A 110,741-nucleotide genomic window follows, 5' to 3' on the forward strand; every position below is an offset into this window, starting at 1 on the left:
TCTACAAAATAATTGTAAAACGTCTTTGCTATATAGTGTGCTATATACATGAATGAGGACAGAAAAAAAGCATGCCTTTTACAATTACTGTACAGTAAATACAGAGTGAGGAATGCAAAAAGGTGTACAAGAAGCACAAGAATTAATTTGATTTTTAAATTGCAGCACAGTTTACAATCCAAATTAGTTTTTATAACATGGGTACAAGTTACAAACTATTTATTTCATTTTTTCTTCTAAAACATGTAGACATCTGTGAGCACCAGATGACTGTATAATCCACTGTATGATTTTCAGCTATCCCAGATTTTAAAGTTAAGCGTATTGAAAGAATAAATTTTGAAATAAAATCTCTTTAAATGTACTCAATCCACAAGAAAATAAGTGAGAGGGTTTAAGCTCATCTAAAATATGAACAGTTCATTACAATTTCCAATATTCTCAGCTATTTACATTTTTAAAATAATAAATAAACACATATACATACACACCATATACCCATTCAAAAGGATGCTGTATGAACTTCCATCCACATACAAAAAGGGGGAGAAATGCTGTGCAAAGTAAAAATCTTCAACTAGTTACCATTTTTTAAACGAAGATTTTAACTTAGTTAATCCTCAGCTTTAGTTTCTTTTGCCTGTTAAACAAAACGCTGGCATGACACAATTTTATTTTTTAACTTTTTGAAAACCCCAGCTTCCACATGAGAAGAGACTTCCAGAGCAAAAGTAGAAAAAGTATAATAGGATGAGATTGATTTAGAAACTCGTGCAAATATTCTGATTTATTACTCTGTTAAGCATGCAAATACACTGCCTAAAGCCTTCCCCTTCCAGCCCTGATCCTCCTAGGAAAACATGTAAAGTCAAATATGTGCAGGCTAGCACAATCAGAAGATATGTTTCCTATGGGCAATTCTCACCTGCCAAGTACCATGAAGTATTTTCTTAGGGAGAAACTTCTCTGGAACAGGTAAAAAGGAAAAAAAAAACCACATGTATTCCCAGAGGAAATCTATTTGCCTGTTAACACTCCCTATTGCTCAAGATATTCTCTCCGGTGTTATTTCAAGCTTTCTGCCCACCCAGTTGTGTAGCTTTGCAGTTTTGGGTTTGTGGCACCTGCCTCAATAAGAATCAAAGTGAATCTGGTGGCACAGTTGAAAATCAAAACTTTACTCAAGGTCCAAAATAGAAAGTTCACTGCCAGGGAGGCCTTCATCTCCCCTGAACTCATAAGGCACACTCCTGTGAGAACAGAGGGAATGGCCTGATACTTAACAGGTCTTTCCAGCTTCAGCTCTGTGTTGTCAGACTTGGTCGAGGTCACTGAGCTCTCCTTCAGACTCAGATCTGAATGCAGAAATCCCACAAGTTCAGCATTAATAGCACTGAATGTTCAAGTTTTCCCACTGCTGATTTCTGAGATACAGAGTGGATATCTAAATAAGGATCTAGATACAAATCTCAGACCGTATCTGCAAAACAGCCAAATAAAGGTATTTTAATTGTAACGCAGGTGCAATGAGCTCAGTTTTAAAACATGAATAAATTATATGCAAAGAAGTTATAAAAACCTGTGGTTGTATTAGCTCAGATTTCTTTCGTGTCAGATCTCAAAACTGAAATGGCATCATCAAAGGAAACATTAGTGAAATCATCAGCAACACTCTTTCCTCACATACTAAATAGAGAAACTAAGAAGGTGCTTTTCAAGCTGGGGCCCGGTATTGGCTAGTGGATGAGGCACAGGACTGAAACAATTTTTGTCAGTGGTCATAAAAATATCCCACTGCAAAGATGTCAAATCTAGTGCCCTGGCAAGATTCAAGTTTGGACAATTATGGTATTCTGTTTTCCTAAAACTGTTCCTTCACAATAGTACTGTGGATTTCCTATCCTACAACGTTGTACAGTGTCACTCCATGTCATTTAACATTTTTTAACAGTACCTTCACTTTAATAATGTACGGACTACTGCCAAAAACATTCATAGATCTTAATGTTATACCAGCATGTTTTTTAATGAGTTCCTGTATCCAGAGCCACCTTCCCACAGCACCAAAAACCTATGACAAAAAATTCAAGACTTGGATGTTTCCTCTTCTGGGAAGAGGTTGGGGGTGTAGTCATTCACCTCCTGCAACTCCCTCCCTGAAGCTCTGGGAAATCCATTCATGAAAATCCAGCACAAGGTTGGTACTAGAATTTTCCAAGCATCTCATGATCCTACTTGACGATAAGCACTATAGACAGGATAATTTGCACTATGGAATGTAGCTTCAGGATAAACCAGAAGTTATAGGCTCCATTTTCTTCATTTTTATCTTTGATAGCAACAGCAGGAATGCAGACATTTTGTGTCGCAATGTGAACAAACTTTTATCAGTGCTGTTTTAAAAGACAGTCTTAAAATTATTTGTGGCACAGGCAATCAGCCTGTGCTGCTGATTTCAGTGTTGCTGCCACCCACAGAGATGCTCTGGCTCCTGCATTACTCAGAGAGCAGGAGTAACGAAGAAGGTTGCACAGCCAAGCTTCTGCCAGATCCAAAGTCAGCCACAGACTTTGATAAGCATTCAGTCAGGACTTCAGTGTTTACATTGTATTTTCCTTCTGCTGCACTGTTGAGGGATAACTGTGTTTGTATTTGTCCTAATGATGTGATTATGCGTTGTATTTGCCCTTTTCATGTGATGTCAAAGGAGCTAATGGCATCCCCTCAGGACTAAACAAAGCAGTAAGCAAATCTCAAACCCAGGTAACTAATTTTCTGGGAATAAACATATCCAAGAGAGATGGGTAGAAATATGGAAATGGCCAGGCATCCTATTTCCTCTAGTGGAAATAACTGAATTTTATGAATATAGGGTCTGGTGAAGAGGGCTTTTGAGGGTGGAGGGGTTCCAATTTTACATGCATATTTAAAACCTAGTTTATATGTGTATTTAGATAATAAAATAGTAATGTATTACAAATACTGAAAATTTGTAATTTTAAAAAATAAAATCACTATCACTAGCTATATTTGCAAATTCTAAAAGTTTATTATGGATTTTCACTTGAAAAAGCACTACTTAAAAATCAACAGGCTTCCTTAGGTTGGAATTCTTAAAATCAAATCTAAATCTGCACAAAAATGACTAAATAACATTGACTGGACTCTCCTTTTTCTTTCCCATATCAAGCGAATCGGACTCTGTATTTTTATAATAATGGATAAAAGGAGTGCCTATTAAAAGGATTTTCATTGCCTTGCCTTCACATCAAGGCAGCACAGCATAACTGAACAGCTTCACAATTGAGGGTTTGGGGTTTTTTTAAATTAACGGCTATTATATTTTTTTATTTTTTCAAGTGAACAGAAATTGACCTTCATTGTCTCTTTAGTCAGTCCAGCTCAGAATCAAAGAGCAAGTTAATTATAACCATTTAAAACTTAACAGTTGAAGCCTTTTGATGTAATATCACATTCATTTCTAATTAACTGTACATATGTCTTGCCGAGTTATCCAATAACTCTTGAGATCTGTCAGCATAAAACCTTAATAAAAGCACGAACACTTCAGGATGAAGATTAGACAGTCCTTATATAAGAAGGAACAGAAGGTGACAGGGAACAATACTGCGTATAGAAAGAAATCTCTGCCTAACTGCTTTCCCTAATGTTCTTTAAAACATGGCTGCTCCTGCTGCTGCTGCATAGCGGCTCAGTGTCCTGAGAGTCTGGCTTGTCAATTTTAGTTTTATAAATAAAACCAAAATACAAGGCGTTGTATATTTCAGACTTTTCGATGACCCACTGTATAAAGTTTTAATTTGGTCAAACATAAACATTTTCTTTCTGTGGCTGCTTACGGTGCCTGTCCTAGAACCTGGTCACCAAAGTCAGTGAAAGCCACCCCAGCAGTCCAGTGAAGTAAGCTGAAGTCAAGGAGATGCTGTCCATCTCCCAGTGAAATGCCTCTCTCCAGTGACCAGATTCACTGGGCGTGGAGTTTGAGTTGCGTTGTGGGCTTTGCAATAAGGATCCAGAAATATGCTAGGAGAGTTTGGGATCTTCATTTTGTTTCTCTGAAAAATGAAGCTACACTGTTTCTCAGTTCATTGAGTTTATCAATCATTATTATCATTATTTTTAGCACCTTTGCTCCCAAAAATAACTCATCTTCAAAAAAAAACTTCACAACACAGTCCTAAATATGCTTTTCAATCCATATGGCTCTTAAAAGTTGCCTCAAGTTGCGCCAGGGAAGGTTTAGACTGGATATTAGGAAGCATTTCTTTACAGAACAGGTGGTTAGGCGTTGGAATGGGCTGCCCAGGGAGGTGGTGGAGTCCCCATCCCTGGAGGTGTTTAAGGGTTGTGTTGACATAGCGCTTAGGGATATGGTGTAGTTGGGATCTGTCACTGTTAGGTTAATGGTTGGACTAGATGATCGTCAAGGTCCTTTCCAACCTAGACAATTCTGTGATTCTGTGATTCTGTAAAATGGCAATGATCTAAATAGTAGGGGTCAAAAAAAGAGCCAAGTCACAGTGTGCCTGCTTCTGTCACCCAAGTGATAGATTTGCTTGGGGTTTTTTTATGTGGTGTGGGAAGGACAGGAGCAGGTTGAGTCTCCACTCCGCTTCTTCAGCTTTGAACCCTGTATCGGATAAGGTGGGCAGAATGAAACCAAACCAAGCACTATCCTCAGAGCTCTGTTCACCTCATCAGGCACACCTACCCACAGCTGAGGAATATAAAAGGGAGTGTAATCTCTCTGTTCACAGTAGTGAAACTCAGGGGATAAAAGTATTCTTCATCAACAGTGGTAACCATAAATCAGGGTAAGAATGACTGTCATGCGGAGGAGTACAGAAACCAGAACCAAATGGCTGGAAACCCTTTGGAAAGAGTGGATGAAGATCTGGGGAAGGATGCTGGAAAGACAAAAACACCAAGATCAGGGGGAGAAGAAGCTGTCTTGATTTTTCTTAATTATAATTTAAATGTAACTTGGAGGTTACTCTGGGAGAGAAGTTTACAACAGCCCTGGGGAAGGTCCAGGACAACTGAAAAAATTGTGAATCCACATTATTCTGAGAGATGTAATTTATTACGGTTTATTGTTACCTTGGGAAGGATGAAAATTAATCTGTACTGGGTAAATAGAAGAGTCAGGAAAAGAAGCAAGACTGGGGCAACAGTAGACACCATTGGAGGAAATCCGTGTATTACATTTTCATTTATGAAAGTGTGACACATCATGAGTCACGCTACTGCACATTCTGCTCTGCTGTACTCCACTGAAATCAGTGAGAAGACGGGAGTAAAAAAATGTCAGTCACACTCAAAGTATGTTTTCCATATTTTTCCCCAGAAAGGGGCTTGTTTTATTTTATTTATTGATAATCCATTGTACTCAGTAGATAGGTGCAGCATTTTGTTTTGGATTTTTTGCCCCACTGAAAATTTGTAACCAGTAAGGCTATTCCTGCCAAGGTCTGGGAAGAATCAGACAGAAGGACTTCTGTTGCATAATTCTGTATCCAGTTAGACTTAAAATAAAAGCATATAATTGACCACAAAAATTAGTTTTGTCCTCATAAAATCTTTCCAAAAAATACTGAAAGGAAATTATGTCACTGAGAATATTTTGTATTCAAATGTTTTTGTTTAGCTTCTCATCACAGCCAGCTAGCTGTCATGAAAGTGCTTTTATATTTACAATGTTTCTCAGCATGAATGATCCCAAAATGTTTTGGTTTGTTTTTTTTTTTTTTTTCAAATGGGAAAATATTCACACTGAAATGCAGCCCCTTTGGCTTGGAAGAAGGCAGGCAGCTACACAAATGCGATATGACAAGGCCATGCAACTATAAAATGAAGTAAATTATGGCCAGCGCTTACAAGCAAAGTTATGCACCATAAAAGTGTGACCAGAACGATTTTAATATCCATACACTGCTTCTATTTTGAGGGTCTCTACTGAGTGAGGTCTGCACACTGAAAGAAAACTTAATAGAGATTCACCTGGGAAACTAGAAGCTGTTGGTCTTAAGGCTCTGGGATATACCAAAGCTAATTTATCAGCCTTTAAGCTCTTATTGTTCTTGCCCTAACCAGATGTAAGTTGAACTTGGGATAAATTAAAATGTAATTCTCCAACTTGTACAACCTGTACTGTAAGAAATTATTAAAATTTAGCAGCACACTGGCCATTTCCTCAGCGTAGCTATACTAGGTATCTGGCAAATGGATGGCATAATTTAACTTTCATGGGTCTGAGACACTAATGGCTGAATCTGCAGGACTTTCTTCCCACTCTTTAAGCTCTGACAACAGCAACCAAAATGCAAACTCTTCATGTATGACCTATAGCCCTTCAAAGACATATCTAGGTTCACTCTTTCTTTGTTTTTAATAGATTTAAATCTTCACTGGAAATTGTCCTCTCAACATGAGTAGAAAAGCAGTCCTATTATTTACAATGTCCAGATTTAGCCTAGTCTACCTTAAAGGACTGACTATAGATACATCAATCACTTGTGAAATGTGATGGCCAGTTTACCAAGCAACTAAAAGCTCCTTCTAGTAAGCACTACATTAAATCCCATTCAGGGATTCACTACCAAAATCAAGCAGAGGTCAGCAGCTTGCGTGATCAGGAACTTTCTGCACAGAAACAAGTTCTACGCAAAAATGCAACAGCTGCTCATTATAAAAACCGGAAAGATCGTGATGACAGGACTGAAAATGCAAAACAAAAGAAACTTGCATTGGAAAGGAGTTATCTAGACAGTCATTTACATTTAATGAATGTGAACTCCATTTTGTCCAGAAAGAGCTGTGGGATGCTCCTTTAACTCCTAGTCCTTTTAAGCCAATAAAAGACAAAGCTGGGAAAGGAAGCCTGAGGTCCAAACATCTGCTATCACACCCTGCCATATTATTCTTTTCAGAAATGCAATCTGAAGCAGTGTGGGTTTTGGTCTGTGTTACTTGTCCTAGCAGGTTATTCCAGAGCATCAGGCTCTGATGGTGGGAGGCCGCACTCTCCATTCCAGGATAAGTCTATCTGCGCTCCTCCACAGACTTTGACACTCATCTCACACATTTTTTCTCCTTCTTAATATTTACTGGCCTGTTGTCTTTACAGGCAACACAAACATCCCCTCTCACCCTTTCTTCTCCCTGATCAAAGTGATCCTTTTTGTCTATGGAGTTACTTCTGCTGCCAGTTACACCAAGTGCAGGTCACAGGTGTCATCCCTGAAGAAAAGAGAACAACAACACTTCAAAACTGAGAGGAAATTCAAGTCTCTGGTCTTCCAAAAACTCCATGTGGTTGTTTCAGAACAATCCAAAGAGGTTCCCAAAACCCAAAATGGCATGAAATGGATTCTGTGATCTCCAAGGAGTCTGTTAACCAGAAAACAGCTTCCATGACAGGACACTGCCCCATTTGGGACAGCATTTATCTCACTGAGCTGTACACACTTGCATTAGGCTCCTCAGTATCTAATACAATGTGTACATGGTGTACACATAGTGTACATGGCACGGTTTTGGTAGTGGGGGGCTGCAGGGTGGCCTCTGTGCGGCGCGGCCGGGGCTGCCCCGTGCTGGACACAGCCAGTTCCAGCCCCACGGCCAAGATGGCGGCACTGTGGGGACAGCCTGTGTAAGGAAGGGCAGACAATGCTGGAGCAGGAGGAGGGAACAGGAGTGAACAGGCAGATGAGGAGGGGATCGGGGGAAACAGTAGACAAAGCACCAAGGCCAGGGAGGAGGAGGCACCCCAAAGGGACTGCAGCCTGTTTGATATCCACACCTGAGTGTAGCAGAAGAGTGAGGAGGAAGGAGCAGCAGAGAGAAACTGCCATGCCCTGACCACAACTGCCTCCTTGCGCTGCTCACTGCCTCACTGAAGGGACTGAATATGACCTGCAGCAGTAACAGAAGTCTGGACTGAAAGAGTGAAGCTGAGCCTGGGAATGAGGAAGGACAGGTGTTTTAAATGTCTTTTTCACGTGTGTTTCCCAATATCCAAATCAGTACTCAAATATTTAGATTAACTGGTAAATTATTTCCCCGCCTTTATTTCGATCCACAATCTTCTCACTCTCTTGTTCTTCCTATTTTCTCCCTCCATCCTGCTGCTGGGACAGTGAGCAAGTGGCTGTATAGGGTTGGCCTCAGCCATGTTCTGAGGCCAACCCTACACATAGAAACAAGATGCACTTCTGAGGTAAAACAGATTTCTCTGATCATCCTTCAGAAAGTTCAGTTGAAGATCTCAACATTTCATCTTTACCTTCTTATTTGCGTCTGTCTGTAAAGAGCCTGGAGAAGAGTTTCTGCCTTCTACAAAAGTAAATGGAGAGGACTCCCAACAACCAGGATTCATCAAAGTCTCTGTTTTGGGCACTGAACATTACACACCTACCAAGGGAGTCTCCTTACCCGGGTAACAGAAAGAAAGGAAAAGTCAGAAAACAGGAGAACCTAAAGGTAATATTACTTGTTCAATATTATAAGCAGAAAATGTCAAGGTTAGCAATACTGCTCCAGAATGACTCCCAATGAAGTGTCCATCAGATCAAAGACACCACAGATCAAAAAGATCTGGTAGATAAGACAAGAAAAGGCAAAGCTTGCAATCCCCTGAATAAGAAAGAGGAAGAAAAAGGTGGGGGTGGGGAATAGCCTTGAAATGATGTTCATATAAATTAGATGTTTTCAAATCTGCTTGGCCTTATAGAGTTGCTTCTAAAACGCCAGCAAAGCAGGCTGCTGCAGTATGTCAGCAGTTATTCCTGAGAACTTCTGGAGGAAGGGGGAGGCATCAGAGGCCTAGAAAATAAAAAACAGGGCCTATCTTTAAAAAGGAGATAAAGGTTCGAGTTGACATAACTTCAGTTCAGTTTGATAATAATTAAGTACCTAGAAGAAAAGGAGGACAGTGGGATTTTGTCAAGAACACATTGGTTCAAACCGTTCTAGTTTCCTTCCAGGGCAATGTAATAACTGACTTCAGCAAAGCCTCTGACTCCTACTTGTTCCTACCAAACATATTCTGGATGAAATGTCCATTGGATGAAAGAGCATTGTTAGATAACCATACCTACAGAGTATTTTCTAGTGTGGCACTGAGACACTGGAAAGAAGTAGCACCTAAAGTTCTGTAAGGGTCTTCCCTGGATGCAATACATTCAGCATTTGAATTAGCCACCTGACTAATACAATACAGAGTACACTTAATACAAATACCGGCAACACAAAGCTGGAAGGGATTGCAACCACGTTAGAAGACAAAATAACAATTAAAGAATGATCTTGTTCAGTAAAAGTACAATGTTATTCAGGTATGAAAAATGCAAAAAATAATTTATTGGAAACAGAATAGGAAGCTCCTGGCTAAGTGGCAGTTCTGCTGAAACTGGAAGGTTATAAAGAATTACAAGTTAAACACAAGTTAACAACGTCATGCTGTTGCCATAATAAATTAAAAAAAGGCAAACAACACACTAGACTTCTAATTAGGAATACAGATTGCAAGATTTATAAAGGGATCCTTCTGTTCTGTCCAACATCAACAAAAGCTTTGGTATAAAGTATAGCTCTTGACCATAATTCAAGGAAAACACAGAACAACCAGACAAGTGTAGAGCAGAGCAACAAGAACAATGAGAACTAGCAAACACCTTGGCTAGAGAAGACAGGCAAAATTAGAAGAGAAACTGAGGGTAGACATAGTAAATCTTTCAAACGTGGAATAAATTGAAATAAACAGGAAAGGATCAGTTTATTCTGGAATATAATTTTAGATGCCCTAATGAGCCACTTGGCCTCAGCTGCCTGTCCAGGACAGCGTTCTGTAGGACTTATTCCAAACAGGCCAAGCCTCCAGAGATGCCATAGGGCATCTAAAATGTCACTAGGCACCTTTGACCACAATTTCTCCTGTGAGAGATGACTGGCACATAGATTACACTGTGGGCAACAGACCTCAAGGCTAAGTTAATACCAGGCAGTGTGCTTTCTCCTTATGCTCCATTCACTTCGGGTGTGACTCATTTCATCAAAAAGTCTTATGTCTGAAATAGATGACTTGTACTCTAGAAGTGTTTACTTGCTCCATTCTCCAGGAGGGGAGAGTGACTGACTAAGGCAGGTGTAGATGTGTGTACTGTAAATATCTACAGTTATGTGAGATTAATTTCCCCCCATTAACTCCCAGGTCATCCAATATTTTCACTCCATCACAAGTAATGGTCCTGATGCAAGAAATACAGACTGAAATTCTACGACCTATGCTAAAAAGGTCAGATCATAAATTCCCTGTTTATTCTTATAGGCTACTCTGTATGAGCAACCCCTACCCTTCTGTACTGTGTTCCACTAAACTTCCTGAACTTTGTTAAGAATCACCGTTACACACTACAGAGGTCATAAATCATGAAAATAGCATGTCTGCTCTGAAGGTAATATAATTTCTCAAAACAGAAGAAAGGGAAATTTTAGCTGTTATTCATTCAACAGAGAAGTCAACAACTGCACTATAATATGGTTATGCTTGGTATTTTATCTCTATATTGTGTTTTAAGCCTTATTGTCAAATGCTTTCAAAAAGATCAAATGAAGACCATATTTCAGCCTCAGTAAAAGGCAAAATGCTTTCCATCTCTGAAAATGGACAAATCCATCCACAGTAATTGGCCATCCACCTAGCAAGAAATAATCCAAAGTATTCCCAATTGGCATTTTTTAGTTTCAGCTTTGTCTTGAAGGAGGGAAGAGACTATAGAAAAGAAAACCATTGTTTCTCTGCAGAAATTTGTTTTCAGCTTTCCCATTTCGCCTGTTTACTCTGTGTCAGATATTGTATAAACGAAAAAATGGTGAGACCATTGCTGTGACTTTTTTCTCATCTTCTGCCAATTCAAAAAAATAAAACCCAGGACATCTGGCAAACGCAAACTGTTACTGGCAACAACTTCTTCAAATAAGTTCTCAGAGTAGTCTATATAAAAAATGAATTTTCTGTGACCCTGATTTGATTAAGCAGGACTTTGGTAATAAAATAATCACCTTTATTTTCCAGAAACTTTCACTGTTCTTTAGGAGCACAATGCAAAGCATCTCTAGAACAGACTGCACTACAAACTTGTCCTGGATATAAGTCTGTAAGCTATCAACTGGCTTGGCTCTTTGATTCCTTGAGGAGTCTTTGGTAAACTTATTTTTGAAGGAAATAAATTGCTGTTGAGCTTCCATCTTCAGTTTCTGACAAGTTAAATGGTGAAGTTCACAGTATTTTTAATGATCCTTGTAGCATAAATACAAGCAAAGGATACAAGCAAAGAAATTAAGTGAAACTGAATGGATTATGCACACAAACCCCTACGAAAATTGTAGTAAAAAGACTCAGGATCTTCTAGACCTTCAGAGCCTAACTTGAATTTTGCACTTCCACTCTCTCCATGATCCCATAGGCAATGTGATATTCTGAGATAACTTGTGTCTAACTCAGAAAGCAGTCGAAATGTTCCCACTAGTGTTTACAAAGGTCACATCATATGATGGAAAAATTCATGTACAAATAACTGTGTTTACTAGTTTCTGTCCTTCATTTACATCTCTTGGATATCTATCGATCTGAGCACAGTCACAAACTAGGTGGATTTTTTGTAATATTCTGGTTGCACAAAGATCAGTGTGAAACTATAATAAGCTATGGTAACTGAAGCAAAACTGATCTCACTCACATGGATTCTCTCACACCCACATACTCATATGTGCCCAAGTAGCCTGGCCAGGGTCACCCCAGTGACAAGGAGGACAAGGGACACCTGTTATTCATCACTTCACCTGTCTTCTTAGACTGGCAACCACGTGCTGGTTTTCTGATGTGCCTTTTGTACCCGTTAGGGCTTGACAGGAATGGCGGTATGTTGCCTTTTCCATTCTGTAACACCTCTATAAGTCATTAGGTAACACTGCTGATTTCCTCATTATTCTTTGGACTCCATTTCCACATGTAGCCTGTCCTTCATTTTACTTGTTGGGATGTCTTAAGAAGGTGCAAGTAAATGTGCTCTGTTCTTTCTCAGCTGCTAATCTGGGTGCTATCAACATATGACATTCTTTTATCCCTCCTTCTTGTTTGTTTTTTTAATTAATTTTTCGGTACTTCCATATCGACACACTCTCATGTCAGTCTTAACATTTCTATTATGAATCTCTACATTCTTAATGCTGAAAATTAGGGAAAGGTAAATATAAGTAATCTTATTAGCCCTTTCCCTGTTTATTCATGAAACAGCAGGCCAAAATCCTTTCCTCACCTGAATGCATAATTCAGGGAGCACACTACAGCGTAAAAACGAATAAACAAAAAAATTGAATGACAGGATCAAAACAAGAGTTAAAATTCAGTTCCATTTCATATATGACACTAAGAAGAAAGCACAGAGATGATAATTCTGAAATTTTCATCACAATCCCTAATCGAACAGCAATTCAAAATCTAGGATAAAGGAAAGCAATTTAAACAATAAAATATCAATGACATTGATCAGCATGTTTTTATAAAAGGCATTGCCACTCAATTAGCATGACTGTAACAAAACCACTTTTAATATGATCCCCATCACTTGTGTGATGTACCACAACAGCATAAGGCAAGTACACACATCCAACAAATTCAGGATACTTTGGCTAATTTTAGTACTTTTGACACTGCCACAGAAAATGTAATGAGCACAGAGTCTCAAAAGATATTTTTTCTCCTTGTGGCTAGTAATTCACTGCATCTCACAACTGCCCAAGCGCATTATGATATGAGTGTCCCTACTCCTGCACATCAGAACAATAGCCATTTTCAAAGGTAACAGACGAATGATGGACAAATGGTCTAGTATGAATTAACAAATCTTAAAAGACTTTGCCCTGTCAGCCATTCACTATTTTGTAAAGGAGCATTTGTGTTGTCCCTATGGCTTAGTTACAGTGCATGTAACATTTCAGTGTCTAGAAATCTTCTAAGATATTCACAATCTGTCATTTAAGGGAAAGAATGGTGTTTTTCAAGTACAGCTATTTTTCAAGTAGTGACATATTTGAGATAATTATGCCATCTAGTTCATAAGCCTAAAGGTGGGAGTTTCAAAACAGCTTATACTGAGTTTCAGTATGTTCCAGTTCCCTTATATTCTCTGGAGAATCCCAGCCTAAAGTCTCACAAGAATTTTTCCTTTCTTTATGTATCAATTTTTTTCCAGAAAAGGGATAAGCACATCAGAGATTAATTTTATGGATTTTGGCTTTATTGCTAAGCATATCCCATTTAAAACAAAATCTTAAGAGAAACCATTTCATGAAGGGAGAGGAGAGGAGAGGAGAGGAGAGGAGAGGAGAGGAGAGGAGAGGAGAGGAGAGGAGAGGAGAGGAGAGGAGAGGAGAGGAGAGGAGAGGAGAGGAGAGGAGAGGAGAGGAGAGGAGAGGAGAGGAGAGGAGAGGAGAGGAGAGGAGAGGAGAGGAGAGGAGAGGAGAGGAGAGGAGAGGAGAGGAGAGGAGAGGAGAGGAGAGGAGAGGAGAGGAGAGGAGAGGAGAGGAGAGGAGAGGAGAGGAGAGGAGAGGAGAGGAGAGGAGAGGAGAGGAGAGGAGAGGAGAGGGGATTCATACTCAACTGTAGTACTCAACTAGAGAAATTGCTTCACAAACAGGATGTCCGTAGTGAGTACAACCATGAGCTAATGGACCTTCTCAGTGTATGTAAGAAACAGCAAAGGGTTTACATAACAAAGAAGTTTCAGGTAAGACATTAAGGAGAAGGAAAAAAATCATAACACAGTGAAACACTGAAATATGTTGCCAGAGGATACTGTGCATTTCCCATCACTAAAAGTCCATCAGGTATGGCATAGCTGTATGCCATGTATCTTGAGGAAGAATGGCCCTGATGATTGGAGATGGTCTGTATTCTCTCATTTCTTTTCCCAGCTGTCAAAGCTCCTCCTCCTTTCTACTAAAATGGTAGAACAGGACTAGAGAAAGTTCTACGTATTGGAGCAGTGGAGGGAGAAAAGGTGCTAATTCTGGGAAAGTAAGGGAAAGGGTCTGCTGGGTTACGGTGTCCTTTCTCATAAAGCTATTGGGGAGCACTATTACAAGTTCTTATATCCCAGCAGAGAGGAGAAGGGGGATTGTTAGATGGAGAGAAACCTACCTCCTCTCAGGGTGAAGGATAAAAATGGAAGTCCCAGCAAGCCCAGTACCACTATAAGATGCTGTCTCCACCATAGTCTGAAGTCCTAAGAAAACAAGACCCGACTGCCCAAACAGCCTCAAAGATCCCAGCACCCAGGAACATGGTGTAGCTTGCAATACTTGGTGCAGCTCTATACTCTTCTTGATCATTACTGTAGAAGATTCTGGTATTGTCCATCATTTTTTGCACCCATATGTACCAAGAGTGCACTGATACAAGGCACACAGGTTACCCTTTGTAGAATATCATGAGCAAAAAATTACTAGAGAAAACACAAGCTTTAAGAAACTCTTATTTTTTAAAAATAATTGTTGAGGCATAAAACTGTAGGATCAGAATCTAAGTTTCAGATGTTATCTAAAACCCAGATCTTATCTCAAACTTATCCAAATACTAAAACTCAAATCAGGAACAGGTACATGGTCTTCAAAGGCGCGCTCTTTGTACTCCTTTATTGCTCACATAGATGGGTATCTCTGGTTACTTGAAATGACAGCTGGCATTCACGTGGAAGGAAGGAGTTTCTTTTTTCACTATTACCTCATTGTATATACAAAAACGTTGTCCTGAGATATGATGTGATTTGACATGAAGTGAGGCAATGGTAAAAAGAATTTTTAAAGGTTTCTTTCAGCTTGGGTGATTCCTGTCAACTTACGAAACCGCCACAGAGCAAAATGTTTTGTGAATAATTAGCAGGTTAATTACCCATAAGCAGTGAGTAATTTGTATTACCTATGTGGTTAGCTCACCACACTAAGACTCATGCTGATTGCACATGTCTGTGTTGCCTTACAAATTAAAGGATCAGCCCTGCAAGGCACTGTCTGTCCTCAAGTCCTATTGTTGTTCGAACAGTGCACAACACCTAATCCAAAAGAGATTCCTAAGGGATGACAAAACTGTGGTGGATTTCAGATTGGAGGCCCTAGGACAATGTACTTTAGAAAATAAGACAGTCAAGAAAAGCAAAGGAAGAGGCAAATTTAAGTAACCAAGCCCCACCAGAGCAAAATGAAATACTTCTTGTTCTGATTATAATAATTTTCATTTATTGTCTGTTCAGTGCTCATAAAATGACAGGAATCATCTGTTGTTGAAGAAGATGGGATAAACATTACTGCAGGAGTGGCCACTGCTGCTGGCCGTACACATGCCTGCATGTCTCCTCTGCACCCACCCCATCCCGGGACTCGGAGAAATTTCTTGTTTTGCCCAGAGACACATTTTCAGAGGTCCCCTCAGCTCTCTTTAGTACATGCCTGTGGTTTTCAGTCATACAAAGACTTCTACATGCAATCTGTAGGTCAGCAGAGTTGGCTACCCCTTATTAAATAGACCTTTCTGGTTGAATTTGGAGAAATTTGTGGAGTTTTACTATATTGACCATAGTGAAACCAAGGTTTCCCCTGACATCGCTGTACTCCCAAGCCCCAGGAGAATCCAGTGAGGTCATTTGGTGCTCACTCTGACCCAAAACAGATGTAGCACAGCACTGCACCAGTGTGCATGCCAGGAAGGGAGAGGGTTCACAGCCCGTCCCCGCTGCATGCAACCAGGCAGAGCGCTGAGGACAAAGTGCCTCCTGAGGTGCTGGAACATGGTGAGTTTAAGGCCCATCCTTACCACCCAGCCGCCTTTTCTCTCACCAGGCTGTGCACCTCATCTATGATCTCACAAACGAGCCACTGCTTTGAATAGATTTCTTTTTAATTTAATAAAACATTGAGGTGAGCTGCAGAACAACCTGACTCTGGACTTTGCCTCAACTGGAAACTGCAATGCTAAAAAAGAAAATTATCAGTCAGCAACAATGAGTCAGAAGTGAGTTCCCACTTTTTCGTATCCAAAAGCTATAAGTAAGCATCAGAATGCCAAGCAACCTAGGCTGCCAAGGGAAGTATGTGTGAATGAGGCAGGAGGAAGAAAAAGTATCCTGAATTCTGCAGAAATTTTACACTACAGTCCAAAGGAAACATGGCTGGATGAATAATTACCTTTTGTTTAACACCAAAGAACAGACACTGTTCTCCAGCAGGCATAAAATAATGCCAGGTCCTTCCACCTTCTGCAAACTCTGCACAAATTTCTTCCAGTAGAAAGTTTTGCTTTGCTTTCTCACCAAAATACTTAAAAGACTTACAAGGGCTTGCTTTCCCAAAGGCCTTGAGAACTGTTTGTAGAAAGAGCTGTGACTCTAGTGCTACAACATGAGAATTACTACATGCTACATATAGGTAAAATAAAAATTGCAAGCTGTAATTTGGTATAAACATAAGCCCGGTCATTAGATTAGTGCTTGCGTAAAAAGGTGCTCCAAATAGTGAGCAAACTAATATCGAACACGCCACAATTCTGTGATTCAACATTTGATTAAAGATGGGGTTTTAACTCTCTTTTTGAAATTATTAGCTCCTGTGGGTTTGAACAAGACCTTTAAATGTTATTTGAACATAGATTTAAGGGTGAGTCATTTACCAGAAATTAAGTGTGTGAATTCTTCTTAGTTGCAAATCATCAGTTCGTCATCTGTTGAATAGATGTGCCTCCCTCTACTCAAAAGCTGTACGCAAAAAGTTTTCACTGGCAGTTAAAACGTTTCTTAAAACTGCTATTTGACCACTGGAATAACGTTAGCACCACCTAGAGGCACACGTTAAAACCACGCTTACATTCTATCCAGAAAGATTTTAATTTGAAAATGTCTGTACGTTATACCTCTTTCGTTTAAGGAGGTTCTCTTCGGCCTATGGTTTTGACGGCTATTTCTGACACAAAATTGTACTCCGATGTCTTCATCCAACATGAGATTTTTAATTGCCAAAAAAGTATGTTTTCTTTGCGTATCTTCTGCATCCAAAGAAAGAAACCTAGGAATAAAATTAATTTCACATAATCAAAATGGACAAATGGCTCCCCAGCAATGAAAGAACAGACAAAAAGCATGACGATTCTTTTTTATTGTCTTTATACAAATTAACAAATTCTATTAAAATTACAATCTTAGTACACCTCATTTAGAACACAGCTGATCAGATCTGTCTTTTAAGTAAGCTCATTCCCTTGAGAATATTCCCATATATAACCACCTTCAGCATCTCCTGAAGGCTCAGAAACATTTTGCCTACTGCTGACTTTTTCTTGGCCCGTATCATGTCAGCAACTATCTGGCATCCTGTGTTTGTCTAGTATATCTAGGTCCTTCATTTCCTACAAATGATCTCTAAGTTTATAGGAGAGTTTTGCAGTTGATCCCTCAATACATTACTTTGCATTTCATCAAATTTTTTCCCTCGTGCCATGAAATGACAGGAATCATCTGTTGTTGGAGGAGACAGGACAAACATTACTGCAGGAGTGGCCACTGCTGCTGACTGTACGCATGCCTGCATGCCTCCTCTGCACCCACCCCATCCTGGGACTTGGAGACATTTCTCATTTTGCCCAGAGACATGATTTCAGAGTTCCCCTCAGCTCTCTTTAGTACATGCCTGTGGTTTTCAGTCATGCAAAGATTTTCTATCACTCCATTTTTCAAAAGTACCTAATTTTTCCAGTACATTTTTTTCTCATTTCCTAGTACAATATTGCATTTCTTCATCCTCTCAAAAAAGTTTCTAAACTTATTGTGTCAGAAATGTCATTAACAGATAATGAAGAGGTTCTCATTCTCATCTCTGAATAATTTTTGACATTTCTCAAGATACCCTTTTGAACACAAGACCTTGAGTCTGTTTCTTATCATATTTTATTTCAACTGAATAAATTCAGTCACTATATCCAGCTTTTCTATGGTATCCTAACTGCTTTTTAAAAGCTTATTTAGTAAAATATACTATTTTTTCTCAGATCAGAGACTCTTTGATGAAGAAGTCTGTTAACTTTCACTAGAAACAACTGTGTCCCCCTGTTATTAATATAACTTTGCTCTCCAACCTATACTGGGAAATGAAATCCAGCCATCATGACTAACCACTTCATTGAATTTATCTAATAATATTAGGTATTCAAGACACCCCTAACCAAATGAGAGACAAAGCTTTTAGCAGTTACCCAACAAGATAGAGCCTCTTTTAACTTTTTCTACAGGAAGAATTTGAGCCTACCCTGTCCTTCTTCTCTTCATGTCTGCCACCACTTCAGTGTACCATATCTCACCATTATGCAGTCTTTGTTTCTTTCTTTCTTGAACAGCAAAATATTTTTGTGGATCATGATTTAAAATTTCACTATTGCTATTTCACTGTGACTATTTACAGTCCTTTGCATTAGTATGAAAATACATCAGTTTGGGTTTTTTTCTCATCTCATCCAACATCCCAACACTGCATTACATATAAATTGTTTCATTACATGTATCATCTGACTGCTATCAGTGTAATTTTCTTTCTCCTTTCTACCTTACTCTTTCTAATAGATGCAAGCAGTTTGAGCGTACCATGTGCCCTTTTTAACACTTGAATGCTTCACAGAGTCACATAGGACAGGTGCTCAGGAGCCTCTGTCTCTGCTAGCCTTCATGTGTTAGCATTTTCATGAACTGACTTAAGCAGAAAAACACACATTAGATAGTTAAATATTTCTTCCAGGCCCCAGGAAATACGTACTTTATTTAAATAAAGATGTGAATGTGATAGCAGGATTCTTGATCCTGAAAAATTAATTCATAGAAGCATGGAGGTAATCCAGTCCAGTCGCCCTCCTGGCTTCACCATCACCACAGACACATCCACCAGCTGCGCTCTGCAAAAACAAAACAAGGTGCATCCTCGTTTCCAGATAAAGCGTAAGAGCTGAAACTCCTAGTTGTTATATACAGGTGCCACTTTCTGACATATGAAGGTGTTCAAATTCAGGAAAATGGTGTCATGGACAGTTTTGCTGCTGGCTGGACTGTGCATCTCTTTTCTTAGGACGGAGGCTGTGACACTGTCATTCACAAATGTTTCATTTTTAACACAGCTTAGACAAGTGAGTGTTTGCTCCGCTACACGGCACGACACTGACGGGTGACACCACGGGGTCTGTCTGTCCACTGCTTAGTGCAATACCAGCTGAAAGACCAGGTGCTTCCCCCGGCCACCAAACTGTCCTACACCAGAGCGGCTCGCTCCCCCTCCGTTGGGGGCTCAGCCGCAGGGGTGAAGGCTGGAGGCCTCATGGCAGGCAGGCCCGGCCAAGGGCTCCTTCTAACCTCTTCATCATGGGCCTCAGACCGCCCTGCGGCCATGTGCCCCCCCCAAGCAGGGCTTGGCCGGCAGCCTCTCGCAAGCAGCAACCAAAGAGGGAAACGTTGTGCCAGTCATCCTCTGGGATTGTCCTCTGTTATTTTTTTACCACCAAGCGATCACTTACAGCCAGGCACTGAGGTGGCACTAGCCACCCAAGCCACACACACGGGCAGGCAGAAAAGGGACAGACTAACAGCCGTGCTGGAAGCCACCTGCCACAGGGAGCTGACAGTAACAAATAAACTGCCAGCTGACAGGGGGAACAGTAAGGGCTTCTTTAAATGGGAAACTAAGGAAATCTCAGCAACTACCTGCACCTGCAAGCAGGCAGCGATGGGGAAACGCCCGTCCCGGCCCAGAGCAACGAGGGAGGTGCTCCCGCCACCCAGGAGTGGTTTTCCGTCACCTCGGTTCAGGGCGATTCCTTCCCTCTCCCGGGCATGAGCAAGGAGCCGGTGTCACGGGACTTCCGCCCTAGACCAAGATGTCCGCTGGCTGCCGCTTCCCTCCTTTGTGTGGGGCGGGAAGGAAGGAGCTGTCGGCCCTCTGCTCTGCCCGGCGTCGGCGGCGCGGGAGGCCGCCAGGTCGCGGGGCGGCGGGGCGGCCGCGGCATCGGAGCGGGCTGTGGTGGCGGGGTGGCCGAGCCCCGGCTCCTCAGCGGGCTGTGGGCGCTGCTGGGGGATCCGCACGGCAGCGGGTTCAGCGCCTGGGGCGCAGGGAGTGCCGCGGCGGGGCGTGCGGGGTGGCTGGGCTCGGCCCGGGGTGCACCTCTTCCCCCCACCCCCGTGAGGCGAGGGGGGCTCGGCCGAGGCGGCCGGCCCGGCTGTGCCTCCCCTGCTGCCTCCTGGGTGAGGGAGAGCCGGGGCTTCGGCCTCTCTGCCCTGTCCCAAGTTAAGCTGCTGTTTCTGCCAACTTGTGGGGGTTTAATAACTCTTAGCGGTGCGGGAGGCTCTCAGCCAGGTGAGAGCTTGAGGCGCTGTCACGTAGCGGCTGTGCTCGGCTGGACTGTGGGGCAGCGTGCTGGGGCCTCGAAGCTGGTTCTCCAGTACCTTGGTGTCGGTAACAAACTCTTCCTCTGCCTTGTGTCTAGGTGGCTTTGGCTGCCACGAGAGTGGTCCCAGGCGACGCCTGGCTGAGTTGGTACAGTTGGCGGAATTTCATGTGGTTTGGGTATGTGTGTAGGTGGGTCTGGTGTTAATCCTTGCCAGCCTGCTGTGAGCGTGGGCTGTAGTTTAAAACTAGGATGTATCTTCCTAAATGAAGAAAGAGCCCCTTTTGAAAGGAAGGCCATGCAGGGATACTACAGTATTTAATAATACCTGTCGTCAGGTAATGTTATGGATTCTGTATGTCCCTGTTTCTCAGAATAAATTAACACTTTTAAGGCGTCACAGTAGTTAAAAGTGTCCCTAGCAATGGCCTAGTGATTCAGACTGAGGCTCACAAAAACAGCTTGGGAAAGATGTATGCTGTCTTTTCTTATCGATTTTATTCTGTTCTTGAAAAAGCATTAAAAAAAAGAAACTACTTAATATGGAAACAAGACAGTCTTTTTGAGGCTGCTGCTTACCTTTAGGTGAAATGTCAGTTTAAGTAATAATGCCACATCGATGATTCTTTTTTTAAAAAATAAAATATTGGTTTTCTAATGCCTTAAATAGCAAAGGGCTCTCTGTGTGATTTTTTTAATTTTTTTTATATGAAAAGATGGAAGTGAGGCGGTGGGGGGGGAATTGATTGGTTCAGCTGTGTCTTGACAAATCAACTATAATCCAGACATCTGGGTTGAAGTACTAGGGATGAAATGCAGGAATTGGACTCTTTTTTTAATATAGATCTTTGTGTCCTTCTCAATCTGTTATTTTTTTTTTCAGGCCTTCCTTAGGGTCAGTAGTATTAAAGGTTTCTGTGTCTGATCAGTTCTGCTGGCAGTCATGGCCAACAGCTGATCTGTAAAGGTCAACCCCTTTATGAAGTCTGTGCGAGGTGTGTGTTTGTAGTCACTCCTGTGACACCTGGAAAAGGATAGGGTCCTCCAAATCTTATAAAATTTAGTGCCCTCATGGAAAAGAAAGTCACAGGTTACTTGTACCACCTAAGGAAGGAACTCAGCAGCTCAACTGTTGCAAGAGGCAGTAGTCAGTTGGGTGTGTTGCAGATAGTGACACACTTCACTCGCAAAAGAGAAGCAACAATATACTTTATTGATATTAAACAGTGAGTTAACAAAGCACAATGGTAAATGCGACCGGTTTAGCAAGATTCGATGGCAAGGTACACTTGATTAGTTACTGCACAGAATACAGGGTCAGCCAAACCTCTCAGGGACACCCTCCCGTTGAGTCATGGGGTTCAGAAAGGACCCCCTTACTTTCTAAAATCCTTCTCAGAGAGGAGTCTAGGTGAGGCTGGATCCAATCCTAGTCCCTGTTTTGGTCAGCGGTTTATGTCTAAAGGATTATATATGCAGAAATCAATCTATATTGCTTAGCTAAGATTTCAAAGTTCAGCATGCTCTTCATCACTGACTGAGTATCTGACATGATAAGGACTCTCTCGGCCTCAAGGAGTAACCTTGAGAGGTGTCCCTACACAAGGGGAGATTCTGGCATGCAGCCTGCTGCCCTGCAGGATTGCTCCACAGGCCTTGGGCTGTCTGCTATTTATAAAGTAAGAGGATTAATTTCTAGTCACTACTTGCATACCAGTAAGATGTCTGGCTCACTGTTCCAGACAGCCGTTGGCTACCGTGTTGCCATCTGTCCCCCAAAGTCCAGAGTAGGCTGGATGGAGCCATCCAACCTCCGCTGGTGGTTATGGCTTCAGTGGGGTCAGGGGGGCATGCTGCCACAGGGTGGTCATCTGGAGCATGCTGGTCAGACCTTCAAGTCAGGTGCAGCCCATCTTGCCTGTAACCCAGGTGGATAGATAAGGGAAAGTAGGGGCTTGGGGAGTAATTGTGGCAATGTAAAGGGGACAGAGGAAGAGTAGGAACCTGCAGAGGAGCTCCTTGTAAGAAGCCTCATCAAGAAAAGCTATGGGTACTGTTTGAGCTGTTACATGTGTGGGTTGTCTCACTTGAGATACAATGAAGAGGCTTCATATGCGGATGAGGCTCAGTTGGTTTTGCAGCATGTGTGACTTGAAAGGTGTGACAGAATGGAGAGCCCCAGCTGAGTGCCCTCTTGGGAAGGACTGTAGCTGTCAGGAGAAGATGTGGGAGTTTTTACTTACATGAAGTTCGTGACTTACAGGTTTGCATTATGTTTAGGTTGTTGAGTGATAAACTGACAGTCATGGCTGAAAACCACTTTTTAATCCATGCTTGACTGGAATTTGACAACTGTTTCATTAAATAATCTCACTGTGATTTATCACTGTTTTGTTAATTGAATGCATTGCATTGGGCTTGTGCATTTATTATTTTAGAATAGTATTGAATCTATGGCTCACTGAGCAAGACTTCACACAGAGGATTTAACTGCTCACGTGCCAAGAAACTTCATAACTGCTCATGAGTTTTTTATGGTGCTTTAGATGTCAGGGTTTGAGACTTTTCATTGTTCTCTGTATATTAAAAAAAAGATACCTGTCAAGTGTGAGAGATTTCTGTTTGGATGTCTTTTGAGACAGAGTGAGGAGTGTATCTATATACATGGCTAGATTGTGTGGGATTTATTTGATTCGGTAACTTTCAGAATTGTCACTGAACTCAAAAGTCAGACTGGCTGTTTCTGTTAGGATGATAGTTAAAAAACAAGGGCCGATCTTCTTTGTCTTTACAGACTTGTGTGTTGGAGGGGAAGAGTCAAAAGTATTTAGACTTTTTTTTTTTTAAGAGGCTAGTTAGTTGTGAACTGCCAATGAAGGTTTCTCTGACCAACAGGTATTTCATGGAATGCTGCCATTGAGAAACCACACCATGTGATGGCAGAAGTATTGTGTAGGTTTAAATAATATCAACAGTTTTCCATTAAAATAAGTGAAATAAGGAATTTCAATTCTAAAAGATTTGTGCAAAATAATTTGTCATTCATTACTAAAATGCTAGAGTTTTGAAATCCTGAGTCAGTAAAAGCTTTTCAACTTTTAAAATGTTCATTTTGTAGCTTATTCTGTAAATGAAATGTATTTGGGCCCCTCAGTGCATCTTTTAAATAAGATGTCTGTTACAAGTTAGTGGTGTGATGTTGTGGTAGTTTCAGTGCAGCATGTAAATATGCAACTAATTTGACAAGTATAGAACATTATGATCCATAACAGATCCACTGGATAAATGTGAATCTTCTCTTTAAAAAGAGATGGAGAAGTTGCCTAGAATGTCCTTTTTGTATTGACATCTCTCTGAATCTTCATTCCATCACTCCTTTCTCTTTCATGTGTGTATTTTTTTCTTTATTTGTAGTTTTGGGGTTGTGGTATGTGGTGTTTTGGGTTTTTTTTAGAACGGTGTCTCCCAAATGGGCTTCAGGGACCAGAGGGAACTTTTCTATTATTTCCCTATTTGTGATGACAGGATCAGTTAACACTTCATCTCTTAGCCTCTGAAGAACCTGCTTGGCTCCTCTTAGTGACAGAACCGGCCCTTGAGAGCACTCTGATCTGCAGCCAGTTGCTGTCGGTGAGCTGAGAAGCAGGCAGGTGAGTTGCAAGTGAAGTGACTTGATGTATTATTTCTTGACCCCGCACTGCCTTCAGGGGTCTGCCAGCAGGCAAGTGGGTCAGGGAGCTGAGCCAGGTCAGTTATCACTCTTTGGTTGGGATATCTTTTTTGAGTTAAATATTCTTCTGTGAGCATATGCTTAAAAAGAGAAAACAATTAAAAAAGGTAGTGGTGGTAGTAAGTATTTCTGTGAAGGTTTAAAATGATCAAACTGGATTACAAAATCAAGATTATTTGTACTGAAGTTCCTACAAAAGCCTTAACTGATATGTTTACTGACTTGGTTTGTTCTTGAAGTACATTCATCATGACTCTTGGTTATGTTACTGATTAAGTTTAAAAAACAGATCTTCAGTTTTATGAACTCCCTCCACTTTCTGTACATAATAGTTCCTAGAACAGCCTAAGACTCATAGGATGCCGTAGTACTTATTGCCCAACTCCCTTGCATGGAAAGGATCATAGCCAAAGCACTTGCTGCTTCTTTCTACACCACCGTTCTCAATTGGAGTGCTAAATCAAAGTCGAAGTAATCATCTAGAATTGGAGCGTGATGTCAGGAAGACTGAAAGCACAGCCTAGTAATTTAACCTTCACATTGAAAAGGCAAGAATTAGTTTTCTCTTGTCTTTTGTGAAATGATGACCTGCCCCAAGAGAAATTTTTCGTGGGAAAGGGATGCCTGTAATAGCTATGTAGCTGTAAGCCAAGGCATAGGAATGAAAAATTGAATGCAATTGCATGGAAAGACTGTTGGATTGAATGGTGATTGATACTTTTTTTTTTTAAGAAAGTAAAATGTACAAGCCTAAACCTGTTCTTATGAGCCAGGAGGCTGAAAACATAGTCTGTTTATTAAAAACAGATCTCAGATAAAGGCCCAAGTTGTTGGATTAGCGGTGTGCCATTCTGGGCATTTGTAGTACTATCTTAGCAATTCCACTGGCAGGAAGAGCAACATGTTATTTGGAAAGCTGTGCTAAGCTTTCTGACAAGTGCAGATTAAGAATGAAAATACCTAATTATCTCAATTTTGTAAATTGCTTAGCATTATTTAAAATTTTATATTGCTTTGGTATTTCACATAATTTCTTTATGAAGAGTTACTAAAAATCTGTTCTCTCTACCCTTTTTTCCATATATGTTAGCCTTCACCTGCTTACTTCTTCAGCTTCTCTCTGTTCCTCTGAGTTGGTTGTTTGGGTTTTTTTCCTGTCTGAAGATTAAGCTCGTGCATGCTGAAATCTGGGATTCTGGAATTGTGAGTCTGTGCCTATAGCCCTAAAAATACATTGGGTTGTTTTAGTTGTGTTTCTATCAGACTTGCTGTAGTTGTATTATATCTGCTTGATTGTCTTGGCCAATGTAGCATCTAGAGCACAGTCACAGAGGATGATCAGAAGCAAAGGCAGGATTAATCTTTTTAGCTTCAAAGCCCAGTTCTTAAAGCATACATACCCTTGGTTTAAAAAGTACTTGCTTTGGTCTTAAGGCTTGAGTTGTGAACCTGTCAGATGATTGTTCCTCTCATTTTTCTGCAGAAAAATGTAGTGTTTCCTAACTTACAGTACACCATGTCTACTGTCTAATTTATTAATGCATTATAGGTCACTTTGCATCTGATGAGATCTGTTTTATCAATTCTCTGAGTTTATTTTTATCTTGGTTTTTATCCTGATCTTTCCCTTTTAAAAGATTGTAACTTCATCATTTTACGATCATTCATCAGTTTCCTTCCACTTTAGTTTTCTTAGCTCATTTCTCTTTGTTGGTTCAAGTGAAATTTAGAAGCATCTCATAAATATGTAAGCAGCAAGTCAACCCAGCAAAACTGTTTTACTAGCTTTTTTTATAGATACATTCCAACAACCTGCTGTCATTCTTCCTACTTTATTTTTGCACAAATTGTCTGAGTAATCAGTCTGTCATATCCTAGTGAAAAAAATCTGTTCCAAATATTGTGACAAGTTTCATAAATATTTTTAGTTATCCCAAGACAGCAACCAAGTTTTAGTCTTTGGATGTGTTTTTTTTCACTCAGCTACTTCTGTCCTTAGTTTTTACATTCATCCTAGCTTAACAGGAAAAAATGTTTTATCTGTTATGCGTGGTAATTCAGTGGCAGCCATCAGAAACAGCTATAAAAAGTTGAAGATAAAGTGAAAAAAGTTTTGTACTTGCTGAAAAATAAGATTTTGGAGGCAGAAAAAGAATGTGTGTGTATGTTTACCTAATACAAGCTCTTCTGATTTTGGCAGAGTACAATTGTCATATATTCCTCTTTCAATTCCTTTGTTAACTTTCTCCTCTTAATGTTTTCGGCCCCCAAATAATATTCTGTAAGTTTTCTTAGCTTGAACTGCTGTCCTTTTCAGTTCCAGTTGTAAGTTTGGGGTTTTTGGCTCAGGGAAGGGTGTGTAGGGGAGTTGCTCTCTTATAATAATTGAGTTGGTTAATCTTATGCTGAAGAACTCTGATGTATTAGAGACTTTTTGTTTATAGTAGTTGCTCAGTGGGTATCAAGAAGCATAGTATAGTTTACTTGAACCAAGCATCTGGGCATTATCTACTTACGGAAGCTGAGAATATAGCCCAAAAGTATTTTGGGGCATGGTTTTGTGGGTCGGGGGTAGGTAGGAGGTGTTTGGGTTTTTTTCACTCTGGAGCTTTGTCCAAACTTGGAAACTTCAATTATCATTTAAACTTTAAAGAGTACTTAAGAGGACCTTCAAATTCCTGCCTCTGTCTCCCCACCTTCCAGTCCCATTTTGGGGAAAAACCTTCAGTCTGTTTTTTTCACATAAGGTTGTAAGAACTTTGGCTACATCCATGTCTAGTTTTGGCAGCTGAACATACTGTTGTCCTTGCTAAGGCAAGTCTTAACTGTTTTATTTTGACTTTTCATCTGGACCCAAAGGGATGCCACTTAACTCAAACTTTGTGTTTGTTTTTAATTTTAAATGACTTTCATAAAGTTATGCCATATGAGTTGGGCTTTGCTAAGCAAGAACAGTATGGTCCTGGCAAGCACCAACATCCCTTTTTCAAAAAAGGACAGGAAAAGTTGCTGTGAAAGATAAAAAGGAAAGTAACTAACTTCAATTTATGTTTCTAGGTAATAATATCCTGAGTTTGTTCATCGGTTTTAAATATTATAATTCTACTTAGTCGTAGGATATCTTGCAGATAGAGATGAGTTCTAGTCTTGGACTCTTGATTAGTCATATTCACCTTGTAAGGTATGAGAGGCTTTTATCAAACGCTGTTGGAGAGTGTTGGTTACTATTGCTACTATTAAGTTATTCTGGTTGCAGACAGAGTACAGCTCTTGTAGGCATCAGTATTTGCACTACGAGAAAACTTTTCACAGTGAGAAACCTAATACATTATCTTCAGTTAAAAATGTCAAAAGACTCAAAGGCAGAAACTGTACTGTCTCAGAAGGCACAATTCTGTATGATCCTGAAATGCTGGCAATTCATGCAAATCTAACATCTGTGTCTAAAGAGCTGGATATCCCATTTCAATTAATGTGAATGTCAGAAGCATGCAGGCTTGCTTGTTCTGGTTTTTCAACCTCATTTTCCTTCTTCTGTTCTGTCACCTGACACTAAGGGGACAGAGGTTCTTCTAAGGATCCTGGGTGGATGATGATGGCACTAAGCTATAGTAACAATCAAAACTTTATTTTCTTAACAGGATATTATGGTTAGTATAACACAGAATTTATTATTAGAATGACACGGGATTTCTACAAGCAGGATCAATGTGGTACAGTTTCTAAGTAGTGTAATACAGCATTTATGATACAACTTAACAATTTCTAATCACCTGGACCCTCTGCAGGTCGGGTCAAATCTTAATAGATGGTTTGCTGTATCAATGTGATAGTCATAATCTAGACTTGAAAATCATATAACAGAATGCAAGTCCCTTCCTCAGTCCTGGGAGGAAGCAGGCAACAGTGGAGGTGTTCCTGGTCACCGGGCCGTCCCCGGTCTCACTGTCCAGCAGCAGTTTGGGTCCAAGTGCCCCACTTAGGACTGTAACTGCTTGATGTTACAGACAGTGCTCTGTGTGCTGTTATGCTTCCCTCGGGGTCATCAACAGCACCTGGCTGGCCGTGTGCCTGGGACCTTCAAGGCTGGCAAGAAAGGGAGTAATCGGCCTGGCACCCAGGAACCTTGAAGCTGGGAGGGAGGGGAAAAAAATCTGTTTGGTTTGTCTACTTGGTTTGCAGGACCTTCAGGGCCTGATAATGAGGGAAAGGGAAAGCAGAGAACAGCTTCTTTCCTTATAAAATGGCGTTAGCTATGCTAACCACGTTACCAGGGGTTGGGAGCAGAGAGTACCAGTCATGTATACATGCTTCTTTCCTTTTCATGAACCTTGTGAGAATGTGAGGGAGACACTAAATAAAAGAACTTCTTAAGCAGTCATTTTGTCTCTTTCTTACTGCTTTTATTCAGCATTCGATTTCGGTTGTTTTAGGGACCTCTACCTTGTATAGAAATTGGTAAGCATGATCCAGAGGAGATTGACAAGGTGTTAGCAGTTGTTCATCAGGTTCAAAGAAAACAGGATGTAATGGATTCCACACCTTAATCATTAAAACAGTATGTTGAATCCTTCTAAAGCTGGTATGTATTGAGACTCTGAGTATGTGGGTTCTTTCTTGGTTTATGGATGGGAGGTTTGTTTTTTTCTTTTCTGTATCACCATCCTCAGTAGTCAAAATCCTTCTTTGTTTGGGTACTATTGGGAAACAGTCATTCCGGTTTTGTCTTAATTGTGGAAAACTAGTCCATGATGAAATTGTACATCTGTCAGTTGCTACAGGGGCCTGCTTAATGGGATTGGACTGATCTGATAATGAAACGCTGTACTCAACAGCCTGCTGTGTACTACAGTCCATAGGCTGGGCCACTGCATTATGTAAAGCACTGTCATTTCTTAACAATGTTGAACCACATTCTTAAATAATGTCTTTAGCATCTCAGTACTCGCCAAATTAGTAATAATTTTCTTTGTGTTCATGTATCTAGCAGGGCAGACAATTGAAGAAATAAGCTATCAGCTAAACTGAGGAACTCTAGTTTGAAAATTAGACCTCTTAATTCACCTTCTTCTAGAATGAGATAAATTACATTTTGGATGTGTGAGGTTTCCTGAATCTGGAGTCGCTAGCTTAGACATCATCTTTTTAGATGCCTGAAGATGGCTGAAATGTAGTATGCCTGGAGTGTCTTATTACTTGTTGCAGAGTTACTCAGTTATATCTGATGTGCAGTTGAATTATGAGAACGCATTGCTTAAGCAGAGGTTTAAATCCTGTATTGTAAAAGAAAGTTGGGAAACTTAAATTGCCTACCATGTTCTTGTGCAACTTGAGGCTTTTCTGAGAGAACTCCTGGTGGTGAAAGCCAAGGAGCCAGCTGAAGAATGGTACCTCACTGAGACCTTTTCAGGGCTTGTGAGTACTTTCTTGAAGATTTAAAGCTAATTCAGGAGGCTGTCAGTGTGAGTAGCTTGGACATACATAATCTCTGCTCTCCAGGTGAGCTACAGTCTCTTTTCATCTGTTCAGGATGGATTGTTGGCTAACTTTCTTTCCCATGTTGCTTCTTTTTTCTAAGAGAAACAGCTCCTGTAATACAGGAACTCCTTTTAATAAATACCACTGTGATAATTAAGTTATTCCCAGCTCCCAGGGATTGAATTTCCTCCTGCTGCCTTTTTCCATAGCATTGCATTACAGACAGAAAATAAGCAAGTAGGGTGCTGTCCCCTCAATCTGGGGAGTTCCCTGAATATACTATCTTCCTGCATATGAGCTTTTTGCTTGTTTGACACTGCTTTTTTGCTGGTCATGACATTTTGATGAAGTGCTGTAACAGTCTTGAGATATTATATATTACGATGGTACATGACTCTTGCTAAACCAGTATCCTGATTTTTTTACTATCACCTCTTTGCAGAGACTGCATGTGGTATAATAATATATATCAGATGAGGCTTGTGGAGGGAGGTAATTATCTTTTATTAGACTGGCTTATAACGGGACAGGGCATCATGCAAGCTTGTGGTCACACAGTGACCTTGGAGGACTTATGTGCCCAGATGCACATCAGGTCTTTTTTCCAGCTATATTAGTTAGTCTAATAAAAGGTATTACCTCTCCATTGAAACATTGCCTGACTTGCAGCCTTCGTGATCTAAGGATGCAACGACACGTCAACCATTACCGAGGCTGACCAAGATGCTCTTCTGTGTACTGTTTCCAGTTCCCCCCTCTCTCGTTTGCCATAGGCACTTTTCAGGTCTAGGGTTTTTATATTCAAGATGTGATGAAGTCCTCTTTTAATCAATGTCATCTTGTCTTTAAGTAAATTATGACACAGAATTTGTCTAAATTGAAATGGAAAATTTTACTTCGCAGGGCCTCTGGCATCTTTCAACATCACTTTAGAGCTTGTTTTTAATAAATGAGACCCAGGTGAATAACTCTGGGAACCTAAAGGTCATCCATGCTTCAGGTATAAGCATGTGTGATTTATCACCATGTCATGTTTGTTTGCTTTAAAACTTATTTGTGTTCATGAGCTACACAGTGCTTTATGGGATGACAGTTACTGTTGCCTTTCAGTGAAGGATACTAGAAACTTGGTTTTGATGCCTGCTTTATGCAGGATGTATTTCCTGCTTGAGATAACTAAATTCAAAAGCAGTTTAATAAGGTGTTAGGATATGTCACTAATGATCTATTCACTTGCCCTGTTTTATTTCCATAAATCTCCTCTGTTTACATGTAAATAGGCTTTACTTCATGATGAAGGAAGCATTTGGTGATTGTTTTGAGGAGTTTAGTGTTACTTACAAAATCCCAGTTTCCTATCACCTTTTTTCTATCAGCGTTGGGCTTTTTAAGATCTACAGAAATATTTCCCTTGAATTTTTAGGGGGAAAAAAACTCTTTGGAAGGAAGTTATTGATCTTAAGCAGAAGCAAATGAGGCATCAACAGCTCTGAGGCAATGAGTAACCATAGCTACTAAGTGATGCTAAAATAAAAAACTTTAGATAGTTTAAAATTGTGTGATTATGTCCAGCTTGCTTATGTATCTCTGACACTGAGGAATATACTAGTGTCCACCTGTAACTGCCAGCTGTGTGGACTTCTAAGACCTATTTTAAATAAGAATATCTAGTGGTGGTTTACATTACTACTCTTCAGAATTCCTTATACCTGGTTACTCTGAGGTATTTCAGATGGAATATTTAGTGTCTTTCCTCTTCTCATAAATGAGTGTGTGTGTATGTGTGTGGGTGTATATAAATAATATCAATATGACATATCTGTCTAGGCAGCTACAATGATCAAGATGGAGCCAGCAAGGCTCCTTTCCAATGGGTGTTTGACGTGATGGTTTTCATACTGTTAACAATCCCTGTAGTACATCTGTTCCATTAGCAATAAAAAGCCTTGTGTTGGCAACGTCTAATGGCTTACCAGTATGTAAGTTCGTGGGCTTTTTTTACTGTGATCCAATTAGTTACTGAGAAAACTGCTTCTTTTTTTTAAGAGCTGAAAACATAGCCATAGTGTCCCACCATGTATAAATTTTCATAAACTGTGTGCATTTACTTTTCTAGTAAAATGTACAAATGCTCCACAGGTCTTATAATGATTATCTGAAGAAGCCAAATTTCAGTGTGCTTTCAATGTTATTGAAATTACAATACTTCACTAACTAATAGGAGAATGGGGAAGTATTTGATATCCCTCCAGCTGTAGCTTTCTCCAAATACTATAGGTTTTTATTATGACTCTTGAAGATGACACATTAATTTTAGTCAGTTACCAGTAGATTATCCTTACCTTCACAGGGTATCAGTACTCTGACTCTTCACTTTGCAACCTCTTCAGGGTATTCTTTTGTTTTGGAAGCATCCTTAATCCTAGGAAAGAGGAATTTAATATAATTAATGCCATATCATGGTTCTGAGTTTTTTGTCTTATGATTACAAACAATAACTATGACATGTTGCTTGTCTTGATTGTGAATGAACGTCTAGAGTTAGGCTGATGTAGGAAAGATTATTTTTTATTAACTATTGAGTGGCAAGTGGTCTGTTCTCCAGTTCCCACCTCCACCCTGAATGTTGCATTACAGCCTTATAGTCAAACTCTAGGCCTGTCACAAAAGCAGTAAGTGAAACAGATGATAAAACTTAACTTTCTGCAAATGACTGACCCAGGTGGTGTTCTGCACGGATCTGTGTCATTAAAATGGTATCTCCTATAAGTTTCTCTTAGAATTGTAGTCTCTTTTTGTCAGATCCAGTCCAGGAAACACTTCCTCTCTTGATACTGAAGTCATCAAAATGTGAGAGTAGTGGTTTTTTTATTGCCTTTGCAAAATACACACATAGGATGATAAGTGGTTACTTAAAGAAAAGATCATTTGATTACAAATCATGGATGTGCTCCATAGCTATTTGAGTGATTTAAATTTTATACTTCTATATGAGTGATTGTAAATGAGCAAAACCTTTTTCAGAACTTCTTTTTTAACATGGTAGACTTTGTAGTACTTGAAGTCTATGTCTAAAGCTTTTTCAAGCCTCTTTCTGAATGGAACTCCTGGAAAATTTGTGATGGGTAAGAACAGACACATCCAGCACTTTCAGTATTAGCTTATTTAGGTTTGTTTTTACCAGCTGTGTTTTGCAGGTCCCTTAAAAGTAATTCATGATCCACAGACTTGAGACACTGGTTGGAAACAGCTGTTCTCAAACTCACATAAAATTTCTCATGTTTCTTTTTTTTTTTTTTCCTATGTTCTTAGACAGTAACTGTTCTACCACAGAGCTTAAGAACTTACAGCTCTTCTCTAGAGTACCTGGTGGTGTTCAGGACATACTTACTCTGACATGGCTGGAGCTACACTCAGTCTACACTTGAATTCATAGCTTATGGATAGATTGATTACAATGACCATAGTAGCTAATTAGTATAGAGTCAGTACTGCCCTGAGCTCTAACTCTTGCTAGTTCTTTAGGTTTTTGTGGTCTTAAAACAACTCTGATGCAGATGATAGAGTTTTTAGTGTGTTCTGATGTGTATTTTTCAGGGTCAAATATCTGATTGAATAAAGCATATTCTTCATGGCATTCTGAAATTATGCCTTATGTGACAGTAATTCTTACTACCTACATATGGTCATTCTAAATTGCTGTTCTTAAGAATATGTTTATTTTTAAGCATTCAAGTTAATATCATGCAGCATTGAAATGGCATTTGTTCAGTCTTGAGACAAAGAACCTCAAAGTGTGGAAAAATATTTTAGTAGTCACACTCTCCTGTTAGCCTGGTAATATGAATACATGGAAATTGAGGAGTTAGCTTTTTTATTAGACCCATTTGGAAAATATTAACTTCCTGAAAGATATGCTACATTAACTATTGCTATGCTACTTAATGCTTTATCTGAAATATTGAGAAAGAATGTTGTGTAACTTGAGTTTAAACTTTTACATACTAGTTGTATGGGGCTGTAATTCAGCAAGCAAGGATAGAATTTACTTAAATGAAAACATTTTTTTATATTCTTGGGACTGTTACCTGGGATCATTCAGTTCCCTATGGAATTTTAAAGTGCCGTATCTGTTTTCTGGATTAGTTTGAAAAGTCATGGTACAATTAAAGTATTGACTGAAATGGAGTTTGAAGCCTTCAGAGATGAGAGGGTTTTGAAGGACTGTATAAAAATAGGGTGCCTTGCTGAAAGAGTAGAAAAATAAGTTGGTGGCTTCACAGCTCTAGTCATCAGAGAACAACATTCCTTTCTATGACAGATAATATGCTGTTGCTGCTCAAGCTGTTCAGATAGTGAGGTTGATAGTTTGTCTACAAAGGTTCCCATAAAAACACTAAACAACTAAGAGGACAAAAATTATTAAATTAAATGTGGTGATTATGATCAAAATGTCATGGAAAATTTACTTCTCTTGAAAAGGAATTTTGATAAATTCAATGTATCAAATTTCTGAATTTGAGCGTACAGTGTTAGGAAGCCTATATTTGATCCTTGTTGATGTTGATTGTCAAATCCATGTTATCAGTGACTGAAGTTCAAAGTCCTCACGTACCATGTAACATCTACACTTGGAGAAAGCAAACTACTGGAGATCCATCCACTCTGTTGTCCCTTTAGCAATGCTGAAGCAAGGGCATCTTAGAGGTTACTCAGTACTGTCATTAGGTATCCTCATTTCTCTGTTTGTGCCCATACCAGTCTTCTCCTCACGTTCTGTGAATAACCTGAACTTAACTCAGATAATTCCTTGTGTAATAAATAGGACTATATAGTTTTGAATCTTTTTTTTTTTAATTTTGTTTTACACTGAATAAAGATTTGATTATTTCAGAGAAAATGGCAGCTTGGTATAGGGCAAAGTTGTGGGGGGTTTGCCTACAAGCAATCACTGAGTTGTTTTTTTTTTTCTTTCAGAGTCTGGAAAATCAGTGTGATGGGACAGAAAGTAGAAACAAAGCTGAAGCTGGAGTTGGCAGCCTCAGTCAATGAAGAGTTGGAGCAGACAAATCTCAGACACAGAAAATGATGGCTGAAGAGTAAGAGCACTGAACTTAATTTTAAAGGGAAAACAATACCAGAATTCTTAGATCTGTGTAAGCAAGGAAAATGATCTTGGAGTTGAACATTGTTGGCCTCTGTGTAACAATGAGGGGACAACTTTGCTGTAAGCAAGTCAAACTAATATCCTTCCTCCTTGTTTCCTGTTCGCCTTCGGCTGTGTCTGAAGTTGTTCTGATTCATGGCAATTCTTTCAGCATGTTCTAGCTTGTGGTCATAGCTGGTTTGTGTTAGCTGGTTTTGAACTAAAAAATGGTTAGAGTAGTAGGAGAAAAGGAGAGTATTATATGGAGCAGGAGTGTATGGTAGGAAGGGTTAGTAGGCATTCCATGTTTGAATGTAGGAAAAGAGGAATGAGATGGCTCGAAAAAGTGTGCCACCCTCCATCCCTGCTTGGCCTGCTCTACTCAGGAGTTAAGAAAAAGAAATGGAGCTTCTAAAAACTCCCTTCAGATACTAGGAGGCTGGGAGCTGTCCCTTATGTTGACAGGAACAAGAGTGAGAAAAGGGACCCTTTTTCTGTCTCTGTGGAGACCTCTTCCTTACAGGCCTGCTGATTTTCAGGGTATTACTCCTTTTCACTTGTCAGGTTATGAGTTGAAAAGTGAGTCTTAGGGCTTTTTATGTGTTTGGAAATGGAGTTAAAGCAGAAAAGGCAGTGGTAAGGGGAAAGTGTTCAGTGAATGTAAGCTATTGTGGTCCAACAGTTGCTCCAAATGAGTCAATGAGGTGCTGTTGAATGTGAATGGAGTTCTGCCATGTACAAAAGAAAGGCTTCAGAATGGCAGCTTGAGTTCAGTGTTGGTATGAGGTGGGAATGTTGCTTTTGTTTCAGCTCCCTTTCTGATGAGAGTGCAAATGCCAATTCTTAGTGCTACTCCTCCGTTGCATTAAGAACAAATGTCCTAGTAATGTTTTTAAAAGGGAATTTAAGTAGTATTCAGCATACGGGTATACCAGAATTAACATACATTGTGGACTCTGAAACTTCCACCTGAGATGCTAATGAAATATATCTTCTGGAACAAAACAAAAGACGTGTGAAATCATTGTTTGCTGCTTTAAATCAACTGTAGTTCTTTCAGACAGTTCAGTAATACTTGTGACCTGTCAGGTAAACTCTAACAAACTTGAACCGTGCATCCTTTGGTTTAAATGTGCCTTTCTAGAATATGCTTAACAGTGTTTTAATCCTTGACATACCTTTTTGCTGATGTTGGGTTACCTCACAGGCTCCACTGCAGAATGGTAATTTACTGAAGCCTTTTAATATGGATTAAGTCTATTGTATTTCCCTCCATCTTTTCTGATGGACTGGAATTAAAGAGCTGTTGAGCAAAGATGTCTTGTTTTGATTCCATGCTTTAACTACTTTGCTACAAAGCAAAAGATCAAGTAAGTCAATAGCAAGACCTCTGTTGTGTTTTGACACCAGGAGAACAGAACAAAAACTTAAGAAAATATAGTGATTGCCATCTGTATACTTCTGTAATTGGAGCTGGTTACCCTAAAAGTATGAGTGAGCGCTTCAACAAGGCTGAGATTGAGAAGCTTGCTGCCAGTCTTGAAGAGTTCAGAGCATAACTAACTGATTTCACATCTCTGCTGCGGGGGATGTGAAGCTACCACCATTTTGTAAACAAAGTGAAAATTAGATTAAGATTTGCATAAGGCTGTAGTGTCATTAAATCATTTTTCACCCAATTCCATGCTATAGTCAGTAGACCTTGTCTGTTGTGTGTCAGTTTGAAGTGTTTCTATTGCTTAAAAGATTTACCTCTCATAAGTCTCCTTAGGCTTCTCCTCAGTTGCAGGATCATTAACTAACACATTCTAAGAAATAATCCAGTCCTGATTGCTGTCTTCAGTTTAAAGTTATGAAAAAAATTGCTTGTTAGTTGACTATTCACTATGTATGCACACAGAGGCACCCATATTCTTGCACCCATGTGGCCTGCAGCTTCCAGAAATGCTGCAAATGAACATTACTTGAGTTGAAATTATGTGGGTTTGTGATAACAAATAATTTTGCTTACAAGAAAATGCTTTGCCTTAGTACAGACCTTCTCCCTTTGCTCATACAGCTTGAGAGAGAATATGCATCTGCACAGTAGTACTAATAGGTTAAAACAGAACTTACTCCATAGAAACATACTACAACTGAGGTGCAAGACAAGTCAGTTAAGAAAATATAGTCGTGGGCCACGTACAAACCAAAATTTGCTTCACCATTTGCATTTCAACTCCTGTCTGGCATGGTTAGTAACTTAAGGAGAACTCTTTAACTGGGTATATGTTATCCAAAGATTTGTGTAAAATGAAACAAACTAAATTGTGTTTATTTTATGCAGTTAAGCATGTGGCTGACTTTAAGTCACCTTTGGTTTTTTTTAGTAGGTCTGAACTTTTGCTATGGTTAGCTTTTATTGGAACACTTCTAAATAACTCTATTTGCTGTTGCACAGCATATGGTGTCTTAATGCTTTCTTTTTATTTTTAGTATGCCAGAACTATGTGTTCCTCCCTACAGCATGAGCTGGCTTTCCTTGTTCACATTCCTTGCGGTCCATCTGCCTATAAATGTTTTTAGAGTGCACTGAATGATGATGCTAAGATACTGATTTATTAAGTCATTAACACTAAAAATCAAACACAACATTTTGTGGTGCCTTTGGTCTGAACACATTCCACTACCACCCCAAAATCAAGTAGCCTCTGTTTTTTAACTAAAATCTTATTTAGAGGCTTTTAATCTAAAATCAGCATTTGTCACATTTGTTGAGAGCATCTTTGGGAGCAAATCTGAAATATTCTCCTCTAGGATGCCTAGCGTTTTGTGAGAGGAAGGATCGAAAGATTACTTAGATTACTTGTGATTAGGGCAGGCAGTGTAAAACAAGGTCTGTCAGACTTGGGGAGAATCTGAGTGTTTTTTCCAAGCCATTGTGAAATGAAGGAGCCTAAAAGAGGATACATGCCTGTTAAAAAATATAACTTGCTAGCTGAGTTGTGTCTGAGAGGTGATTTTTCACTGGATAATCCTCATCCGAAACAAAACTATTGGGATGTTGTGATACAAAACACTGTATATTTGCAAAGCAGCAGAGGTTGCTACCTCTTCTGCTTTACCTTGGTGGTTATTGATCTAAAAATACTAACAAACTTAGTAGCCTGTAGTTCACAAGTTGCATTTTTCACAGTGGGCTCCTCAGGGTTATTGAGCACATTTTAGAAGCAACACTGGCGTTGAACTGCTGTTAAGCAGGATTCCCAGATCTTGTGATCCCACAGTGGAAAAAGGGAAAACAGGTGGTAAGGCTAGATACTGTGGTTCTTTCCCTTTTTACCAGTGCTCTGACAGCTTTCCCTAGGACGCTTTCTCTTTAGAAAAGAGATAAAATAATAACTGGCCAAGCATACACAGAGCCTGTCAGCCTCTGACTCCTACTATCTGCAAATCCTTGGGTTTAAGAGTTGGTCCTTTACTCGCTTACGCAGCAACAAACAATTTTATTCTTTATTTTAAAAAAAATTAAATATTTTGTTGTCAGTATATGGCATGCTTCATTCAGTAACACTGTAGTTAAATTAGTGTTGTCTGTCAACGCCTATGTACAACTTTAAAAAAAAAATCCTGAGTAAACAGTTGATTCATAGCAGTATCTCTGTATTCTTTGCCAGTTCGAGATCAGTATCTAAAAAGTAGAGCAGCATACACCCACAGTCTTGTATGTAGTTATACTTTTGTATTTAATATCAGCATTTTCTAATACAGTTCACTTTTCCTCAGGGTAGAAAAGGTTTTGATGTGAGAATTCCGTGCTGTGTTTGAGTCTGTATAGACAGCTTTGTACTCGTAAATGGGCATATTGTTCTCATTAACAGCTGCTCAGGGATGAGCAGAAACCACCACTGGTGAAAACCTAGATAACATCAGGAAAGGAGAAATAGGCAGAATTGATGCTGCTTCACCTGGATCAGCAAGGCAGGTATTAAGTCAAAGCCCTTCAACACTCAAATCAGCATTGCATCCAGGTTTGGATCTTCTTTGGCAGAATGCTTGGGAAAGTGAGTCTTAAATACCTGTGAATAACATGCTACTTCTGGCATGTCAGTATCCAAAATCTGGTGAGTTAACTGAACTTTTTTGTAAAAGCATGTCTGTCTACCCCCTTTATATTAATTTCCTCTATGATGCAGCTTTTTCTTCAAAGCCTCGTGCTGGTGACTAAGTATAGCAGCGTCCAGCTTATGTGAGTTATCTCAAATGGGTATTTAAAGGGTTGGGCTCTGATTAAAATCCCACTGATCCTACACTTTAGGTAGTAGGGTGACTCAAAATGCCTTTGTCAGATGTCTTTAACCTCTCCAGCTGTCCTGTCAGTGAGGATGAGTCAGAAGCTGGAGTCCTACAACTAACGCTCACTAAATCTGGAAGGCTCAACTGTTAGCATAACTGATTTGGCAGCTTGGGGCAGGATGTGGACTGGCACATTACTGAGGTGACAGCAGCCTTTCCGGAGTGCTGCTGCATCTGTCAGAGAAGAGAGGAAAGTGTCTCGATCCTGATCCTTTGTTTTATTCTACACTGACAGGGAAAACATATTTTCCAGGAGAACTGAGCTGACTGTGGTCTTATAGTAGAAACAGTGTTCACAGGAACTTCTCAGGCTGGTTGTATGGTGAACATTTTCTTCACTCTCTATGCAGAAAGAGTAAGTCTGGTATTTGAGGGAATTGCAGCACATGCATGATACAGCAGGTGACTGGTCTGCAGCCCCCCTGAGCCTGAAAGTAGGTGGCTGGCCCAGTCAGAAAAGTCTCCGTTAAGACTTGGGCATCCCTACTGTTTAGTAGATATATACAGTGTACATGCAAACTGAATTCATGTGTTCAGTCCTTATGTATCCACACCTGTGTCAGCTGACACGAAGGGGACAGAGAGGTTCTTCTAGGGATCCTGGGTGGATGATGATGGCACTAAGCTATAGTTACAATCAAAACTTTATTTTCTTAACAGGATATTATGGTTAGTATAACACAGAACTTACTATTAGAATGACACGGGATTTCTACAAGCAGGATCAATGTGGTACAGTTTCTAAGTAGTGTAATACAGCATTTATGATACAACTTAACAATTTCTAATCACCTGGACCCTCTGCAGGTCGGGTCAAATCTTAATAGATGGTTTGCTGTATCAATGTAATAGTCATAATCTAGACTTGAAAATCATATAACAGAATGCAAGTCCCTTCCTCAGTCCTGGGAGGAAGCAGGCAACAGTGGAGGTGTTCCTGGTCACCGGGCCGTCCCCGGTCTCACTGTCCAGCAGCAGTTTGGGTCCAAGTGCCCCACTTAGGACTGTAACTGCTTGATGTTACAGACAGTGCTCTGTGTGCTGTTATGCTTCCCTCGGGGTCATCAACAGCACCTGGCTGGCCGTGTGCCTGGGACCTTCAAGGCTGGCAAGAAAGGGAGTAATCGGCCTGGCACCCAGGAACCTTGAAGCTGGGAGGGAGGGGAAAAAAATCTGTTTGGTTTGTCTACTTGGTTCGCAGGACCTTCAGGGCCTGATGATGAGGGAAAGGGAACAAATATGTTGTGACCCACTCGGTCACAGAGAACAGCTTCTTTCCTTATAAAATGGCGTTATTTATGCTAACCACGTTACCAGGGGTTGGGAGCAGGGGGTACCGGTCACACACCTGCTGCTGGTTTTGGTAGTGCCATCCTACGGATGTTAAGTAGAAACACCCCTCCTCACAGTGAGGATAAACAAAGAGTTCTCAGAAAGTCATCCTGTGCAAACTGTGGTTAGAGCCCGTATGTCAGATTTATGGCCTTCCCTGCCTTTGAGCCTTCAAACAGAGAGCTCTGCGCTTCATGGTCACCTGGCAACTGCGTACACAATACCAGAGAGAGTGTTTTTTCTCTTTTCAAGTTACATCATCTTGATTTAGCCATAGTTACAAACTATTGTCAGGTTATAGATTTTTTTTTTTCTTTATCCAGAGAAACTCCACAGATCTAACAGCAAGTGTTTGTAAATTCTGAATGAAATATCAATGGACTTGTAATTTTAGGTCTACAGGCATAGACAAACATTGTGTTTCTGTATTTTGTTGACGGTTACCCTGGCTACATGTTTGAGTACACTTGTGTTTTGGTTTTGCTTTTAGTATCGTGTTAAAACTCTTACACAAATAGTGCTTTCATTTGACTTCCACAATATCTCCTACATGCTTCAATAGAAATGCATACAGGAAAAAAGATTTAGTCCTAGTTTTATAATGGCATTTTAATTGTCCTCTTAAAAATACAGTTTTTACAGAGGTAATCTTAAAATTTTCAACTGTCTTAGAAGATTTTTTTTTTTTAAAGCCATCTGGATTTGGAGTGGTCTGGTGAATAGTTGTGAAAAGAAACTAGTCTGTATAATAAGGTTACTAAGCCTGAGATCTGCTTTAGGGTCAGAATAAAACTGCAATAAAAATGTTCAGGTTCACTAATGAGGAAAGAGTACCTTGACAAACCAAGATTTTGAAAAGTTAGGGAAACTGGCAAGCTAAAAGGGCAGAAAATCTTTTAAGTGTAAAGGCTTGCTAAGGAGACAGTTTATGGGATTGGATGAATCTCTTAAAAAGTAATCTTTCTTCCAGCCTCAGAACAGATGCAGCTACCCTGGGAATGGTAGAGGAGTCATGTAAGAAAGTGAGAGCAAGGCAGCACACCAGTGGTATTTTAAGATTTGGCAAGGGTATACTCTATAGAAAGTATCCCTGATGTTTTCCACAATTTCAGGTGTTTTCTGAAACTAGTGGAAGAGTTGCTGTGTGTTTGGATTTAATTCCTACGCTTGTTTTCACTGTTGGAAAAAACTTGAAGTGGTCTGAAAGTATGCTTTTTCCATGGCTGAAATTATGCATTGTGTTATCACACACAGCTTACACTCAGGTTTACTTTCTCTTTTCAGAATACATCCATCCAGTACAGATTGGGTACTCAGACATCAGAATAGAAGTTGCAAAAATCAAGAACATCTAGTAAAAAAAGTACTGTATTCTTCTGCCTGCTATTTATTTACATAAAGAGATTTCTTATAACCCAAGGCTATATTGTTTCTAATACTTTCTTGTTGACACAAATTTTGTTTTGGCACTTGTCTGCTTGGAAAATACCAAGCACTTGGAATATGGTTTTAACCTATGCTTCGTCCTATGATTTAAAGTATTTGAAAACAGAATTGTCTTGCTTTTATTGCATTTTACCCCTGTTCATAAATATTTCACCGGGAGGAGAGAATCTCAAGGTATAATATGCCTTAACTCAAGCTTCCTAGCTCTTCATTTCCACTCCTAGACCATTCTTGCAGCCGGGATGATGCAACTGCTTTTGCACCTGAATTACCTGAACTGGATTATAGAACTGATACCGGTTAAAAATTTATTCACCCTCAGGTGTTTAACGAATTATTTTTTATATAGTATTTTAAATCCAATTTGCCTTGATCTGATAGTTATTGCATCATGGTGCAGGGGGTGGCACAGCAGGGAGGGAGTAGAAAGGATCAAATAACATGGTATTGCAGGGGGAGGTAGGGAGGGGAGAATGTTGCCAAACTAGAGTCTTTTATGTTCTGAGGTTGCTTGCAGTGTTCTCTGGTTTTGAGGGTTTGAAGGAGCAGCACCTTGCTGAAGGGAACTAGAGGACAGCTGTTTTTGAACAGTAACATGGGGAAACAAGCTTTGATTCTTCAGAGAGAAGAAAAGATTATTATGTTTATGGGTCTTCTTTAGTAATATAACTAGTAAATCTGCAAGTGGAAAGTTCTAGTGGTTCTCTGTGTGTGTGACTGGCTTGGTAGAAGAATTTAGTATACAGCTTTCGAGTACAGATTTGGGTTCATAATACTTGTCACTAATACAGAGCAGCATAGCCTGAGACTTGTTCCTCAGCACCGAGTGACAGACCTTAATGATAAGTAGGGAAATTAAATATTAATTTGTTACGTGTGATGTCCCTAAAGGAGATCACCTTGGGATATGTTTGAAGCTCTTATCTAGAATAGGGGAGAGGAGGAAGTGATACATTGCTGAGACTACATTAAAGTTTCAGGATAAGGTATCAAACATACAAACCGCAAACAGAATCTGCCAGAACTGTGAAGCCCAGATGTGCTGCCTGTATGTAGTTCTTACATCTGCAAAATACAGAAGACTACCAGTTGCAGCTTTATCTTTATTTTTTTTTAACATACGCTCTCAACATAATGGCCCATTTGTGTGGGGAAGAATAAGCAGCTAGCAAGAAAAAAAAATTGATGCAAATTCAAAAATAGCTTGATTATTTTGCTAGCTAAACAAAGGTGACGACAGCTGCAATTGCAGTTGCAGCATAGATAGCATTTCAGTCACCAGCTGTCCACTGAACTGTGGTGTGTGGCTGCTACAGCAGTAGTTTTAACCAAATTGGGAAGGAAATAGCCAAATCCTGTGAAAACTACAGCAAATCATTACTTTCTCTAGTATCTCTCACAATACAGGAAAACTAGTAATTTGGGTCACATTTTTCTGAAATAAAGTCCTTTTTTTTCCCCTTTATAAAAACTTACAGGAATCTGAACAAGCAATGAACAACAGTAGATTAGACATAGACATGGAAGATTACAGTTCCACCTGTTCAGATTCAGGTAAATTAGATATGGCTTGTTCTATTTTCAGGCTGAGGGTTTTCCAGTTTAAACAGGCTGAAGAGAGTTGGTAAGTGGCCATTAGCAGGGGGAGAGCTATGGCATGACAGACTCCACAACCACAGAGCAGGTGTTTTTTGTCCAATCAAATCATATATCTGAATGGCTTTAAGAAGCAGACTAATCTAGTATAATTTATTCTTGAAAATAAACTTCGTTTTAAAACTTAATAAGAACACCGTTAATTTTACATGTCAAGTATATGATTACAGTTGCTCACTGGTACTTTGTGAAGAATTTCTACTGTGCTTTTGATGAGGGTAAACCAATGCAAGGGGTATTCTTTGAAGAAAGCTTTCCCATGCTCTGGAATTGAGCTGGCAGAACCGTTATTTTATGGAGGTCCTAATGTTTGCAATGGGAAATAGCATGAAATGGAGGCTTTTGAATAACTAAATCATGAATGTAGTATGTTCTTGTTAAACTAGCTTCAGGTTAGATAACAGCTTCTTTTTCATGCCTTACTCTGATTTACGAGCCCTTCATTGCCATAATGTTCATAACTTCTGTGTTACGAAATCCTACTTGAAGAAACAAAATCTTGAGAAACTGTGCTAACAGTTTCTCATATCAACTTTTCATTTTGGAATAAAACAGTGTTAAGTTTGGATGACCAAATGAGCACATATGCTTAGGGTTTTTTTACTATAGGAACTGTTTCCACGATTACCAACACACGGCCACAGCGAACTGCTCTAAAACTTCTATAAAGTTTTATGCTAGGCATGCTGCCCATGAAGACTCCTTCCCTTTTTTCCCAAATCTACCATTCTTCCAAAAGCTTCAATAAAAAGGTTAACATTGCAGAAAGCCCTGATAATCTGGCCTGAATTTGGAACTCCTTAGTGTGTTAAGAAATGGGTTTAGACTCAAGATTATTTTTTTTAGTCTCCTTTTCAAAGGTGCAGGGGTTTTTTATGTCTTCAAGCATTTTAAGACTGGAATTTTCTAAAGAAACTGACTGCATTTAATTGAATGCTCTCTTAGCTTGTTTTAAAACATACCTGTTCCAAGTCTGTAACTCTTTTCCTCACAGTATGAGAAAACAGTCTGTTAAGATACACTGAGCATTTTCATTGAGTAGAGAAGATTTTGTCTAACTGGGAAAAGCCTAAAACAAGCATTCCTCATACATAAGCAAATAAGAAATGGATAACACTTACGTGCCATTTCCATAGCAAGCTATTTTGATGGGTTAGTAGTTAATATGAATGTAGGTCTGAATTTTCCTTTCAGGAAAAAAAAGCCATTGATCGTGAATGGCAGTGGGTTTCAGTTATCATAGCTTAATTTTAAATATACTGTGGGGAACAGTTATCATAAAGACTGGCAGTCAGTTTTAAAATTAAGTTATTAGACTGCCATTGTCTGTTCGATATCCGGTGTGCTGACTGTGCCATCTGCTTTTCCTGCAGGGCATGTGGAGAAGGAAAATTAATCCCTTAGCCACCCAAAAAAAGTGAACAGTACTTGAATCAGATGCACAAGGACAGCACAAAACTAACTGAAAGGATATTGGCTTTGGAAGAACAAACTCTTCAGAAGCTCTCTGAAATGTCACTGCTTTGCCTACGCTAGTCGGTTTCATCATGAACACAGAAATCTCAAAGGCTGTTCGGGGAGGTTTAATTTAAAGCTAGGCCTTTTAGAGCCACTTTTAATTCAAGGAGATCCTAATATACATGCAGAGTTGGGACTCCTAGGAACACTTTCAGTTATTTAAATGGTGTAATACCTTTTTTTAAAGGTGAAAGGCTTGCATCAAATTTGGCTGTGAAGTGCTGTCCACAGTATTTGGCACTACAGACATTCCAGGATGGTTTACCTGTGGCCTTCTGTGCTTGTTCCAGGGGAAACATAGGTGCAAGATCACTGACTGATTTGTCTTTTGCTTTCACAGGGATCAGTATAGACAAATCAATAAAGATGACTGGATCTGAAACACAAAATTATAGCGTGCCTGAGTTACAGGATGACTGTGTCCTTTGCTAGAACCTTCAGATGTCATGCATGTCAGTCAGGACAAATAGTGATCGCAAAAAGAGGAGAGTATTGCCTTGAAATCTGTCACCCTACCTTTGTCTCCCTTGCCATTTTCAGTTGCTTGGTTTGCATCGTGCTGTTTGTCTTATGGAAAATCTATAGACTGGTATCCCTTGGAGCGTTGACTTAGGCTTTACTCAGAGTCTGATGTAACAGGAATTCACACAGATTGCGCTTCAGACTTATAAGAGCCATAGTAACAGCCTGCAAGGCAAGCTTGGCTGTTGACCCTTGCTGTGTATTCCACTATGGTGGAAGAAAATAGGAAGCGAGAGAAGATAGGTGAAGTTCATAGCAGAAAATAATTGTTACAAGAGGGCTGTTTTGTGACCTCTTTTTGTAAGTATGCTGTAGAACAAAGAATCCTTCTCCCAAACTGTTTCTTAAACCACATCAAAACTGGGCTATCAGGGCCAAAGCTCCTTTAAGAGAGTGTGGGATGGCTGTGGGGTTGCCTGCTGCTCTAGCATGAGAGGAAGAGACCAGTGGTGGCTGGGATTCTAAGCATACGTGATGTCAAAATAAACAGGTAGTGATATGAACAGATAGCTAGCTTTATTCCCTTGGCTTCCTGCCCAGATCTGAGGTGCTGCTACCTATATAGCATCTCTGTGAAAGCTGTAAGAAAGAGTGCTGGAAATTAGATGTTCCCTGTTGGCAGTGCTTTCTTAGTCCCCAAGTACTAGGTCTCAGCTGGAACTCCTGCCTGTGGGGGGACTGTGGGCCCTCGGGAGGGGGAACGAGGTGGGGGAGGAACAGCATCTGTTGGGGCTCAAGGCATTAGTTGAGGGGTATGGGAAGAGATCCTTTCTTTCTGGATTCCCAGCATTTCACAATACCTAAAAAGTTTTACAGTGTTGTTTTTCTGGGGAGGGGAGGGTGAGAACTGTATTATGAAAGATTTAAATAGCTTGACCTGTTTCAGAACTGATAATTACCAGATTTCTGCAAGCTGAATGGAGAAAAACTTTACTGCAGAGAGGAGAAGGATGATTGATAGCACTGTCTGTGAAGATAGTGGGAAGTCAAATAGCCGCAGGTTAAAGACTGGTGAGTTCTACAGTTGCTGACTTACAAAATAGCGTAACGGGAAGCTTTATGAACGTGGGCAAGCAATTACCTTGTGCTCAGACCTTGTAAGATAATAAAAAACTAATTGAAGCGTTACTTGAGTTGTACATCGCTAACGTTTTATGCTAAGTATTAAATTAATAACTTTCAGTTCTTGAGCCCTAAGGCTTCAAAAAAAAATATTTTCCCTAAGCTGAGGTTTGGCAAGAAAGGTTAAAAGACTTCCCTCAACTGTAAGACATTAGAAATCAAGTTATACAATGGTCTTTCTCACCAAGATGATGTGCTATCTACTAGTGAAATGCAAAAAAATTAAGTGCATGGTTCCACTGCTGTCTGAGCAAAATATATTGATACAGCATTTTCCTTTTTGAAATAATTCATCATTTAAAAGCACAATTTGAAATATTGTCCAACAATTCCTATTTTCAAATGTGTGTTGTAAAGCAAAAATGTAAGGTGGAAAGCAATACTGTGTCCAGATTAAATCACAACCATATTCTCTCTGCTTATCTAGCATTTGTAGCTAGATAAATGGAACCTGGTAGGAGCTTGCTGCATGCACATTAGGATGAAAAATTATTTGGACAATTCCTGTAAACTTGTGCTTAAATTTAAAAGGCATTCTTTTAAGTTTTATCATTCCAAATGCTGACCCTGAAAAGCTAAGCCATAAACTTAGTAACTGTGACTTCTCTCAGGAATGATCTAGCGGTTGTCAGTCAATGGGTTTGTTATGGGCTGTTGTAGCCTACTAATGCTATGAGAAAAGAGAAGCTGTGTGTTATACAGCATCAAATGGAAATATTTAAATTCACTTTCCTGCAGGCTACCAGGCTAAAGGTTCTCAAATTTTTCTCCCCTGCCATTGTGCTTTTATTCTCACTGCGAACTGAAGCAGATCAAGCTGACCTTGATTCTTTGAGATTTTTTTTTTGAGAACTCTCAACAAAATAAAACATTGGTATCACTGTCAATTGATGAGGATTTGTTGTGAAAATACTAGTTTTAGTTACATAGAACACTTTTTTTAAAAATTATTTGCAATTCAGTTTTGCAAAATACTTGGTACAGTATGGAAATAATTTTATTGGATTTTACCATTCATTAGGCTATTTTCCTAGAGATATCCTTTTGATTTAAATCAGTTTCTTTTCAGAGTCTCTGTAGCCAGTAAGTCTGAAGTCTAAACACAGTTTGATTTGGAGAGAGGGCTCCTTAGGGACTGCCTGACTTATTTTCTAGAGTTAGCTTGGATGTTTCTGTTGTGCATATGCTTATATTAATATATGTTCTTAGATCATGTGTATAATGATTTACCATGCTGTGTGTGCCCATGTTTTTCAGAGGAATAGCTAGTTCTTGACCTTTCTGAAAACACAGGACTAGGTAGCCTTTATAAAGGCACATTTTCTGCACCTGTAAGGTGCTGTCGAGACCTTGCCAGCCTGTTCTGCTGCCCTCCCTGGATCCCAGTCACCGGTGAGAGCAGGCTGCTGAGAGATAACCAGCAGCAGCAATGACTGTTACGGCTAGCTTTGAAAAACCTGAACAATTTTGTACTTATTTTCATTGAAAATGTCATCAAACTGAGGAACTTGAAAACTTGGAACTCAATTTATTTTTTTAATTATAACTACCCTGAGAAGCTTGAGGATGATGGGGTGTCTCCAGCTATGCCTACACTGGCAGTAACTTGCCCAAATGGAAGTCAAGCAGTAGGTCCAAGGGGAGGATGCTGAGGCTTTTTGGCTGGTGCTACCTCAGCTCTTGCCACTCTCCCTCTCCACTATATGTTGGATACTTCCTGAAGGGAAGGGTGCACGTAACCTTTCTTTCTTCAACTGAGGGATGCCCTAAGGAAGTGATACTGTCCTTAACATATTATACAGCTGCTATTAACACACGGGGTTACAAGAAGTGTTAATCCTGTCATGTGTGTAGTGCTGGGCCACGCGGGGGGGACTGATGGACAGCCCTTAGAGCTGCAGACCTCTGCGCGCCCTGAGCAACGGGCTCGACAGGGGAGTGCCCAGTACCTGCAGTTATGGTTACCTGCTCTGTCCTGCGTGACTTCTGCGAAGGCGAGGGAAAGCCCCTCCCTAGAGGCTGGAGAGCGGGACCTCCCCTCAGCCTCCGGCCGCTTCCCCCCGCACCGACGCCCGAGCGGGAACGGGCGCCCCGCCCACCGTGTGGCTCCACCCCCCGGGGAGAGAGAAGCGTCCCCATTGGCCCCGGCCCCTCCATATTTGCATGGGCGGGACCCACCCGTCTCGGCCTCCCCCTCCGCGCACCGCCCCTGCCGGGCGGGCGGCCGGGCCCGCGCTGTTGTGACACGTGCGGGCGGCGCACGTGGGGCCGTTATGTAAAGCGCAGGGTGGAAGGGGGCGGGGAGGCGGCGGGGCGGCGCGCACGCGCGCGCGCGGCGGGCCGCTGCGCATGCGGGGGTCGCCCGGCGCGCAGGCGCGCGCGTGGGGAGGGGTGGGGGGAGGCCGGGCTGGGTCCTCCTCCTCCTCCTCCTCCTCCTCCTCCTCCTCCTCCTCCTCCTCCTCCTTGTTCCCTCCCCCCCCCCCCGCGCCCCTCCCCCGGCCAGACGGCGGAGGCTCCCGAGCGACAATGAAGCAGCAGCAGCCGCGGCAGCAGCAGCCGCCCCCCCAGCCCCAGCCGCCGCCCTCCGCCAGCGCCGGGGTCCCGGCCTTCCTCAGCAAGCTGTGGGCGCTGGTGGGCGAGGCCCCCAGCAACCAGCTCATCACCTGGAGCCAGGTGCGGCGCGCGCCGGCCGCGGCGGTTGGCGGCCCCGTGCGCGGGGCGGCGGGAGGTGCCCCCCCCCCCCCCCCTTAGCTCCGTATTCCTCCGGCGGCGCCGGGCAGCGGCTCCTCCCGCGCCCTGCGGGCACCCGGGGCCCGCTGGGGAAGGACCGGGAGGGGGCGGGCCTGCCGCGGGGCCCGTGGCGTCGGGGCGGGCAGCCGCGGGCCTCGGCGCGCGTGGGGAGGGTGGAAAGACCGGGCACGGCCGCTGGGCTCGGTCGGGCTCCCCTCAGGCGGCCCGAGGGAGCGCCCCCCCGGCCGAGCAGCTCTGGGCCGTCGCATCTCTCCCAGCCCCGACGGGGCTGTTGGGGAGAGGCCGACTCGCCTCGCCGGCCCGCAGCCGCTGCCTCGTCTCTGGCTGCGGGTACCCGGGGAGTACGAGCGCCGGTGCCCGCCGGGGAGGCGCGTCCCCTGCCGGGGGGGGCCTGTTGGCCGGCCCCGGCTGAGCGGGCTGGGGGCTTCCCCGGGAGGCTGTCGGCGGGCGCTGCTGAGCTTGGCGAGGGGGAGGGCAGGGATCCGAGAGCGGTCGGGTATTGCGGTGCGCTGACACGCAGTTTTTATTAAGCGTAGCAGGGGAACCGCAGAGCCGCGGTGGAATTGTGAGTTCGTAAATAACAGGGGCTCGCCCTCGGGGAGCCCGGGGCTGTGCGACAGCGTCCTGCTCCGGGGGAAAAGAGGGTCGGGGTGTTAGCGTCTCCAGCACGCCAGACAAACAGGGCCGCTGTTCCCCCGTGCGACACCGATCCGGGGCCGGCGGCGTTGATGGCGGCCGGGCCGGGCCGGGGCCGGGGGGGGCCGTGCCGCGCTGTGCCGCCCGCGGCGGTGGGGGCGGGCGGGCGGCCACGTGGGGCCGGCAACTGCTGCCTCGGGCGGCGGCTGCTCACCGGGTCTGGTGTCCACCTGCTGGAACGGGCATCCCCTGCCCCCGCCATCCCCGGTGTGGTGCTGGGGAGCGGCGTGGCGGGGATGGATCAGGGGCACCTCTCTGGAGAAGGTCAAACTCGGTACCCGTCAGTAGCTGGAGGGGGTGGGGGCGGGGGGACGCACGTGAGCGTTGATCTGCTTCTGTTTATTCCAGTAACTGAAGTCCCTTTCCTCGGAACTGCAGGTTAAAGGCGTACAGTGGCCGTGTTGATATACATCCACTTTGATTGTTTAAAAAAGAAAAAAAAAAAGGAAAACCTGGGTTGAATGTCCTTTCTTCTTGAATCCTATATGTTCAAATGGAGGCTGTTGTAGTGAATAATAAAGCAGCATTATCAGAGCACAAAGTTTATAAGTATTTTGAGGTATTGGAAGGTAGGAAGTAACCACCTTCTTACAATGTAATGAAGGGCTGGTAAGTTTGCTGCAGTGAGCATCATTAACTCTTGTGATAAATACTAAGCATTTTTTATTAATAATAATTTTTCTCTATTTTAGATGTTTTAAAAATAATGTATATTTAAAAAATCCTGTTCCCAAACTGTATCAACATCTTCAAGTGGTGTTGAGATGGCAGCTCTCAGCTGAGTTTATTTTAAATGCTCAAGCAATGATCAAATGTCGTCTTAAACATTTTACTGATAATGAATTACCAGAAACTTCAGCCAGAACTTCCTGAAGAAGGAAGCAGGTAGATTACAGCAGCTTTTCCTTCTATTTTTTTTGTTTTTTTCTGGAAGAGGGTTGCTAAGGGCTATATGAAGATTCAGATGTTCTCTATCTTAAGAAGTGCCACCTTACGCCTTTAATGGAGACTTTCCAAATCATTGCTTATGCTTATCTCAAGTAAGCACACCAAGGCTATTAGGTATTCTTGTACGATTTTCTTAATTAAAAGTAAAGACTAATTGTTTGAGATTCTGTAAGGCTGTGAAGGAAGATCCACTAATCACAGTTGATGCTACTGACATGCAGCACTTCTTGTGTGAGGGAAGGTATTGGGATCATTTGGTACACAAGTGATGACACCTTTGAAAAATATGCTATGTCAATATTATGAGGTATAGGGGAGGAAGAGTACAGTTACTATAGTATTTACTTTCTTCATGTACAAATCCGTATTTGTGCTGGAGCACCTCCCTTATGAGGATAGGCTGACACAGTTGGGGCTGTTCAGCCTGGAGAAGAGAAGGCTCCAGGGAGACCTTATAGTGGTCTTCCAGTACATAAAGGGAGTCTACAGGAAAGGTGGGGAGGGACTCTATCAGGGAGTGTAGGAATAGGATGAGCGGTAATGGTTTTAAACTGAAAGAGAGTAGATTCAGATCAGATGTAAGGAAGAAATTCTTTCCTGTGAGGGTGGTGAGACACAGGAACAGGCTTCCCAGAGAAGTTGTGCCTGGAAGTGTTCAAGGCCAGGTTGGATGGGGCTTTGAGCAGCCTGGTCTAGTGGAAGGTGTCCCTGCCCATGGCAGGGGGGTTGGGACTTGGTGATCTTTAAGGTCCCTTTCAACCCAAACCATTCTATGATTCTATTCTACGATATCCTTAGACTGTAAGCATGACCACTATCTGAAACTGAACAGCCAAATTTTACCTCCCTGCATACATAGTGAAGCCACGGGTATGTGTTGTCTGTGGAAACATGTACAAGGAGAACCAAATGAAGTACTTGAAAGATTGCTGTGTGCTGCAGTCAGTAGCGCTAGGACTTGAAAACAGTATTTAGCTATGTAGTAATTCTTCAGTGAGTTCAAGTCAGGCCTTAACTCTGTACAGCTTTGCTGTAAACGACTGTCAGGGCAACAGGAACGAGTAGATGTGTTTCCCAGATTTTTCTGTGCTAGGCCTGAGCAATGTCAAAGTGACAAGGAAGTGAGGTGCTGCATGAAAGCTGTCTGTTGGTGTCACAGGTAGTGCCGCTTGTTTGAGTCCCTTCAGCTGGTGAGTTTCATTAATGCATTGGCTAAAATGGTCTGTTCCTGCCCTTTGCTTCCTCTTTCCCTTCTGCTGACTGATTCTCAGCAGGAGGTAGGTAGGCATTACTGGGAAGTTTTCATCTTCCTACCCTCCTCAGTCTTAAGCTTCTAACTCAATCCCATGGTGAACCATTTATAAATCCTGTTTCTGATGGTCCTTGCTGGTTTGTCAGAAACAAGCTCTTGGGCAGGGATTTTCACATGGTCTCATGGTTGGTTCTTCAAGCTTCTTGGAATCATAGAACTGCTGTCATTTGGGGGTAAGAAATAAATGTGACTCGCTGAACTAAAGGGCTTCTAAGAAGATGCAGCATTACTGTTGACATTTGTTGAAGGTGATAGGCTTCTCATTAAATACAGTGTGAGAGTACTTTGGATGTACAGACAAAACCTAAACCATTTTGAAGTAGCTAATTAGGATTTTGCCAATTACTTGTGCTTTAGTTAATGGAGCACAGTCATTGAAGAACAGAGAGCTTAGCCTTCTACTTTAGTCAAAGCCTGTGGATGAAATAAGAAAATCAGTCCTCCCTCACAATTGGTACCCCGGGAGGAGGGGGATAGTGCCTTGGGTGGTTGGTTACCTTTTGGGTAACTCCAAAACCTAGTGGACACCCTCAGCTCTTTGACAGCTCCATCTGCTCTCCAAGTTCTATCAAACTAATTCCGCTTTTATACTGGAAAGCAGAAGGGACTTTCAGCTGGTTGGTGGTGTTTTTTCCTTGCACTGTCTCTTTGTTAGATTCTTTCCCAAGACTTTGAAGCTACCTACAAAATGGATAGTATTGTCCTGTAGTGAAACTGTGATAATTGCTGGTAAACAATTCATTTCTTGAGGAAGCAATGAGTGACAATAGAGTTGTTCCCCTTCATATATGGATAGCGACGTATACTGATAACACTCTGTTGCTTTGCAACTGCGGGGTTTGTACACTTTCTGTTGTGGAAAACTGTAGCCAAGCAGATCAGTTACGTACTGCATGCACAAAGGAAACATTCCTATCTGATGATTAATTCTAAAAGCCCAGCGTGTTTTCTACAACAGTCTTTAAGTAGCCTAATGTGTCTCTCTTATTTTAGAATGGCCGGAGTTTCTTGGTGTTGGATGAACAGAGATTTGCAAAAGAGATTCTTCCCAAGTACTTCAAGCACAGCAACATGGCAAGCTTTGTCAGACAGTTAAACATGTGTAAGTTCTTGGGTTTTTGCTTTCTAGCATAGTTCTAGATCCTGTACGTGTTCAGTTATAGACAGTGGCCTTCAAGCAGTGGCTTCTGTTCTCTGCAACTAGGATACTGTCTCATCCTCAAAACTGATAAGAAGATAGTTGGAACAGCATAGTTTGAATTTCTTAATATGAGTTTTGAGAGGGCTTTTTTTTCTTCTTTTTTTACAGATGGCTTCCGTAAAGTTGTCCATGTTGATTCTGGGATTGTCAAACAGGAGCGAGATGGTCCAGTAGAGTTTCAGCACCCGTATTTTAAGCAGGGCCGGGAAGACTTGTTGGACCATATTAAAAGGAAGGTTAGTGAAAACTCAATATGTGGAAAACCTGTGCGAGTAAGTATGAATGAATAGCAAAGTTCATGTCAAGTTAATTTCAGGATTGGGAGTGCAGATAAGTTTGGGGAAGCAAACTGTGCTGCTGTCATATATATCTTGACTTGCTTTAAGATATTTTGGGGGATTTGACTAAGTCTCCTTTATTTAACCTGCTTTGCTGTCATTATAGTAAGTTTCACAGGTGGCAAAAATGAGCAAGTTATGCAAATATGACATTTTGCAAATGGGTATTAGAAGTGCAGAGCATGCTTTGACTTTACCATCAGTAATGCAGCAATCTGCTTGTTTATGTAGCTTGTTTCAGAACAAGCTGTAAGCATTAAACTTTTCACCAAAGAGAACGGGGGCAAACCTATAAACAGGTTTGTTATGCTGCTAAATGTGGTTCTGGAATATGCTCTGCTGTTAACCATGAGTCAGGTGAATATAGATACCGAATAGAAATACAGCGAGTTAAACTGTGGAGAGAGGGATGTACTTACTAACATTGGGTTACTGTGAAGCAGTTAGGAAGTAGAGCACTTAAGAGAATGCCTGAAGAATCCGTATGTACACAAATGTAACAACTAAAGCTAATGTGGTGACAGCTGTAAGAATAAATTTCTGTGTGTTTCTGTATTTTTTTTATTTGATGCTTGGTTTATTATTAACTTAAATGCAGTTTATGAATGCTAGAAGAAAAAATACTTGATCACCAAAAGAAAATAACAGTTAACAATGAGTAAAGAAAAGTGTTGTTTCTGGATTCTAATCTTTTACAGGTTTCTTCTTCGAGACCTGAAGAAAACAAGATACGTCAGGAAGATATCTCCAAAATAATTAGTAGTGCTCAAAAGGTGCAAATTAAACAAGAGACTATTGAATCTCGATTGTCTGCTTTGAAGAAGTAAGTTGCTCCATCAGCAGCTGATCCCTAAACTTGAGTAATTCTGATCATTACGTGGCAGGGGGGTTGGAACTAGGTGATCTTTAAGGTCTCTTCCAACCTGAACCATTCTATGATAATACATAGCGGACAAAGACTTAATTTTAGGTGTTTCTTGATTTCTTACTGCTTTGGGAAAATAAATTTCAGTATAAGAATTGTATTAAAAATTGAATATTCTGATATGGCTAAAAGTAATAGGGAATGTTGGTGTTTGAAGAACTGTCTAGTAGTGGGCAATTAGATAACACCTTTAATAACAGCTCTATAAGAGTTAATACCTATGAAAATATGTTTAGAAATCCACTTTGGAAATTCATTACTTACCTCAGTGGCAGAGGTACAGAATATAAAATCCAAATAAATAGAGTATTTTTAGAATTACATTATAACCTATTTAGTAATTGCGGTTTATTTTAACAGTGAGAGAGATGTGTGTCATGAATTGCTTAACCCTTAGCGTATGTAGATACAGGATATATGAGCATAAACTCATGCATTGTAAGTCACAGCACCTCAACAGTAACTCTGTCTCAGGACTCCTTAACTTACATTAAGAACGTAAATGATTGTGTACCTCTGTGCCAGAGGTCACTGATTAGTTCAAGTTTTAAGAAGTAAATGCTGTCATTTCTAGTTTTCAGTTCTAATTACTTGAGTGATAGAATATTAGGAGGCAAACTTACTTTGTCTAGGAAAAGCCTTTATTAGAATCTGATCAGTCTAGAGTAACAATGTTCATATTCATCCTTTCCAAATCATAGACGAATTTAGAGTGGAAGAAACCTCAGAAGGCTGTCAGGTCCAAACCCCTGCCCAGAGCAGGGCTGACTTTGACTGAAACGACTTCTGGTTGCTAATGACCTGCCAATTGTGGAGGTGAAAAGATAGAATGGTTCCGTTCATCTTTGACATCCATATTGTTGACCCATGAGTTTAAAATGATTGAAGTAGAAACTGGAGCTAAATCAGAAGACCTAGTCCTACAAAACATGTTAATAAAGATAGTGAGGAAATTGAGGAACTTCAGAATCCCGAACCTTAGTTAAATTTGTCATGGAACTGTGGTCTGAAATTGTACCTTGGACATAGGGCAGTTTGAGGAGTGAGTAATAAGCTTCATCACACTGCATATAAACAGCTGTTTCTGAAAGCTTAGCTTAAGGTTTCCTAAAAACCCAAACACCAGAGGAGAGATTGTCCTTTTTTGGCTGTGTTGAAAACTACACTGCAAAAGAGAGGAGGGCTGTATGTTGTCTTTCCTTATTCATTGAAGCTTTCAGTAGTCATTATCTACCTCCTTAATATGCTTTATGCTGTTGGAAGCAGCGAGATCATGGATAAAATAGCAAGGGACACTTTACAGCAGTTCTTACACTGTCTCCATAACTGGAGTACTGGAACAACCAAGGTTTGTAAAATGGCAGTGTTTCATGAAAACTGCCATCTCTGCTGTGCTCCTGTTATTTTTTAGCAGCTAACATGCCCTTTACTGGAGCTAGTAGAGGCAACTGTTAGGATGACCTACAGCTGCATGTGTGACTTGAGAGCTTGTTCTGTAAAGATGCTTTCAAGGTGGATGTACAGTTGCTGACAGGTGGCTTGTGTCTAGCAAGATGTGTGTGAAGGAGGACAAACAGGCTTGATATGTATGAACTCTTTTTTTTTTTTTTTTTTTTTTTTTAAGTGATGAGAGAAACTGCACTCTTATGCTGTTTGGTCCTTTGCTGCTGCCAGGAACAAGTTGGATGCTTGATTTTTTTTTTTGTTTGTTTTATTTAATTCCTTAGGATTTATTTACTAGAAGGAAGAGGAAAAGATAACTTTGTTATGGGAAAGGAAACAAAATAGTTGATTTTTAAATGCTGAATGTATGTGTAATAAGTATTGCCAAATCTGGAAATTTTTTTTTTGTTAAAGGGGGCTGGAAATTCTCTGCAGGCTATTTGATGTGTTTGGGTCTCCATTTTGTAATTATTTGCTAAGGCTGCTGACTGTGTGACACACACACACACACCCCCCCCGAATCTAAAAGCACATTTCAAAGAGCTTTAATGAAGCCAACTAATCTTTAACAAAAAATACTAATGTAAATATTTTAAAACATAGTTTTAATTTGACTTTTAAATCATTGTTTTCAAACAGAGAGAATGAATCCCTTTGGAGGGAAGTGGCAGAACTGAGAGCAAAACACTTGCAACAACAGCAGGTTATTCGGAAGGTAAAGCTTCATTCAGGTGTCATATGTGGATGAGTGAGTGAGTGCCGCTGAACTAGGAATACTGTGCCACATGTTGTCTTGCCTTGCCCTCTGTTTTTTTTTTGTAGTGTGTGAAATGTCTCTTTAATAGAAAAAACAAAAGGGTGGTGTATAGTGAACAAATCTTTGTGAAACAGTCAGTGTATTTTATGGCATAAGCACAAGATAAGGCCAAACTCCTGTAAACATTTTCAAATAAAGAGGTTCAAGAGCATCACATCATTCATTAAAGTACCCTTAAAATGGTCCGTGCATCTTTCTATTACTTCAGGAATTGCATGACTAATATTCTGTACTGATAATATATTAGCTTAGTTTAGTTTAACAGTTAGATTTATGATCCACCAAAACTGATGTAAATGCAAACAGTTTACACATTATTTTTTTTTACGTATCAGACATAGCATCACTGAAAACAGCCTTGTGGCAGAGACTGTTACTGATTTTTTTTTTCCAGTTTGTTCAAGCCAGATGCATACATTTAATCCTTAAATTTAAAACATAAGGGAAGAAGGTCTTAACATTTCAAAAAGAAAGGCAGTTGATGAATACTGTTACTTGTACATATATTTTTTTCTGAATCTGTCAAAAATGCCTTTTACCAGGACCAGTATTTACAGATATAGGTTACATATACAGTCAACATCCCTGTGTGCCTTCTGTCATTGCTTGTTAGAATTCTTCTAATAGTTTGAGTTACTGGATGTTTTTCCGTGTGCTGTAGGATGTCGTGTAAAAGTCTGCTCTTATTGACTGCTGCTTGAAAAGCCTTTCTCAGACAACTGAATAACTATTCTTTTTAAATGTTACCAGCGGTGTTTTCTATTCTACCACGATTTTTAACTGTTCTGAACAGTTCTATATGGAAGTTACTACACAAAATAATTGTTCTGCTGTTTATGTATAGATTTTATTCTTGAAGTCTTCTGCTGTAAGATACATTGGTACTCTTTGACAGAAACAATTACAGAGTAGAGCGACTAACAATAGTGTTCTCTTCCTTACAGATTGTACAATTTATTGTTACCTTGGTGCAGAATAACCAACTAGTGAGCCTAAAACGCAAGAGGTAAATATGGTCTTGAAAACTTGCTGTCCGTCAATATACTGACATGTTTTATTGACTAAAACCAAAGAATTAGTTTCAGGATGGCTTTCTTCCTTTACTCTTCTGATTTAGGCCTCTACTTCTAAACACTAATGGGCCTACAAAGTCAAATGTATTTCAACACATTGTGAAAGAACCAGCTGAAAGTAACCACCATGTAAGTTTTCTTTTATGCATACTCTGTGTTGTGATGAAGGAAGGACAGGAGGGGGGCAGGCAGATCAGGTAGCTTGTCTTAGGAGGAATAAAACATAGCTGTGTACTGAGAGCTATCAACTTTCAGAAGTGACACGCCATGTTGTGTTTCCTTCAGAAGACAAGTGTGTTGATGATCACCATTCACTTTTCAATATAAGCATGTATAAGCTAGTTAACTGTGTATTAAATACAGCTTGTTGTGATCCCACTGAAAGCAGTTTGCTTTGAATAGCCGTGCTGTTAGAAATAGCATATGTATGTTGTGTTGTTACCTCTGGGAGTTAGGCGCCCCTGGCCCTACACAGGGACAAGGATCCAGCGTGTTGCTCTGCAAGGCAGTATCCAAGCCAGCAAAACCATGTCAAGTTCCTGTGCCATTTGAATGTGTCATGACGCTGAAAGTTATTTTGTGCTGTCCAAGTAATGGTTGGTGGGGAAATCATTAGAATGAGTGCTGTAGCATGGTACTAGAATTAATAGCTTTATAACAAAGTACTATTTAAAGGGCAGTCACTGTTTTAATATTTTTAGTTCTTGTGTAGTCCTGTTGTCGCAGCTTTTTTGTTGCTTTTGCTGACAGTGCTAGTATATTTTTATTTCTATGCCTGTAGTATTTGCCAGCCATTTTTTTTTTCTGTAGCTGCTATTCTCCAGCTTGTTCGTTTATTTGTATGGTTTTTCTCTTAAATGTAGATCTGTACAAACAGCTTGTAATCTCTGAGGTTTAGGAAAGCTCTTACACCTCTTTAGAATTGAAGCATTGTAAGATACAATGATAACTGTCAGAATGCTGAAGCTTATTGTCCCTCTGTCCCCTGTCTCTTTTAAAAATAATTCTCAGGTACCTCTCAACAGAAATGAGGGCTTAAAACAAAGGGAACAGATTTCAGATGACATCATTATTTATGATGTCACTGGGCATGTGGGTGATGAAGAAAATCCCATGGGTGATGAAGAAAATCTTCCCATTAAACCAGAAGCAAATGAAGATATCACTTCAGATTCTTCCAAGTAAGAAGTCTCTAGAAGTCTATGTAGATAATTGGCTTCCAGTGTATGCAATAATTCAGATGTATTAGATAATTCTTTTTTTAATGAAGTGACCAGAATTATTCAGTACTCCTTCACATATAGAAGCTTTCATCTGTGAATTCACACTAGGTTCCAATTTACTGACCTCCAAATAGTTAATTGACTGTTGGACTTTTAATATGCTGAGGATAGAAAGTAGTGGGAAGCAGTCTGTGTTATTGCATATTTACTTGTCCAAAGACAGAGTAAGTGATGTCATCTTACTTTTGGTTATGAATACAGACAGGAATGACTTCCCTTGCTTTTACAGATTTTTACGGAGAATGATTTGCATGTGCTGTTTGTCAAGTGTTGGTGTGGTCTTTGAACTTTTATCAAGCCAGTTAATTTCAGGGTTTTTTTTCAGTCCCAAGTGTTTTGTGACTGTGTTCCTTCCTGTCTGTACTTAACACTATAAAAGTAATTAATCTTTCAGCTATGAGCAGTTGAAACTTGGTCCAGGGATTGTGATGCAGCTCTCTTCCTGAGTTGCATTGTATTGATAGGGCATGTATTATGCCTCAAGGAATAAAACTTAGATATTTCTAGCTTGGTACCTGAACTCTTCTTGTTCAGCTGATGTCTGGGAATGCATTCTCTGATAGAAAAGCTTCCTGAAGATAAGGCTATGATGGAGAGGCAGCACAACTAACAGCTGCTTAAGGGTTAAGAAAACCAGAACAGGGAGGAAGGCAAATTATTTGAGACTCTTTCTTGATTTTTAGGTTGCTTTCCTGGTATACATAACAAGGTTAATTAACTACAACACTGTTGACTGAGATTCTTTGTTATGCATGTTCCAGAGTTGATTCTGTTCAACAGGAAAGATGCAAAATATATATTGTCTGTCTGGTTTGATGGCCTCATATGCTTTGGTCCACTTGGTACATACTTTACATTTATATGCAAGCTTATAGCTGTTCTAATGCAAAAACTATCAGTGTTCCTGTATCTTTTTAGTAGCTGTTATTGTGATCTAGCACAACAGTGTCTGTTAGCTGAGCTACATTAACTGCATTGACTGTTACAGCACCATATCAATGGAATATAGAGAGTATCTTGCTGTGTTTTGTATTAAAAAGCAGTAGGAAAGTTTATTTATTTGTAGTAGCTTGACTAAAATGAGAAGTAACTAAATCTGTGGAATAGTACCGATTTAAGTAAGTGTATGAAATGCTTTAATTCATTTGTCTCATATTACAGCTGTAGTCATTCTCCTGATATTGTAATTGTGGAAGATGATAACGAAGAGGAATACGCCCCCGTAATTCAAGGGGATAAAAGCACAGAATCAGTTGCTCTCCCACCTCATGATCCCCTCAGCCCTGTCAGTGACAGTACAAACCCACTCATGTCAAGTGCTGTACAGCTGAATAACCAGTCAACTTTAACTGCAGAAGATCCAGTCTCAATGATGGATTCCATACTCAATGAGAATGGAGTAATTTCACAGAATATAAATCTTCTTGGAAAGTGAGTAGCCTGATCTTTTGTTTTTTCAAGTATTAGAACTGATTGTTTGAAGTAAAAAGAACTAAATAGTAGGTTCTATTGAGAACTACAGATTTATAGGTCACCTTTTAAGTATTGTAAGACAGGACCTCTGATTTTCTTCATGAAGCGAGTGAGTCGGGGTGGATAACCTGACAGTGTAATGTGTGGATATTGTTGTTTAAACTGTCAGGATTTACCTGTGTAGCTCTTGAAGGTGGATGGGATGCATTAGGGCTACCTGGATGCAAGAACTGCATCTCTGCTGATGTCATGTCATAGTGTTATGTTGATGTAATACCTATTTTGGAGCACCTGTCTGCTTTACTTGGGTTCTCCTCTAAAGATGCTAAAAGTTTTCATTTTTTTTACAGAGATTGTTTCTGATGAAAAACTTAGCTCATTCTAGTTCTGGTGAAGATTTTTAAATGCATGTAGTACCTCTGTGTAAAGCTTTATTGTGGATTTCTAATCCTTCTGTTAAGGCATACAGCAGTAAAATACTGTTTGTCTCTCTAGAGTGGAACTTCTGGATTATCTTGACAGTATCGACTGCAGTTTAGAGGACTTCCAAGCTATGTTATCAGGACGACAGTTCAGCATAGATCCAGATCTCCTTGTCGATGTAATTTTCACTGTTTAAGTATTTTGGTAATACACTACAGAAAATATTTGTGTGGGTTGTTACCATTTAAAATAGATTTAAAACACAACAGATATTGTTTTCTTTCTTTCCTTTAAAAAAGGCAAGTTATAAATATTTGCAAATATGTGTATCATAGAATCACAGAATGGTTTGGGTTGGAAGGGACCTTAAAGATCATCTCGTTCCAGCCCCGTCCAACCTCACCTTGAACACTTCCAGGCAGGGGGCAGCCACAACTTCGCTGGGAAGCCTGTTACAGTGTCTTACCACCCTCACAGGAAGGAATTTCTTCCTTACATCTGATCTGAATCTACTCTCTTTGAGTTTAAAACTGTTACCCTTCGTCCTATCACTACACTTCCTGATAAAGAGTCCCACCCCATCTTTCCTGTGGGCCCCCTTTAAGTACTGGAAGGCCACTATAAGGTCTCCCTGGAGCCTTCTCTTCTCCAGGCTGAACAACCCCAACTCTCTCGGCCTGTCCTCATAAGGGAGGTGCTCCAGCCCCCTGATCATCTTCGTGGCCTCCTCTGGACCCGCTCGAGCAGGTCCATGTCCTCCTTATGTTGGGGACCCTGGAGCTGGACACAGGACTCCAGGTGGGGTCTCACGAGAGCAGAGTAGAGGGGGAGAATCCCCTCCCTCCACCTGCTGGCCACACTTCTCTTGATGCAGCCCAGGGTACAGTTGGCTTTCTGGGCTGCAAGTGCCCATTGTTGGCTCATAGTTTTCCATCCACTAATGCCCCCAATTCCTTCTCCCCAGGGCTGCTGTCAATCCACTCATCGCCCAGCCTGTATCTGTGCTTGGGATTGCCCTGACCCATGTGCAGGACCCTGCACTTGGCCTTGTTGAACTTCATGAGGTTTGCACAGGCCCACCTCTCCAGCCTGTCCAGGTCCCTCTGGATGGCATCTCCCTTCCCTCCAGCGTGTCAACCGCACCACACAGCTTGGTGTCATCAGGGAAACTTGCTGGGGGTGCACTCAATCCACTGTCCATGTCACCAACAAAGATGTTAAACAGCACCGGTCCCAACACTGACGCCTGAGGAACGCCAGTTTCTGGGGCACTGGTATAATTCTCGGTGCCATGCCACTGCTCAAGCAAATGCTTAAGTTTTTGATTAAAGAATGGCTTTCTTAATGAGATAATGCTTATGTTTGTTGCTATGTAAACTCAAACACCAGTTAGATTAATGCTGTTGCTTTGAAATAGCCCAGTACATCATCTGTGGTCTTCTCAATGAACTGGGGTTGAAAAGGCTCTTGGCATTTATTTTAGAAGTCTTTCTGCCATTTCAGGTTATTTTTTAGGAGTATGTATATGTTCCCAATTTCTCTTCAGATGTTTGTTGAGTAGAATGGTCTAGGTTGGAAGGGATCTGTGCTTATCATCTAGTCCAGCCCCCTTGCTCAAGGGAGGGCCAACTTGAAAGTTAGATCATGTTGCTCAGGACCTCATTGACTCAAATTCTGAAATCTCTGAAGATGGGAGCTTCCACAGCCTCTCGGGTGCCTGTTCCAGTGCTTGACTCTTTGTGAAGAATTTACTTCAGTCAGTCACAATTTCCCCTGCTGCAGCTTGTAGCTCTTGCCTCTTGTCGTTTGTCCACTTCTGGAGTTTGTCTCCTCCATAACACCTCTTCAGAAGCAGTGGAAGAGTGCAGTTATCCCCCGTTGTCTGCCCTCTGCAGACAAGATCGGCCAGGCTCCCTCAGCCTCTCATGGCCTAAGCCCCCAGACACCTGTGGCCCTCTGGACACCCTCGTACTGGGAGGCTTAAAACTGGAGGCTCTTCCCCACGTGGCCTCAGGTGCTGTGCAGAGAGAAATGACTGCTTCTACTGACCTCCTGGCTGCGCACTGCCTGTCCCAGAGCATGCTGCCCTGGAGCAGGGCCCTGCTGCTGGCTCATGGGAGGGTGTTGCCTACCATGACCCCCAGGTCCCTCTCCGAGGAGCTGCTCCCTGTCTCTCTGTTTCCTCACATGGGCCAGTGCGTGAGGTTATCGTGTCCTAAGTGCATCCGGCTGTTGAACCGGACAGGGTGCCTGTTGGCTCCTCTTCCACCTTGCTGAGATCCCTCTTAACAGCGGCTTTCATGGCTCCTTCCAGTTTGGTGTCACTTGCAGATTTGATCAGGGTGTGTTCTTACTTTTTGTACACAGGCTTCTCTATGCAGCAATGTAAGGAGGAGTCAGTGTTTTCAGACTGCAGCAAACTGTCAGATGTTAATGCAGTTTCCTTTGTGACTGAGGTTCATGGAATTCCAAACCATTACGCTCCAAAGCTAGGTTGTCTTTGCGAAAGTGGTAACTACCTGTAAATAAACTCTAATCCTGATAGAGGGTGAAAACATTAAATATAGGGATTATTCTCACACAGGCAGATGTGATGGTCTTGTATTCTTACTAGCAACATCGATATACCTAAAACTTGATGTGTTTTGTCTTATTCAGCTTTTTACAAGCTCCGTGCAGATGAATCCCACAGATCATATCACTAATGCCAAAGTAAGTCTTAAATCCATTGCTCGATGTACACACTAGTGAGAGATGCAAACATTCATCCTTTATTGTTTCCTTTACTGGTATAATAGCACTTTTTTCATGCCCTGGCTTTGAAGGCTTTCCATGAGAGTAGGAAGGCTGCAGCTGAATTCATCCTGTTTGTTAGGTTTTGTGCAGAAAAGGGAAAAGCACACTAACTAGTGTCGTTTAAAACTCATACTACCTTGAGGCCAGTATCTGTGTATTGTACCAGGCTCTTGACTTTTGTATCCTCTAAGATTTTAGCACTTGGCAAACATGGTACATACTTTGTCAGAATGGTTGCACCTGTATTGTCTGGTGGGAAAAGAAAGACAAGAATAAGCAGCAGAGTGAAGATCTAGCTCTTTGGATTTGTCTTGTTCGTTTATGGGCATTAGTTTTGGTTCTTGCTTGAGTCAGCCTGTGTTTACATTTCACACTTTCTCAGCCAGGGTCTGTTAGTGTGGGTAGCTGATATCACTGCATCCCTTCAGAAAGAAGAACTTAATTTTTTTTAATAGTTGGTCAGCTGTGTGCTCTAGTGACATTGGAAAAGGCTTGAAGTGTGTGTTGAAGATTTTGCTTTTGTTTCCAGATGGAGACAAAGGGAATAGAAATCACCAAGAATAATGCTGGTCCCACAGCTTCACAAGTTTCCAAGCCTAAATCAGGTGAGTTGCAGTGTTTTGCTGAAGAAGCATTGTTCTAAAAACCATCTTGGTTATTTGCTCTTTGCCTGGTTTTGTGTCATGCTGATAAGCAAATAACTAAAACACTATATTTGCTTTTTATGTTTTTGGCACTGTACCAGGTGCAGAGAAGCTGTTCTTTTTTGCAGGAGAATCTGAACAAGTAATGTTATATGCATGAGTGTAACAATTCTTCAATCACTCACTTAAACACCTATAATGGTTTTTATTGATTATTCTTTAAATAAATTCTGTGGGTTGGATTTTGTTTTTTCCTTCTGCATGTAGAAAGGCCTGTGAACTGATCACGGTTTGGGCATTTCTTTTCCCTTAGATAAGCAGCTCATACAGTACACAGCGTTTCCACTCCTTGCATTCCTTGATGGGAACCCGGGCTCTGCCATGGAGAGTGGGAGCTGGGCGGCTGAAACTCCTTCGGCTGTTGACAAATCCCTGGAAGTGGACGAGCTCCTGGAGAGCAGCCTGGATCCCGAGCCCACCCAGAGCAAACTGGTGCGGCTGGAGCCGCTGACGGAGGCAGAAGCCAGCGAAGCCACGCTCTTCTATCTATGTGAACTTGCCCCGGTGCCCATGGACGCAGACATGCCCTTCTTGGATAACTGATGTCATGGGGACTCTGTATATAGTCATGAAGATGAACTATTTATTTAGAATATTGTTTGGTATATGAGTCTTTTGTAAATCACTGTTTTATGTAACCAGATAACGTGGAATCTAAAATACTTTTCCTATGTTACTTCCTCCAAGCAGTTGTTTAGGGACGTGGTTAGACAGGCTGTTGGGCACAGCTGGCACTACCACGTCAGACTGTTACTGTCCTGCTGCCAGGTACTTGGTATGATACGTATCGCTGAAGGGCCCAGCTAACTGAACACTTGTCAACAGTAAGCTTTGATTTTATGATTTCTTATACTTCTGGTCTTACATATGATGGCATAAACTAGTAGTGTACGGTTAGGGAGCACTGACTTTCTGTATCTTAGGTTTTCTATTTTTTACAATGTTTTATTTAACAAACATGAGGATTTTTTTGGGGGTGGGGGGGACCAGGACCTGATGTAGGCTTTTTTTTTTCCCTGCTTGAACTGGGAACAAAGTGCCTGTACCTTGCTCAATCTTGGTTCTGCCTTACTTTCACTTCAGTGGAAGTGCTCACACATAGCACAAACTGGGGAAAAGTTCTTTACAGCCGCCAGGCCCCTCAACTGCATGAGTGCTTTTAACCTGGACCATCTACTCTGAGAAAATAAATGTTACTTAAGTGTGACACTTGTTAAGAGTTGTCTCTTCTTGTGTGTGCCAGCTGGTGTTTTTCATGCCCTAGTAGCTGTGCAAGGAGGTAGGTCTGTCTGCTTCCAGGCATGGTTGGTGGAAAATAGTTTCATCTATCTCCAAACTTCAAAGTTTACCTATAAGCCTCCAAAACATGTGGCCAATGCAGCAGACTGTGTTTTCCTTTAGCAGTACACAATGTTTTCTCCTTTGCTTTCTTCTAAAAACTGTGGCAGAGCCCTGTAGCTTTACTTCCCCTGAAGAGCTCTACCCCTACTCAGTGTTTTCAGTGTTGCTTTTACCAAAGCCGCCTGCATTTGTTCACATGAACTTAACTGTAGTTCTAGCGCACAGCTGAATGCCAGAGGGGTCACTGCAACACTCAGTCAAGGTGCAGTTGACACTTTTAACTTCAATCATCTCACCCTGAGCTCCTGATTTAATATAAACAGTAAGTTAAACCATAACTGAAAAGTTTTCTTCCCTTTCTGCCCTCAAAGCTGTAGACAGAAGCTCCACTGGGGAAGATGCTCCAGTGAAGGGAGGAACTGGGTTTTAGTAACCTCATACATGCAACAGGAAAAACATCTTGCACAACTAGCAGTGCATTTTTTTTTTTTAAAGGAATAGTCTAGCCACTCACACAAGCAGCTGAATCCAGAGACACAGGTGATGGTCATCCTTCTAATTCAGTGACTATATTTGTTCCAGGCCTCAGGAACTGCTGCATTAAAGCTGGTGCTCAGGTGTCTTACCCAAACATGCACACAGGATGCACAGCAGCAGTCACTGCAGCAGGACAGCAGTCACCTCTGTGAAGCATGTTTGTGTTTTCAGAGATGGGTGCAAAGAGCACAGAAAGAAGAACCAGAAGAAACCCCACACGAGGGGTTACATGTGATGCCCCAGAGCAAGGAACTGCTGAACTGCCACACCAGGGTACTTGGCAGACAGCTGGCAGCTGTCACTTCTCAGAAGCTGACAAGTGCTGTAAAGCATCCCAGGAGCAGAAGAGGAGACAACATGAAACCCCACACTAGCCCCATGTGGCAGCAGTACAAGACATCAAAAGTCACTGGACATTTTCATCCAAATTTATTTATTAATAAGGTAACAACATATTCCAAATTATTACAAGCCTTTACTAATCTTTCCCTTACCATCTCAAGTTTGACGTGTCAGACTTCTGCAGTAAATGTCAGTCTTTAGGTGCAGAAATAAAATAAAAGCTTAGAGAACAATCAGCAAGAGTAAGTAACAGTATAAACACCACGGTGACAGGTCAGCATGACATCTGCTGAAGGCTCAAGGGTCACTCCCAGTCAGGCTGCTCTAGTCTCAAATTGTAGCAAGTAACATACAAATACTGCAGCTTACACACTGCCCTGACAAAGCAGCAAGCACAAAAGCATTTAAGATTTCCTAACTGCACAGGAACTATACAGTATTTTAATCAAACAGATTAATGTCTTGCCTCATGCCTAGATTTAGACTTTTTAGGCTCAAGTCCTTCTCTGGCACTGGACAACAAGCAAAATACTTAATACATTAAAAGATTTCAAAATTTAGAGCCCCAAATATATTAAGAAACACTTTTGTTGAAGCCTCAGTTAATGCAAGCCTCCTTCAGTTACTGTACTTTCAGTGCTCCTTTTCCTCCACTTCTTTTTTAACGACAATACTCAAAAAATTCCTCTAAAGGGCTTACACAGTTTTCACCACTTGGCTCCTCACACACTCTGTGATTGTAGCTTAGCCAAGAAATACAAACCAGCAATAAATTACAGCACAGCTATCTCATTTAAACTACTTTTAAAAAAAAAGAATAATACATAGATGCACATTGTAAACAAGTGCCTTAAAAAACATGCTTTGGAGCATCTGATACCAGGATGTTTTTCCCCAGGGTGTCTGTCCTCCTGTCTGCAACGTCAACCCAACAGCACCCAGGAGGACATCGGCTCCTCTGCAGCTTCAGGTGGAAGTTTCCCCATTTAACATCTGGGCTGAGGGTGCTGCTGCCCTCCGTACATGAAAAGGTCAGCCCGTTAGCGCCAAAATGCTGCAAGATGTCCTGTAAACTCCAACATGCAGAGTTTTGAGTCTTAACAATGCTTACTCAAGACTTACTTTGGAATCAAGGCAACAGGGATCAAAGGCAGCTCCTCCTTCACTTGCAAAGCCTGGTCTAACACTGTTTTGTTACCCTAATTAACACTTGCACTTCTTTTCCTACAGCTATTTAATGCAATTGAGGGGAAAAAAAACCTGCTTCCAAAAGGTCTTGATCTTACATCTAATGCTCCCGAAGCACTCAATCTAGGAGTAATCCTATGAAAACCATCATTATAGTAATTGTCACTGAGCTCAGCTAGAAGACGTCATTTAGTGAAATGACAAAAGACATGATTCAAGGTGATCATGCAGAAGAAAGCGGGGGATACTACATGGATAGCACACGCACACACGCGTGCACACACACGTATTTACAACTGCACTATTATCGGGAATACTGTTTGTTTCAAAGACGCGGTGAAGCTAGCACAATCTCCCTAGAGAGCAGCACAGCTTAGTCAAAGTCACGGTTTGTAAGAACCAGCGGAGCAACCAGAGTCCACACGTACAGCACGATGCCAATCCAGCTGGAAGATATCTTCACCCAGACAGACGGCCATTTGCTGGTCATTGTCTCATAAGAAGAATCCGGACTGTGAAAGAAAGAAAAAAGATAATTTGCTATTTTTGTTTCATTATGACATACTTGTGTAGTAAGCCACTCGTCAGCACTGTTTTCACAGTAGATCATTTTCACTGCAGCTCCACACCTCGAAGGACACTTCTACCCTTCTTCCAGGCTGTTCACACCAATCTGTACAAGAACACCATTTGTAAGCTGGTGTCACAGGAAGGTGGAGAGCAACAGTAGCCCAAAAAATATTTAGTAAGAGAAGCTGTCAAGAAGCAGAAATAATTATGAGGCATCTTTAAGCAAATCTGTGGAAAGGCAGGGAACGGACAGCATTTCTAGATACAAATAATGCGTTTTACCTTGCCAAAAGACAACACCTAGAAGAACCAATAATCTTGATGTCACATTGACCCAAGCTGGGCCACAAATCACATCTACAGCAGTACTATCTATTAAGAGTTACTTTTGAAGGTTGCTGTTTTGATACAAGTTGTCCTTTAACAAATTATTAGAGACCATAATTTACATTTTCAAATTCTGAAGAACATCTGCTCAAGCCATTAACATAATAAAAATTCACATATATGAGGACTATTTTATTGTGAGGGTTTTTTCAGGGAGGAGACAACCTGATTTCTTTCCACCAGATGCCATCAGAGTGGCTGAGGTTGGAAGGGACCTCTGAAGGTCACCTGGTCCAACCCCCCTGCCCAAGCAGACACACCTAGAGCCAGCTAACCAGGACTATGCCCAGATGTCTTCTGAGTATCTCCAAGGATGGAGACTCCACAACCTCCCCGGGCAACCTGTGTCAGCATGTGATTGCCCTTTCAATCCAAATGTGTTTCTTGATGTTCAGGGGGAACACCCTGTATTTCAGTGTGTGCCCATTGCCTCTGGTCTTGTCACTGGGCACCCCTGAAAATAGCCCAGCTCTGTCCTCTTCACACCCTCCCTTCAGGTATTTATTTATATACATTGATGAGATCTCCCTGAGCCTTCTCTTCCCCAGGCTGAGCAGTCCCAGCTCTCTAAGCCTCTCCTCATATAACAGATGCTCCAGTCCCTTCACCAGCTCTGTGCCCTTTGCTGAACTCTCTCCAGTATATCCATGCCTCTCACACTGGGGAGCCCAGGACTGGACCCAGCACTCCAGGTGTGGCATCACCAGTGCTGAGTAGATGGGAAGGATCACCTCCCTCAGCCTGCTGATGTAACATGTCCCATCTCCCCTTATATTTAGTTGTTATAGAATTTAAGACTCTATCCTGTTCACTTCAGCAGGACGTATTTCAGCAATGAATCATGAGAATTACCTTAGAATTATCTTAGAAAATATGATAGGCACATGTGAACAAGGTTGGCTACTCCAATTTACAAATACAATTCATTTAATGTAGCTCAAACAATATACTTCCCTTGAGAAGTCCCATTCAAGACCTACATTCCTCACAGCATACAACTTATGCCTCCTTGTCCAGCAAAAGATAGCATCTTGGATGTTCATTATGAGTGCAGTAAGTTATCAAACATAAATACCTGTACCAGTTGGTAAGCGTCATCATGATATACAGCGATGCCAGGAAAAGCATAAAATGAAAGAAGGAGTAACTGTAAGTAACTCCATCCCTCTCGTTATCTATGGCTCGGTGAACATCATCTCCATCATCAAGGGAGCCGTCGCTCCTGGGCATTCCATCCTCTATCAGTGTTGATTCATCACTGGTCAGCATCAGCTTGTTAACTTGGCTGTTGTTGGATGTTCGGATGCTGTATTTGACAGGAAAGCACACAGCACAGTTACCCAAATAAACACAATTCAGTATCTGACAATTAGAAATAATACAAGTTAACAGGAATTTTTTTTAAAGGAATCTTACCTTGAATAGAGAACACACAGCAAAAACAAAACCAGTCCTACAATTCCTTGTGCATCCCACCACTGAACTACCTGACCTTGGGTTGGAATGGTGGTGCTGTTGTAACCAATGATGCTCAGCAAACTTGGGTTACAGCGCCTATCTGTGGGGGAAATTACAGTAGAACTTACATAAAACAAGAACAGAACAAATATTTAATACTACATATCCACACTGAATGCATGGTAATAGAAAGGAACTTTGTGACTGTGACTGCCTTGAAGTAAAAAAGCTCTGAATCTAATTTTAGCCTACTGAGCCTCTCTAAAGCAGGCAAATGACAGTATGTCGCCTAAAAATCTGTCTCTTTAAGCAGATAAAAGGATTTTAAACTTAAGATATGCATCAACAGCCTTACTGTTCCATCTCATATAATTAGATGCAACAACATAAAAATGCTTTGCATATTAAGCTTTAGGAATTCTACCACTAGAAGTTTGACAAACATATACTCTATAGATGGGGTAACCAGAGTCATCTCAGAGTTGGAAAAGAATGCTACAAACTCGGTTTCATATTAACAACACTTCCCAACCCCCAGCATCCACAGATAACAGATGAAACAGCCGTAAGTAGCAGACAATCTTATTTCCCCATAATTACTGCAGGAATTAGATATGACTCATGTGTGCTGTTACACAGAAGCACAGAAGATTGTCCATAATTAAGATAAAAGGGCCAGAGACCCAATTAAAAACACCAAAAATCAATATTTGGCTGTTTCTTTTGATCAGCAGAATTTCTGAATTTTGTTTGTTTGTTTTATAGATGATCAGCTGTTTTCAGACACAAATTGATAAATTTTTAAATTAAATAAATTAAGTTTATTTTTTTTTTAAATCCTCAGTTCAGAAAAATACATTCAGTAGCATCTCAGTCACCAGGTAAGAAACGTTAAACCTGGTAGGGAGATGAACCTTCCAGACACCTTGGAAGAGTGATGGTAATCTGCAATATCTAAGCTTTAGAATACTACAGTCCTGTAAATAATAGGTAGAAATTCCTCCATACGATAAACATAAGAGCAAGTGAAAAACACATTATCTTTGGAAGAACTATTTCTTCAGTATTATTACAGAAAGTTGGGGTGGGGGGAAGAGAACACGAACGAGTGAGTCCTGCCTCTAACTGGCATGCATTATAGTACCCCATTCTAACATTGCCTTGCAAAAAGGTGAAGATACAAGTTACTGCTGAACTGGTTACCCAAAAAGCCACACAGGGTTACTACACTTACCTGGTTCATTGGTCATAGCTGACCAAGTCAAATACATTGTATAAATTGTGATGACAGAAGACTGCAGCAAACCAGATCTTGGCTGAGATTCCTATACAAAGTAGTCATGACACAGCAAAGTTAGGCAAACAAAAGTCTCAGGCACGATTATATTATAGGTTTCCGGGACTGGTAACACAATAAACCCCCTAGAAGGTAACAATCAAAACTATACCTGAATCTTTGGCAGAATTGACATTACAGAAGCACCAATACACAGCAGCATGTTAACACTGATGAATGTCTTGTTTTCAGAACAACCTTCTGGATGAGTGTAATAAACATAAAACAAGACAATAGCTACTAGAGACAGCAGATAATTGACAGCTGTAGCTGACAGCAGAGCTGTGAAAAGACAAAAACAGAGTTAAACTGGTTAATAATGAAGACTATTAAAACAAATAATATTGCATGATTATCAGGTTTTGGATATGGTATACAATGACAATTGGAGAGCAGCTCTGGGCACTGAAATGTAAAGTAAATAAGTTCTTCTCAATACTCTGAGGTGTTGAAAAGAAAGAACACAATAAAGGGGAAGCCTGAAGTCATACTTGATTCTCCAGTGCTCTAACAGCAACCAAGAGCAGCAAGTATGAAGGAATACAGGTATACCACATACACTTTGGCTAAAAGCTTAAAAAAGAAACTGAAGAGCTACTTCTCCAATAGAAAAAAAACAAAGTCTTATTTCCAAATTCCATCTTATTAAAAACATTAGAGTGAAGTGACCATTACACAGACAAGCTGTGCTGTCTTCTGAAACAGCTAATCTATTACATCTGAAATGCTTCATGAATATTAACATATTATTTCTCCAGTGAGATTACTTGTACTCTCCTTCACTATCGAAGTCTTTCACTCAGCATATACATTCTAAGAATGACAGAAAGAAAAAGCATTTGAGATGCTTATGCTCACATAAAGCAGTAACAGGCTAGTTCATTTTTAATCAGCACCGAGATGTAACAAAACCTGTGGCTGGAAAAAAAAAAACCAAACCCAAAAACCTACTACTGCCACTTCTCTGCTATTATAAACTGAACCCCTGCTCCCAGGGATTAGATCTCAGAGGCTGCTGCCCCTCTCCCTGCCCCTCTCTTACTTAACTTGCCATCAAAAGGACAGTCAGACAATGGAGCTGAACTACACTATCTGAGAAAACAATACTTATGCATGAAGCAGCCCTTCTGCACTCTGGTAAAATGCACTACTCTGAATAATTTATTTAACATAACACACAATGAAATTTACAAGTTGATTGTAGTACAGTCCTTTACCTGCATACCAGCATCTCGAGTTTCCTTCCTCCATTTTTTCAACCCAAGATTCATTCCAGGAGTGGGCAAAGTCAATTAGCAAGACCAGCTGAATAAGAATGAAGCAGAACGCCCCAGCCATACCTACATAAAACCACACTAAAAGAGAAATAAAACAAAACCAGTTCAGAACCGTAGATAATTTACCACCCTGTCTTAATGTTCCTAACACAGGAAAGTGCTATAATTACACAGCTACAATTAAAGCTATAAAACACCAGCATGCACTTAGTTTCGTTTTAAAACCAGTTAGGATTGCACCATGATACAGTGGAAGACAATATTCCCTTACCAGTTGTAAATGGTCCCTCTGGTATGAAGAAAGCTCCAACACTAATTGCAAGTGCTGTTGCAAATTTAAAGAACCAGAATCTAAAGGGAATAAAAAAAAAACCAAAAAGTCAGGCAACTGCTGAAGTCTGATCTAATTCACAAAAACTTGTAAGTATACAAAATGCACATTCTTAAGAGTTGTTTTTTAATTCACTCATTCTTAATGCACTTCTTTTGAAGTAGGATAAAAATCTTATTTTATCTGCTCAAGACTTTTTCTCCAGAAAATCATGCTTAAACTGTGCTAGACTGACATGGAGTTTACACATTTCCTAGAGATACCTCACTCACGTATTACAAATGAAGCCAAGGTGGAATGTAATTGTGAGTTTTGCTTTGGTTTTTTTTTAAGAAGGTTTTTACTAGTGAGATTACTGAACTGCCTGCATATCTGAAAAATGGGTTAAAAAAATCCCTACCTGTTTTTAATATCAAAACCAAAAAGGTAGGAGATCTGGTTGGTGCCTACAGTGACAGAAAACATTATGCTGGAGTTCCCTACCAGTCTCGATTTATTTCCTACAAGAGCGATGTACAAAAGCCTGGATTCTTCCCACCTAACTTCAGACTCTTTAGGCCTAACATGTGATGAGGATTTATCACAACTATAAAAGTAAAGGATTTATCCTTCACAGAAAGGACACAATCAAATTCTAAGTCCCTGTTCCACTGCAATAGCAATGGATTTTTTTTTTCCAGTAAAAGGTATGAACTCATGCACAAACAAAAAAGCAGACAAGAAAATATCTTCCACCAAAGATTTACCAAACTCACCCCAAATAGAGACTGTGTACAAATATACCCTGCATAGCAAACTTCAAAAAGTTAGGCCAACAAACTGTAAGAAGGTGAAGACTATTTTTTCCAATCACAGTGACAGGCAGCTCCAAATATAGGCACAGTACCATCTATATGTACTTCAAAACTGAATATAGCACAGAGACATGTATCACACCCCCGTGATGTCAAACACTTGCACAGTTTTCAAGCTTTCTATCCCTTTCCATTTCTTCCCGTATTTTGCACAAGTTTAATCTCTCCTTCTGGCTGTTACAATCAAGTGATGGTGACCAGAAGAATAAATTCCAATTGTGTGGAGAGGAACTATGTGAGATGACAGAAGTGAAGAATATTAGAAAAATGGACTAATTCACTGGGACATAGAGAAGTGAAGAAACCCAGTTTGAAAGCTGAATTAACTTATAACATTTATGGTGTAATACATACCCCACTAAAACTAGTTTTTGAATCCACATGTCAAATTTTATTTTAAATCAATGTCATTCTCAATTACAGAAATAAGAACAGGTTCACGTTTGTATAAATTTCATCTCTAATTCCAGACTTTAAGGGATCTTAACACTGTATCCATCCAACATGTGACAGCCAAAAACAATACTTGTCTGAAGTAACACCTACAGTTGCTATGCATTCTGTGCAAGCCACCAACAATCCTGTCAATACATTATAACTGATTTTTTTATCATCATCATCATCAACCTGAGGCAAGAAACCATTCTGACTGCTGTCACAAAAGCAAAGAAGGTTAACATTGGCACTGGATCACATTAATGGGCTTGCATGCAAGTATGAAAGAAAGGTAGTACACATACATGGGAAAATCTAATAGTCTGAATATTTCAGATCACTGACAGAAAGATTACATATCAAAGTATTACTGAAGACACATACAATTTCAAAAATCAGAACCATGGTTTTCATAAAGCTACCTGTAATGCATACTACTGAAGCAACAAATTATTACAGAAGTGTTGGAAGTAACATTATTAAATGTTTTACCAGTAACAGTTAACGAGTATCATTTTTCCTTCTATCCTAGTGCTGACAGTAGATTGGTTAAGAAGAGTAAACTGCTATGGGCTGCATAAATAAAACCAAAATTTGTACGGGGGAGCACAACCCCAGATAAGGGTATCAAGAAGATCCCAAACACTTAAGAAGCACTTTTAGGTAAAAGGATTACACATCATGTAAAAGGTGTATTTTACATCCTATATCAACACTTTGGTTTTTACAGTATCTGAACCATTTTCTTCTTGCTTGTAACAATACGCTCTCCTGAACAAAGCAGGGCGGAGAGAAAGGCTGAAATGAGCTACTGCTCATTTACCAGGCCTCTTTTTCTTTAGACCAAAACAAAATAAGTAAACAAAGCAATATTCTGTTCAGTCTTAATTATCTTCTTTTCCCCTACAGAAATAATTTGAAACTGTTTCTCATTTTGCGCTAGAAATGCTTAACCTTATTATACTGAATATAAAATTTCTTTAATTTTATGGCTCAGCTGTTCATAGCTTCTGCTAAGTATAATCATCTTGAAAAAGTAGTAGTCTAAGCAATCACTGTGACCACCAAGACTAGGCACCATAAATGGTTTTATGCTTTTTAGTGCCATGCCCTATTACAAATATTTACATCTCCTTGGTTCAAGAAGCTACATTACACATAGGCTGAGTCTGGATGAAAGCTACCACTTCTGTCAACTCGCAAGCTGAAATTCCACCATTATCATTATAGTTAGAATTCTCAAATGGCAGAAATACAAAGGAAAAATTTACTGGGAAGCTCAGAAACTAAATGCATAACTTGCTCTTCTTTATGCAGAGGGGAGACTGAAGAAAAGGTAGCACAGAGGAAAGAGGTATGTTATATATTTATATAGCGATATATATAACTGTTATAATCTTTAAAATAAAACTGTTCAGAAAAGAGCAAGCCCTTACAAACATCAAAGTTAAGAGGACTGTAATTCCTAGAGGACAGATGAAGCTTTTTAATCTTTCCATCTGTTGAAATAAATCTCAGTGGAATGAAACTTAGTACCATTATTCATGTCTGAATATTGTCATCTCTGGACAAAAGCAGAATCTCTAATCTTGGGAAACCTCCGGACAGATTATCCATTGTCATAGTTCAGGCTCTGAGAAGTGACAGTCATGTGTATCTTTTCCTCTTACAAAAATTAATCTGCCATGTCTAAGAACTCTAATAACTTTGAATGCCCTCTACTGCAACAACACTCCTCTAGCTACTATGAAATTCTTTGTGGAACAGTAAATGTGACCAGCATGCTCAGCCACAGGCTTTATTTTCACAGTAGCTGTATCTCATATGCACACACCGCCCTCATTTCTGTATCTTACCCATTGTGCACTGCTGCTCTTGGGTCGTTGCTGCTCTTCACTTTGATCATCAGTAAGGAGAAGAGAAGGAAGAACATGGCCATACCAAAGCACACTCGGTACACAGCTTTGTAACCAACTAGTACATCACAATTCACATGGCCATGCACACCAGGAATAGTTGTTCCCATCCCTCCATCACAAAATCCAGGGATCTGTGATAAAAACAAGATACTTCAGTGATCTGTAAAAGGCTTTCTGTGAGTAAATACCTAATCGCAATTAATTAATATACAATTCATTAATATTGTAATATTATGCAACTATTAACACTGCTAGCCAATAGGATACTGAAGGGCCGTATTGTCAGTTATAGTCCAACCAGAATATTAAACACGTTCAAGGAAAAAAATCCTGCAAATTTTAAATAAAAACAAATCTTATTAACGGGGGGGGGTGGGGTGGGGGGGTGGGTATTAGCCATTTCAGAACTTCTCAAAGATACACAGTTTTCACATGTTGATCTGAATCAGGAGATAAATAAAAGATCTGTGATTTGGTAAATTTGACTTGACAGTTACTATCAGGTTCATGACACAGCTAAGAGAAGGCAGCCTCTTCACATCTCTCTAAAACAGAAACAGCCTCCCCCCAAAAAGTAACATCACCATAAACTAGAAGTATCTGTAACTCCCGTATGAAACAGCTGAGAATATCCTTTCCAGTCATTACCAGACATGAGCAACATCTTTCTGAAATCAAACCACACTGCAGAAGACTGTAATTTTCTTTCCTAGGTGACTAACGTGGCTCTCACTGAAGCTCTAATGTGGTTACTACACCACACTGAAATAAACATTTACAGATCATTTGGGGAGAAGAAAAATCAAAAGCATGCCTAACAGAACTTACTACCTACTAGGAAAAAATTGAAGACAGCAAAATGATTAACAGAACCAAAGCACGTGCAATCTGAGTTCAGTGAACCTATAAGCCCTCCCCCATAACTCAAATTATCACTCTGTAATTTTTACATGAGCTATCATATCTTCATATTATGAACTAATAAACTGTAAAATCCTATAAGCACTTCCTAATTTCCTTAGTGAAAAATATGCTATCATTAGTGAAAAATATTTTTGTTATGCTTTTGCAGACTTTAAAATAGAATTTTGACTAGTACAGCACAATGAAACTAGAAGACATCCTAGATCATTTTTTCTTTTATTAACAGCAATCAAAATCAAATGCCACAAATACAAACATCTCCAAAATATGTAATTTAAAACTCCACATACATAAATTACATTTTCTTGTTTGATACGAGATATTTTTTTCTGCTCTGAGCTATTAAAGAGGTGCAACTTTATTTCTAATTAGTGCTTTTCATCTATGCAGTGACTATCCCACAAATTCTTTATTTTATCTACAATCAAATTAATGATGACTGTGAAGCACAGGCGGCAGCAGGATTACTTATTTCCAAATATAACCCATGCTTTCAAGATGTCATTTACAATTATCTGTGACACTTCTACCAAACACTTAAGCAAAGAAGTAACCTGACCTTCTTCAGCTGCTCTTCCATGCCTGGTATTAACATCACACAGGCAACACTCACGCCAAGAAGTAAAAAGAATGCATAAATCAGCCGAGTTATGGTGGAGTTGTTTCCACTGGGGCAGCATCGGCAAAGCAGGCACGGGGCACTTCCACATAAGCACGGTATCTGACAGAGAGACAGAATATAAACTCTTTAAGAAGTTTTGCATTGCTAGATTTCAGTATTTAATCCCATTGCACAGATCATCAGAAGTTATGATGGAACATGACTCATCCTATGCATCCCAACACGAGGGCAGACTGAGTCGCTGCAACACATTACAGAGCCCCCGAAGAGTCTTGGCAGCGCTTCCTAATTCGCCACCGTACAGCGAAATTAGTGCTCTGTCAAAAGTAATCATTTATCCATTCAGAGGAAATAAAGACTGGATTCGGGCTCATTTGTTCTCTTGAATTATATTTAATTTCAGCTGAGATGCAAGGATTGCTTTTAGTTAACAACTACCTCCTTCCTTCCACAGCTGCAGAGATTAAACAAATGTAATGTACCACAGGAAAAAAATTTGAGCACAACTGCCATCAAGGTACACTTTTAGCATCTGGCAGAGTTGGGCCACAATCCTCACTGGGGTCATGAGTGGTACTGGAACACAAACAATAGGTAAAATGCATATTTAGCAGCTACTCGCATATTGCCTAATTCTGTTAGCTGACAAAGTTAACTTACCTGATGTAAAAGCTAGAAACCACAAGAACAAAGCAAACACACACCACACGTATTATCGTTGCTACCAAATATCAACAGCAAAAGTGGACAGGAATGCTGTACAGCTGTAACGATACGAGTGAAAAAAATAGAGGACAAAATTTACCTGTATTCAGTTCTTAAACAGAAAGTCGTGGGAAGAAGGAAAGGGAGCAGATAGTGCTATTTCACCGGGGGGAGGCGGGAGGAGCGGGAAACATACTTCATCCCCCTTTGCAATTTTCTGCCACTTGCTGAGTGACAATTCAGGAAGCCAAAGGGCAAGGTTTCACAAGTAAACGTAAGCCAAAAGAGGAAAGGCACAATCAAAATGTTTTGGGGTTGTTTTTTGTTTGTTTTTAATTTACAAATAAATTATTTTGCCTAGAAGACATGGAAAATCCTTGTGAGCAGGTAACAGCTAAATTTTGGAGGCCACGAATTTTCCAGCTAAGGCAAAGTTACTGAGCGAGCGCTGCCCTATCTGAGCTACAACAGACAATGCAACCTCTGACAGATACTGAACAGGGTAAAACTCACCTTCTCCCCAGCACACACACAGGGACACCTCTGCCATGTGACAAAAGCCACAGGTGTTAATCACCACATCAAAGACACCCAGTCACACGAGATCATGACTAGCGACACGGCCACATGACCAGTGAATGTCAATCACCCAGTAAGACTGGCATGTGTCAGAAAGAGTTCCTAAAAGTTTAGTCATATGACAAACAAAAACGCCAGCAGCCTGACACCGGGAAGGCCCCAGGGCTTGCAGGGAAGAGTAGACAGACTGCCACAACAGGCAGCCTCCAGAGAAGCCCTCAGGAAAAGGCTCAGATTACTGTTCTTACAGGTTCAACCAGACCCACACACTGAACCCACAAACTGGGTCTTTCAAATAACTTCCTTGTATTCTGTTTGTACTTGTGTTCCTTTCCAAAGACAGAGGATCCAAGCATTTTCACTCCACTATGCTACAGGATCACCTGTAGATTAGCAAACTTCACTATTAAACTTGTCTTGCTAAAAGTGAAACTAGGTAGATTCTCATTATAACTATTTCAGTATGTAAAAGATATTATATTGCCCTGTTTTACTTCCTCCTCCACTCAGTATCATTATAGCACACAGAGTATGAAAGTGTTGATTCCAGAAGAGGTTTCATCTCGATATAATAAAGGCATTTTTTATAGTGAGAACAATTAGTTACCGCAACAACCTCCCCAAGGACATGGGGGAGCCCCCATCACTGGAGGTTTTCAAGATGTGACTGGACAGGGTGCTGGATCACCTCATCTAGGCTCCCTTTCCCACAAAAGATTGGACCAGATGATCCTCTAAGGCTGTTTTATGACTGCAAGAAACTACATTAGGGGTATCTATGCTTAGTAAGCAGGAAATATATGGCAAATACTGGCTTAGGATGCACCAGGATTTTATAGTACTAATGTATTACACTATTTCCTACACACACAAATAGCCTTTCTACTGAAGAACATTTCTATTCTCTGTTAAAAAAATTACTTTCTTGAACTAATTCTGTCTGCATTAATATATTTTAAAGATACTGTTGAATAAAAGGTTGAGTTTGGCAGAGTAGAATGTAAGCCTAGGCTCATCTGCTGCAGAAAATTTATACCAGACGGTCCTTGCATCAGAACTCACTTCTCTGGTGAATCCCAGTGTTGTTTGTTAAATACATAAATAACTCAAGTAGCTTCCTCCTGAGTGCATCAAGGGGAACACAGAGTAACGCCTGTTTCTAGAGCAATGGGAGGCTTACAGTGGCTGAAATAAAGATGGCTGTCCTCACTGGGAAACAGTGTGTCCCAAACAAGGCAACAGCCCTCACTTAAGTGCCTGAGCTCCAATACCAACTTCTAAAGCATTTCGCCCCCAACAGCTCATGCTTACAAGCTCTGATCACGCACACCTCTGAACAAGACACCCCTATTGATAATTGATACTATTGGTACAAGTTGGACACTTTCACAAGGAATCACATTACAGTCCAAGCCTCTCTTTCTTTTGGCAACACACAATAAAATATATGCCATTCTACTAAATACACATTATACTATTGGCAAAAGCCCTTTAACAAGTAACAGACTTCAAAAAGAACAGAAAGGAAAGGAAAGAACATTGAGCTCATGAAACTGAGTTTATCAGCAGGAGAGACAAGGACAGTTTGTGTCACTTTCTTCCTAAATTCAGAGCATGCCTCCTACAAAAAATACTACAGTATGAACAGTAAGATACTACCACATAGATCAAAGCTTAACTCCCCAGGTGAAACTCAGCTTAGTCATAGATGCAGACAAAGAGTTACTCTGCAATTAGTTTTGAGCTTGTTTTTGTAAGGAAGCTTAGACAACAGTTACTAAGTCACAACTACATAAATCTATTGCTATCCAGTATCTTTTGTACCTACCAACCAACTTGTATCCCTATACATTTTTGAAAAAAAATAAGCAGCTCAGTGGTGTTCCCTGAGGCAAAGTAAGAAAAGATAACCCACACACCTATTCTGGGAGCAGCCAGCTGGGCAGACGAGTTAACTCATGCCTGCTGAACTAGTCACTTCATTCTCTACGGCAGTGGAAATTGCAGGAGGAACACATAACAACAGGAATATTTCAGGAGAGATAAAACCCCACAAAACCACTGAAAGTCAAATTTTACTGTCCCTGATGCACACAGAACAAGTTTTTAATATCAAACATAATCTTCTTACTGGGGTAGTAACTGAATGATTATATACTGAATTAAGTATTCGCAAAAACACTAAGTCCCCCGCTGGGCCTAGTCAGGTTTTAGCTACATCATACTCATACACTTAAAAGGAACTGATTCAATCAAGATCTTTGCCTTCATAAAGTGAGCTAAACAGCAGCTGAGCTATTTCAGAGAACAATGCAATACAGGCAAGACCCAGCAGAGTGAAAATGGCACTGCCTGACCAATCTGGGTCATCAGAATCAGAAGACTTTTGGTGAGATGACAGTGCTCTTAAGGCCTTCCCCCCCATGCCCAACAGGCTCATCTTTGCTCTTAAAAACCCTAAACTGAAACACTGCCTGATCAGCACACAGTAGGACAGAGCTACAACCGGCAGTGACACCACACAAAAAATCCAGAATAAAGGTCTGAGGCCAGATGCTGGGGTCAGTTACCCCGAGGAGCTCTGCATGGCACAACACACGGCCTTCCAGAGAAGCTACAGCTGAAGCAATGCCGGCAGCAGAGTCTTCCCAGACAAAAGAGGAGTAGTGTTCCAGGCCGTGGCACAGTCTGAACTAGCACAAACTCCACTACATCTGGTTCCCCTGCTACTTCAGCCTCAGTTTGTTTCTCTTTCAGAGCCACAAAGGGCGTTTATACTGACATATCCTTAGAGACCAGCACAGGCAGATTTCTCCTATAAGAGCTATTATATAGGCTTTAAATGCTGATTAGCTGCAGTTTTAAAATGTGGAAAGAAAAACAACACTTTAAAACCACTGGGGGCGGGGAGTATAGAAACCAAAACAAAAACAACCCAAACTTATTTGTTTGGGCACTTTAAAGGAAGGAATGGGGGTCAGTTACCCACAATAAATCTGACTTAATCAAGATTACATGCTCATTTCTCTGTGCAGAAACAAACATTCAAAACCAAGAGGATTCTTCATGCACTACAAACACCAGCAAGATATCAGAAAGGCTGTTTATGCACTTGGAAACGTAGTATATATTAAGTATTTGAATTAGAACGTATAGTTATACTGTCACTCAGTATTTGACAATAATTTAAAGTGTTAACGTTAACTATATTCAGCTAGTAATTAAAGCCTAACTGGCTAATCCATTAAGTAGTGTTTAAAAATGTTAATTAAAGCAAAATGAATACTAACACTACTTCATTAACAGGATATTATCAGTGTTCTAGTTGCTTATTTACATGCATATCAGCCTGGAATCTTAGCTCATATATATTTACCAATTCTGAGATCATTTCACAGAATTTGTACAGAATATTAAGGAGTTAAGTATCATCTCTCTAATTAAATATCACTCTGCACTAGGGGAACCAAAGTCCGTGTATTTTGATAGCACAAAAAATAGGCGCTTGAATCAATATGAGGTTTTGTTAGACCACTAAGTTGTGTATATGAACAGTTTAAATACACGCAATTTCATTTGTCCAAGTATGGTACAATATTTTTGGTATGGAAAATTCAGGTTTTCACAATCCCACTGACCTTTTTAAGTCTGACGTCTAACGATTCACAATCCACCCCATTGTGTCTATTTGCATAGGGACTAGACTTGGAAAGACACCATCACTTAAGGATAAGACAGCAGTGCCTCAACTGAGAGCTGCCATGTAGGGTCTCTACCAACTTCCCTGCTTTTCTGCATAGTGCCAACAGTTTTAAAACCATCTTAAACTACTGTTTCCCATTAAGAAAAATCACCTGACAACGCTCAGCATGGTGGTGACACATCACCACAGACTACTGTGCCGTGAGAAAACGATGGCTCGGTAAGACAAAGGTGCTACAAAGGGTGGAGCTGCTCCAGACAAAGCCGTAAGAAGGAGGAATTAAATACAATTACTAGGATCAGGAAAACAGGCGATTTTTTTTTAAAAAAAAAGGCTGAATTTCAAAGCATTTAATTAGATTTTGACTCCTTTACAGATTTGGGGAGGGGAAGTTTCAGCGCACATAACAACACTTCCCGCACAGTAACGCGGGCTAAGCAGCAACCAGCAGCGCGACGGGCCGGCCTGCCCGAATAAGTAAGAAGCTCCCTACAGCCCCAGCGAACGGGCTTCGGCCGATCCCCGGGGACACCCGGCAAAGCCCGAGCGGGGGGGACCCCCACGGGGACCCGCCCCAGGGCCCGCCTCCGCCAGCCTGCCGGGGAGTGAGCCCTACCCCGGAGGAGCGGGGGCGGTGGCCGCTCGGGGTGGAGAGAGCCTGGGTGGGAGCGGGCCCGCAGCCTCCCAGCGCCTGAGGCGAGAAGGCAGCGCCACAGCCGCCTCCGCTCCTGGGAGACAAAGGCCCGGGGAGGCGACGGACGAGGCCCGGGGGGAGGGGGGGGGGGTTGGGGGAGGAGGTGGGGCAGCACCACCGCCGGCTCCGGGCCTGCGACGGGCAGTGAGGGGCAGGGAACCGCCGCACCGCTCGTCCCCGCCCGCCTTACCCAGCTAGCCAGAGAGCAGAGGCCCAGGACGCCGCCCATGGTCCGCGGCGGGCTCCGGGTCAGGCCCCGGCTCCTCCAAGATGGAAGCGCGGCGGCCGCGGGCTCTCGAGAGGCTTGTTTACTGCTCCCGACGGCGCTTCCGGCTGCTCTGACGGCAGCCGCCAGCGTCACTTCCGGGGAGAGGAAGGCGGGCGGGGCGGCGGCGGGGCCGGGGCGGCTCGGCGGGCATCCCGCTGCCAGCCCCCACCTCCGCGCAGACTCGGGTTTAGGCTTACGTTTAGGTTTAAACTCCTCGTCCCAGAGCTTGTGACCGGAAAAGGGGCTAGTGTGCTCGGAGCGGCCCGGCTGCGGCAGGGCGGGGCCCGCTGCCCCCGCGCACCGCTGCCGCCGGCGGCTGGCCTGGGCCGGCGGCCGCCCGGCTGGTCACAGCCCCCAGCGCGGCCTTCGGCGCCCCCTGGAAAGGCCGCCCGGCTGTGGCGGCCTGCGCCGCCACTGCGTGTCGGTCACCTCCCCTGGTGTGTTAAAAGGGTATAAAGTGGTTAAGAGTTGGCCTGTGCTGCTCTGTGGCCTTCCCACACGTACCTAAAGCGGGAGTGCCGGAAAGGTGTTGCCTGGAGCGAGGGGGCAGCTTCCCCGCAAGAGCTGCCAGTGCCCGCTGTGCTGTTTCCCAACACCTCCCAAAACCAGCTAACAGGCTGGAGCTGAGCGGCTGTAGTTTCCCTCACCTGAGCAATACTAACAGGTAGGCTTAATCCCATAAAAGCCGTATAAAACCATATAAAGTTTACATCAGATTAATTAGGGACTGCATTTCTTAAAAGTACTAATAGCGTTGGGCCTGTAGGACCTTCTAGGTGTTGTGGTGGTGCTATGTAGAAGATGAACATAGGCTGAAAAAGAGAACAGTCCAAGATGAAAAAATGCTCCTCAAAAATATTTATAAAATAATTGGACAATCAAGAAACAATCTATATTTTAATAATAGAGACATCATAATACTGAGGACACTGCTTCAGCTAAAAAATACAAACATTTCATTTGTCAAATAGGTTTTAATATCCAAAAGTAAGTTCTTGAGAAGAGTAAAAAATTACAGAATCACAGAATTTCACAGAATCATCTAGGTTGGAAAGGACCTTGAAGATCATCTAGTCCAACCATTAACCTAGCATTGGCAGTTTCCAACTACACCATATCCCTCAGCTCTATGTCAACCCTATTCTTAAACACCTCCAGGGATGGGGACTCCACCACCTCCCTGGGCAGCCCATTCCAACGCCTAACCACCCGTTCTGTAAAGAAATGCTTCCTAATATCCAGTCTAAACCTTCCCTGGCGCAACTTGAGGCCATTCCCTCTTGTCTTATCACTCATTACTTGGTTAAAGAGGCTCATCCCCAGCTCTCTGCAACCTCCTTTCAGGTAGTTGTAGAGGGTGATGAGGTCTCCCCTCAGCCTCCCCTTCTCCAGACTAAACAACCCCAGTTCCCTCAGCCGCTCCTCGTAAGACCTGTGCTCCAGACCCTTCACCAGCTTCGTTGCCCTTCTCTGGACACGCTCGAGTAATTCAATGTCCTTTTTGTAGTGAGGGGCCCAAAACCGAACACACTAATCGAGGTGCGGCCTCACCAGTGCCGAGTACAGGGGTAAGATCACTTTCCTGTCCCTGCTGGCGACGCTATTTCTGATACAGGCCAGGATGCCATTGGCCTTCTTGGCCACCTGGGCACACTGCTGGCTCATGTTCAGCCGGCTGTCAATCAACACCCCCAGGTCCCTCTCTGACTGGCAGCTCTCCAGCCACTCCTCCCCAAGCCTGTAGCGCTGCTGGGGGTTGTTGTGGCCCAAGTGCAGCACCCGGCATTTGGCCTTATTGAAACTCATGCAGTTGGCCTTAGTCCATCACTCTAGCTTGTCCAGATCCCTCTGCAGAGCCTCCCTACCCTCGAGCAGGTCAACACTCCCACGCAACTTGGTGTCATCTGCAAACTTACTGAGGGTGCACTCGATCCCCTCATCTAGATCATCAATAAAGATGTTAAACAGGAGTGGCCCCAAAACCGAGCCCTGGGGGACACCACTCTTGACCGGCCACCAACTGGATTTAACTCCATTCACCACAACTCTTTGGGCCCGGCCATCCAGCCAGTTTTTTACCCAGCAAAGCGTGCGATCATTTAAGCCTCGAGCAGCCAGATTTGCCAGGAGAATGCTGTGGGAAACGGTGTCAAAGGCCTTGCTAAAGTCAAGGTAGACAACATCCACAGCCTTTCCCTCATCCAATAAGCAGGTCACCCTGTCGTAGAAGGAGATCAGGTTTGTCAAGCAGGACCTGCCTTTCATAAACCCATGCTGACTGGGCCTGATCATCTGGTTGTCCCACATGAGCTGTATGATGGTACTCTGGATGAGCTGCTCCATCAGCTTCCCGAGCACCGAAGTCAAGCTGACAGGCCTGTAATTTCCTGGATCATCCTTCCGACCCTTCTTATATATGAGCATCACATTGGCCAATTTCCAATCTGTCAGGACCTCCCCGGTCAGCCAGGACTGCTGGTAAATGATGGAAAGCGGCTTGGCGAGCACCCCAGCCAGCTCCTTCAGCGCTCTTGGGTGTATCCCATCCGGTCCCATAGACTTGTGTGTGTTATGTGATGCAGTAGGTCACTGACTCTCTCCTGGATTGCGGGGGGGTCGTTCTCCCAGTCTCTGTCTTCTGGCTGAGGAGGCTGGATTCCCTCAATACAACTAGTCTTGTTATTAAAGACTGAGGCAAAGAAGGCATTAAGCACCTCAGCCTTTTCCTCATCACTTGTTACCATGTTTACTCCTGTGTCCAGCAGGGGATGGAGGCTCTCCCTGGTCTTTCTTTTGCTATTGACATACTTATAGAAACATTTCTTGTTATCTTTGATTGCTGAAGCCAGATTAATTTCTGGCTTAATTGAATATTTAAATAAAATATTTAGTAGTATGAGGCAGAACATTTCACAGGGAGTAAACAATATGTAACTTCATTTTACAAATTAAACATTTTTGACTCTCACAAGTTTATCATCTTACTAACATGCGGTTATTATGGTACTACAATACTGAGCTACTGCTCAGGTTAGACTTATCTATGAATTGCTAAATCTATCATTTATAATTGATTTTAAAGATAGTCCTAGCTTCAAAATCAAACATGAAAAGAAAAAGCTAAGAAGGAACTTTTCAGGCTGAAGGTTTAAGGCTGCAATTGTTCAGTGATAAAAAGGAATGGAAATAATTAACAAAGTGGTTATAGCTATTAGTTTGAAAGGTAAGTACACAGAATTGGTAGACACTGAATGCTGAACTGAAATAAAACGCGATATGCGTGTCCTTACCAGAAGGCTAAGAAAGCTTTGGAAAGTCTCTGTAAAAGTCAAAATGTTGCTAAAGTGAAGGTACTTGAGGGTGGGAGATGGGATCGACTGCTGGTTAGGTTGCATTTGCTCTTTGGCTAAATATTCTACTCCCCAGCGGCCACCAGGCTCTCCTTGGTCTATTGCCGACAAGCACCTCTCGGTCTTGCACTGAGGCAACAGTCAAGGTGCGGATGAGCTCTGATCTTAGTGTGGGGTCTGAGCCTGAGCCATCTTCCCCCCCAAGACTCACTCTAGTGTAAGGGGACCTTCCCCCACATTACGTGGGGTATTGGGAGTGGATTTGCAGCTGCAGCAAGGGGGAGAAAAGGCATGGAGAGAGGAAGGCAGCGAATGCAGCTCTCTCCTGCTCCCTATCCCTTGGGGTGGGAGGCTGGGGTTGGTGGTGAACAAGGATTTGGTATCTGTGTCCCACATCTCCTCAGAAGGGCAACGGGAGGGCAGGGGATGGGGAAAAGTGGTGGAGTCCCTTTAGTTCTGCCAGTAGATCCACAAGAGTAATTATTAATGATTGCTTTTGTTTGTGCATTAATTTGAGCCTGTAAAGTGTGCTGTGTTCATCTACATAGCACCACCACGATAGGTCCTGCAGGCTCAACATCAGCTCACAGTGGCTTGTGTCGTGTGATGAATTCATAATCTCCCAAAACAGGAGTCCATTCCCTCTCCTTTGTGAAGCCCTTAATCTTTTCCAAAGATGAGTTTTCATTAGTTACTAATTTTTTCTGCTTCCTTGCAAAATCCCTGATTCCTGCAATCTTCACAGTGCACTCTTTTTCCTTACAAAAACCTCTGATAGCCAAGGCACGCAATTTCTGTCCAGATCAACCTGATCTCTTTTCTTTCAAAGTGTGAAATCACATCATTGTTCTCTGATACTTTCATTCTCTCTGCTGTCTTATTTGGAGCATCTACTGTGGAAAGATACTGAAGCATTACGCACGCTTCACTCAACCAAGCCCTCCTCCTCCTCCTTCATCACACGTCTTTTCTAAGAAATTGTAAGAGAGAAACTATCTGCTACAGGAATTTATCTTCTGGAGTTTTATTTCACTTTCAAGTCATACAGCTTGCCTGACAGCTTTAAATCATATTGTGAAATGTCAGTTGTGTAGAAACCAGCAGTTTCTCAAAATTGTTCTTTGGGAAATTGAAGGTCTATTTTGACTGTTCATATGCTGCTATGGAAATGCTTAGGACTTTGCTTACCTTCAGCCACGAAGGTAAACACTTTCCTTTGTACTAGAGTTTCTTTTAACTATTTGCTGTCAGTCCACTTGCCACTGGAAAAGCCTCTTGCAGAATTGCTAGGTTCGAGTCCTTTCTTTATTTTCATTGCAGTGCTTCAGTTTTATTCAGTTTGAAGGGAGGTGAAATCCTTCATACACAGTTATCTCTCAGATGGCTTCACCAATGTGATCTCCTGCTTCCTTGTGAGCCTCCTGAGTTTGTATGGATATGAAAATCATACTTGTCCATTACTTGAGTAGTTCTCTGAATTTGTTTTAAAAAACAACAGGACTTAAATACCTGAAATAATTTTTGGGGTTTTTCTCCTTTGTGTTAGGGAGCTTCTTGCTAAAAACTGCCTTTTTGCCAGATGCATATTGGAAAACAAGGCTTTTTCCAGACTGGAACCTGTCAGTTCCATGGTCTGCACATGCAACTTCCCTCAGCTCTTTCACTGAACAGCAGATCTGCAGAGAGCCCAGAGCTGCATTGTGGCGGATCCCAAACAGCTACACACACCTTCACCGGCAGCAGGAAAGCCCTGGTGACCATTTTGTCTCAAGTTCATGTCCTCAGACCACTGAGAGGAAGGGTGAGCTAGACAGAACAAGATGCACTAAACAGGCTTATGCTTTAGGCAAGGCTTTTCCAAATCCATAGTCTTCTGTTAGTGGTTCAACACACTGGTAAACAATATGAGAGGGAGAATCCTGAAAATCGCTCTGGACAGGAGGTGGACAAGTTGCCTGCCTGCCTCATGCTGAGGGGTGCTGCACTTCTTGCCATGAATTCCTGCCCTCAGTAATTGAGTTACTATTCATTGCATTTGTTGTTTGAAGGAGCAAGCAAGTAGGAGTCTGGGAGCACAATGCAAATACTATACTGCCTGGTGTACACAGAATAAACCCTACGGCTTGCAGGAAACACCAGGTATATGTACGGTGACCATGCGTGTAGCATGTATACCAAAAGCCCAGCAGTTCTCCATATAGTTAGGCAGTGCCTATGTATTGTGTTAGGAATGTGCACTGCATAAGCAGAAGTTAAAACATTTTGTGAAAAGTGTTAAGTCTGACGTGTTTTCTGTCCACCTCCAGCTGTGCAGAAGCCATGAGCATGTTTCTGCGGGACCTAGGGCACTGCTTTGTGAAGCACTCAGCTGTACAGTACAGCAGCATCAGACCTTTCACCATGGATAGAGTACCTTACATCCACAAATCTCAGAAAAATATAAAAGCACCCCCAGGCCTTCCCAGACAAGATTTCCAAGCACACACACAAAAAAGAGAACATGTATAAGGGAATAAAAGAGCACATAAAAGGCGGCTGTAATGGGGCCTGTCTCATCTTTGTGCTACAGTGACAAAATCATACCAGGTGTCAGCATAAAATTTGCAGGAAGCAAAATGTTCAGCCTTCAAATCTGAAGGAGAAAACCAAGGAAGGCTTTTGTTCTCTCCATGTGGATATGAAAATATATCTGAAGATCATCTCCCCCAGAGGGCAGTGCAACTTAAAGAATAGAAATGTCCCTGGTGGCGTTTAAATGGAAATCGGCAATTTGAAGATGTGTTTTTTATCTCAACAATGTTAACAGAAAAATAGTCTACAGGGATGTATTTTCTGAAATAAATCTGTGTACACAATACAACTCTCCATTTCACTCACTTTAAGCCATATTTGAGTGAAATCTACAAAAATCCTTTTTTTCCCCCTTGATCCTCTAAATGAAAAGTAATATTGAAATAATGTCTGTGATAACAGATTATGATATCCAGAGTTAAGTCTCTGTTGTGAGAGAGAAGTGGAGCATAAAAGAATAAAATTCTTGTTTCTGATGGACTGTGCAAAGACTCGTAATAGAGATACCTGAAATTAAATGGAATTCAGAGGCCATACTTAGGACTGACCTAGATGTAAATCTAATACTGATTCAAATAAATAGATAGGACTACAGAATAAATGTTTCTCTTTATCTCCCTCTTACAAGGTTTTTTTTTGTTCTAACAATACCCATTTATGTAGCTCAAAATCAAATGATGCAATGGATTTAAATGGTAAAGCATTATTATGTATGTTTATAAAATTATATTTTGTCATCTCGAAAAAATTACTGGGTAGAAATTGATTGACAACATACATAATTTTTGTAAATATGTATGGATTTAATCCTTCTTTAGAAAAGAGTGAATAATCTGAAACTGTTTTATACAGCTACTGCCATGAAGCAAAGAACAAGAAATCATCAGGTTGTGCAAATTGCTGTCACTCCATTCATGGCAACAGAAGATTAAATGCAGATTGGATCAAGATTGTTGTTAACGTTCCTATTAAGCCCCATCACAGTCACTGCAAGTGAGAGAGGAAAACTAATTTCTACCTCTGTTACTGTTATTGTTTGCTTAGCAAAAATGTTCTCCAAGGCTAAATCAACAAGACAGTTCCACATCACTACATAACGCTCTATGTTCTAAATAGGAAAAGACAGAAATTTTTGTAATTAAAATCAAACCCCTTCAATTTGTACAGTGTAGTATGGTTCAGTATTTCTAAATAATTGGCATTTTGAAGACTGCTGCTAGTTGTACCAGTGTGTGATGGATGCCTTTAAAACCCACTACTGACAACTTTCAGTCTATTCCCATCTCGCCTAGTGGTCCAACCATGAGAAGCTTTGTGTTTGTATTATTCATCCTGGGGATAAGTCTAAAGAAACCTGTGGAATTCATCAAGGAATGATTTTTTTTTTCCCCTCCCTTATTTTTCATTAGCTAGTGAGATTTTAGAAGACCTGGGTCCACCTGTGTTTTTCAAAATCATCCTGTCTTGTGCATTGGAGGACTCACCCAGGTGCCGGAGAGGACCTGAGGACACGTAACTGCATTGCATTAGGCTGCCTCCAGCCTCCAGCCGCACTGACCAGAGACCTGGTCGCAGTGGCTTTGCCGCAGGCACCTTTCAGCACAGGTTTGGAGGGAGGCTTGTGCTCAGGGTTCCCTGGGTGCACGCTGGCTGCTGTGACTGCTCTGCTGCCTTGTTGCCCTGCCCAGGAATAAACACTAATCAACAGCATAACAAGAGCAGAGAGAGAAAATGCTGCAAAAGCTGCCCCTGTGCATCTTTCATGCATGTTCAGTGTTAAATGGTAACCTGCCTCTCTGCACTGGATTTTTTTTTCCTTTTTCAGGCAAGCCTGGTTTCCTTGGCTTTAGTCTGAGCAGATTTAACAAAAACTAGTACAGAACTGAAAGCCATGCTATCACCATCCACACATAAGTGTGTATAAGTGTGTATGTTATCCACACACAGAGAATATTTCTCATTTTTCATGTCGATGTGTGTAGATAGATAAATACATATGTGTGTAATTACGTATCTGCCTGTTGCACACTGGTGTACATATATGTGTACACGAACGGGTACACATATGTACCTGTATGTATTACTACATTACTTGAAATGAACTGCCATGGATCTTTATGCTGTACCAGCACTTCCAATGAATTTGTTGGCATTTCACTCTTCATTTCAATACTGTAGATACACAGCCATTTGGTTTTTACTTATTTCTTTTTATTAGTAATGGCTAATTTGGAGCCAAAAAATTTTCCTGAATTTTTATAAATGCCTTTTAAGTTCTACGTGAAATCTGCCTCTGGGCCAGAACCTTTACTGTCACAGCATCACCTCTCTCCACTGAATTTGGTGGAGCTGTATGTACCCCAACATTAACTAAAAAGATGATGATTTTTACATATATAGCAGGCAGCACATTTTTGTTAATTGCATCTCTTTTGACAAATACAGACAAGTACTGTCTCATCTAAAAATAGACCAAGAAATGTAGATACCTTTATCTCAGAATTAATAGGCAAGTTTTAAATTAGACAGTTTAATTCTAAATGGCCTTAGAGTTTTGTACCTCATAGTTAAGACTCAGATTAGAAAAAGATAGTGGTCTAGACCGTATTTGCTCAGTCTCTTCTGGATAGCAGTATCTGGAGCCAGTTGATTTTTGAAATAAGTTTTTTAAATAACCCTTAAAATACATACATACAAACATACAAAAACCAAAACTGTTACAGGAAGTTGATATATTTTGAGATAAGATTATTCATTTATTTATTTGTTCATTTATTCATTTATATCTGCAGGGGTGTTATTGGAACTATGCTGATACACATCAGCTGATACTGGTCTATGTTATTAATGACCTTCCTTTCATTTTCAAAGGCAGTGAGGATGTATTTCCCTCAATTATGAGTTTCGATTAAGCAAAAAGTTTGCCACTTAGGAGTGGCAATACAGAGGTTCAAATCTTCTTAAAATGTAACCATGAGGAGTAAAGCTGTAGGATTTTAGCATTTGCTCCATAAAAGCTCTTACCTGTTGCAGCAATAAGAAAGCAACAGCGAGGGATCATTTTGCTGTTAGGACTGATATTTCGGGCACTATGGCTAATTTCGAATAAATTAATAACATTGGTGGGATCAGATGCTGTTCACCAGCTATTTTAAACAAAATATTAAATTGCTGGATTTAACTGTGCTTTAAGCTGTGATTTAACTGGCTCTGGCAGTTGTCCCAGAAGACAGAGGGCAACAAATGTGATGCTGATTTTTCCAAAGGCTGGAAGGGCACCTGCACAGCTTACCCTCCCGGAAGGCATGCTTCACAAACCTAATAGAATTCTTTCAAAAAGTTAGTGAGCATATGAATAAGGGTGATTCGGCTTCTGCAGTGTACCTGGATTTCTAAAAAGCCTTACACAAGGTTCTCACTAAGAGCTTTCAAAGCAACTAATGAGTCATGAAATGACAAAAGAGGCTCCCCTTTTCGATTAATAGCTACTGGCAATATCCATCAAGGGCTACTAAACATAATCGTCCAGTTGCAACCGCTATTCAGGAAATCCTTAAAATGGTAATTCCTGGAACCGGGATGGCAAAGCTATCACCACCTGCTTGTCCTTCACTTACACCCTTTTCTGAAGCATTTGCTATCGACCTCTGTCAGGGACATAATGCTGGGCAAGAAGACTGTTACCCTGACCTAGTGCAGCCTTTCCAATATTCTTAGCTAAGTGTCATATGCACTGGGTAATAAAAAGTATCTATATTTTCCTCTTCTTAATGATAAAAGGGCTTTTCCTTATATAACTTAATAATTTTATTTGAAAATAGACCAGCCATTTCCACATCAATAGCTTCTTTTATGGAAGATATCAAACTCACAAAATCTGAGCCATTGGGCAGTGCAGAAATTTATCTTTCCTATTGTTTTTAGAAGATTTTGGAGAAAGGGATGCGGTTCCTGCAGTTTGATGAGTTGTGACGACAGACCTTCTCTGCAGAGCCCTGGGAGGCTGGCAGGGACACATCAGCCATAATCCTTGAACCAAAAAGCTGCTCTTGTGCAGGGAAATCAGAGGCAGAATTTGTGCAAGTGTGCTTGACATAGCTACATTTTAGTAACTCGCACGGCCACAAGCACCAAAGTATGGAACAAGAGGAAAGTTCAGACTACAACATGAACTCTGCATCTATATAAACTCACGTAAGAGTCAGCAACACTATTCAAGTCAACTTTTGTAAATATTATAAAACATTCTCCCTCACTATAACTTCTTTCCCGGCGTGACCATATATATGTCAGTGGCAGGTTCAGGTGTAGAAGCAAGCAGTCCTGTCCCTTAAACAAAGCTGTTAGGAGAAAAGATTTATGTCTGTGTACTAAACGGACAAATTGCTCTCTCAGTCTGTTAAACTGTCAGTATGATCTCTTGGCAAGCTGGAACGGTTCGCTGCTGGTTTTTGGAGTGGAACAAATTGCCTGTGTGCAAGTATAGCCTAATAGTAAAAGACACCATGGATATACTGATTAATGCATTCAAGGAAGTAAATCAGTGTTTATTTTCAGAATCCTTTGACTTCATATGGAACCAGTTTTTAAACAGAGAAAAAGAATCAACCTTTTAAGAAATGAATGCCTAAATTAATATGTAAACAAATCCTCTGTAGTCCTATTAACTTCAGCTGAACTTGCTGATTCTCTTGACCTCCAGTTATCAGATCATTCAGGCCACCCAGAAATCATGCCTAATTTTAGGTCTATATTTCAAAAAAAAAAAAACTTGAGACAATGCTTAGAGCCAGAATTATTTTTTAACAATTGCTTATTTGTTATGATGGGCAACTTATTTTGCAGAAACTAAAGTTAAACTGATTTAGTACTACGAAAGAAAAAAACCACATTGAACAACATAAGCCTCCTGCCATTTTTCTTCTCTGTCTTGACAGGTTGGTTTGAGGAACCGTGTTTTTTCACAGCTAAATCTGAGCTTCATCATTCATGGTATTCTGCACAGTGTTGGAGCAGTTGTTTTATAATAATGATGGAAAAGCCACAGGCTAGAGGAAGCATTCAGAAGCACTGGCATTTCTATGACTGCTTTGGAATATGTTCAGCACTTCTTTCCTCCTTATGTGTATGAAACTACCCAAGCACAGCAAGGTTTTGTTGTATGCATCTGGTTCACTGCTCTGCATGTGGAAGTTTCTTATAATGAAAAACACAGGAATCTTGGTAGTTTTCCTTATTTATTTAATAGAAACTTTCTACCAACAGTCACAACTAATTTCAAGGTGTTTAAGTGCTGTTGAGGGATACCAGAACCATTTTTTGGTTTGCAGACAGCAAAAGCCCAGCTGATGGGTGGGTGAAACTGGCAGATAACCCGTTTGTTCTGTGAAGCCTGGATCTTGATGGCATGCCCTGCTCCCACTCATCTGACCAGCAAGCTCACAAGGGCACGCAAGGATCATGGAGTCTGAGGTACCACATGATGGCCTATAACCACTTCTGATGGTCAAGCACTGACCCACAAGACATTATCAAGAAAGATGTAAGTACTAACACGTATTAAAGCTAAATGTATTTGAGGTATTTACTTCAATACAAATAAACTATTTCTTGAATGAGGTCTACTGGATAATATTCTGGCCAATCAACAAGCCTTTGAAGATAAAACTTAGAAACAAGGAGGCTTTTGTTTCAAGGCACTAAGACTTCACTTTCCCATTTTTTTAACTGTTTTTTCTTTAGAATGTCATTTTACCTGTATTTGTTTCTGTAACTGAGAAATTATTCTTTTTCTTCTCGAAGCCTTTATGACAAGGAGGGACACTGGTCAAATAGCGTACAATGATAATGGCGTCAGGAAAGGTTTACATAGTCTGTTGTGAAGTCAACATGTCCTCCATAGGATCCATTTCCTGGATATAACAATTCTGATGTCTGAAAACAAGGGAGGGTGTTATTTAACCATGCAAGAGTTTAGGAGGGTGTCCATCTAGTGCACTACCACAAATGTGGCAATATATTTTATTCATTACTAATAGCTTCCTGATTTTCTTCCTGATACCAGTTGCAGATCAGTTTACTGTAACCTAAGTCAGGAAGAAGAATCACTGTAATTTTTATTTCTCTACCAACACTACATTTTGTACTTTTTTCATACAAGTGCTATTTCATCTGTCTCACATAAGTGAATTACAAACATAAGTCACTGATGATGCATTAGATAAATATTGCCTGGTCTAGGTTTGCCTTTTTAGGTTTTCCAGGAGTTCCCAACATATTATTATGGCAAATTTGTACAATATGTTCTCTATATTTTGTATAGAGAAGTTATTTTACATGGATATCTTTTCACATCCAGACTGAAAAATATTTTTCTTATCTTGTCTCTTGACTTTCATGGTAGCTTAATTTTTATCCTAGAAAACATCTGTCTTCAGTGAGAACATGTGGCATAGGCAATCTGTGGCAACCATAGAGAAAAAGTGTGCATCTAAAAAAAATAGTCCCTGAACTCTCCACCACACAAACCCACCACACCTCCCTCCTCCTCTGGGCTGTCAGGGCTCTAGCCTGCGGAGCTCCTCTGGCTCTCCAGAACCTGCAGCAGCACAGTCAGGACAGCTTCTGCCAGGTCCTCATTGCAATCTTGTCTTGCATCCTACTGCAGCTTGTCCCGAGCAGATGGACTGTTTGACACCTACCCTGACATGAACGTGAACCTTTCAACGCTGAACTAGACTAACTCCTATTTTGACTCTAGGGCTAAAGCTAGGACACTCAGGCCTGGGTTGTGCTGTCTCCTGGTGGATATTGGTACTACTGTTTTCAGCAGCCTCCCACCATTTCTGGAATGCCCCCAGACCAGCTTTGTTTCTGGGCAAAGTAATTTGACAAAAGGTGACAAGTTACAAAGAGCATTTGCTCCATGTAGTAAACCTATTTCAGGTGGGTGTGCAAGATGTCGTATAAAAGGAAATAAGATTTTCTGCCAGCTCTGAGCAGTGATTCAGAGCTTGGGGACAAAAATGTTGTTCTTGTCTACCCACCTGATATCCAGGTAAGAAAAGCGAGCTCCAGGCTACTCAACAACAGGGACAGATTTCAATTTCAGTGCTCCAAGAAGAAGAATAAAATGTAATTTGTCTTCTTTCCAGGGTGGTAAAATCTGTGACATCAGTGTGTCAAGTCAGGCAGACGATATAACAGGTCTGAAGGAGGTTAGTGGTGGTTTCAGGGCAATGTGCATGGTGAAAAAGAAAGTCCAAGTGGTGTTGGTCCAAGTGGTGCTGGGATGGATTAAATGTCACTATCCAGTGTCCATCATACTGGGTAAATTAGAGGCCTAGAAATGCCCTCATCTGTCTCTTGCAACATACCAAATTGAAGGCCACTCTAAAGCTTTCTTAATGCTTTCTTAAATGATGTGCACTAGATAAACATCTGGTTCGCCCCACCCCCGCAAGCTCCCCTATTTAGTCAGCGAGCAGACAATAGTTAATCCACTGCTATTTTTCTCATTGATTTAGACATGGAGTCTGGGGGAAGAAGGCTTTGGACTATGGCATATTGGTGACAGGACTCCAAGCCTCAGGACTGGAGACATGTTTCAGGAGGTGGATGAACTCCTTCCTGCATGTATATCCTAACCCACATGATGGAGAATGGAAATGGAGAGGAGCCTGCAAGAGTGTGATCAGTTGGGGTGAATGTGGATTTGTACATCCAAGCAGGCGCGTTCTGGTGTCCCGGCATGTGTAACATGGTTTGGGCATATAAATATGGAGCATATCTTTATATATAAAACAGAGACATTAATGCAAAAGAAATACTTTAAGCCTATGATTAATATTTTTATACCGTGCTTACAAATTGAATTTGTAGTGGTATGTTTTTATACTTATCAGAATAGTTAGTGACAGACGCCATTTTGGATCCCAGGTAACATCTCTAGCATTCCATTTAGTAGCAGGTATTTTCATATCCAAACACTATAAATGCTGATTTTTTCTGAAACTTGTGTTTATACAAGTGTTCACACGCATCTTTCTAAAGAAAGGGCCACAGGTAGTCCAGCTTAGGAGACTGGGAACCATTTTATAGATCACTCTGGCATCCTTGTGTCAAGACTCAATATGCCATTAGCAGAAACAGTGTTTTTAAAGGTGACTGCAGGAAAGGAAAAAAGTCAGCCCCAGAAACTTTCATGCCCCGGTGAATGAAAAGGAGGGAGCAAACTATAGATCCTTTGTACTCCTACCTGGCACATCAGTGACCATCTCATGGTGATTTTGTGGAAGGGAGTCTTAGGGCAGCAATGCCTCCTTAATTAGCACTGTGCTATCTAGATGAAATAAGAATATATAATGAATATGGAGGAGAACCACCTACAACAAAAATGGATATTGAAACAACTCAGCCTAAACTAGCTTCACCTAGTTTTTAATGTTTATGTTTGGTATCATATATTTTGTTTTCAGTTTCTGATATTTGTAGCAGAGGTTATCCAGTTAATTCTTAAGAGCAAAATACTTGAAAGGTTCATACACACTTAAACATCCTTAGAAGTTCCTTAAAAGGAAGAAAAACCCTGTGGAAGTTATATCTTGCCATCAGCATTTTTTAAAAAATTTTTGCTGAATAAGATATTGTCATACTTTTGCTTTGGATATGGGGCTGTATTATAATGAGTGCTAACTAAAACTAAAAAGTTGGGAAAATATTTTTTCCCTATGTTTTATTGTTTCAAAGAAAAGTATTTTTTTCTTTCTGCCAGACTTTTTTTGCCTTTAGGCTACTATTAAAAAAAACCCCAAAACCCAGAATATCCCAGAACTTACATTTTTTGCATCATTTACAGTTTTTCAACAAAATTAGAAAATATTCAATGAAAGTAAAGGTACAGCCTAAGGCTATCATATTTTTTAGCTTATGAAAGCTGAAAAGACAAAAGCATAAGATGCAGTGGTTGAAATCTCTGCTTTTGCATGCTTTGTTTATGTATTTAATATTGCCAGCATTAATATTTATACTCCATGGGACTCAGTAAATTTACATTCATGGAAAATTAGAAGAGGATTCATCATGTAACTGGCTGTAATTGATGAATTATTTTCCCATGAATGGTTGGGCCAGATCATCTTCTGAGGTCCCTTCCAATCTGGGCTGTTCTGTGATTCTACAAAGGATGCACTAGCATTAGTTTACACCCAAAACCATTGTTGCACTTAAGGTGACAAATTAATTTGGTAAGAGATGAATCCCCTTGCATTCTAGCCGGTCCTCAGAGATTAGAGGGGCTAAAGGCAGCTGGACTTATCTCTTAATAGGTATGCCAATTATTGCTGTGACTATAGGCCTGACACCAGATGCACAAACAGCCCATGTGCTGTAGGTCTGGTTGCATTCAAGAGAAGCAGTCAGGTTCACGAATAGTATGGTTTATTCTTATGCAACATCTGTAGATTCTTTGAAATTGCCTACAATAAATGCACAAACTGCAGGTTGGCTATATAGCACTACACACAAAAACGATTGCAATCACACACTTAATTCCCGGGTAATTGCTCAGCATAGCCGAGGGCACAAATCTTACCAAAAGTCGTCCCTTCTGAGAGTGGGGCGAGGAGCACAAACCTGTTGATCTGTCCCTCCAATTTGGTACTGGATTCTTGTCCCTCCAAATTAGATACAAACTCAGAGTAGTATTTATCTAAGTGTGTATGTGTGAGTGGGTGGGACTGTGGTCAAGCCATTGTTTCTTGAGTAATGACAGGGCACATTCCTTGGCGAAATGTGCGCGGAGTTGTTGTGGGAAAAGAGGAAGAGCAAGAGATAATGTCTGCAGAGTTGTGCAAAACATTCCTTGAGAAAAGCGGAAGAGCAGGACATAAGTCTGTATAGTCGTGTCAAATATTCCTTGAGAAAAGTGGAAGAATGGGACCACATGGCCTCCACCTCTCTTTGCATTCCTCCTTGGTGCCATGGCAACAGAAATCACCGGATCTTCACCCCGTCCTGTGTTTGTTCTGGGCACCATGTGTTAAGGAAATGTGTGTTTTGCAGGTTTTTTGCTGTTTTGCGATTCCCACACTTCCAACAGCCATATTTCAACATTACAGTACCAGGCTCATGGTTTTTGCTCTTGTCACTTTCTGGTTCCAAATATTACTCCCTCATGATCAAGTGGAATTGACTTAAACTAAAATAATAGTAATTTAAAAAATCAGATTTTCTGATGCTGTATTTCACATCTGCAGTGTAGAAAAGAAAACTCAATTCTGTTGTGTTGCACAAAACCAAAACAGGAGCAATATAAGTCAGTATTTGGCACTTTCCATACAGCAAGGACCACTTTGTCTGTCTTCTAGGTGAAGACTTACTTATAGGAGCAGGCCTATTAAACTTAGAAGCACATTCAAGTGAGTAAACATTCCATAAACTCTAAATAGCATAGCAAACAAACTTTCCAGTGACAACCCCCAAACCATTTGGTTATGAATTTAGAAGAGCAGCCATCTCTGCATATTGTGAACTGTCCCGTGGTATGTCTAGAACTCTGAAGATGAAATAATGTTTTCTAGTGGACAGTTAGAAGAAACATATCTTTCAGGGATTATGAGAGTGGAAAAAAACTCAGGCTGTGTGACTTCTACATAGTGATGATTTGAAAACTTTGCATTCTACAATAACCAAGCTCTTTACTGTTGCCAAATTATCATGGAAGGAACTTCATAGTAAGTTTGAATTATGGAAAGACCACATACATCATTTCTGTAGCCATCAAACTTTTGTGTGAAACATTACAACTGATTTCACAATCAAGGAAAGTCTGCAAACAGAGGCGCTGCTGTGACATCCTAATAAAATATGAATAAATTGGAGATACACCCATTCACTGGTGCTGTGTGAAGTTACGGTTTCTAACTGGTACCATCTGACTACATTCAGGAACTACATACATACATGGATATGACTTTTGTTGCAACTGTTTTGGTAGTTTCAGTTGGACAGTCCACATTTTAATTACCATCAGGGAAGAAATATTTCAGTTCTGATTCCTAAAAGCTCATCTCTGTTCCCAACCCTTCACTGACGGTCTTTCTGTTGTCTACATTCTTGATCAAACTGCCTACCTCAGAACTGATCAAATCTCAGATATGTCCATCTGTTAACCTCTTCCCCTATAGTCTCATTACCAGGTATAATGTTTTGGACCTCCAAACCCACAGTGCTCATTCTCTTAATGATTTTCTGATTTATTAATATTCCTATTTTACAGGAGCCTGGAGAGTCTTGTATGAGGTTATTTAAGAGGGTCAGCCTCTATCTTCAAATCCATCATCTATGTTCTGGTTATGTTCTCCTCTCAAGCTTTCTAAGGAAGAAAACTTTTGCTTTCCCAGTATTTTCAGATAGTTATAATTCTGGCTGAGACTAATACACAGAAAGTCAAGAACTGTGATCTTCAAGGTTGCTTAAATTTGAGATTAATTTTGTGTCTAGGTGAGGATTTTTTTAGGGGAAAAAGTCTTTTTTAAGTGGAGGTCATTTAATGAGGGAGCAAGAATAAGACTGTAGGTGATCAGTCACACTGCTTGACAGTGGAATTATAAAGATTAATTCTCCAGTAATGTTGGCGAGACACTTTTGAGAAACTTCCCGAAAGAAATTAATTCACTGATTCACTGAAAGTTTCTGAATAGTGAATACACAGAAACAGTCCGTTTTGTAAAGCTAACTTGACGCACTCGAAAGAGCTGATTCATTCTGAGAGGTTCTTTCATGTAACATCTCTCGGCTTTTTTTTTAAGACAAAATGTCTTTTCACCCCTCTTCAGAACTGGTTTCTGCTGCTTTTCAGTATCCATGTGCTCTCTCCGTGGAGACTTCTCTGAGACAGCCATGAAATGAGCACCCCCCAGAAAGACGCAGTGCAAGTTTATTACTGCTTATGTCATTCCTGACTTCATGATCTCTACAGCTGAAGTGGGAACTCAGATTCAATTCCATTCTATTCTCTGAATTTTTTTTATTCCAAGTTACATGCATGAAGTGTCTTCTTTATTTGGAACTTTTTAGTCCAGATTCCTCAGATATCAAATTAAAATGACAACTAATGCCAAATTAATAGATAGTCATGTACTTGGATGCCTGTAATAATTTTAGTTCTCTGATCACCTTGTGATGACATGCATAATTCTCCACAATGCTGTTTCTCTCCTGTCTCTCTACTGATTTATGCTTCGTTCCTCATTAATGTTTCTCAGGGCTTGTTTGCTCTGCTAGCTTTTGCAGCCATGGAGAGGCTGCTTTATATTCTTTTATAAGCTCCAGCTCCTTTATGCAGCTCTTACTGAAGAGCGGTCCTTAGTTAACAAAAGTCTGAGGAAGAACCTGACTTTTTGGAGACGACAAAGGTAAGCTGGGTACCTTAACATGACATTCGTTTAGCTGGGACTGGGACTCTGAAAAGAGCAATGCTCCAAAGCCTTGGCAATTTATAGCTGAAAGAGAAGTTATTACTTGCTTTGCTCTAAAAATAGAAAGGAAAACAGAGAGAATGATGTTATAAAGCAATTACAGAAGTATCAAATACATTATAAATTGCATGAGAAGTAAAACCTTACAGAGATGTCACTGTAGCCTGTGTATTCATAACATAAATGAACGACAACAGACAGTGTCCAGTCATTTGATGAGGAAATGAAAAAATGTGTTATTTTGGGATTATAGGAGAGAATCAGGTGCTGTAACTCTTCTAGCCTTGTTTCTTGCAACTGACTCACCCTATGCTGCTATACAAGCGGTCCTTACTTCTGGTAGAGTTAATCTGGTGCCAGGAGCACTGGCTGACTGTGGTTGCTGTTAGACTGCATATGCTGTATCTTGTGCTGTATCACATCTGTGCTTCCTGTGCAGGCAGAAGGGATGTCCCACTGCTGTGTGCCTTTCTGTGGTTTGAGCAATGTGTACGTGTGACAGGCAGATGCTTTATGTGGCCAGGTTTGAGGGACAGGTCAAACACCCTTGGAAGAGGGATCCTTGAGCCTGTCCCTTTTGGAGTGAGAAAACTGGAGATTCTTCTTTGTATTCATTTTTTTTTACCCCAGTTCTCTGCCTTTTTAGCAACTTTCCTCAGTAATTACAGTTTGTTCTGGATGTCTGACAAGTTGCTTCTGTTAGGACAATTTCTCGACATTTCCAGCTGGGATTGGTTGGTATCCTCATCCCATATGATCATTTTGTCTAACTGCTATGGTGTGCAGAGGACAGCTAGCTCAGAAAAAGTCAAAATGTTCAGCCCAGGAATTCATGCAGGATGTGACATTACTGCAGCAGCCAGTTTTAGCAGCTCTGGAAGGTTGAATGCACTTCAGTCATAAAGAAACACCTTTCAGATAGCCATACAAATAAATATCATTCAACTTCCTTGTACCTTTCCAATAGAATGACGGAAAATAAATAAAAAGATAAATTTAAAATGAACTGGTGCATTGAAGGTGTATTTGGACCAAAATCTCATTCTCTGGAAATCAGGAACTGTGTAAATCTTCCAACTAAGCTAGCTTGCTAAATAATTTCTATCAACAGAGGGCCTGGGGGCACTGAGTAGACAAGATGAAATCATGCACACCAAAGAGTGTTAAGAAACAATTTCACAACACAAAAGCAATTTGCATTGTTTTCCTCACAGTTCTAAAGCAGGCAGGCGGCAATTTTCCAGTGTCTGCGTTGTACTTTTCCTGTGCCTCGTGCTGCAAAACTCAGCTATTAGGAGACAGGTAATGGCCTGGCAACGTTTCTGCGCTGCTTCTGTTGCACTAGGAACTTAGATGTGTATGATGAAAGGAATCAGTGTCTTCTCTTTAAACGCTAATACATAAACTAGATATTTCACCCCAGCAAAGGGCAATGTTTGAGCGCAGTCCATCTGCTAATGCATGGCTCTGCATAGTCAGCCCCAGTTCTCAAGGACCCACCTCACAATTAAGTTAAGCCCATGTAGATAGTTGCAGAGCTTGAGCGGAGATCATGCTTTCATGATACCACTCTGGCAGTATTCACTAGTGCCTGTGGCCCACCCTACCGCGCCATGTGCTGCTCCAGTTTACAGCATGACCCCACTGCCAGTTGTATAGACCAACTATGGAGATGATGCACCATTTCATGGAGCTAAAATTGACCATCTGTGAAGTAGGAGGGAGGGGGCCAGAAGAACTCCTTAACTCGATGTTGCTGCCAGCACACTCATATAGTGAAAACAGTCTCAGCTGCCTGTAATTCAGTTATAACATTGAAGGAATATGTGTTAGGCCTGAAAGACATTCCACAAAGCTCTGGAAAGGCTTGTGGGCATCACCATGGAGGGTTTTTTGAGCCTGTAGACAGTGCTGCTTCTCTTCAGAAGTCCAGCAAGTCATGTTTAAGACTCTACCATGCCTTCACTGTCTTTTTGGGAACGGGCTTGGAGCTCTGTTGCTGTGGTCTATCACTTGTGAACAAAATGTTTGTCTGTTTATTGATCTGAAAAGGAGATGTTTTCTCCAGCTGGGTGAAACATGGAAACATAGCCTGGGGAATGAGTGACTCTGAATGCGTTTCAATTAATTCTCTGTATTTTATGGACCTCATCTTTTTTCCCTTATTTTGTACTTTTGTCTCAGCTAACTTAAGTTATGAGGGTTAGGGTGTTTACTTCAGAGGTATTCCTTTACTTAGTATGATGTTTTGTGAAATACTCAGCTAAGCATTAATCATCATTTACCCTGTCATTTTGGCTGTGTCTGACATATATTAAACTGTACCTCAGGGTATACACATCTGGCAATGACAGTCATTTGTTAATTGAATGTGACTTTTAATGAACTTTTCACCCAGCAGGCTACGCCAGGAATTTCTGAACAACCATGTTTGTTACAATGTTTTTGTAATTTTTGGTAGCAAGGATCAAACAAAAATGTGGAGACTTTGTGGTAACTGCTGCAGCGTGCAGGGTTGCACATATTTTGCCCGTTAATCCCGACATGTACCAGATACACCAAAGTTACATCTGACTTGATAAATGCAAACTCCTAATGACAGGTGCTTTACAGCCACTCTCAAATGTATCATCTGAATATGGCCATTCATTGCACCAGCCATCACAGCAAGTAGCCTCCCCAGTGGCAGTATCACCAGCTTGACTCGTCTTCCTCCATTCTCTGGAGACAAGACTGCTGTTGATGGCATGGTGTATGTGCTGCTGGTGAAGGCTACATGTGTGCCCAGGCTCTCCATGGAGGTGACATGGGAACAGCTTGCTTTCCCTTAGAATAAGCAGGAACAGGCTTCAAAGGGTAGTGCATACTTTTCATTATGAAGGAAGTGAGGATGACCAAAATGATAGGTCACGTGTCAACTCTATCTGTATCTGGGATACAAAGATGAACTTTACAGTGGGAATGGACTCTTTCCTGATTCTTCTGGTTCTGTTTCTATGAAAGATTTGTCTGTAAGAGCTAGCTCAAGAGATGCCTCTTTCTTTATCTCAATTTCTGATTGCCATTGTTTACATTCCTTTGGAAGAAATGGAGATCAAACACAGAACAGGATGAGGGAAGCTTTGGAAATTAGCTATGTATACAGAGACTTGGCGAGAGCATTAATAGATGCAAAGGCAAATTGCAAAAAGAAAGAAAATAATCTAAATGAAGGCAACTCGCAATATGAATATCAAAAGAGAACTAGTTTGGAAATGGAGAAACAGCACTCTTGGAATTAATGTAGACTCATTCTAGGCCTGGCATGATTCATACAGTGCCAACAGGCTGTACAATTTGCATCAGTATCTAAGTTTCAATACAATTTTGTAACTGGGCTATTTAAATGCTCTAATCCTTTTATGAATGCGTGTGGGAGCCTGGAAATGAGGAAGGGTAGGAGGCAAGAGCTGGATATCTGCAGGGCACATCTCACATGCAACCTGTCAGGGCCAACTCCAGGCTGAAAAAGCAGCATCTCTGTTCAAACCCTGGCTTTATCATTCTGATACAAACAAACATTTCAGCTGCAGATCCTCTGAGTAGACATTTCTGAATCTAGGCAATGTAATCTCCTCCCTTCTCCTTAGAGTGCCACATATATAGCTGTCAGTTCTGCTTTAGGTCGCAGTGAAACTTAAAGCCTGATACTGTATCACAGACGACAGGAGGATTGCATACCTGTAATCTCTTGAATCAGAAGCTTGATTTTTGTTTCATATTTGCTTTCAACTTCTGTAGAGTTGACTCTTGCTTTGAACTAATTTAGAGACCAGTTGCTGGAGACCAGTATGTTGGAGGCCCTCTCCTGGTTTGGATCAACATGAGGATGTGATGGTAACAAGAAAAAGATGTTGCCACTTAGAGTAATTGTGCTATGCAAACTAGGAAGGGCTCCATGCAGTGCTCATGCTGTCTGTATTTTAGGGAAAATACTGGTAAAAAAAGTAAATAAAAAATCTAGTATTCCTACTGAAACACTTTTCCAACTAACATTCTCCCCAAGACGTTTTCTGAACATCTCCAGAATCTGAGCTTTCCCCAAGTAAGCACGAGACTGCAGGTGTTAAAGCTGCAGGGAGCTGGGACACAGGTGATGCACTTGCTTTTCTGTTTGTAGCCTTTGTAAGGCTATTATAATAGCTATCACAAGCCTTGCTGCTTTTGGTCATTTATTAGAGGCCTCACACATATAAAGCATTGGAAATCTGAATTTTTATGTTTAATTGCACCTGATGGATATTTCTTCCACAATTTGCACTTTTTTTACCCACTTATGTTTTTTTTCTACATCATTGTCTGATTATATGGGCAAAGTGTCATTTAATAATGTGCCATGTGGAACAAGTACTTCCTTTTATTTTTTCAAACTCACTGTCTGAGGATTACACTCAGTGTCTCTTGTGTTGTGAGACAGAAGTTGCATCTGGACCATTTTCTTTAATATCCCGTGATGGGCCTTTAAGTAGTTATTAATCCTTTTAATCTCGAGATAGTTGAGTTTCTTTATAAAGGTCTTCATCGGTATTTCCTAAAAGACCTTGACAGAAGCATGAATGGTATTTAAAAGTCCCATATAGACTGGACATTTACATATGAAGGAGCTTGATGAAGCCTTCAGCAGATAGGAGTGAGGTGTGGCTTCCTTCCACAAAAGGCAGGTTCATGCTTCCCCATTAGTTCAGAGTTATTCATGTGCCAGCTGATACTATTCTTTAGGATATTTTTAAGTGGATTGCCTCAAATACAAATATTCTTTGGAGCCCTTTTCAAAATTTTGTACTTTCTGTTTGGCTGACTTCAAAAACTATTTGACTGGTAAGTTTACACCTCAGTTAGTGGAACAGCTATTCAATATCTGACCTCTCTAGGAACTTCTGGGTAAACAGGACTTAGGCCATCTGGTTTTATTATCCATTTTACTTATCTGGGATATTTTTTTCTTCCAACCATTCCATGTGAGATAACTCTTCAGACCTGATTTTTGTAAAGAAAGAGTATGAATATGAACGTCTCCAAGCTCTTTGGTAATGAGCACAGCAACAAAGAGTTGAGTTAGCACCTCTTCTGTGGTCTTTTTTGTGATCTTCTACTGCTTGGTCATCCCTCAGCTCTTCAAAGTTTCCCAGTTCTTGTGGTCTAAGGTTTTATTAGTAACTTTTACACTTGCCTTTAGCAAGGTGTTCTTCAAAATCTTTGCTTGTAGTTTTATGTTTATCTGTGTAAGCTCCCTTGTTTGTGCCCAACTTCTACTTTTTGAAAAATGCCTTTTACCTTCAGAGAAGGCCTCTTCTTCTATTTAGCTCTGTCAACTTATTTATAGCCCTCTAAGAATTTAGGGGTTTTTTTTCCAAGGAGTATTCATATATTCTGCATTTCTTAAGACGATGCTTTTAAGGAGGACAAAATGTCAGATTTCTAAAGCCAGGTCTCTAGAAGAGAGAGTTCAGAAGCCTTTACTAAGGCAAGACTGCCTCCATCTTAAAAGGCAGCCTAAACCTCTGACACATTCCTGCATCCAGTACTGTGGCTGCACAGATCCTACAAAAACCCAGCTCAGCCCAGCTCTGTCCCCAGCTCAGGGCTGTTGTGAGGAGGTTTGCTACATGGCCCATCCAGTGAGGTGGCCAACAGAAAAGGACGGTGGTCCTGCAGCGCCCCGCTGCTCTCCAGGTGCCTTCCCCTTTCTCCCCTGGCTGGCATTGCCAGGGCCCGCTGCAGTGGGAGCACCTCACACAGGGAGCAAAATAATCATAAAAGTCTGCATTTTGCTTTTGTTTGGTTTTACTTTATTTATATCCCATTTATCTGAAAAATTTTAGATGCCAGGTGGCACATGGTCACAGGACTAGCAATGATCTGGGCTACTGAATTCATTCCCTGGCTTCTAGGCACCACAGTAAAACGTAATCTTCATAAATTTCTCAAGTGGAATTCAAAAATAGTCATCTACAGTATTTTTCTCATGGGCTTGTTTCCTGTGATAGCAACCGATTTCATTAGAAGCTTCTACGGCATTTAATCTTATATTGTTTTCTATCAGAAACATCCAACAATAAGTACAATATAATATAAAGAAAGAAAGGCTTGGCATGCATATTATTAAAGTACACTAGGATTTTTTCCTAATCCTCCAGATGCCTAAAATTATAGGAACTGCACAGAGCAACATGAAAAGTTTCTCAGCAAGCCTTACAGATATAAAATCTGTTTTTTAAGTGACATCGATACCGCTATAAGGAGGGAAGAATGAAAATAAATCAAAGAAACAGCAGTTTGTGATAAAGAAAGGGAAGAGAAACCCTGTTGTGGCTCTAAGTGGGATGCTCCATGTTCCTGTCAAGGCATGCCCACAGCAGAAAATAAGTTGATCCCGGCTGCTTTGAAACAGCTTTCCACTATTGAATATCACTAAGGTAACTGATTTGCTGCTTTGCAAACAGGATTTTTCTCTCAGTGCCACGGTGGGAACATGCACGTCCCTGAAGAACTTTTTGCCCTATAATAACCATCCCACTTACTCGCATCTGCAGTTCTTCCAGACATTTCTGTTGGGTCTAATTCAGAACCAGCATCTGAAGCGCTCCACACCAAACACCACACATGAAATCCCACCTGTACGCAGCAGACACGGGCTGCATGAGGAAAGGTGAGGAGCACCTCAGAATAAATAATACCACTACATCAGTCTGAAGGAATAGACAGGTTGGGTTTTCCCTCAGAAGACATCCAGATGGGCTAGAAGGATGTTAAGGTCTTCACACAGTATTACCAAGCTAAGTCCAGGACTGTATCCTGGCACTAGTATCTGTAATGGTGCTCTGTATGGGGGTTGGGTATATTCTTCTTTCCTCATGTGTCCTCACATAAACGAAGCACCGTAGGTGATCAGCCCACTGAATTCTGGTTTCTGTTGGAAAAATGAGCTGCTCAGTGTAAATCTGTAATATAAATACTAGCTTTATGCAGGATCATTCTGAATAAACTTTCTTATAACCCAGAAAACAAAAGATGTCTGCCAATTATTTTCATCATTAAGCTAAAAATAGTAGTCATAAGGTTTTTTTGAGAAATCAAACCATCTGTCCAAATAATAAAATAAATGACAAAGAGACTAATCATTAAAGGAGATATAATAAATTACATTCTAAGAAAAGTATTTTAGAGGGAGTATTGGCATGACTCCAAACTACAGCTCTTATACTTTAAAAGGACATTTGGAAAGATCTAATAAAAATGCAAGATAATCAACCAATTCTAAGCCATCACCTGAGTTATTAGGTGCTTAAAGTTCCCCTTGTAAATTGGATTACTGCAATAACATGGCTTAAATAGTCTTAAAAATAGATCCTAAGTATTCTAGGTCACGCCAAAAAAATGTAAAAAGTAAACCCAAGGGATTTTAGGTTCAGGAATACCAACTTCAGTTTCAAAATGAAATAAAATTCTAATTCTCTGGCTCCCTTTATTTGTTATCATAAATAAATATGATGAAAAGCTTGACATAGTTTGTAGTGTAAGCACTGAAAAACCTGGGTATGTTAACCCATCTTTAGCTGAATCTGTCCATCAGGTATAAATGGAAAACCTCTGTGCAGGTTCCCTTGTCACATGGCTATGACTGGATCTAGGGAAATAGCTGGATAAAGGCTCAGGGATGGATGGATAGATAGATAGATAGTCTGTAGTGAGATTTTCAAGAGAGTTTAAAGGGATTTCAAAATAGATAGTCTAGGGTCCTTTTGGTACAATGTAAAACAACTATGTTAAAAATCAATGCTTAAAATTCCTGGATCTTCTAAAAAACTCTCAAAGCCAGTTTGGTGTCATACGGTCCTACGCATTCAGCTGTAGGGAATGTGCTGGTGCCTCGATATAC

The 110,741-nt window shown here is 40.9% G+C and overlaps 2 protein-coding genes and 1 long non-coding RNA gene across 4 annotated transcripts; 2 read left to right on the forward strand and 1 right to left on the reverse strand.

Moving 5' to 3' along the window:
• Positions 1–19,973: 19,973 nt before the first annotated feature.
• Positions 19,974–41,923, forward strand: LOC141941784 (uncharacterized). Its single transcript, XR_012628420.1, has 4 exons — positions 19,974–20,078; positions 20,585–20,664; positions 34,671–34,792; positions 41,791–41,923. It is a non-coding gene; the product is annotated as an uncharacterized LOC141941784 (long non-coding RNA).
• Positions 41,924–49,254: 7,331 nt separating this feature from the next.
• HSF2 (heat shock transcription factor 2) lies at positions 49,255–66,160 on the forward strand. 2 transcript variants are annotated; one of them, XM_074862397.1, is made up of 13 exons: positions 49,255–49,443; positions 53,471–53,579; positions 53,787–53,914; positions 54,715–54,839; positions 57,024–57,099; positions 58,146–58,207; positions 58,319–58,403; positions 59,286–59,455; positions 60,719–60,988; positions 61,526–61,631; positions 64,112–64,165; positions 64,779–64,854; positions 65,207–66,160. In XM_074862397.1, the coding sequence occupies exons 1-13, from the start codon at positions 49,297–49,299 to the stop codon at positions 65,494–65,496; spliced, it is 1,698 nt and encodes a 565-aa protein (XP_074718498.1). In that variant the 5' UTR covers positions 49,255–49,296; the 3' UTR covers positions 65,497–66,160. The 2 variants fall into 2 exon arrangements, with proteins under 2 accessions (XP_074718498.1, XP_074718500.1); XM_074862399.1 differs by lacking the exon at positions 64,112–64,165.
• A 1,083-nt stretch (positions 66,161–67,243) lies between these two features.
• On the reverse strand, positions 67,244–84,522 carry SERINC1 (serine incorporator 1). The gene is made up of 10 exons (XM_074862400.1): positions 84,346–84,522; positions 78,412–78,573; positions 76,866–77,059; positions 73,661–73,740; positions 73,330–73,467; positions 72,225–72,394; positions 72,011–72,101; positions 70,735–70,876; positions 70,394–70,624; positions 67,244–68,873 (listed from the first exon to the last, which is right to left on the reverse strand). The coding sequence occupies exons 1-10, from the start codon at positions 84,382–84,384 to the stop codon at positions 68,735–68,737; spliced, it is 1,386 nt and encodes a 461-aa protein (XP_074718501.1). The 5' UTR covers positions 84,385–84,522; the 3' UTR covers positions 67,244–68,734.
• Between the last annotated feature and the right edge of the window lie 26,219 nt (positions 84,523–110,741).

Source organism: Strix uralensis, chromosome 3, assembly GCF_047716275.1.
Source record: "Strix uralensis isolate ZFMK-TIS-50842 chromosome 3, bStrUra1, whole genome shotgun sequence".
Lineage (NCBI taxonomy): Eukaryota > Metazoa > Chordata > Aves > Strigiformes > Strigidae > Strix > Strix uralensis.

What these genes read in the sequence shown, in the direction of transcription:
- HSF2 (XM_074862397.1), top strand. Translation starts at nt 49,297, where the DNA reads ATGAAGCAGCAGCAGCCGCGGCAGCAGCAGCCGCCCCCCCAGCCCCAG. An exon ending in TGGACCATATTAAAAGGAAG is followed by an intron (nt 53,915 to 54,714) that starts GTTAGTGAAAAC and finishes AATCTTTTACAG; the next exon opens with GTTTCTTCTTCGAGACCTGA. An exon ending in AACAGCAGGTTATTCGGAAG is followed by an intron (nt 57,100 to 58,145) that starts GTAAAGCTTCAT and finishes TCTTCCTTACAG; the next exon opens with ATTGTACAATTTATTGTTAC.
- SERINC1 (XM_074862400.1), bottom strand. Translation starts at nt 84,384, where the DNA reads ATGGGCGGCGTCCTGGGCCTCTGCTCTCTGGCTAGCTGG. An exon ending in TGGAAGAGCAGCTGAAGAAG is followed by an intron (nt 77,060 to 78,411) that starts GTCAGGTTACTT and finishes TTTTTATCACAG; the next exon opens with ATCCCTGGATTTTGTGATGG. An exon ending in CAATTCTGCCAAAGATTCAG is followed by an intron (nt 72,102 to 72,224) that starts GTATAGTTTTGA and finishes TACTTTGTATAG; the next exon opens with GAATCTCAGCCAAGATCTGG.